At 29.5% G+C, this 144,179-nt stretch overlaps 8 protein-coding genes and 1 long non-coding RNA gene across 16 annotated transcripts; 8 read left to right on the forward strand and 1 right to left on the reverse strand.

Moving 5' to 3' along the window:
* The first annotated feature begins 1,334 nt into the window (after nt 1-1,334).
* On the forward strand, nt 1,335-7,633 carry LOC114391939 (AT-hook motif nuclear-localized protein 13-like). The gene is made up of 6 exons (XM_028352961.1): nt 1,335-1,444; nt 1,607-2,103; nt 2,194-2,246; nt 3,589-3,720; nt 6,596-6,757; nt 6,910-7,633. The coding sequence occupies exons 2-6, from the start codon at nt 1,641-1,643 to the stop codon at nt 7,195-7,197; spliced, it is 1,098 nt and encodes a 365-aa protein (XP_028208762.1). The 5' UTR covers nt 1,335-1,444; nt 1,607-1,640; the 3' UTR covers nt 7,198-7,633.
* A 3,504-nt stretch (nt 7,634-11,137) lies between these two features.
* Nucleotides 11,138-11,946, forward strand: LOC114393192. The gene has a single exon (XM_028354457.1). It carries the CDS (start codon nt 11,291-11,293, stop codon nt 11,675-11,677), a length of 387 nt encoding a protein of 128 aa, XP_028210258.1. The 5' UTR covers nt 11,138-11,290; the 3' UTR covers nt 11,678-11,946.
* Nucleotides 11,947-21,184: 9,238 nt separating this feature from the next.
* LOC114392365 (AT-hook motif nuclear-localized protein 23-like) lies at nt 21,185-24,632 on the reverse strand. 2 transcript variants are annotated; one of them, XM_028353482.1, is made up of 2 exons: nt 23,218-24,632; nt 21,185-21,533 (listed from the first exon to the last, which is right to left on the reverse strand). In XM_028353482.1, the coding sequence occupies exon 1, from the start codon at nt 24,162-24,164 to the stop codon at nt 23,277-23,279; it is 888 nt and encodes a 295-aa protein (XP_028209283.1). In that variant the 5' UTR covers nt 24,165-24,632; the 3' UTR covers nt 21,185-21,533; nt 23,218-23,276. The 2 variants fall into 2 exon arrangements, with proteins under 2 accessions (XP_028209283.1, XP_028209282.1); XM_028353481.1 differs by having other exon boundaries at nt 21,185-21,536.
* A 19,746-nt stretch (nt 24,633-44,378) lies between these two features.
* Nucleotides 44,379-45,356, forward strand: LOC114392382. Its single transcript, XR_003662286.1, has 2 exons — nt 44,379-44,948; nt 45,135-45,356. It is a non-coding gene; the product is annotated as an uncharacterized LOC114392382 (long non-coding RNA).
* A 6,891-nt stretch (nt 45,357-52,247) lies between these two features.
* Nucleotides 52,248-60,268, forward strand: LOC114392344 (kinesin-like protein KIN-10C). Of its 6 annotated transcripts, none has more exons than XM_028353437.1 (6): nt 52,248-52,728; nt 52,800-53,389; nt 53,507-53,687; nt 53,944-54,029; nt 54,157-54,276; nt 59,848-60,268. In XM_028353437.1, exons 2-6 carry the CDS (start codon nt 53,309-53,311, stop codon nt 59,956-59,958), a joined length of 579 nt encoding a protein of 192 aa, XP_028209238.1. In that variant the 5' UTR covers nt 52,248-52,728; nt 52,800-53,308; the 3' UTR covers nt 59,959-60,268. The 6 variants fall into 6 exon arrangements, with proteins under 6 accessions (XP_028209238.1, XP_028209241.1, XP_028209239.1 ...); XM_028353438.1 differs by adding an exon at nt 57,567-57,655 and having other exon boundaries at nt 52,249-53,389; XM_028353436.1 differs by having other exon boundaries at nt 52,249-53,016; nt 53,090-53,389.
* Nucleotides 60,269-66,832: 6,564 nt separating this feature from the next.
* On the forward strand, nt 66,833-68,618 carry LOC114393108 (zinc finger protein 10-like). Its single transcript, XM_028354371.1, has 2 exons — nt 66,833-68,097; nt 68,248-68,618. Exon 1 carries the CDS (start codon nt 67,155-67,157, stop codon nt 67,842-67,844), a length of 690 nt encoding a protein of 229 aa, XP_028210172.1. The 5' UTR covers nt 66,833-67,154; the 3' UTR covers nt 67,845-68,097; nt 68,248-68,618.
* A 23,662-nt stretch (nt 68,619-92,280) lies between these two features.
* Nucleotides 92,281-104,442, forward strand: LOC114392251 (bromodomain adjacent to zinc finger domain protein 1A-like). 2 transcript variants are annotated; one of them, XM_028353302.1, is made up of 7 exons: nt 92,283-94,673; nt 95,282-95,520; nt 101,728-101,813; nt 101,915-101,991; nt 102,755-102,805; nt 102,893-103,110; nt 103,829-104,442. In XM_028353302.1, the coding sequence occupies exons 2-7, from the start codon at nt 95,509-95,511 to the stop codon at nt 104,276-104,278; spliced, it is 894 nt and encodes a 297-aa protein (XP_028209103.1). In that variant the 5' UTR covers nt 92,283-94,673; nt 95,282-95,508; the 3' UTR covers nt 104,279-104,442. The 2 variants fall into 2 exon arrangements, with proteins under 2 accessions (XP_028209104.1, XP_028209103.1); XM_028353303.1 differs by lacking the exon at nt 102,755-102,805 and having other exon boundaries at nt 92,281-94,673.
* Nucleotides 104,443-119,469: 15,027 nt separating this feature from the next.
* On the forward strand, nt 119,470-121,770 carry LOC114392426 (transcription factor bHLH18-like). The gene is made up of 4 exons (XM_028353558.1): nt 119,470-119,661; nt 119,767-120,369; nt 120,663-121,037; nt 121,234-121,770. Exons 1-4 carry the CDS (start codon nt 119,602-119,604, stop codon nt 121,309-121,311), a joined length of 1,116 nt encoding a protein of 371 aa, XP_028209359.1. The 5' UTR covers nt 119,470-119,601; the 3' UTR covers nt 121,312-121,770.
* Nucleotides 121,771-136,310: 14,540 nt separating this feature from the next.
* LOC114392692 (transcription factor bHLH18-like) lies at nt 136,311-138,858 on the forward strand. The gene is made up of 5 exons (XM_028353906.1): nt 136,311-136,443; nt 136,564-136,662; nt 136,756-137,259; nt 137,632-138,033; nt 138,475-138,858. The coding sequence occupies exons 2-5, from the start codon at nt 136,618-136,620 to the stop codon at nt 138,547-138,549; spliced, it is 1,026 nt and encodes a 341-aa protein (XP_028209707.1). The 5' UTR covers nt 136,311-136,443; nt 136,564-136,617; the 3' UTR covers nt 138,550-138,858.
* Nucleotides 138,859-144,179: the final 5,321 nt, after the last annotated feature.

Genomic DNA, 144,179 nt, shown 5'->3' on the forward strand with positions numbered 1-144,179 from the left:
CAACAAGCAACACACGTAAGGTTATATTAGACACAAAACTTCCAAAAAGTATTAGGAAAGGAGAACAACTAACTATCTTTGTATGTCAGTCTATACCTCACCCCTCACTCTCCCACTAAGGTTATATTAGATTCTCTAAACATAACTTCACTCAAAATTAATTTGGATAAAAACAACATTGCAAAAAGTTCATTTATAAAATTATTTTTAGATGTATACTAGTACTTATTAGTAAAAATAATAAATACTATTTATAACATTAAAAATATAATATGAAATTAAAATAATATTTTTGTCAATACATGGTGTTAAATTTGTCCAACAATATTGCAGAAATTTATAATCCAAAATTAATTTGATCTGTATAATTTAGAGAAAATAAAGAAATTTTGAATAGAAAAGTGAGATATATTTTTTTTTCTAAAAAAATCCCATTTTTTTCATTTTAATCAAGCTAGTACATTTATATAATGATAATTTATACAAAATAAATATTTTTGAATATATACATTATAATTTAAATTTATAATGGATGATTTAAATTGTGATACAAGATTGCTTTCTAACTATTGACAACATTTTTTAAAGTAACAATTGAAAATCAGTTCAGAAATAAAGATATAGAGAGTAAATTAAGAAAAAGAGAGATATTTGTGTTTGAAAAAAAGTTTTAATACAAGAAAATTCAAAATAATGAAAGAATTTATCAGGACTCAAAATAAAATTTAATTATTTTTCACCAAAGTTAAACATATTTAAGAAGAAGAGAAAAACTTTTTTGACCATGAGGTGCGTTGTACTATGTCCAAATAAGAATAAGAAAAATAATTAAAAGTATATTTAAGATAACAGTGAGAATATTTAATAAATATAAGATGTTAAAAACATGTAATAAAGAGATTGCAAAAAAATAATATTTTTATTGAGGATATTTAATTTTTTTAGCAGTTATTCAACTAAAGACAAAATATTAAAAGCATGTAATAAAGAGATGGCATAAGAAAATAGTATTTTTATTGAGGGTATTTAATTTTTTGAGCAGTTATTCACCTAAAGATGTGAAATATTAAAAGCATGTAATAAAGAGATTGTAAAAAAAAATAGTATTTTTAATATTTTTTATTGAGGGTATTAAATATTTGCAGCAGTTTATTCAAAGAGAGATTATTCATTCCTTTCCCCGGCATGCATCAAGGAAACTAGTGTTGAAAGGTGAGGTTATTTGTCTGTTTGTATACCATAAATACCCCTCATATAATAATTTATCTTTACTACTACTATAAATACCCCTCATATAATAATTTATCTTTACTACTACTATAAATACCCCCCATAAAATTAATTTATCTTTGGTCTTTACTACTACTACCCCCCTCTGTTCTCTGTGTACACTTTTCCCCCCTTTCTTAGTTTCATTACCTCACTCTTTCCGTATCAAAGTCAGGTGCGCTTTTTGTTCCTCGGTCTTTGAATTCACACTCTCACACATACACAGTAGTAGCAGTAGTTATAGTAGTGTCAAAACTCTCTCTCTCTCTCTCTCTCTATTCTCTTCTCTTTTCTTTCATCAATCATTTCATTTTTCATTCAATTCACCGATCGTTAGAGACAAACGCTCATTCGCCGCGTGATCCGACGCAATGGACGTACGCGAGACGCCCCGCCCACCGCCGCCCACCATGATGGTGGGCCCTACATCCTACGGTTCCACCAACCTCGGCCCTAATTCCTCCTCCTCCTCCGCCGCCGCCATGCTGGCCCCCGCCACCGCGCGATTCCCCTTTGGCGCCGTTCCTCCGCCGCAACAGCATCAGCCTCCGCCCTCGTCGGAGCCCTTCCCCGCCTCCGCCGCATATGACGGCTCCTCCTCGCCGATGAAGCCCTGCTCCCTCGCCAAGAAGAAGCGCGGGCGGCCCCGCAAATACTCGCCGGACGGTAGCATTGCCCTCGGCCTCGCTCCCACCCATACCTCGCCGCCCGCCTCCGCAGCCGCCGGAGGCGGAAGCGCCGGCGATTCGGCCGGCACGGCGTCTGCCGATGCTCCGGCGAAGAAGCACCGCGGAAGGCCGCCCGGGTCTGGGAAGAAACAGCTTGATGCCCTTGGTAGTTCTTGTTCTTGTTTTTTTTTTGTGTTTTGTTTTTTTGTTTGAATGAAACTGATTGTGATTTTTTTTTTTTTTGTTGATGTTTCAGGTGCTGGTGGGGTTGGATTCACTCCCCACGTGATCATGGTGGAGTCTGGCGAGGTAATGCTATAATTATTATGCTAAGTAAAAATAACTAGTGTTTCCTACAATGCAATGTTTGCTTGTTTGTATTATGTGGCTTTTGCATTTGTTTGTTGGTGTTTTTTTTTTCTGGCTTGGATGTTGATGGTTTGCACTTTTCATTCTTGGTTGGGATTGGGAGAGTTTTCACTCTTCACTCAACTCAACTTGAACTTTTCTTGTACCCCAAAAAATGAAGAATTCTACGGAAATAAAATAGTCTATGCACTCAAACCTAAAAGGTTTTTATATGGTCATCTAATCTAATCTAATTACAAATAGACATGTATGCGAAGTTTAGGATCTTTTATGAAAACTATCTTAAAAGTCATACTTAGCATGATTTCAGGTTGGTTGACTACGTAAATTTTTTACATTGACAGTAGATAGAAATTTAACTTATAATTATTTTGTAATACTATTTCCCTTTGTTTTTTTGTAAGGGATATAAAGCCTCATTTTTAAAAAGCTTTAAAGTTTTGAACTGTGAGGTGGGGTAATTGCTTTTGATTGTGGCCTATATCTATATCTATTTTGAGAGAGAGAGCCTTGCAGTTATTATTGTTTTGTTATTCTTTTTAATGTATTTGTATCTTTTTGGTGAATGATTTTGGTGCTATTGCTGTATGAGATAATTTTAGTGGTTCTTAACCTTTCTGGTGATGAAACAGCATTGTGGAACTAGTCATACTGCATACAGATAATCCTCAAATTGAGTGTTAAATGAGACCTTTATCTAGACAAGGAATGTGATTTTTTTTTTAAATTTTAATGTTGCTTTGTTTATTTTTCTGTGGCTAAAAAAGCTTGCCTTTGTTGCATGGGAGGTTGATATCAATTGCTTGTTCAATGCTGTTGTATTTGAGTTCATCAAAATTCTTTTATTATTGTTGCTGTGAAGTGTGAATGCATTTTGGGTATCTCGTGTAATCAATTTGAGAATTTATGAGGTGTACTTATTTGTCATAGTTTCTGGTTACTTACATACATCATTGCATGGAGTTTGTAAATAATTGTATATTGAATATTTTGTCTCACTCAAAAGGGAAAGGGTTAATTAAGTACTGATCTACCTTTCTCTTCATTGTCAAGTTTCTCTTGTTAGCTTTCTCTTATATGGTTTTCAAACTGAAACTAAATTGGGTTTCTTTAGTGAGTCACTATTTTGTTGTGGAACCATAATATTTGGTGTGTGTGATTTTATATGTACTTTTCTTTTTGAGGTTCTAAACAATTCTTTTTTGAAGTTTCTATTGGCAGGGTTTGAGTGGATTACTATTGTTACAAATCCTTCTCACTAGTATGCTTCTGTTGTTTGTAGGACATCACAGCAAAAATAATGGCCTTTTCTCAGCAAGGGCCTCGGACAGTTTGTATTCTTTCTGCTATTGGTGCAATCGGTAATGTTACCCTTCGACAGCCTGCAATGTCTGGTGGTATTGCTACCTACGAGGTACTTTCTATATTCATATGGAATCTAGTTAATATCTAGTTATCCATTATATTCAGTTTTGTTTATGCTGTATTGGAAATGATCTGGTAATATGTGTTTGCTTAACATGCATGTCAATTGAGAACATGAAACTAAAGGCATTATTATTTACTTCATACTTTCAACTACAAACATAACTATGCTTTAGTAAGTGAAATATAGCACAAATAACACAATCACTTATTTAATTATTTGGAGGGCTGTTTATTTTTTTTTCTTTGTTTTTGTTTTTTCTTCTTCTATTGAAATGGGAAAATCTTGTACTTGCTGAGATGGCAGCTGGAAATGGTTTATTTATTTCACATGTATTTGACTAAATCTATTCATTGCATTTTTTTTTTTATATTATTATTAACAATTTATCAAGCAACTATTTTCTATAGTCTAATATAGATATTAGACAATCAATTTCAAATTGATAAATGTAAGTGTGTAACCTTTCAAGTAAGTTCACTTTCAGAATCGTTGTTGACAGATAAGGCCAAGTGAATTTACATATTGCCTAAACTCTTACCATTCCGCTTCAAATGTAAGGATGAACAGTGGTAAAAAATATATTAATTTGAAAATTGTTGGAAAGATATATGCCGCCTGGAGTTATTGCTTTTGGTTGTACTTGTAACCTATCCATTTTGAAAGGAAGTCTTGCAATGATTATTGTTTTGTCATTTCTTTAAATGTATTTCAATTTTTTTAGGGACTAATCTCAGTGATTATTATATATGAGTAATTTTAGGGGTTCTTAACCTTTCTGATGATGAAAGTAGTGTTAGATCATTATTTTCAAACTAGATATGCACAATAGTACATATTAAAGGTTTTTGGGATACCTGCTTTATTAGATGAGTACAATTTGCAAATCTACATTATGAAATGGTTGTCTCTCTTTTTTAATATTTTTTCAAATCCTAATTTGATCTGGGAAAAGGTGCTTTGGAATTCTGTTTCTATTGTTGTGGATGGAACTTGTAAGAGTATACAGTACTCTAGGTGTATTTTACTTAATGTAGTTAAGAAGTTAGTTGACACAGCTAACAGACTAAACTCCTAACTACATTAAGTAAAACATACTTAGAGTACTGTATACTCTTATAGAACTGGATCTTAGTTATGATGAGCATGCCTTAGTGTAATAGGGATACTGTCAAGGTAATTTGGCCCTTCTGGGCAAGGATCTGCAGAATTGGAAGTGCTTATATTTGTTGCATTTGTGTCTTTCAGTGCATAGCCTCTCTGTCTCCATTTCCTGCCAGTCTCATATTCATCCCACACCTGACTGTGTGTTTGGTTTAAGTCAATTACACTTTCAAATGCACTTTGAACTTGAATGCTTATCTCATTGGATTCAAGTTCAATGTGATTGAACGGGAATACAAACACAGCATCATAATTACTTCCTGCTGATAGGTTTTGGATATCAAATAACCCAATCATTAAGCATTGTTATATCCTATGAAGCACCAACTGAAACATGGATACCGCTTACACACACACACACAATATTCTAAAAACAAAATTGTTAAGCTTTATAAATTTCATATAATAATGACCCTCAGATAAAATACTAGGAAACATATCTCTTAATAATAAATGTTATGTGCCTTGCAATATTTATAAGTTGACTTTTTATTTTTATGATAGGAGTTTCTAGGAAGTGTTTAGCCAACAATATGTGCCAACTCACTCTCATGACTAGTGCTCAAAATGTGTTGGAGAGGTGTCCAAGTTGTGTCAAAGAGGTGTCTGAGTTGAAATTTTTTTTTTTAATTGTGACCCAGTTGAATTGTGTTGGCACATGTTGAAGGTGTGTATGACAAGTATCATGTCATTTAAGTCTTTGACACGTTCCACAAACAAAGGTGTCAATGTTTCTTGGGAAGCACTGACATCTTTGTGAAACGTGTTGGCGTGTCAGACACTTATCAGACACGACACTTGTCATGCACGCCTTCGACACGTGTTGAACTGGACACCTCTCAAGTGTCAACCATGTCGAAATTAACAAACATTTTTTTCACTTAGATACCTTGGATACAACTTGGACACCTCTCCGACACAGCTGGAGCACGAGTCAAGAGAGCAAGCCGACACCTATTCTTGGCTAACTAGACACTCCTATCATAAAAAAGAGAGTCAACATATATTATAAATAATGCAAGGCATAACATTTTTTTGTGAGGCTCGTTTCCATAGGACTTAACTAGTTGTTTTAACTATTAAGAGGTATGTTTCTTAGTATTCTATTTGTGAGGATCATTATTATATGAAAACTGTAAAGTTTTAACAATTTTGTTTTTTAAATGTTGTGTTATATATACACAGACATGTGTTGTCTCCATGTCCGTGTCGAATCAGTGCTTGATAGTCCAAAATTAGTTGAGTTAAAGCAACTTAAGTAATTTTTTCGTTGGATAAAATTATAAAAGAATTTTCATAGTTCTATACAAGTTGTGTTCTCATATAAGCTGCTAGAGTGTCCACATTATATAAGATACTACTTCATAACAATAGTTTGGGTTAAAAGTTCCTTTCATGTGAATGTTCAGATTTTATGGTTTACTCGTTTTAAGTACCATGGTATGTGTAACATTTTCTTTCCAAACCTTTTCTGAAATTGGCATGTTGTTGTTGGTTGTACAATTAAGGCATTTAAAATGTCACTAAATAATATTTGATGGGTTTCTTCTACACAGGAACTATGTCTTGTTTTATGTTTTAATTTTATACATATTAGTGAAATGGCAATGTTATTACTTGACACTAGTGGATGAGTATATAATTAAATATATCACTCTTTTGGTTCATTCTCTTCATGTGATGTTAATTTACATTGCAGGGCCGCTTTGAGATTATATCTTTATCAGGTTCTTTGCAGCAATCTGAAAATAACGGTGATCGTAGCAGAACATGCACTTTGAATGTAACTCTTGCAGGGTCTGATGGACGTGTTTTGGGTGGTGGAGTCGCTGGAACGCTAACTGCAGCATCAACTGTACAGGTATTGCTTTCAAATAGTATAGAATTTATGTCGATTGTTGATTTTGATTGTGTATATAATATCTTGAGCATACTATTGGGGCTTTTATGCATAATAGGATTGTTGAAACTTTGATGCTTTATTTTTGTTACTATTTTTTCAATCATTGATAGGTCATTGTGGGTAGCTTTATTGCGTTTGCGAAAAAGTCGAGCTCAAGTGCCCTGAAATCTGGGTCTTCTTCTGCACCACCACCCCAAATGCTAACCTTTGGTGCACCCATGACCCCAAATAGTCCTACCTCTCAAGGGCCTTCAACTGAATCCTCTGAGGAACAGGATCATAGTCCATTTTGTAGGGGGCCAGGGCCTGGACATGGACTCTATAATAATGCTAGCCAGCCCGTTCATAATATGCCCATGTACCATCATCCACTATGGGCTGGCCAATCTCATCAGTGAAGGTGTGATTTCGGATTAACAGTGCAGAAACTGCGTATTTAGCATGATGCCTGTTCAAAGTAGTGGCTAGAGGTCAATTCTAAAATGCTAACTGCATTTTTGAGACTGACTTTAGAACAGTCTATCTTAAGGTTAAAGTTCTTCAGTTGATTATTAGTTTTTTTTTCCTTCTCCTTTTAATTATAATCGTAACATTTCTAGTGATGATAGCCAAAGATATGGTGCCAATTATCCGAATTCTGTCATTTTGAAGATTGCTGTCTGCACTCCGCAGTAGCATATAGCAGAATCAGAATGTGCTTTCCTCCATGCATCGTGCTTTATTGTTTATGACAAATGCTAATCAGTAAAAAAAGTAAATGTTTTTATTTGGATGCGTACAAATACATTCTCCTATAGTTTTTAAATATATGCTCTAATATAATTTCTAATAAAATCTTTCATCTTTCAATTCCTTTACCTGTGTCCTTAGTCAACAAGATCCATTGTTTATTTAATTCCGAGTTTACCACAGATTTGATTCCTCATGCATTCATTAATGTTCCTATCATCTGAGCAGCGTATTCATTCATTATAAAATTTCAATCATGCACGTTCCATTGTCCCATAAATACTTGCACTTTAAATGAAGAACAATTCTTCTCCATCTCTTTAAGCATGAACAATTCTATGCCATCTTAAGCAGTTATTATACTCAATCCTCATTTTTATCAAAACAAGAAAGCATCAAATTAAATGCGTTAGGCTTCTTTTAAACACGTTAAATGTAACAATGCATACATATTTTCATTACAAGTTTCTCCGTCTCGTTTTAAAGGGAGTTTAATTAATCTAAGCTGAACCTTAAAGAGAGGTATAAAATGGGAGTAATGATGTCAATATCCAACAAAAATTAGCTGCCACGGCCAAACGACCAAATAGGGGCAGTTTTTTTTAATTTATCATTTGGGGGTAAATTTTAAATTAATAATCGGAAGGGGGTAAGTTGTAAGGGATGTGATAACTTCTAAACTGAAAGTTAAAGTTATAAAAGGGGTTATGACTTTTTTTTTATATTGAAGTCATAAACAATTTTACGACTTCAATTTTTTTTAATACAACTTTAAAGTCGTAATAATTTTTTTTAAGGACTTTAAAGTCGTAAAACATAATTTTTTTTATTGAATTCATAAATGAATTTATGACTTCAACATTTTTGCATGTATGTTTTTTTTAAAAAAATTGTAATTTTTTTATTTTAATTATTTAATAAATAAATGTATGCTTTATTTTTTAGTTTTATTTAATATTTTCTATACATTTTTATATTTTCTATATTTTTATATTGTTTTATTTAATATATTTTCTTTATTTTTTACTAATATTATAGATTATTATTTGTTTTGTAAACTAAAAAACAATGCAAAAGACTTCAATTTAAAATAAAATATTAAAATGTATTACATATTTACTTAACAAAAATATTAAAATATTTTGTTACTAATATTAACAAATAATATTAACTTATAATTTATGAAACAACATTAGTTTTTTTAAAAAAAATTAATTAATTTTTACAATTATGATTAAGTAAATTAATAATTTTGTATCAAATAATATTAATTTTTTGCAAATTTTTTAATTAATTTTTATATTTATCATTGAATAAATTAATAATTTAATACAATAGTATTAATTAGTTTTATTTTATAAATTATTTTAATATTAACAACAGAAAAATAATTTAATAATAAAAGTAGTTGTTAAAATAAAAACAACATAATACATTAATATAAAATGAACAATACAAATTAATTATAAGCATAAAATTAAAAAATAGAAACATTATTAGTCATCAAATTGTTTATATGGATAGTTAATACGATTTATTATGTCCTTCAATTTCACATAACGAGCATTTTCTTAGGCTTATTTGGAATTTGGTTTGTCCATCTCATTATGTATACGAGTAGTAGTTGGTATTCTTGTCGTGTTTCATGGCTTCGAAGGATTAGACATAAAATATGGACCCAAATATTGAGATCATTTATCTTCGCTTCCAAGCAAATGAAAATGATGCTGATAAACTTTGTAAATGTCTTCCAACTTGTATGCAGGGTCAACAAAGTCATTACAATTTAAATTGTAAGAAGCACATGCACAATCTATTTATCAATCAATGGGTCTTCTCTAGATATATGCCTCAAGGATGTAAGCAAAGTTTTCAAATATCGGAGTTCTCATCATATATCCCTCAATACTCATTTTAAGTTCCTTTTATCTCAAATGTTTTTGAAGGACTCTCATAAAGATTTGGTGCCACTATCAATACTCTACCATCTGCATGCAATCCACCACCATCGAGCTCTTGTTATTATCCATCATTACCTATTCAAATGCATGACATGAGTCATGAGGATGAGGGGGAAGATGATGATAACAATAATATAAACAATGATGATGATGACAATCATGGTGGTGATAATATTCCTCAACAACAACAAACAATTTGGTCATCCTAAACAAGAGAAAGAAGAGGTCATAGAACAAAATAACAACAACTACCAACAAATATAGCGCAACAAAATGAAAAACTTTGACGCGTATCCAAAAAAACTCGTTGTGGGACATCATCCCACTATTAATATTTTTGTTAATCGAACATGTAGTACATTTTAATTTTTTTATTTAAATTTAAGTCTTTTGCATTATTTTTTTAAAACAATAAAAAAAATAAAAAATATTAAATAAAATTATATAAAAAAGATATAGAAAAAGTTAAACATAGAAAATATATTAAATAAAATAATATACCAAAAATTAAAAAATATTAAATAAAACCATATAAAAAATATAGAAAATATCAGATATAAAAAATATATTAAATAAAACCATATAAAAATATAGAAAATATTAAATGAAACTAAAAAATAAAACACATTTTTTATTAAATAATTAAATTAAAAAATTAGTTAATTTTTTTAAAGAAATATACCTGCAAAAAATATTAAAATCCTAAATTCATTACAACTTCAATAAAAAAAAACTTTAAAATCGTAAAAAATTCTTATAATTTTAAAGTTGTATTAAAAAAAGTTATAAATTTTTTTACGACTTGAATAAAAAAAATATTATAACTTTCAATTCAAAAGTCATAATATTGCTCTCTTTAAGGTATTAATTTAAAATTTACTGGCAGATGATAAATTGTATTTGGAATTTTGAAAGGTGAATTTGGTTGTCAGATGTGATTTATGAAGTGGCTTTTTTACATCCATTATTTATTATTTATTTAAAAGCATGATGTTTGTTGTGTTGTGAATGAGACGTTGCAACTTGCGTGTTGCAGTCGAGCGTATGGACTAAGTCGCAAAAAACACGCGCCACTGCCCCAAACAAAGTCACACCTCAACCACTTGCTGCGTTAGCAGACCAGACGCTGACGTATGACGTTTTACAATCAATAAAATAAACCACGCGCCACTCAACCATGCGCTTCCCTTACCAAATTAAAGTGACACCATCATTACTTTAATTTCCAGGGAACAAATTAATTTTGATCTATTCACGGTGTAAAATCGTTCTGATTTTTTAAGAAAATCAAAATCCTTCAATAATAGAACACTTCATCAGCCATCAAGCAATTGGATAATTGGATAACTAATGTGTGTTAAGTACAGAATATATAATAATAATAAATACTTAAATAAAGAATTTTATCACACATAATAAATAATTTTATCTAATTCAATCAGATTTATTTTTAATAAAAAATATTTTAATTTAGACAAAAAAACACTTTATGAGAGTTTTGTTTTTATGGCCAAATGTTTATTTACTAATTCTCTTAACCTTTATATATATATATCCACACTTGATGATAGTAAATCCGGGTCAAAAAAAAAAAAAAAACTTGGCTCCCTCTATAGTGACTAGTGCTAGGTCAACGTTTGGACAATTTCTACTATGGCCCCTTCCTAGCTTCAACCACCACATACACATATAAATGTTAGTCTTAAAGTTCCACACCATCCCAGAAACATATTTTGATCTTCAATCTCACTCCTTCACTTCAATTCTTACCAATATCACATAATCTATACTTGCTCTTTCTATGAATTGCTTGGTCATGCCATTATCATTGATCCGAAGACGCTCCATGGGGTACAGGCCCCTAACGAAGGACAAAGAATGTGACAGCCCTGTGACCGTGGTGGTCGGAAAAGAGAATAGGGTGTTCCTGGTGGACCCTTTCATATTACAAGAGAACCCTTTTCGGGTTTTGATGGACACGTCCATGAGGAAGCAGCTGGAGGAGGATCAAGAGGACAACAACAAGGATCATCATCATAATAATCTCCATCAACCTAGTAAGGTGGTCTTTGTCGATGTGGATGCCATTTTGTTCGAGCACATGTTGTGGCTCATGCACAATGATTGTTCTTCTTTGTTCGAGCTTAATTTGAAGGAGATTATTGACTTCTACGCTCAGGATATATGATCATCATAACATTGTAAGTTTGATGAGTCGTAATTTAACATAGCAAACTATATATATACCATGTTTTACTAATTTCAGTTTCATTGTTAAGAGTAGGGTTCTAGTTCCTTAAATTCTTGTATTATTTCTATTAATACAGAGTACAGACCAATATAGCACGTAGTATATAAGATGGTTATTCTTTCTTTGTAATGACAACCATTTTCATTTCATCCCTATCTTTGTACTATGTTACTTTCTGTTTCCGTCGTAAGTATGATTTTTTCTTCGGTTTTCTTTTTTAATATTAACTGGCCATATGCTTCATAATTTTCATCGCTCCGATAATTTAGAAGAACTTGTTTGTTTCCATCCCTACCAGCAACCAATGAACTAACTAAGGACTAATCACTAAATATTGATTATAGATTCTCTCATCATTAATTAGTATTGACCTGTTCAAAGCAGTGCTGGGGACATCTTTGTTCAAAGTTTGTGTTATAGAGTAGAGAATAAAATTTGTTCTACAATATAAGTCATTTTTATAAAATTAATACTACATTAAATATTTTTTTCCCTAAAATTACTCTCAATATCAATATTTCATACATTAATACAACTGTCTTTCTAATTATTATAAATTATTTTTCTTAAGTCACTAGTATTTATTCATGCATTTATATCATTAATTAATTCCAAAAATCACTTATTTTTTCACAAGTGGCAACAGATACAATGGAGTTAAGTATCTTAATCCATCAAATTTGTATATAAATTTATTATTATTAATGAGAATTCTGTGTAGTGAGAGTAAATGAATAAGAATACTATTTAAGTAGAGATGAAAGAGTATATTTGTTGAGAATAATTGTGTATGCCTAAGATCTAATACATCATGTAATCAATTATAATTCTAATAATAAAGTATTATTGTTTTTTTTATCATTTTTTATATTGTTTGATAAAAAATAGTTAACTTGATAAGATCCTTAATTAAAATTAAAGATTTGTTATCATAATAGAGATTATGAAAATGACTAAATGAGAAACAAGTCTCTTGTAATTTTAATTTAAAGTTGTTCTTGATCATAGAATTATTATGAATAAGACATTCATAATCGAGATAGCTCAATGTATATGTGATAATGTTCATTGGATGAATATTAATATATCTTATTTATTAATTTACATATATAGATGATGCGCATAGAGATGTGATCATTGAACTCACTTAATTGAGATTTTCTAATAGATAATATTATCTTAAACTGTCAATAGGAATTTCTGAAGAAGTGTAAAATTTTCTTTGACCTAAGATTGTCATAGTAATTAACACGTTTGTTGCATTTTAATTTCGGACATCTAATGCTTTAGAGCATTAGTTGAATAAACATTGGATATAACTAAATATTTATAGAGTTAATGACTAATCAAGATGGAATCCAAGTAATGAGTTTTGAGCTTTATAATAAGATTAAGACATTGACCAAAATAATTAAATAAATAAAGAAATGAGTTTTTTTAAGTCATTCACTGAATAAATTTATTAACTTATTTGAGTTTGATATAAATATCATACTCTAGAATTAATTCAAAGTTGTAAATGATGGAAGACAATGTTACATTATTTTTCTTATTTGTTTCTTATAAGTGATAAATATTATTTCATGCTATTTGAACGTCGAAGAGTATTATTAACGTCTGTCTTAATTAATATATTAATTGGATTAATGTATTAAATTAGAGAATTTATTATGATCAAATGATTAATTAATTTTTTAAGTGAAATATTATTATATTTTTGTTAGCACTGAAATTATAAATAATATAAACATAATTGAAATGTTTTAGTGCAAAACAAAAATGGACGCTCGGTGATCATTTCATGTGTGAAATATGAAGGACTTCACGTTTACGTTTGGAAATCGAAAGCACAAGTCAAGTTTTGGACTTTGTCAAAGCTAATAGCTAACACGTAGAAACAAAATGTTTTAAAATTAAATATGCTAATCGCTTGTAGATAGAAACAAAAAGAGATTTTGTTTTTAAATTTAAATATACTAATAGCTAGCAAATAGAAACAAAAAAGGATCTTGTTTTAAATTTAAATATGTTAATAGCTGATAGATAGAAAAAATTTGTTTTTAAATTTAAATATACTAATAGTTAGCACATAATTATAAACAAAAAAATATTGGTTTAAAATTTTAAATAACTATTAGATAGAAACAATAGAGGATATACCGTGAGTTTTTTCAGTTTATCACGAAAAGGGGTTTTCTATGCGTGCTGGCCGTAGACTGCCTATTGAAATACACACTTATCACTATTCTTTTTATTCTCTCAGAGCCCCAATATTTTAAGTTTTTTTTGTTCCGCTTTGTCAAAACTGTTGACAAATTTAAGTCAATCTTAGTGTGAATATACATAGAGTCTTCACACTATTAAAGAAAAATTTTGTTATTTCAAAAATGTATATTTAGATTTTTTTTTCTCTATTTATTATTGTTGTATATTTTGAATACAAAATAAATCATAATTTTTTGCTAAAAAAATGCCTTGAGAAAGGACTGATGTATAAAACCTTTCAACAAGATAGTGTTTTTTCAATTCTCTCAAAATGGAATCTATTCCAAACATATATACCATGGTTCCTTACATTGATAGGGTACAAATATCTAAATTTCATATTTTTAGATACTTTTTCAAACCTATTGTCAATACTAAGTAGCAAAAAATTTGTATCCATTTTTCATGATATTATGCATGGATCACATATATTATGGTGAATTCGTCACATTCCATTGTGTCTTCGACAATGGAATTTGATAAGTGAGATATGGAATCAGATATATTACATAATCTTCTTCTATTTCAAGAAATTATTCATCAAAATAATGAGTTACTATTAATATTGACACATCTGAGATCGCTAAATGTTTAGGAGTTCTTCTATTCAATTCTTTTCCTTCTTGTTGTTGGATATCTCGTTCGTACACATCTTCTCTTTGTTTCTCGAGTCTATAGTGAGTTACATACAGAGTTTGAAAAAATAAAATCTTTGATGATTCCATCATACATGATCGAGTTGCAAAAACTTCTGGATAAGTATCTTATATTTGAACTAAATTCTTTCTAGTTAAAAAAATCTCTTTCTAGTTGCTCCGAAACAATTAGGAGATTCTCTTGAAGAAATAAAGAGTTTTACTTTTGGTAACAACATGTTATGGGATGGTAGTCTCACTTATGGGATCAAATAAGTTATAAGAAGAAATATTTAAATCTCATTGATCTTATAAGTATTATACAAAATCTCATCAATCAAATCTCTTTTTAAAAAAATGAAGTGTTAAAGATATTTCTAATTAACTATCGATATTAAGAAAATCATTCATATTTTTTTATGAAATTTAATAAATAATTATTTTTCTTAATATATCTACAGCAACTTTAAACAATTTATATTTAAAAAAGAAGGAAGTATTTTACTAATGACTCATTTGTGTTGTAAAATTATTTAGTCACATTCAATGATATCTTTATTTTTAATTACATTTTCCAAACAACTCGAATTTATGACATTGCGCAAGGAAGTGAGTTTCACTCTACCAACAATATGTTGCTTGTTTAAGTGGTATATCTTTTAACTAAAAACTATTTTCTCTTACAATCACTTAACAAACAATTTGAGCACAGAATCACGCGCGTAATAAAATCATGTTATGAAAATCAAGAAGTTAATTCCCCGGCGTTGATATATAAATGTTCTTCCTAGCTAGTTTTCTACCCTGTAAATCTGTAATCCTTGTCTATGCACAGTACGGTGGATTATTAATTGAAACCTAGAAACTTTAAAACGTGCCTATGGCAATCGGAGTTAGCTAATATGTTGTTTCTTTCATCTCTAATTATAATACTTTAAAAAAATTATTTATCTTTTTTTATAAGATTTTTTTATTATATATCCTTACTTAATTATTCTTTCTCCAAACTTTAATAAAAATAAATAAATAAATATTGAGAGGATAAAAAATAATTTTTGAATAAAAATATAAATAATTAACATATTTGATGTAATAATTAGTTTTCTTAACGTTGAGATGATATATATTTTATAATTAGTAACCGAAGAAGTATGTTATGGTCTTATATATGGACTTTTGTACAGTCTATAGAGTATATTATAGCGTAAAGTATGAGCAATATTGTAGATTAAATAATTGGCTACCTCTTGTAAAATTCAATTATTTACTGAGTTTCATAAAGCTCATTGCAAATGCGACATGCCAGTATGCTACACAGATGAGTGATCGGAGAGTAAATAATTTCTTGGCTTATAAGTACTAACAGCAAGATGAAAGCAATAAACTGTAGTTTTGTTTTTAGTTAAAATTTGACGTGAAAAAAATTTGAAAATGTATTTTTTTCCTTCTAGACAAACATGAATTCTCTATTCTCTATTAGAAATGATTTTATTTGAGTCGGATAAAATTACATGCAAAATTTTCTCTTTAATTATTTAATATCAGGGCTCAAACCCGGAATTATTATTTAAGCTTAAACAATTTCACGACATGTGTTTAATGATTAAAAAAACTGTATATTAAACGTGGAACACAACACACGTACCTGTTTAACAAGGTGATAGTTGAGTTAACTTACACAACAACGTTTAATTTCATGAACTACTTTAAAATTTTAATAATATGGATTATATGTATTATTTTAGAGATTAAAATAAGAGTTTAATGTTTATACGGTGATAATAAAATAGTCTTACACTATTATCAAATCACAAATAATTTTTTGAATTATTTTAAAAATTAATAAACTTATCATACATAATGAATAATGAATTATGATTAAATAAATATGTAAAACTTTTAATACCCTCAATATATAACCATTTTTCTCTTAAAGTAATAATTTCTCAAAATGTCATCATTTTTTTCTTAAAGTAATGATTTCTCAAGATGTCACATATGAGTCAACATAAATATTAGACATTAACATTTTTGACGTCGTTAGTTAATTAAGGGTGATATTTAATATAATATCTAAAAAAATTAACAATAATGACAAAAAATACATGTAATTTTTTAAAATTCCTCATTGAAATATTGGTGACACTAATATTAATAGTAAAAATTGTCAATAATAATGAAATTTTTGTCAGTAATGCTTTTATTTTTTTTGTAGTATGACAAGAGACTAACTTAGTTACATAGATTAACAATCATAAATTAAGAGATTATTTAATTTTTTTAATAATTTCTAAAACTAAATTAAAAACATTCTATGATTGTAGATATTAAAATAAAGATTCATTCAAGTTTTATCACATATAGGAGGGGGTTAGGGGTTGGAGCCTTGGAGGAGTGGAAGGAAAATAGGGCTCGAACTCCCCTTCTAGGTTTAGACCCAGTGGCCTTCATCATCTGGGTTTGGGCCTTTGGGTATCAAATGTATATCGGGCTTAGATGTTACAGACATGTTCGGTTTGTGCTTTTGTGATTATATATGAAAAGTCCAGACACCCATATCAATTTTATAAGGTAATAGCTATAGTTTATACAACCTTAGTCTTGGGGCATCTTAAATATTCTCATGAATTGCATTATCTGCAGGCATAACATTTTTTATTTTTTATTTTTGATTTGGATTTAGACCACCGGTATGTTCCATGGAGACAAACTTGTTGAGTTAGATAAAACCAATGGGCGGCAAAAATTGCCAGATCTCAACATAAAATATCCCAACATAAAATATTACTGGGTTTTAGCTGTAAAAAATATAATTCCACCCCTTCTTAATTGTGCTTGTCTTTTACACTTAATTTATAACTGTTGCCTGTTGGAAACAGCTTAGGGAAAAGTTGTTTCACCCTCATATATCCTATCTAAACATCATCCAAAACAATTGCTGAGATTATGTTAGTTTATTTTTTTCTAAAGGAACTTCCATTCAAATTTTTAGGACATGCACTGCATGAGTATTGGAGGTTTAAAAAAATAAAAAATAGGACACTATATGGAATCATCATTCTAGCTTCCAAAATTTTCTCCAAAGAGGCTTCTTAATTATCCTCTAACTCTCCCCTTCTCCAGTTAGGGTTACACACCTCCCAAATTAAACTCTCTTTGTACTTTGGGTTGCACACATATATCATCCCACTTAGGAGATCTTTTTCCCTCCTCAGTGTTTGCCCTAAAGAAAAGTCATTTGAATCTAAATGATTCTTTTTAAGAACTTTTTTTTGGCATTATAAGAAAAGTTAAATGATAAATATTGATATTATTCAACGCCAAGTTATAATTAACGTTACTTTGCCTCCAGAGACAAAATAAATACCTATTTCTCCGAGAGGAGAGCCTGAGATACAACGAACCAATAACAAGCTTATGATTTTTTTTTAATCGACAATAACAAACATATGATTACTACCACCTATTGGAAATTTGAAATGCCAATAAATCGAAAAAGAATTGAACCAACTTAGCAGTTGATCAATATATTCTAAAGCTGAATCATACATAAAGGAATCATAAACATTTACTCTTACAATTTTCGACCTTGATATCAATTCAAAACACCTCAAAATAACCTTCACGACTTAAATTCTCCACACATGCTTCCCATACCAATCTAATGGTATGAACCCTCCTTTCCGCTAGAAAAATAAGACTCTCGATCTTTTCCAAATTCTTATTCTCTTTTTTATACATCATGAAATTTCAATTATTATTTTCTCTATGACAGGCAACTATTTTTTCACCATTGCCAATATTACCATGATTAGTAGTATTGTAATTAAAATTACAAAAGAATTAAATATACCTTATCAATTTCGCAGGTCATTTAATTTGAAGAAATGTTATTTCTATAACAATTGTACAACAGTTTGTACAATACTTTTTGTGTTTATCTCTTTTTACACATTATTTATTATATGTCATAATCATGGAGAGAAATAAACACAAAAATTAATATTATATAGATTATTATATGAATTGTTGTACATTTAATTTAGGGTTAGTACGTAAGCGGATATATGATTGAACGATATACAGTTGTATAATTTCTTTTATAACAAACAAATGTCATGAACAACATCACTAGATAATTAAATTCTAGGATTATTTCTGTTAACGTCAAGCAAATTTAGCTCTTTTGTCGATATTTTTATCTAAAATTCTCAAATTATTAGTTTCTATCAAAGTGTTTTGAGAGTTGTGATGAATTTAATTAAGTGATACTGTAATTCTAATTTTAAAAAATTAAAAGTAAAATAATTAGTAAATTATACTAATACCATGAAATTTTGTAAAATTACACATATTTTTACTTTTTTAACATTTAAGACAACTTTCTTATAAGAAAATATAGTGTAATCTTTTTTAAACAATTAAAGAGAATATAATGTGTAAGGAGTGTCAGTCTAATATTTTTCAAACAATTGAAGGGTTAGTTTAAGGGTAAAAAAAAATAAGAAAAATGTGTAATTTCATGAAATCTAAGGAGTGAAATTTACTCTAAGAAAAATACTTGAATTAGGATTTAAAGAAGATAAGGTTTGAGATTTTTTTTATTATTAAATTTTAGGTTGTGATCGATTACTTTGGAGTAAAATAATCTTTAAAACAATTTAGTATGTATGTGAAGATTTTAAATAGAAAAATAAAATTTGAGAATTTTATATAGAATAAAATTGATAAGGGAATTGATTTTGTTTTTAAAAATACAGAGACTTAATTGATTTTTAAAAAAAACTTAAAATTCAAAATTTCAAATAATATATCATGAAAAAAAATATGAAAAAGTGTAATTAAGGTCGAATTCTAATTTATATATCATCACTACGTACCCACAATTCTTGTACATATTATATTTAGTATGGACCCAATAACTTTTACATGATTGCTTTCAATGTTTACTATGCATTTTAATAATTCTGTAGAATGCAATTGATATTTGTTAATATTGCTATACTTTAATGATAAAAAATATTGCTATACTTTTTTTTTTCATAAATAAAATTTTTATTTATAAAGTCCAAGAAATACTAGATCAAAGTTCATAATTAAATATATCACTTGTAACATCTTAACTTTATAAAAACTATAAGATATATACACCAATAAAAATTAAAAAAAAACTTATTTTTTTTATAAGCTAAACAGAAAGCACTATATATTGATCACAATTAGCTGAAAAGTAAGAGATATTGTTGGATGAACACAAACTTAACACATTCCTTACACATAACCAATAAAAAAATTAAAAAGTAATAAAATATAAAGAAAAAATATTTATTATTTATCAGTATTCATCTAATTTATTTTAATAAAAAATAATATAATTTGTTTCTCTAAATAACAATTTGATCATAAGAAGATATATTAAATATTTATATAATAAAAAAATTCAATTTCTCTTGTTATCTCTTATTTATGTGAAATCAAATAAGTATCTAACTAAATGAGAAATCTTATAAATATATTATTATTATTATTATAAGCTTATTAAAATTTAATATATTTATGATTTTAAACTTTGATTTTTTAGTTAAACAAACTTTAAAAATTTCATAATCTAACTTGTTAAAAATAAACCTAGAATGCAGTAAAAGAAACCTAGAATAATCATTTTATATGTATTTTAAAATGTATATGTAAATAGATTTAAAAATATATTTGATATATTATACATAAGATACTTTACATAATATATTTAAAATATATTCAAGAAATAAAAAACTAAACAAAAAGTTGCATAAGAGAAATGGGTGGGTCACGTTACCACCTAAAAAATCAAGAGTTTTAGTTAAAAATAGTTCAAAAGAGAAATAGATAGGTCGGACTCCTTTGATTTTACTTTTAAAAAAGTATATATATTTAAAAATAGATATAAATATATTAATAATAATAACATAAAAAAATTACATATAAAGTATATTTATAAAAAAATGATCTAGTTATAAACAAAAAATAACAAAAAAAATTGAAAATTCTCTATTATATAAATATTTAATATATCTTTATAGGATCAAATCGTTATTCAAGGAAACGGATTATATAATTTTGCTTGTTTAAAAAATCATATTAATTCTAATAAATGATAAATATTTTTTTTATTACTTGTCAAATTTTTATGGATTATGTGTAAGGGTGAAATATTAGATTTGTGCCCACCCAAAAATATCTCGAAAAGTAAAATCTAATCTTTATAAATTCAACAAACCTATATCAAAGGGGTCATTCTTAAAGATAACTCCATTCTTAAAGAGACCATAAGTCCATAACTTCACATGGCATAAAACTCTACTTGTTCGAGGTACTTATGGTTCAAACTATGAAAGTTAAAAGGAGTTTATCATATCATCATCCATTAACTTATGCACATAAAATTACAAGTTAAAAATGTTGAAGTTGCGGAAAGAAGATTAATCGAGGATAATTTATAGTAGATAACAAAGCAGATATATGCCTATCACCACGTACAAGCTCATTGCAGAATTCCAAGAACTAATTACGAAATCGTTGGCACGGAACTCATCATATAACAAATGGCCAAATACAAACTAATAAGATGGCATATATCCTGAGTGCAGACTCCACAGACATATATATAGAGGTGCAAAAGAGAGATATTGCTGCTTATAATTAATACTAAAAGCTATTATAGTACATTACAACATTCAGTAGTGCGCGCGTGTATATGTATATATATATATACGGATTTTTGTGGGCGTAGACGTATAATATTCTTGAAGCTAATTAGTGCTTTATAGAATCAAATGCAATTCTTGGAGGGCAATGAAGCGCCATACAAATTGTTTTGAACTTTTTGATCAAAAGCATAGCAGCACGCTTCTTCACTACTGAGTAAAAGTGAAATTAAGGTCAGCACATCGTCAGAAACGCAAGGTACTTTGCATAAAATAAAATAAAAACATATTAAGTGGAGAATAATTAAAAGCCAGCAGTGACATTACGTTTTTTGTAATATTTAAATCTAGTCCGCGCCGGAAACCTAAGCGCCCTATAATCGAACCTACACTTGTTTAGCATTTGCTCCACGTTTGACTCTAAATTATAAATATATATAATTATGTCACAACTCTAATTAGCCCCAAGTAATTAAAAATGATCGAGGTCATATATGACTTTGGAACATGCAAGTCATTTAGGCCTAAATAAGGAGCTCAGCTTTTAATCAAAATCTGTAAAACATAATAATGTGCTTGTCAACTAGCCAGTGTAACTGATTCTATATCCATTGAAGCACATATATTTAATTACCGTTATGCAAAATAGATTAACCAAATTAATTTCAGGTTGAAGTGTAAATTACTAAATTCCCCCAGAAGAGGCAGTGATGAACGCATGATCTCTTTTTTTAATCTTAACCTGTTAACCAGATCATACATTTTACCTAAAGATTAGTAGTAGCTAGCAGTTCCCAAAACTGGACTTCCAATTCATAAGTGGATTTAATCAAATCTTTTTCAATGTTCCAATTATTCAGGCAATCTAATGATCAGAAAATAGAGCCTATTACGTAATGAAGTTTGTTAATGAGAATCGTAAAGTGATTTGGTAATTGGAAGGAGGAATTCAAATGCTTCCAGTACTAACATGACATATTAACTACTAACATTTAACTAAAAAAAACTAAAATTGATTAATGAAGGTTACCACCAATTTTACCGAATATACATATATAGCCAGGAAAAGGGAAAAAAGAAGATGGAGAAGCATAGGAATGTCATAAAAACATACATATTCATGACTTGACTACTATCCATGGCAAGTACAAATAACACGAAGGTAAGCATTAATTTAAGCTTTTCTTTTTTCAAAATTTTACTTTCTTTTTGATGTATATATAGTTGATATACATGCACGGAAAGCTTACAAAATTAACACCGTACATGGCAGCCTTTTATTTATTACTGAATCCCTAGTTTTATATGCATACATTTTACTCACACACATACTGACATATGTAAACCAAACACAAACACTAATTATAAATTTATTCGCAGCCTTGTTAAACAAGCGAAAGGGTACTTGTCTTAACAAGGTGGTAAATATATAAATACATTTAAAAACAGAAAAACCATAAAAAAAAGGCACAGAAATAAAGGAGATGGGGAGAGGTAGCTGGTTATGGAGTTGTGACTTGCGATGAGTTACTGCTTCATGTCTAACCACAACAAGCTTCTTTAAACATGTTGCAGCTTGTGCAAGTGTTAATATAAAAGCTAGCTAGTTGATTAAATAAATCTTCAAACAGAAGAAAAAAAAGAAGCAAATACAAACATATATAAAATAACATCAAGCTACTAATTAATTAAATTATACAGTAGTCTTCCATATTATAATAAACAGGGAAATAAGTATATAAAATTCCAAGGAGATGAAAATCAGACTACATAATAATTATCATGTCATATTATATCCATTAACAACATAAGAAAAAAACAAAATAACAAGAAGAAGAAGAAAAAACATATAGTTTATATATATGTTGTAGTCCATGAATATTAATTTGCTGACCTTAAAATAATATAAAGCCTTTTGTGATATAAATCCTCCGTCAACATCTTCATGAACTCTCAAAAAGGTTGTGGACGTGAAGCAGGGTTTACAGCCCAACCCTCAACTGGTAACTGAACATTCTGCATATTGAGTGGTAAATTGAAGAAGGGAAGTCCTGAAGAAGGGTCGGGGAAAGGGTTATTGTTGTTGTTGTTTCCTTGAGACGACGTCGTTGCAGGTGGCTGAATCTGAAGCTGCTGTTGTTGCTGCTGTTGTTCATCTTCTTCTAAGGGTAACCTCTCGTAAGCCACGTTGGTGAACGACGCTGCGATGACGATTACTGGCCCTGCTGCGGTTAATTCTCCGATGACGTTTCCTCCGACAACCTGCCCCTGCCCGCCGGCCAGGTAGATTGTGAGGCTGGTGGCTCCCGGCGGAGCCGGCGGCGGGAGGAACGAGCCAGAGAGGGAGAGAATCTCGAACCTGCCGTGCAGCGTGACGACGGCACCGGCAGCTGCAGGCTGCCGGAGACTGACATTGGTGACGGTGCCGCTGCCACTGAGGACGCAGATCCCACGCTGGCGCCGCCGGGCATACGCGGTGACACAGTCGAAGACGTCGGAGCCGCTTCCGACCTCGAGGATGTGCGCCCTCAGCGTGTTGGCGCTCTCCCGGGTGATTATGACGGGCGGCTTAGGCTTGTTCTTCGACCCAGGAGGCCTGCCACGCGGGCGCCGTCCGACGATGTCGCCAGGACCTGAAGTGAGCTCCAGGCCCTGGCTTCTATCATCGCTATCATCGTCGAACGGCGCCCCCATTCTGTGATTCGGAGGAGTTTTCTGCTCCTCCAAATCACGCTGGTGCTGCTGGTCCTGGTGCTGCTGGAAATTTTGTTGCAAGTGCAAGTCTGGTCTGTGAAGGTTTTGAACAAAGCGTGAGGCGCTTCCTAAATCCAAACCAGCCATAGACACATCCAAAAAAAGAGAGAGAATGATATATAAATATAAATAGATATAACTCACAATCACAAGGTGCAAAACAGAAAAAATAGATAAAAGAAGGTTATATATTATAAGAGAAAACAGAAAACAAGGAAAACAAATGATTATATTATGGAGGAATTAATATAGTTAATAAATAGTAGAGATTTTTTTTTGGGGGTCAAGAACAGTGCTGGTTTGTTTATGTTTATTTTAAGGGAAATGTTGTGAGTGTAAGGAAATAAAAAGAAGGGAAAAGGAGGAAGAGGAAGAGGAATAGAAAAGGGTGGGTTTTGGAAAGAAAGATGGAGTGCAGAGAAAGAAAAGGGAATGAAGAAGGAGGAGGAGGAGGAGGAGAAGGTGAAGTAAGAATGGGGGAGAGAGAGAATTGAAATGAGGTTGAAGGGGACAAAGAACTCACAATGCAGCCATTTGTTTGGGCAATCAAAAGTTTAAAATAATAACAATAATAATAATAGGAACATGACCTATAAAATATAACAATTAGTTGAGGGAAATCTTTAACACACTTGCAAGAATGTGTTCGCCACTCCTGATTGAAGAGCGTGTCCGTAACGCGACCTTAAGTTGATTAGACTTAGTTAATTGAACATTACCGTCAATTCTTGGTTAGGTTTTCTATGGGCGCAATAAATGAATATGGCCGTTACTCCTTTGGGTTAGATTTGTTTGTTTAATGTAGTCTAGGTTCTTTACTAGATTTTACTTGCACAAATTTGTGTAATTAATAATATGTATTAGTGTGAATCTAAGTGTAAAGGACAAATTTCATTGAGATTTAGAATAAATATTGGATAATTTATACCGAATACTAATTTATATGAATTAATTCCCTTCAATTTTTTTATATAAATTAATTAGAAATTTAGAATGCACGTAAAATTATTTGATGCGCTAGTCTAATTATTGATTTTCATATTTAAGATTTTTTATTTTTATAATAATTATTTAAAAAGTATTATATATAAAATGGATTATAATTGTTCGATAATATATTTTTATACTAATAGTATAACAAAAACTTTTTTTAAATACAAAAACAACAAATGCATCTGCTACTAATTTAATGGCAAATATTTTTTTTAACAATATATGAATCTTCTACTAAGTTAATTATAATTGAAAATTTTTAAGTTAATTTACCAGGTTATAAATTTTTGATAAAATAAATTATCAAATTATATAAATTGATCAACAAAAACATGTTTATATTATTTTTTATATAAATTATAATTTATTTTGAAACAAAACATATTTTAGACCATTACAATTGTAATTTTATAAATTTAAATTTAAACTCTTATTTTTATTTATAGACAACAAAATGTTAATAGATCATTAAGATAAATATTGCAATAGGCATTAACATATATTTTGAGGGTGGATGAAGGAGTATAGAATGGAAGTTACCCCCGATCGTTATAGAGTAAAACTGGATACATAAACAATAAATTCATCATATTAAAATAGGTTTTATCCACTTTCTAGCTATATTTTATGACGCTTACTCTTTTGAGGCAAACAGAGCTGGAAATCCAGAAGAAGAATACCGCTAATACCACATTTCCTCTTAGAGAATTTTAAAAAGAGAAAAAAAAAACAACTAACGAAAGTAGATAATCATGCATGATCTTTTTTGCTCTTGCATTCTAAAAAATGCATTAATTAATTATACTAGAAAAACACTGTCGATCTTTTGAAAGGATATATGAAAAATAAAGGATTAAATTTAATAATCAGCAAATGATTTGAGAATATATATTAACATGACATGTTATCTCACTAGATTCAGTGGAGTGAATTAAGAAATGAATTGACATGTTACATGTACATGTGTTTTTGTTTGATTTTGTTTTTAAGGAAGTTAGGGTGTTCTGGGGCGCGTGGTAACGGGGTTTTGTGTGTTGTGTGCGTGTCTAGGTCTAGAGAGAGATAGAGATTGTGAATGTGTGGGTGGGGTTTAGAGGATGGAATATGGATGGTGATGTATTAATTGATGTAAATAATGTAATTCGTTGGTGGTGGTGGTCTCGTGGGGTTTGAATTGAAATTTTGGGCATGGCTTTCTCTCTTCTTGGTGGGTTCACACACTAACCATGGTTTACGTAAGTTGATCAAGTTGGGTTTATAGCTGGTTTAATTTGGCCTATGCTAATAATATTATTATATACTTGAAAACTTGATCAAACATTAGTGTGATTATTTTATTTGTTATAATAATAATATTCATGCATCACATTCGATAAACGAGGACGGAGGAATGGGCAAGTGGGAGATGATGCTGCGGCGGGTGGTTCCCACTCTTGTCTTCTTCCTCGCCAACCCTCCATGATCCCTCCCCGTTTACCTTTCCTTCTTTTATTTACTTCATTAATTAATGTATACACATTATAAATCATGTATTAATTAATTAATTGTCGATGATCATCGCATCCCATATATTATCCACTTTGACGTTAATTTGAACCTTATGATTTCCTTCTTAAAAGACATATCAGTAGATTAAAAGAGGATAATGTTTATAAATTATTTTTAAGCTCGATTTTTAAGAAATGTAAGATTATGTAATTATAGTTTTAATTAATTAATAAAGATCTGATGACATATAAAATAATATAAAAAAATGTACCAAGTAATATTGTCGCATTACACTATATTAATATTGGGCTTTTGTTGTTCTAATAATCTCAGGCTGAAATCTTACTGGCTATCAAATACCTGGTTAGATTTTACTTTACTAAAAAATAGAGTTACTTGTTTATATGCTTTCCTAAGCACATTCATAGGTTAGAGTTTGATTCCATTACTCTGGAGGCAAAACACGTGTTAGGGTGAGAACTGAGAATTTAGTTATGACGTTCCCAATATTTTTTTGCTAAGGTTCTAATTAAAGATGCAATTAGTTTGTACTGTATACAAATGAACTAAAACTACGAAATTTAGCATCTATTTTGCTTATCCTTGCACACATTCAGTATCACTAATTGCGGATTAAATTTATTAGTACACAAAAGGCTAAGGCATACTCGCACTTGACACTGACCAATTAATTAAGGTTGAGATGGAATAAAAAAAAAAGGGGGGTTAGGGTTCTGTAACCTGGGCACAGTGTGCACTGTTGATTAAGGAAAGATAAATAATAAAAAAAAATTAAGATGAAAAGTCATGAAAAATTGTAAATTTTTTATTAGCAGGTATGAGTCTGCCTTTTTCAACTCTTGATCCTGTAATTATGGAAGATTAATCTAGTTAATCGATAACAAAATATAAACACACTCCCTCGAAAAGAATATATATTTTATATGCAACTCTTTCTATATATTTTCCTCTCTTTGCTTCCTCTTTCTTTAGTGAAATAAATAAATAATTGCACTTTGTTGGCTTTCTTCCTAACTTGTTTAGTAGGAGTTAAAGGTTATCATGATGATTCTTCTTTCTGCTTTGGTGGTGAGGGTGTGGGCAGATCACCTCTTCCACACAAGAAAGGACTTGTTTTTCAATCCGAGGTTAGACTTAATTACCTAATATAAATCATAAGCCAAAGCCAGTTAATTAATTAATTAAACAACGGTGCAGGAAAGTCACATTAGTGAACACCACAAGAAAGGTTCTCTGAGCATCATCAATTAGCCACATTCCCCTCTGATTGTTACCAAAAGTCGAATCTGATTACTATGTAATTTGCCGTGTTCATTTCGTTGAACGACAACTCACAAGTGAAAAACATCAACCAATCAATTTGATAGCGTTCAAATTCGTGACATTCAAACATTGGATTTTATTTTTTGAATAAACATTGGATTTATTATTATTATTATTATTATTATTATTATTTTATGAGTTAATTAACAATATAATTTAATTAAAGGACAGAAAAATTGCACTCTTTCTTCTAAATATCCTTCTGTAATGGAAGTGGTCACTGCAAATTAAGAAACTGTTGACCTTAAAGAAACGGCTTGCTTTTAAATATTAGTGGAGCACTCACGATGTGATATAGTAATTTACTTCTTTAAATGTAATTTAATAAGCTTTTAAGTGATATAAAACCATTATATGGTTGGATCTGACATACACTGTGTTATTTCTTAAGTGGGTGATTTAAGTAAATAAAGTATATGATATATTCACTGTTGGTGATTATCCCTGTCTAATGCAATCATCAGCTATGGCCTAAAAGAACATGCATGCATACTTGGAACTTCCAAAGAGGACATCGCTACCTAGCAGTTATGTAAAATTAAACATTAAATTGTACGAGGATTCTTTATTTACAATGTTTATTATCTATTCTATTCTAACCTGATTTAAAAACAAACATGCTCGAATCCTTCCATTCTTTTTATAATTCAAATTGACAAAGAAATCAACGTGACTGAATATTTAACTGGAGAAACCGAAGGATTGCTTGAATTAGAGAATCTTGAGTAGATTTATTACAATAGTTTGTGCATTTGATGTTGTTATTATTAATTTAAAATTACTTAATTTGATCAATTATCACAAAGTGTAAAATATAATCTTATTTTTATCCCAAACATAATTTACATTATAATGATTTTTATTATTGGATAATTAAATTGTTGGGATCCCTCCTTAATTGGAGAGGTTCTAGAAAATTTTAGAGCTTTCTAAAAAAGTGTATAATTTTTTAGAACGTCATAGAGAACTCTAGAGTAGTGTAGAACTCTCTAGAAGCTTGTGGAAAAATGTGAAAACCTCTGAAATATTATGGAGATGTGTAGAACCTTCTAGAACCTTATGAAAGAGTATGGAAGGGAGTAGAAGAGTGTAGAAACTCCTAGAATGTGTGGAGCATTCTAGAGAATTAATCTCCACCCTAGGATACAAGTAATCTCCACCATTCATTGTGGAGGTGGAGTAGTATAAATAAGGGTAGGAGCCTTCATTTCTATTCATCCCAAGACAAGAGTGAATTCACTTCTTAGAATGAGGAAGAGTCTCTTTGAGAGAGAAGAAAAATAGCTTGAAAAGTCTCTATCCTGAAGCTTGAGTGAGCCACCATAAAGTGAGGCAATTTTGTAAACATATGCTTGTAATCCTACTATCTTTTTGTATAGTGGAAGAATCTCCATATTAGAGAATTATAATCGTGTGTTCCTATTACTACCTTTAATTACTAAGTGTCTATCTTAACTTCACGAAGCGGAAAAGTCCGAATTTTCAAAACATAAATTTTATCTCAAAAGTCAAAACTCACTCTTGGGGATTGAAATATTCTATTATACAAAGCATATTGAAATTTTAATTGTTATGTTTATCCCAAACATTTAACTGGGCACGAGTTTAGTTATTATATCAAATTACTAAGAGTGAGTGTATGATAAATGTGGCCCTAGTTTATTATTTTTTTTGTACATGTATAATAGTATCTCTATAGCCTTAAAAATAATGACAGTATTTTAAGCTAGCCCTACCAAAAGGTACGAGGTTGTTTGGATTGCTGTGGAGAAAACCATAGCCACAAGAGTTACATTAAACAGACTTACAACGGCTCTACATATGTGGCTACAAACAAGTACAGAAACGGGCACACGCCCTAGTAGTCAATAGTGTCGAAGTGTAGCAATTCTGTGGTTGGGGTTAACCAAACAAGTTATAAATAGAAAAGCAAAAAGAAGAACAATTAATATAAAAAATGCCTTAATCGACAACCACCCCTTTAACGTGTAGATATTAGAATTATTGCGTTATTCAATTCTCCATTTCTCCAACGATAACCATCTTGGCACTAATGTCCCTGTCCACGTTCATAACAGGCTGGCCAGTATACACCAACTCAGTGTACACAAAGTCAATCAAAACTTTTTTCGATGTGATTATTGTTGAGACTTCGAGTTTAATTTTTATTTGTCGCTTTAGTTTACAAGTGTGATTATAAAAAGGATTATTTTTATTTGAGAACAAGAGAAATAATTAAATCTTAATTATTAAAATAATTCCTCAAAAATCAAATAGTTAAAATAAAAATATATAAAATTATTTTTAAAAATAATCATAAGACAACTTTACGTGACATTAAATATTAATTAGATCTATATATAATTATTTGGATAAATTTTTCTCATCTCAGTCTCGTATAAAAAAAATATTTCACTAGATAAGACTTTCTCTCTCCTTCTATACCTAATGGGCGGTGGAGATTGGATAAATTTGTCTTTTTACCAGCTAGTATACTCCATCATTCAAAGGATTTTAAAAAGATTTCTTTCAAGTTCATCCATCTGAGTTGTGTACAAATTTGATCACCACCATAATTTTCTTCAACCATGAAGGAAACTTAAGTTCACTTTGTATTAACAATTGTCCTCCCCATAAATTAAGTTCATAATCGATCACCTTCTCTTTTTCCTATGAGAAAGAGGATATTAAAAAACTATCACCATTACCTTATCCTCTTAATTGCAAAGCCATTTTAGGACTTTCTTATTTCGAAATGTCTAAATGGTGCCGACGTATGCCCAACTGATGTTTTTTTGGTGCCCAAGTGATGCCTACATGGTGCCCACATGATGCTTATGGGTGTTCTTCACAACTCTTCACCATTGAACCTTGTTCGAGTTCTGATTATGTTTTCTTCATTACTCTTCCTTGTCAAGCCATCTATAGTTATGTATACAAAACTCTTTTCGTGAACTTAGTGCTACCCCTTCTTTTACCAACTTTGAGTGTGTAATTTGACCGAGTTAAATGCCTCCCCCTCTAAACTACACCCTAATTAACAATTGTTCGTTCCTTAGGTCCTTCTAAATCCTTTGTCGATTTCTTCAAATCAACCCACTATACTCGTAAGTTTATGTATTTTTATCAGTTGAAGTTTGCGGGGAGATTGACTTGATTTCACTTTACAGGACACATACCAAAGGTCTTTTTACCTTGTATATTCCCTAGCTCATACAAATGGTTTAAGGAAGATTTCTTTTGAGTTCGTCAATATGTTGTGTGCAAACTCAGTCAAAATTTTCTTCAACCATGAAGGAAAACTTAATATAGTCAGTTAGGGTTCCTGAGTAGAATAGTAATTTTAAAGGTGAAAAATGTCGGCAGCAATCAAATATATTAATTTTAAACGGAAAAAAGAAAGAAAATGATGAAAAAAATTAAGAACATAAGTGGTTTTTTTACATGATTTCTGTATTAATAGAAAGATAAAAAAAAGAAAATAAAAAATAGTTAGGGACAGTTTATTTTATTGTTCAAAAGTGAAATATATATATATATATATATATATATATATATATATTAAAAATGAAATAAAAATATAATGATACTAGTATTTTATTATTGTAAGTAAAAAAAATAAAAAGATTTTGTTATAAACCTTAAATTTTGTCTGCAAAAACATTCTCAGGACCTGCATCTCTCTGAAGGGGGAGACAGGTGATTGACACACTCTGGAGACCCTAAAATCCCGGGTTCAAAGTTACGTCCCCACACATAACATACCTAATCAATCTGCCACTACACAGTCACAGAGAGAACCGGTCCCTTACCAATGAACTTAATTATCTGTCTCTGCCTCTGTTGGCGCGTTTCTCTCAAACTCCGATTCTATGCGCTAGCTTGCAGGGTTTTGTTTTGCCTTTCTCGCTGACTAGGGTTTAGTAGTTTCTCTCAATGCGACCAATTCACCCATGTTAAAGCTTCCACCGGAACAGAGATAGACTCCTTTTGAGCTTTTGTGAACTTTGTACTTTTTCATCTTATGATTAATTCTTTTAAAATATTCAAAATATAATAATCCCATTTATATATAGCATGAAATTATAAGATAAGTTGGATAATAAAATATCTGTATCTGCGCTAGCTTCTTATATTTTTTTTGTGGTACGTAATCTACATCTGCACTTTTTTTTCATAAACTTTTACAAATAAACATTTATAAGTTAATTTTTTTATTTTAAATTGAAATATTTTTACATTATTAATGAATTAGAAATATCTTAATTAAACGTGACATTTAAAATAATTATTATGAAAAATTATTCTATTATTCTATTCTAATTAAATTCAATATTCATATCCAAATTGAAATATTCAGTTAACGATTCATTTTTCTTCATTTAAGATTTTTTTTTAATTTTGAAATCTGTGATTAATTCTCAGTTTCCTAATATGAACTGCCTTACTTGAGCAGGTAAGGACAGTAGAATTGATGTACACAGAAGAAGAGATAGACATTAGAGGGAAGGAAAACTCACCTTGCTTTATACAGTATATATACTATCTTTTTTCCTCTGGAAATTCTTTTAGAAAATATAAAAAATTGTGTACAGAAAACATGGATGATATATGCAATGACGGATCCATACGTAATTTGTAACATTTTTAAATATAATATAAATGTGATTTTTATAATTTAAAATATAGTAAAATAATTTATAACATTAGTATTACTCCCATAAAATTTTAATTTTAGTCTCATTATTTTTACTCTCTCAATTACACATTAACTCTTAATGTTTTTTTTAATTACTTTATATATGTATTTCACATACTATTTATGTACCTAGCCAAAAAAAAAACTCTCACATTTATTTCAAATTATATTTCTTTTATCTTTATGTACACTTGAATTTTTTATTCATATATCCCTTTCAATTTACTCTCTTTTATCTCTATCCTTAAATTGAGTATCAATAGTTTTACAAATTATCAATAGTTAAAAACAATTTTATATCAAAATTTAAAATTTTCATTACAAATCCAAAATCTAACTTGTATATTTAAGTGTATTTAGTCATTATGAATTTCAATTACATTATAATTTATATATAAAAAATATTTATTATTTAAATTTTAGTTGTACAAAATAAAATGAAAATATCATATATATAATATACAAACTACAATATATACGGGAAGGAATAACGCATTAATGTTAATATATATTTACATATATATTAGCTTATATTTATATAGTTTTCTTAGATGAAAATATTTACTTTTTTTTTCATCTTATTTAGTTTAGTTTTAGTTTATTCTTTTAATTTTTAAAATTTTTACTTTGATTTCTTAAAATGCCTCTATTATACTAAATTAACCATTTATTCATTTTTTTCACTTATGGTGTTAATTTTGACTAGCGTGATAAATACCCGTCTAATCTTTCATTTAACAAGTTTCTTTTGTAAGGTAAACTAACAAAAAAATTAACTTCTCTAAAAAAAATAACTCGATCTATACTAAAATGAAATTTCTAAAATCTAAGACTTAAGAAATCAAGTTGAAGAAAGAAAGATAGGAGACCAAAATTTATTTTTAGCCTTTTTATTATTCAGCTATAAAACTTAGTTAAAATATATTAATAGTATACAAGTTTTGTATACTATAACCTAACTAGTTATTATCGTATATAATTAGATTATTAACTTTTATAATAATTATTTTAAAAATTATATTTAAAATAATTTTTAATTAATTGGAACTTGAAAGTATAATTTTTTTTACATTTATAAGATATTATCCTCTCTGTTTATTAACTGATATTGTTAAATTGAAGTAACCAAAAGGAAGTCATTAAGGTTTTATATTTTAAGATTTATAAATTTATTTTCTATTTCACCCCTTTTAATTCTCTATTCGCACTGTATTAACCAAAATACACAGACATCGATTCCTGTCTTCTCATTAGAACTTTCTCAATGATTTCCTTCTCTTGAAATAAAATTTCTAGCTTGTTGGTTATCTTTTCACTACCACCTCTAAATTTTTCATTGAAGCACCTCTCTCTTATAACTATCTCTATGGTTTACTCCACCTGATTCTTAACCTCTAGATTCTTAATTAACGTACATTTAGCAAAAATAAATTTCCTCCTTTAATTTTTAATCTTAAAATTTTTACCACCAAAAAAATTGATTCGAAGAATTATATAAGGATTTGTTTTCCAACCAAAAGAACTTAAAATAAATCATTTTTTTCACTATATATAGTGTTTTCATTCAATGTTTAAAAAATTTACAATTCTACAAACATAATTTCAAATGATACATTTTCGTTATCTGACTAAATTTTTTGGTCTTATCATGAATATTTTTTTAAACTTTAATACATCACTCGCAATACTTTGATTTTCACTCGTGATACTCAGACATAAATTTAAATGCTCAAATCAATCTTAAAGTTGAAATTGAAGAGACTCAACTCATTTCTACAAAGGAATTTGACACTCATTAGTCATTTTAAATATTGGTGTTAGAGATAATTTATCTTTTGATCTCAATACTATTCCAGATTCTCCATAAGCATCATCCCCACAAACCAGCATTTTTTTTTTATTTAAATGAAGAACCACCTGATGGTAATGCACACATTGTGAAAGAGAGGAAGAGACAAACACTTGGGAACAACCCAAACAACACTAAAGAAGATATATATGAGTATGACTAATCTTTATGTGCTATATATATTTATTTTAAATATGTATTGATACAACTTCAAAAGATGGTGGCGTGAAGGACATAATATAGCTTTATTTTAATTAATTCAAGAATGTATAATGAATTTATTATTCGCTGCTGTCTTGTGTAATGTGTAGCAGTGTAGGTGATACTGGGGTAACAAAAAAGAAATTAGGAAAAGAAGAAAAAGGAAGTGGCAGCCTTGAAGAAAGTTCCACGCGGAATTTTAGGCTTTGGGGGAGTAATAGACTCACGCTGTCAGTCTGACTCGTCAAAGATAGTAACAAAAAGAGTTTTTTGAAGACTGGAGAGAAGCTCTCAGCACGGGGCTCTCACTCTTAGACTGACCATTTTGTCAGACTTGGGACTCTCCAAACGCAGGGGGCCATGCTAATCAGTCTGTTGTTGACGATTAATCACTGTTATTTTTGGGTTTTCTTCTATTTTTTATTTTTTTAACTAATGTTTTAAGAATATTGATGAATAAAATTTAGAAATTAAAAAAAATATTTTTATTGAAATACACAAAATTGTATTGTTTATGATTTTTTTACATTTTTCTATAATTTTTACAATAAATATTTTCTCATTTTAATTTTTTTTTACCAATGTCTAGAGCTAAACAAACCTGTTTGGGTTGGCGGATCACCCACAAATCCCAAAACCGACATGACAAATAACTCTTATATTTTGAGTCCATTTAAATTATGAATTTTTTAGCCCATTCTTAATCACGGGCTCCATGGACCCCACAAAATTTTACATTTTAATATTAATAAATAAGGAATGTAAGTATTTTTTTGTTAAAAAAATATAAAATTTAACTACTTCCTATATGGTTAAATGGTTAATGAATTATGTTATAATATTTGATTTAATATAGAATTATAGATTAAGTGAACATAATAATATAAAAAATATTTTAATATTTTTTAGGTAGCTTAAAATGTAAATTATATTACAATTTTAGTCAAATAATTTTTTTATTGGACACTTCATAGTTAATTTTTAAAATGGGTCAAATTTCATATTTTAAAATTTAATTTTCTATTTCTTTTTAAGAAAATATTGTTAAATGCAGGTTAGCTGGCTAAGCCCATAGACTATACACTGGGTGGGTGCAGGCTTCGCAAATTACAAACTTTACAAGAGTAGATTTATCTGCATGTCCAACTCTATCAATGTCTTGAGAATATTTATTTCTATTAATACTTTTACTTACGGTAATTACTAACTTTGTATTTAGGATCCAAATTAGAAGTGATTGATATTCATTTCTTTTCATAAGATTGAATTTTTAATTTTTCTTATATTAATTATTTTAGATTAAAATATTCTTAATTAAAAAAGTAAAAGAAAAATTATATTGATAAACATTTAGAAGAGAGAAAAACTATTAACAATGATGATAATTTTTAAAAATATATAAGTTTAGGTCAAATTTACACATAAAACAATAAATAAGTTAAAAAGTTTAATGTCAATTGATTTACACATTAAAAAATATATCATGCTCATATATTTATTAAATATTAGATGTCAAGTTAACAAATGAATCAAAATCACAACATTAAAATAACACGGAGTTAAATTCATGCAAAAAATAAGACCAAAACCAAAAAAATAGGCCAAAAATATAATTTTTAAACTTTAAATAAGTTTACTCGGTTTAAATTAAATTAGTCAAAGTTACAAATAAACATAATAACCTAAATTTAGGAGTTTAATAATGATGTAGTGGTAATATAGAAGCTTTTCATTGTCAATTAATTGAAAATCATCTTTAATATGATTCCTAAAATAATTTTTGAAATAATAAAAAAATTTCTAAAAGTACTACTTTCTCTATTCTAAAATAAGTGTCATCTTAAATTATTTTATAATAATTAATAAAAATTAATAATAAATAGATAAAGTAGAATAATGATTTTACAAAATCAATCTTAGTATTAATATTATATTTATAAACTAAAGTGTCACATATTAGAGGTATTTGTGGCAAAAACAAATAATATTACATTGAAAAGTTAAATTCGATACTTATTTTGATATAATTTTATTTCTAAATATAACATTTATTTTGGGATGAAATGAATAATTTATAATCAAATAAAAAAATAAAATATTTTTACAATGTCAGTACAAGTATTATATATTCTAAACTTATCCATGTATAATGAAAAATAAGGGAGAAAATATGAAAAAAAATATATATATATAAGACAACAAATAAAAATATTATTTTAATTTTAATTATTCATGAATAATTATATGTCCCAAAATATTTATATTTTTTTCTTAAAATAAGCAAATGTTTCTTACCCGATACTTATTATATATATATTAATGTGGAAAATAAGAATTATAAATGTAGATCATATAAGTATTTTCGGGAAATTAATATTAAAAATATAGTTAGTAATTTTGTTATTACCTTTTTTTATCATGTTAATGGTATAGAATATTAGTGGACTATTTCAATAATTAATATCTATTAGAAAATTTGAGTGATCATTTTTAATGGAATTTATTCTCCTAACTACATTGTTCATCCGCATTATTTCTTAAAAGAATTTATTAATAATTAAAAATATAATTTATATATTAAAAATAATTTTATTATAATTTTGTATTGAAAATTATTTATTTATTATAAATTTTGGTTATATATAAAATGAAATTTTATTTTATACAATGCACAATCTAAAACACTAGCCTATAGTTAAAAGATAAAAAAAAATTATATTTACAATGCATCGTAATTAAGTTCATTAAAAATATTAAATGATATGTATGATATCATTAAAATTGTTTATAATCCCCCCTTTCCCATTTATTTTTTATTTGACTGGATTTAATGATAGATATGATATCAATAATGAAAGTATACTTCGTTTCTTCAAATACCAAAACTTGCCAACAATACGCTATGCGCTTATGTCCAAAAGTTCATGCTCGCACAATTCTTTTTATTAATTATTATTTAATTAAAGATGTTGATGACAGTGCGCACAACTCAACACATTACACATATAGGATATGGTTATCGTCGTTTTTTATTGACCGGAAAAATAATTGATGGCACTAATCTCCCTCCAAATTTTTCAAAGCAAATACTATTACGTGTGTCTAAATTTGTGTTCAATGTCGTCGTCTTTCAGAATAATTTAAAGTCAACGACATTGTTATTGTTATTATAACAAAAAGTCTTAATCATTTTTTTCTCAATAGATTAGCACTTCATCGGAAATCCAAGTCCGTCCCGTTTGCTCATTTTCAAAGTGACGTGGTATAATACCTTGTCTTAACGTCTAGGATCTAATGTTGTGAGCAAGAAATGATATATTTTAATGCGAATAATAATAATAGAGCTTAGTGGCACATAAAAAAAAATAAAAAAAATCTAAAGTATCAGGTCATTAACATCCATGACATGAGCGATCCAATAATAATAGATGCTCTTTGAGCTGACTAACTTTATCGATTACCTTCTATGTATTTATTCATGAATTATAAGTTGAGAGAGTTTTAATTTCTCACTTTATCGAACACCCCTCTGTGTCAACGAGCACATTCACTATATGATGGGCGATGACGACTGCTCCCTGTACAATTCTACGTGTCCTCCTATGTTCTTGGAAGATTCTTCTATTAATGAGAGAGTTTTAATTTCTCACTTTTCAAAAAAAAAATTAAAATTCTATATTTTTAGTTATTTAAAATTATTTTAAAATTTCAAAAATTTAAATTCTTATATAAAAAACATCTAAACAATGATTTTTAGATTAAAAAAATATAAATTCTCTAATAAATTATTTTTTTAATTAAAATTTTCTATTCAAATGCACTCTAACATAAATACATAAATATGTCTCTTTATCTATAAAGACTAATTAATGATCGTTCAAAAAATAAAATATGCGTACATTTCCTTTTACATATCTTTTTTGCCATGATTTTGAGAGAATGTTGTCATTATATTAATAAAAAGAAATTAGTCAGAGCTGACTACTTGGATCTTGTTGCTATGCCAAAAGTAACAAACAGAAAACATTTTATTCACATAAATAATATATGTTTTGCGAATATATTTTAAGTACGGCACCATACTTTCATTTGTGAAAGAAAGTAAAAAAAGAAGAAGAAAAGAACACTATGAGATAATAACTAAATTAATGCCATCCATGACCATATGGAAGTTCAAAGGGATATATAATAATTCACTGAAAGAATAGATGGATTAATATTTGAATTTTTACAGGTCAAATATTAAAGTGCGTAACAGGGTTGCCAAAAGGCATGCAATTACATTTAATTTATGCCAAAAGCTTTTTCTATTAAGTGTGATCGGTTATATAGATGAAACCATGCCAGTGTATCTTATGAAAAATAGGTTTTAAAAGGGCACACTATTTAATTAAAGGTTAGCAACGATATGGAAAGTGATATATATATATATATACACACACACCTCGTGTACTTCTTTAATAAATTTTTCTGCTTATAAAAAAATGATGTGTGTAGTTTCAGACGACAACTTCACATGGTAAAAGCACATTTTGTTTTCTTTATTTGATTGTCTTTAGTTTCTTTCCCGGCCCTTCTTGCGATTATGAACTAGATCTCTTACTAAAAAAATTCACACTGTGATAATCATAAGTTAAATGTGAACCAATTTTTTATTAGCAAATTTCAATGGTGATAATCATAAAAAATTAATTATTAGTAACCATATGCATCTTATTACATCAGTACAGTGACTTCAGAGAGTTTATTATAAAGAGCGAAGTTCAAGATTTCTACCGAGTTGGTTGTTTAAATTTAGTTTATTTTAGGTGTGTGACGTGTGTCATATATGTTGTGTATTACTGTATTAGTTGATCGATTATTGTTGCACTTTTTTTTCAAACAAAATTTCCATCAAATAATATGAATAATACAAGAGAATGAACAACTCAAACATCAAAATATAATCATTATTTTAACATTTCACTACATCCGAAGGGGAACAATATCAAACCTATGTGAATTACGAACATGAAGAGGAAAAGAAAGAAAACAAAGGTACCAAAGCGCTTTTCCCAGCCCACTCACGGCTTCATGTAGATTTCACCTGTGTTGGGGCTTAATAGATAGGGAGAAAAAAGTCACATGCCCTCTTCAGAAACAAAAAAAAGTGTATAAAATGACTATCAAGATTAAGCTTTCATGTGTGTGTTAAATATTTTGATTTGTGATTAGATAATAGTTTAAAACTATTTTACCTGAGTAGTCATTAAATTTTATTAACAATATTACTTATGTATGATGAAAATTGAAAATCAATTATTTTGACAATAATAGCTTTTACTTCATACGTGGGTGTGTCAGTTGTAGTTAATAGTTAAAATAATAAATAAATAAATGCGTGTGTCTTTCTTACCCTCATATATATACATTATAATTAAATTAGATTGGTTGATTCTTTTATTAGTGCAAAAAAAGTTGGATAAAACATGCAATGAATGTTGCATACTGTATACCTGCATCAACATTTTTACTCCTACCACTATTAATTCTTCGATCTCTCACCATGTTCACTTATTGAAGAAATACAACATATTTCCTATTAAAAAAATACAAATACTCACTTTTGTCTCTTAACATGTAATTTGTTAACAAATGCGTCTTTGAAAAATGAAAATATAAAATTTAGTTATCGAAAGTATAAAAAATGTAACAAATATATCTGATCGTTAATTTTCGTCCGTCACCATTAATAAAATAGTCTATGTGACACAGAGGGACAAATTTGTCACTAAAATGATTGTCAATGTGACCATCTTTAATTGTCAGCTTAAGGGCATATTTTTCATATAATATTTTTTTTGACAAATGCGTCCCTAAAAGATGAAAATAAAAAATTTAGTTCCCGAAAATGTAAAAAGTACAATAAATCTATCCAAACGTTAATAGTAGGTTGCGATTAATTATTATAATTTGAAAAATTTATAATGATTGCGACACATTTTTTTAACAAACCCGTAAATCAAATTTAGTCTAAAAGAAAAAAAAATACTTGTTTTTATAAATTATAAATAATTTTTTTACACTTCCATGCTTGATGAAAAGTTCAAGTAAAAAAAAATGCTTATTGTAAAGCATTATAGTTAAATTAGATCCATGAATAATTTTTAGGAAAAATTATAATTGCAATGACACTTTTAATTTATAAAACACACTTACCTCCTTTGGAATGATTTTTTTTAAGGTTATGATTTTTTAAATGATTCGTCAATAAAAAAATAATTGTGTATGATTTTTAAAAAATAATTTAAAAATCAACAAAACTTTTATTATTATAATTTGTAATTTAATGTCATTGCATGTACTAAAAGACATTGATATTTTATCATGAAAAAATTATAAAAAATAATTAATTAAATAGTGTTTGATTAAACATAAATAATGATATTTTATCGGTTTACAGTAAAAAAAAATTCCTGTGTTGATAGCATTTATTCAAGAATTAACAATCAAGGGGTTGATTTTTTTGTAGCTGAAGAAAAGTAAGAAGAATTCGTCAAAGCAATAAAAATTCTCTTCCATTGGTAATATTTTATGCATGTCTCAACCATTGATAAAACTTGAAAATTATATAACGGAAACAAATACTTACTAGTGTGATATAGCTCTCCCAAAGTTTTGTTGCAATCATTATAAATTTTTCAAAATTATAATAATTAGTCACGATCTATGATTACCGTCCGAATATATTTATCGCATTTTTTACACTTTTGGTGATTAAATTTTATATTTTCATCTTTCAATGACACATTTGTCAGTAGAGTGGGAAGATGAAAAATAAAATAAATATATTATATGACAATATGTCTATATACAAACAATTAGAGATGATCACGTTGCTACTAATTTCAGTGACAAATTCATTTATTTGTGTCACGTAAACTATTTTATTAACGGTAACAGTTTAACGGACGGATATATTTGTCACACTTTTTATCCTTTTAGAAATTAAATTTTTTATTTTCATCTTTCAGGAATACATTTATCAATAAATTACATATTTAACAACAAACGTGATTTTTTTTAATAGGAAATGTGCTGTATTTCTTACACAAGTGAACATGGTGAGAGAACGAAGAATTAATAGTGGTAGGAGTAAAAATGTTGATGCAGGTATACAGCTAGTATACAACATTCATTGCATGGTTATATGTAATTGGCCCTTGATAGTATTTAAAGAAATAACTGTGTATAACGGATATTTCTGACCTTTGAAGTGGTGGCCTTTTTGAAATGGAGTTATAAATGATAAGTTGAAAGGTCATCAGAGAAGAATCAGACCCTTGATAGTATAACAAGGTTAAGCCTATAGCGAAAGGGCAAGAGGAAACTAGCTTTGTGAAACAAGGAGTTGAAAACCTACACAATTAATGTCACCAATATTATATACAAAAGTGTTTTTTATTCAATTACATGAATTAATTTTAACTGTACAATCAAAATGATCATAATCAATCAAGCAACCCAATAAAATTGATCTAGTAGCGACAGATTGAAGTGATTTATATAAAATCTTAAATTCACACCTTATTAATTATCATTATTATAAAAAAATGAATAATCAAAGATTAAATTTAAAAGTGTGTAGAGAGAGAGAGAGAGGGAGGTGATGGAGATTAAGCTACTATAAAGAAATATTTTTAGTAGAGCCATTTCACTCGATAATTAAATTAAAAGTGAATTAAATACATTTTAACAATTCAACCCTTAAATTAAAATGTTTTATTGCATTGACAAAATACTAGTTTTCATAAAACTTTAAAAATATTAATAATTAATTTAATAAATAAATCTAATTTAACGTATAATATATTTTTAAAATACAGGTAACTATTAGTAAGGATTAAATATATTTACAGGTAACTATTAGTAAGGATTAAATATATTTTTGGTTATTGTAAGTTAGTGTTTTTTCTTTTTTATTCTTAAAAGTATATTTTTCTAATTTTAGTACTTATAAGTTTACACCTTTTTAATTTTTATTCTAGTAAGATATTTGATTTATTTTTAGTCCTTGTAAGTTTAATTTTTTCAATGTTAATCTCTATAAACATGAACTTACGATGATTATAAAAAAAAAAAATTAGAATCTTATAACAATCAAAATTGGAGAAAACACAAACTTATAGGAGACTAAAAAATGAACAAAATATCTTATAACAACTAAAATTGGAAAACAAATGTCAACTTAATTACAGGATCAAAAATAGAAAAAATAAATTTACAAGAATAAAAAAAATACTAACTTATAGAGAAAAAAAACATATTTAAGCCTATTAATAACTATAAAGATAATTAAATACAAATGTTTGATTTATTTAAAATTTTGTGTATATGATCATTCAAATAATATTAAAATATTATAGAATGCATAATTAAAATTTATTCTTAAATACATTTTTAGCTCTTATAAAATTAACATGTTTTAATTTTGGTCCTTATAAAAAATATTATTATTTTTCATCCCTTTAAAATTTAAAATTATTGATTTTAGTCCCGGTAAATAAGCGAATTTAGATATGCTCCCTGTAAAATATTTTTTTAAGGCTCCAAAACATTTATCTTAGGAATCTAGAATTTTTTTAAGGTATCACACGTGGACATTGTACCATAGAAACTAGGAAATATTATCTAAAATGATCATTTGACCTTCCTTTAAACACATAAGTCATTAATGAGTCTCACAATATTATGAACTAACATTAAAATTTCAACTTTTTTAGGGATGAAAATAAAATATTTTTTATAAGGGTTAAAATAAAAAATTTCTAATTTTATAAAAGACTTAAAACATAAGTCTAAAATTTAATATAAATAAATAATTATTGAATAAATTAAAGTAATCAACTTTATCAAAGAGTTATTTCTATAATTATATACACATAAGGATTTATAAACGTACACCATTTTAGAAAGAATAAGTTAACTATTTATAACTATAATTTTTTTACTGCGAGAAGATGTAACTTGCCAACACATTATTTTTAAAAATAAGTCGAGAATATTAGCAATTGTTTATGGAGTTTTGTTATTGTATACCTACTTGTTTGTTTCAAAAAATATTTTGACAAATTATAACTTATTTTTTAAAAATACATTTAAGATGTAGCTTTTTAAGTAACATTTTTTTTTCAAAGCATAAATGCGTATATGTTAACAAATATATATATATATATATATATATATTAGCTGTTCCAAGTTGTAAAGAACGGCAAATAGGCCATCCCATTGACAATTACGGGCCAGTCTAGGCCATCATTTCGTAGAAAAGCCAGCTTTATTTAATACGAAGTAAAGGCCAACTTGTTAACATCATAAATAAATATTCTAATATCCATCATTAATAAATTAATAAACTAAATGTTCCTTGTTGTTCCTTAAAAGAGTGGCCTACACTAATAAAATTGATTTATCTAATTAAATAACCGGCCTGTTCCTAGCATAGATTCCCTTTTGGTTTATCTAGAAAAAAAACAAATGTTGATTAAGCCAGAGAAAAAGAAAGTTAAAAGAAAATCGTGGGTATATTAACAGTGGACCTCGTGGTGATAATGACCCAACATTGTCGTTTTATTAGCATAATGGCTATAGTTAGAGTGGTCTTTATCTTCTCAACTTGCGGGTTCTTCATATATATTGGCTGTCTGATTGCACATGCATCGATACTTTGTTTGATATTTAATTCCATTCAATAATAAATTCTGCTAAAGAAACTCAAGTCATCGTGCATTATTTTTTTGCTTTTGAAAAAGATCCAGTAATGCTCATCAATAAATTATTATTCTTATCCAATACAAATGCATATATATGGCCGGAACATAAAAATGTGAGGTTCATTTAAGCTTTATAAATTAGTTAATAACAAACTATGTTGCGTGGATATTCTGTATTTTAAATCTCATTGATGAAAAACTGAAGTTTTGTGCATAGAGTAAGTTATATATGAAGATATAATGGATATATATAGAAGCAGCCTCTTGTGATTGTCACCCTGCTGAGGGAACAGTGTAATTATCTGGAAGAAGTCCCGACAAAGAGACAGAGTAAATGTGGTGCCATGCGTTTGGACCTAATTTGGAGCTTAGAATATGAAATGGAGATTTGAGAGTGAAGTAATGCAAACGAATGTGCTAGATAGAACCACTTCAGTTCCTATATATTAACTTCTGCTCCATCCAAATGTGGCAGAGATAGAAATAGAATGCTTTTCCTTGTCTCGTTGCAATGAGAGGCTCCTTTGGAAGAAATAATTGTTTTGGTCTCACTCTCTTATAATTTTTTTAACTATAGTAATTAGAGTAATTAATTCTTTGGTCGGTTCAAAATTTATTCACAGTTAAATTTCTCATTCCACTTGAAAAATGTATTTTACAAAAATCAAAATTAAATATTTTTTTTCTCAGAAACTAAACCAGGGCAATGCCCATGCGTTCATCATGTGCAGGTGCAGCCTAGGTCTATCTGACATGCAGAGTACGGGTACCAAATTTTGACCAAGCTTAGACCAAGTATAATATATAATTTGTATAATTTGTTACCTTTCAAAAGTTAGCCACGTGATCACGTGCCGATCGCGGGGCTCAAAAATCAAAGGCCATGTGATGAGGCTTCAAGTGTAATTAATGGCTTTTTATAGTATTAATTAATTGAGAGATCATTTACTTCCTATGATTTTGTCCCTTCCCTGGCTATCATGTGACACCTGGATTAATAGTCCTATTGATCTTATACTCTTATGAACCTTACTCCTCATTTTAGGGAACTTTTGTGAAAGGAAAATGATTTTAGTATAGACAACGTAATTTTAAATTTCCCTAGAGAGAAATAAACATAATTTTGATAACATGTTAAACCTTAAAGAAAAGAAGGGGCAAAAAAGTTTATTTATATGCTTTTCTATATAAATGAGAATAATATTATAATGCCATTGCATGCAACAGCTCTTAATGAAAGTAGACCTTGAAGAAGGGTTAATGTGAAAATGAAAAATGACTTTTAACCTCAGTTTTGATTCTTTTCACACAATCTTCTTTAATTTAACACACTTTCACAACCACAATCCTTCTTTTCCTTGGTTTACTAAGTCATGCATTATATATAGTAGTATTACTAATATGTTTTAATTAAAATATTTATGGAAGGGATTAGATGAATTTTGAAGAATAAAAATTTGATTAGTTACATGATTTATTTTATATTATTATTGATCTTATCAAATTTAATCTAAGGCATGATCATTATTTTCCTCAAATATGGACATAATTTTCTTTCGATTCCTCAAATTCAAAAGTGATTATTTAGTTTCTATCCCCAAAATTGAAAATAGTTTACTTTTAATTCTTACGATTTTTTGTGTGATAATTTTCCAAGGATTAAAATTGGGTTATTTTAATATTAAGCGATGAAAATAATGACTCTTAAGTTTAGGAGACCAAAATAAAATTAAATCTAAAGTTGAAGGATGAAAAATATATTTAATCATTTAATATTATAAAAATCAGCATGCATATTGTAACAATATTTAATTTAAACATCTTTTTTGTGAATCAATATTACTATAATTGTTTTTAATTTATGAATACCAGACCACTAGGATCCGCTTAGTGATGGAATTTGGTAATATGTTTAAAGTCATATGTTTGAATCTAAACGTGACTATTGTATAAAAAATCATGGGAAAATGAGCAAAAAATATCTCAATACTATTTAACATTAAGAAAGATAAAGAGAGGAGAGACAAGTCCTCCTATGATATGTTATATGATGTATTAAGAAGATTGATTAAGAGAAACAAAAAAGTATTAATGAAGTAGTGTTTGATATATAAAAATGTATGTATATCATTACTCCTTTCATATGGGTTCTAGTATAAAATGGATGAAGCTATTTAATGGCTTCTACAACATTTGCATCTCTATTATTTTTATTTGAGCATACATGAAAAAATATTTTTTTTAATATAATTAAAACTCATAATTACATTGAGGAACCTTTTTGGAGAGATGTATTGAAGCGCTGTCACTTAGCATGGGAGCTTCAGATCCCATGTTTCTAAAATCATTAACCTAACTTAAACAAGCCACATTTTGTTAGCTTAAGCGAGTCAATTTGTTGAACCTTGGAGACTCACCAACCTTGCTTATGTGAGGCTTCTTTGGCTCACTTAAGCCAATAAATCCCAAGAAGTCTTATTCGTTTAGTGTCACTTAAGGGAGGTTAAGTGGTATGTCCTTTGTAGACGTTGATATAAAAAGTCCAAGGAATAACATAAGAGCACGAACTTTTGAGAAGAAAAAAAAAGTTTTTGAAAAAGGAGACCTAGAATATTAAAGACGGATCTAGAGGGAGGCAAGCAAGGGTCAAGCCCCCTTCCCTCTTGAAATTTTTCATGTATATATATATATATATATTTAAATTAATTAGTATAAAATTAATTTTATATGCTATTATTATAATAATGGTTAAATCTAAGGCTTAATTACATAATTAATTTCTTAATTATATTTTAAGATTCAATTTGGTCTCTCTATTATTAAAAGGTTCAATTTGATTCCTCAATTATTTAAAATGAAACAAATATATTATTTCTATCATATCTGTTAATTATTTGATGAAAATCGATATTTTTTACATCAATTGTCAAAACAAATAATGTAAAATGTTATATCTTTTTAAATTAGTTGTTTGCCAACTGATGTAAAGGACCGAGTTTGAATAAAACTTGAGGGATTTGAAGATGTCATTTTACATCGGTTGTCAAGCAACTAATTTAAAAATATAACGTTTTACATGACTTGTGTTCACAACATATACAAAAAGTATTAATTTTCATCAAATGATCTGACATAATGGGTATAATTGTTTCATTTTAAACAATTGAAGGATCAAATTAAACCTTAAAATATTATTAAGGAACCAATTTTATAATTAAGCCTAAAATTAACTAGTTCAAAATTGTGTAAATTTTAATTGTATTTGTTATTTTTTGCAATATTTAAAGTGATAACTAGTATAAAATGTTGTAACTTATTGGGTGTTTGTTGTTATTATTATTTAATGTAAAAACTAGTTTCATTTTTAATGTTAAAATAGCAATTTTAAAAAAATATTATTTATTAAAAGTTACATATTTAAACAATCATAAAGGAAGGAAGAAAAATTCAGCCCCCTTATAAGATTTTTTTATTTGTTACTGTAGACGGCGGTGGCTTCATATGCTTAAGGAATAGAGTAAAGGTTATTGCTCATCGCTATAATAGTATTATCCGGGTTTCCAATTGTAGGCTTCATTACAAATTCTCTCAACAAGATGTTAAAATCCAATATTTCCATTCTATAATTATTCATTACAATTGTTACATTATTAGTATTAATATTATAATGATTAAATACTTTTCCATTTTCCCAATTGTATAATCTGTCACGTTATATACGAATATGAGAATTTTAAGGTTTATATATATATATATATATATATATATATATATATATATATATATATATATATATATATATATATATATATTTCACATATACCTAAATGTAATCAATGATTGTTATATGTATTCATTCTTGTTTCCACATGATTAGGCTAGGGTTTCTCACCAGGAACCATATGTCCAAACGCAGGAGTCCAACATGCTGTTAAAAAATTATCACTTTCCATTTAGCCTTATGGATTAAAGATGTTATTGTTTTAAGCTCATTTACGTATTACTATACCAGTTTTGCTTTGATTTCTACACGTATATTATGAAATATACCCCATGTTTACATTTGCAACTAAGATAGGCTTGTTAATTGTTCACTTCTTCATGTAAGCTATCCCTTGTTTACATTTTCAACTATTCCAGTTGTTTTCTTTCCAGAATTATTATTTTCTCAAAGCAGCAACACATTTTAGTTGAACGGAGAGATTCAACGTGAGAAGGGAAGGTAGAAGAAGTGTGTACGTGTCATCTGGATCGAGCAGTGAGCAAAGCTCAATGATTTTGAGCCGTTTGACCCATCAAGGACTGTTGCTTCCTGCACCTCCAAATATTGCTTCTGGCACCCAATTCCATTCTGGAAAGCCCAATCCAGAAAGGAAGTTTTACCCTTTATCAAGAAGTAGAAATCCAATCAATTGAAAACACACTTGGATCTGGACGCTACGTGGGTTCAAAATAAAATAAAGGGAAATGCATTTTTGCTGGGGCTGTTGCTATTTAAAATCCACATAGCAACTGCCTTTTGCTGGCAGTGACACGTTGTTTGGACTGGGGAAGTAAATTTTGGGCCCAGCAGATGAGAGAAAAACATAGGTGTTGCTACGCGCACCATGCAACTTGCTGGTACACCAAGCATAACTTGTGCAAATCCCATTTTGTCTTTCCATAAAACTGATATGGATTGGACAATCCATAAGTGACCCATGCGATTTTTTTTTTAATTTTTTTTCAAAACTATGTTTTACAAATTAATGACCCAAGTAAGAATCAAACCTGTGACTTTCGTGTTATTAATACAACACAACCAACTGAGCTAATAAGACAATTATGTTATAAAATAATTAATGTCGCTATATATAATACTAAAATTTCTAATGTATATTTAATGCACATGTATAAACATATTAATTATTATATTAAAATTAATTGTCACAAAATTTATTATCTAAATTTACATGTGCATTAAATATACATTAGAAATTTTAATGTTACATATAGCGAAATTAATTATTTTATAACACAATTGACTTATTAGCTTAGTTGGTTAGAGTATCGTGTTAATAATGTAAAAGTCACACATTCGATTCTAACATGGTCCATTAATTTTAAATTAATTCCTAAAACATACTTTTGAAAAAAAAAATTTAAAAAAATTGTATGGGCCACTTACGGATTGGCCTATCCGTATCATTTTTATGGAAGGGTAAAATGAGAATTATGCTGTTGTGCTGGGTGTACCAGTAATTGTGCTGGTGCACAAAGCAACAGCCGAAAAACATTACCCACTTCAGTAAATGTATGGGCCTAAAACTGCTGGCCCAGTATATATATATTAACAGAACTAATAATAATCTACTTACCCGTTCAGTTAATTATTTTGCTTTAATTTTTATCTAAATGATCAATTAATTTTAAGTCTTTCATTCTCTAATTTTTTAACATAGCTTCAACTAGTTATTTTCACACACATGCATTAACTCATGCACTTTTTAAAATAAATTTCTTATACATGAGCTTACTAATTTCACTTTAAATTTTCACCCAAATAATTTTTTTTTTTATATTTAGATCCATAATTTTATAAATTCAAAAATATGATTTATTTTAATTATTTTAACTTAATTCAGGTATATTTAGAAAAAAATGTTAAAACTATCGATTAAAATAGTGGTAAACAAAAGTAATATAATATACTAATTATTTATTTTTTTCAAATAAAAGAAAATAGAAAAAATAGGCTGTTAAAATTAACATGTATTCCAAATTTCAAAGTCATGCTTTAGAATAAATTTTCATCTCTCAATTATTATTAGCTTAAACAAAACAAAAGAATATTCTTAATTGTATTGAGTTTAAATATCCACAAATCTATTTTTTTAATTAATGTTAATCATTTTTCTTTCTTCTATGATAGAAACACATATTTTTTTTTATAGAAAAATCAACAACTACATAATGAATTTTAAAATATTTTGATTTATTAATACAATGTTATAAGTATGTGTATATACCTTGTATATAAATGCATATAAAGATAATAATATATTTGGATTTGAATAACATAAAATGAATAAAAATAAGGTAAGTAATGATATCTAAGAATGACTGGCCTAAGGGTGTGCTTACTGAATTAAGATTTTGACTAGTTTAGTAAGGCTCTGAGTTTATAAGTTGTTTTGATTAATTTATAAGTTACTTTTATCAAAATAAATTTATTTGGTGTAAATGAGTTTATTTTAGTAGCTTATAAAAAATAAGCTAATTTATATGTTACTATTTTTTTCTTTCAAATTTATCCTTACTATTTTATTTAAAATTTTGTTTTAATTTACTTTTTTATTCAATTTTAAAACCCTCTTATCTTTGTTTTTTGGTGTTTGGAAAAACTTTCATATATAATTTTATGTTTTTACAGGCATTGATAATCAATTCGTTAATTATCACAGTTATATTATTTCTTAAGGTTAAAAATTATTTGAATCATATCAAATTTATAATTATTTGTTGAATTATTTTTATGCTTTTTAAAATTATATGACGTAATTTAATTCCTTGTATATTTTTTATTTTATCGATTCAATTTGTAAAAGCAAAAATAAGTCCTAATTTTTAAGATGATAAGTTTTTAAAAATAAAATTCAAATGTTAGAGATATTAAATCTTATGATATTCAATCATGACTATCATAATTTTTTAAGAAGACAATAAAATTTGATAGTATTCAATTAAGATTTTTTACGACTTACATGAAATCTTCTGATATTTTAAAAAAAATTAACAAATTTTGATTAGTTGTATTTTAGGAAGGATTTCAATAGATTTTATGTGACATTTTATTATAATGTATAAATGCCACATCTATTCAATAATTCCATTCAAACTCGAGACATTTTTAAACCTGATTTTTTCTTTTTCAATCACTAGTTAGATTTTTCTTTCTCCCATCACATATTATCCGTTCTTTCTTATTGAAAGTTGTGCCTTAGTCATCTTTTTCTTTCAATCCTACACATAGCTTCACCATGATAGGCTAAAAGTTTTTTTCTACTTTTGTTTGGCCTTTATCAATTTGTTTGGGTAACGAATCTACATCTTCAATATTACTACTAGTTAAAAGACCATATAATTGAATATGTATGTTGTTCAATCCCAAGAAAAAGAATGATGGTATGAAGGGCTACCATACCTTTAAGAGGAGTGCACTTCAATTGATTAAAATATATTAAAAATTATAAAATTAAAAAAAAATCATTAATACAATATAAAACCTCCAAATTTTATCATTTTCAATAAATTTCAATAATAAAAAAGAGTGTTGTTCCTAGCATTTCTCATAACTTTAAATATGTGAAAACACAATACTTAGGAGAACATGAAGGCAACTAAAAATATAATTTAATTATTTGTTAGTTATTAATTTTGTATATATATTGTTTAACTAAAATATAATTAAAAACTCAGTACATAATTTATTTAAAAATATATAGGTGTATTAGAATTGTAGAAAATGATGTAGTTAGTGGGTTTCCTCAATCTCAATATAACCTTATGGGAATGAGTTTATAGTTAAAACATTTAAATCTAAACTTGAATCTGTTTCCGTTCACAGACATTTTATGACACTGATTTTAGGACGGTTATATACAGACCGATGTAGTAAATAAAGTGGTGAATTTTTGTAAATAATTATAACTTTTTAAAGACAATTTTCTAAAAAAAGACTTTAAATATACTTTACAACATCGTTTCTTCAAAACAGTCTTTGAAAATAGTGTTTTCACTTTCTGTTGCTGACGTGACACATTTTAATTGGGCGAGCAAAGGTAACCCTAAATCATTAAAATTTTCTTTCATTTCATTCTCATTGTCGTTCACTCTTCCCTCACAGATTAAGAAGTGCCGCATTGAGGATGAGCTTGGGCGCCGCATGGACTTCGTCCTCGATGCCATCAACACCGACCACATATATATAAGCTTCCACTCCCTCGACATGCTCCACTCCCTCGGTATCAACGGCATCCTCGGCATCACCCAGGTCACACATATATATAAGCTTCCATTTCCTGAACTCACGTTTTCTGTTGGGGTAGAAAGCAGAGAAGAACGAAGGAGGAGTTGGTGGTGCAAGAAGGGTACTTTTTCTAAGAAGAGACGAAGCTCACAGTGCTCAAAACATCCCTCTTCTTCAACGGTGATGGCTTCGCTGTCTACGATTGCAAGGGCGAACTCGTCTTCCGCTCCGACTCCTAAGGTCCCCTCGCACGTGACAAGGACAAGCTTGTTCTCATGGATCCCCATGGTCGTTCTCTTCTCACCCTCCGTCGAAAGGTACAATTTCTTTCCCTTTCTTTTGGTAACAAACCCGTATTCAGCGTGAAGAGATCATCGATCATTGGAAGGTCGAGGACGAGTGTGGTCGTGGAGGTGTACGATAGCCCCGGTGTGGAGTACCTCATTGAAGGGTGCTTCCCGTAGCGGTGCTGCAAGGTTTTCAATGTCGCTAAGGAACTTGTGGCTCAGATTCGTCGCAAAGTGGACCCCGCCACCAGCGTTATGCTCGGGAAGGAAGTCTTTTGGCTTTGCATCAAGCCTGCTTTTGATGCGGCCTTTGAAAGAGTATGTTCTACTCACTGATCGTTTAACTTATTTGAGGAGTTCCACTACATTCCCTGTTACCATTATCCAACAGGTAAAATGAATGGTGGCTTCCCTTCATTGTGGGTTTTTGTGCTAGTGGGGGATCAAGGTTTTCTTGAACCTTCTTGATCAATCTTGGACACTTCGTTTATTTTTCTTTGTGGTCGACAAAAATGGGAATGGTGGCTTCGCTGAGTTTCTTTCAGCGACTGAGAAAAATGGGAAATCCATAGCTGTTTCTTTCTATGAGGTTGATGATCGGGAGTAGGCCATGGATTTATTAAATCCAGAGAAGCCACCAATTTTGGTTTTTGAAGATCGTGGCAGAATTCAATTTAAAGGACTAAGTCAGGTGAGATGTTTTTAACTATTTCTACTGCTCAGTTTTCTAGACTAGGGAAAATGGAGATTTCAAATATGGACAGTAGACAAGTAAAATGGGGGCTTTGCATTATGCTTTTGTTGGTAGGTTCTTGTGAAATCCATTGCTGAATTTCAGAATTTGTACTCCTATGCATGCTTTGCATTGAAGGGAGCTCCCAAAAAAGGAGGATGTGAACATGTTCGTAGAAGCCACATGGGATTAATAGTCCATGTCTTTTCCCAAAATGGTAGTCTTGTAAGCAAAGTGAATTTTGTTGACTTGGCAGGTAATAATCATTGTTCAAGTGAAAGATGCTAAATAATCTTTTTATTTTTCTGGTTCATGTTGACATTTATAAAATTCTGAGAGAGAGAAAATATCATAAGTGAAGTGAAATATTATTCAACCCAATTTATATAGTAGTTACACAGATGTAATGTAACTGTGACTCTAGTCAATTAACTACAGCGGTACAATATATACTGAAGGTAATTACATTAAAAATTTGACTAACACTGTTATGTTTTTTAACATTTTTTCAGGTTATGAAGATGCTAGAAAGAAAAGTAGTGATGGATCCTACCTTGCTGAGATTAAAAATTACACGCATGCGACAGGATTCGTTAAGGTGAACTAGCAAAATTTTATTGGCTTCGTGCTTGGTAATTATGACTGGTTTTGAGTTCAAGTTTTCTTTCCTTATTGTGTGTCAGTAATTTAACTTTGATTTTGATATTTTTTTTTTGTAAATTTAGAACCCATCATTTTGCCAAGACACTATTTACATGGTTAGCTTGGCATCATGGTCATGTCATTGGATTTGTCGGGCATTCTTAGATTCCACCAAGAGAAATGCAAGTTCAGCAAAACAAATGGTGAATTCTCATAAGAACTAGATACCCAAAAGTGTTTCACTCAAATTTTTATACTTGCCCTTATTGACACTGAATGATGTGCTTGTGTATGTAAGCTTACTATTAATCTCAACTAAAAAATAAGATGAATTCTAAAATATTTTACATTAAAACTTACTATCATATATAAATTAATAAAAAGTCACTGAAATAAAATTAAAATTAAATAAAAATATTTGATAAATGATAATATTAAATATAACAAAATTGATTATATTTATTTATATTTAACTTCAATATATAAAAAAAGTTAGCAAAGGAAAATGTTTACAAACATAAAAATGGGACAATAAAAATGCGTTCCTTCAAATTTGAGAGAGAAACTTTAAGATAAATGCAAACAAAAAAAAAGAAAAATAAAGATAATTATATATGATATAAATTATGCAGCATATTAACTTTTTTTCATTTAAATAATGCAACTGCTTTGCATATATATGCATCCTCATTTTTTCACATTTGCCCTAACCTTGCATAATTGCTATCTGCTAATTAGACTCCAGGACAAGTATATATGTAAAAATATTCGTCTTGAATAAGCAATACAATTAAGTTTGAATTTTTTTATAAGCTAAATAAAATTTATTAGAAAAGATATTTACTAGCTAGTCTAATAAAGTAAAACATTACCTCCCTCCTCCTTTAGACAAACCAATTCCATGAAAGAGTTTTAATCATATACAATAGGAATATGGATAAAAAAAAATACGATGTTTTCAAAACTAATAAATAAAGTAAAGATAATGATAATTTTACAAATTTATAGGTAATGATAACATTTATATTATATTGAAAAACTAAAATAACACTTGCTAAAAATATTAATAGAAAAAATAATTAATATTATATTGAAAAACTACCCAACATGAGAGTTATTTTAAGATAAAATTATTTTTTAAATATGATACTTATTTTAATAATTTTAATGAGACTTGATGAAATTAAATTAATAATAAAAAATAAATTAGAGACCCCTTTCACATATGAAATTGAAATTATATTTCAAAAATTAAATTTTGATTTTAAATAAAATTGTGTTAAAATCATAATTTGTACTATGTTTGAACTATGAAAAAAAAAATGTAGAATAATAGTAATTTAAATCTAATGAAAGGATTTGTTCATTACCGTATATTGCGTTTCATACTGAAATTAAATGGGAATTTTCATGTATAAAATACACTCTTCTTATGTATGTTAAATTTCTTTTAAGATATGCATTTTGGTGTTTTGGTTTGATGAATGCATGTTATAATTCCAAGAAGCTAGCAAGAATTCACGGATTTATATACTTATTGATAGTGTTATACTTGTGTGTGTCTTGCTTTGTTCTTGCTTCTTAGTTAAGAGCAAATAATTTGTTTTCAACATCATATCCTTATAACATATTAATTGCCAAATAGTTTGGACTTTCTAAGACGATTATTCTAATAATTGTCGTAGAAAATATATATTTTAATACGATAAATTGGTAAGAACCGTCTTAAAAAGTATATTTTCTAACACGGTTATTAGAATAACCATTTTAGAAAGTATATCTGACATAACTTTTTAAGACGATTGTCAGAATAACTGTCTTAGAAAATATATATTTTATGACGGTTCTTACCAATTAACCGTCTTAGAATATATACTTTCTAAGACTGTTATCAATAATAATCGTCTTAGAAGATTTTTATTTTTTGCGATAGTTAATTTTGAATCGTTGTAGAAAATGTTTTGTTTTTAACAATGCTGCGTACAATGATGGTTCAAAACCGTCGTGAAAAAGTCTTTTTAATCGTCGTTAAAAAGCCTTTTTGTAGTAGTGGTTCTGTCATGTTGTTATGCTTATTATCATGTACCAGTTGTAGGATGTGGACCATGAAAAAGTGGAATAACAACTCATACATATTTTATCGGATTAATGCACCGGTTGCGAAAAAAAACATGTACATGTTCCTCCTCCTATTAATAAACCAAGTATGTGAGATCACTATGACAAGGCCTTTGTATGAGCACTGATACACCATTTAAGATTTCACTGAAAGGTAAAAAAAAAAATTGCTTGGCAAATGAAAATAACCGAGCCTAACAACGTTTTAGACATATATCTAGCTATTTTTGAGGTAATCTTGTAAATGCTTCCAATGAGAGATATAGATTGACATTTAGAGAACTATGGACGATATTCCTCTTTTAAGATCAAAGCTAAATAAAGTGACAGCTATTAATTTTTTTTAGATTAAGGAGATAGATTGATATTTAGAGAAAGTATGGATGATCCCTCTTTTAAGATTCTTTTTTGCTGAAGACCATGAACATATGATATTAATACTAAGTTATTTCGTAAAAAATAATAATAAATCTTTATCAGATATATGGAATTTAATAAATAAAATCTATTAAAAATGAAGTGTAATAAATAGAATGTAATAATATAATAAAATAAAAAGAAATAATTATCACTATGTTTTAGCTTTACTCTTTTTAAAAGTGACAACTATTTCTTTTTTTATGATTATTATATTCTATTTATTACACTCCATTTTTATTAAATCCTATTTAATTTGTTCCCCACGCTATTAAAAACTCTAAACTTAATAACAATACTAGTTACAATTTTACACTACTAGAAAAATATCTTTTTACGACACACTTACGACGTTGGTCCAACGAAATCGTCCTACTATATTGAACCAGTGACATTTATGTAATTATGGTGTTTGTAAACGAAAATGGTTTTACAAAAACCGTCTTTGAATGATGCGTATAACAACAGGTCAAGGATAACCGTTGTAAAAATGAAACTTCAACGATGTTTTTTAGGAACACTGTCGTTGAATACGCGTCATTTAAGGTCACGTGAACCCTTTCTTTGATCGAGTCACCCTCGTGCCCTCAGTCACTCACCCTTTTCTTTGCGTTGTGGGTGTGCCCTCACTGAACTCACGATCTTCGTCAGTCACCGACTGTCGTATGTGTTTTTCGTGCCGCCTTGCCCAGTCATCGAACTGTTCGAACTTTTTTTTTTTCTGCCATCATTGTCTACCGCCGTCATCGTCCAACTAAGGTTTGTGTGAGTCTCTCATTTTCACCTCCAACTCTCTTGCTTTATGAGATGTGCATAGGTGCTAAATGTTACTATAAAATTAAGTTATTGAAGTGATATGTGAAGTTATGAACATTGGAAGTTCTAGTATTTCTATTTATATTGAGTCATTGTAAGTTATGCAGTCTGAAACATGTTATTTTTGTTGTGGTGCTTATAGGAAACTTATAAACAATTAATTTTGAGGGGTGTCGTCCCTTTTGCACATTAGGCATTGTAGCTGATTAGGAATGCCTTCCTCCGTGTCAGGTACGATATGAACCTTTGCAAGCCTCTTCTCAGTTTGAACATATTGTTCTTCCACTTCATTGATCATCAGCTGTGATAATGTTTCAGTGCTCTTGATATCACTGATATTGAATTTAGGTTAGAAAGATAAAGAGAAACAAAGAGGGGAGGAGACAAGAATAATATAACACACAAGATGTTTAATTTACTGAATTCATGTTGCATGGATTACCAAGTGATCCAAACTGGCCTACTTGTTTTTCATAGCTATTGGGTGAAAAATGACATCATGCCATATGTGTAATGCAAACTTGATTGTTTATAACATGCCCCCAGGGGAAGCCTTTATGACTTGCTCTCTTTTTCTTTGGGTGTTGGATATATACCTTTATGACTACTTTTTTTTCAAAGAGATTTAAACCCAACAATTAAATGGTGGGGTTAAAGGAATGTTCGTTTCATACTAATGCAAGATTTTCCATCCATGTAAAAATGGTGCCTTTTGTCTCTTCTTTTTAATGTCATTGGGGTCCTTTTATTGACCCTCTTTTGCTTCATTCATCTTCCCTTTACTATGAAATATTAGTTTTTGTTTTTGTTTTTCTTTTCTATAAATCTTCTATCATCAATCATCATAAATAATATGCTTACTTGGAAATTAAATTATTTTCTTGTATGCACGACAATCTCTAGGTTAGTAAAAGATTAAGTTTAGGGTCAAATTTATGTGGACTATAAGCCTATGCAGCTATATATTTGGATTTAAACCGTTAAAATAAAGGTAGTCACATTCATTGAATTCAATGAATCAAAAGTTGTCAATTACACATTACAAATTACACAAATGCATATTACAAATAAAACTTGTCCTAAGTTTACAATTTTGATTTGATGATTCATGATGTATTAGTGGGTGTAGTTGAAACTTCCCCATCGATCTATCATCAACAAAATGAAGGAGATGGTAGATGGGATTGGCGTAGATTAATTTTGATAGTATCATGCAATTGCAAGATTAATAATGCACAGAACAGAGTCATAAAAGTTCAAATTAGATAAGGCATAAGGATCTCCGGTCATCTTTAGGATTCATTTATATGATAGGTGGGGAAAATACTACTAAAAATAGGGTTTTAATATCGGTTATTAAGGACTTTCAACATCGGTTATTAACCGATGTTGAAAGTACTAAGTTGAAAGTAATAACATTAACATTGGTTTTCCAAAATAGATGTTAACATAATGACAATATTTATTTTTTAAAAAACCGATGTTGTATAGTAAGAAATAACAAAAAAAAGTCAAATATGTACAAATCAACATCGATGTTAAGTTATGCCTACAACATCGTTTTTTACAAAAACCAATGTTAAAATATACATACAACATCAATTTTTAGTAAAAATCGATGTTGTGTTCTGCTAACCAACATCGATTTTTGCTAAAAACCGATGTTGTTTGTAAACATCAACATTGGTTTTATCTGAAAATCAATGTTGTTTATTGGATTGTTTTTTAATATATTTTTTGTTTTTTTAATTATCCTAAATTAACCTATAAATTTAAAATCAGATCAATACCAGATAATTTTCTGTCTGTTTTCATACACCTTTTAGCATAAATTCCATAAAAATTGAATATGTACTATGAAATAAAAGAATATTTAATGTACATACATGAAATGAATTATAAAATATGTAAATTAACTAAACCACAATTCTAAAATTACTTAAACTCTAATTATTTTTCATTTTTAACTTTCAAATAGTAGGTTGCCCATTGGATACAAAGCACCTTCATTCTCTCTGGTTCCAATGGTCTAGCATCATTGAAATACTGCATGATATAATAAAACATAAGTTAATAATATATAATACCAATTAAAAAATGAAACAATCCAAAGGAAGCACTGAGTGTTTCCTTTTTGTCTATTACACTAAATACATTATGAAATTTAGATATTCAATGTTAAGTACAAATTAGTCTACACAGTAATAAAATATAATTAGAAGCATTGTTAAATGGCTTACTTTAACAACAATCCACCTAGTAGCATCCGTCAATTTACTTTGTGGAGTATTATCAAATCCTTTCAAAGCACTGTTCAATACAAACATGGATACATATTGTACAATTAAAATATTGATGTTCCCAATTAATGCTAATGTAAATGTATTGAAAAATATAATTGACCTGTTAATAATTCTTTTCAGGTAGTTGTCTGGCCTATTGTGCAAGGAACAAAACCAGATGACAAAGGCAAAATGACGACCATTTGTCAATGTGCGCTGCAGTGGAGAAAAATAAGTTATTATAGTGCATAGATTATTTAAATTCATTTGTTCAGTTTAACTTACCCATTCAAGTAGGCCCTAGGTACACATCCCTCTTTGAAGTCTGCATCCAGTTCTTAATATAACTTTCTGATTTAAATTGCAATTGCCCAGATCTCTGTATGGATTATGGCTCGAGGAACCCATACACATCGGCATTCCCCGCTCGCCTACTTGTCTCAATCATATGCCTATTATTGTTAAAATAAAGTAAATTATGTATGAATTTAAAACAACAATTTAGGTAATAAACAATAATGTAAAGTGACTTACAGAATCTACAATTGTATAACAGAAATGTTGAGACATTGATCATCGTGTGTTATTTCAAACATATCTTCATACTTTATGTACAAGGGGAAGTTGTCATTAAACACCCAAAACACGGTAGCATCCCACATAACCTGCAACGGCTTTAGAAAAAGTTGTGGGATGATCAATGTCATTAGATATAGGGGATCATGGACATCATGATCCGCCCTATCTGCAAGTTTTGTCGGTCCCATAGCTCCCTGTTTATCCAACACAGTTAATTAACATAATTTAATGATAGGGAACACTTTAATTGGAAAAAAAATCATTTAATGACATTGAAATACATATTCTGAGTAATGCTTGACAAGATGTGTTGGCCAAGCATGAAAGGTGTTAAGTGTCTGCCCCACTAACTGAACCTCTTGAGTGGGTACATGAATGCGAGCATCTGTATCTCAAACTTCTTCAACACCAACCTTGACATGATCATTGCTCAAAGAGATGTTGTGAACGGTAGTGGACCCCTCCAAAGAACCATGGGCGAAAAAGGAACCATGTGAGGCATACTCTTCCAAGGAATCCTGTAACGAACACATTTATTGGTTTACTCAATCAAACAATAAATATAAATAATTGCAATTGACAATTGAAAATGACTTACAATCTTGTCAGTAATTTCCTTTACTGCCTCATACGTCATTTGGCCAATTTTCTTGGTGCAAGTCATCTTCCATTTCACGTGTCGTCTGATGGGAGATGGAGGATCAATGACGGTGTCAGTGCTTTTGGATTTAGCTTCTTCCTCCAGTTATTTCATTTTCTTCTCCTCCATTAACTTGTTTTCTAGATATTCATAACCCCACGAGACAAAACGTGAGGGGCAATGTTTTGTTTCTGAATGGCATGTTCCTTCTTTCGCACATCCTTTAAAAATTATAAATTATCCAAAGTTATTATTACTGACAATAATACGTAAATTTAAAGTTTAAAACAATGAAAAACATAAAACTTACCTCCCACAAAGGGTCTCTACGGCTCTGACAAAATTGGGTTCACTTCTCCTTGCTAATGTCGTACTTTTCACATACAATGTCATCGACACCGTCCTTGTTGATTGTAAGTGCCTATTTCGACGTCAAATCAGACTTAAACTGTCTCCATTGCTCGCCTACGATCTAAAGTATTTTCTTTTTCGTCCTCAAATCAGATGCTTAAGGAATATCAAATTTAGCCTGACAACAAAAATTACATTTTATTGTCAGTAAATTATAATTTGATTATTAATCAACAACATGCAACATTTAACTAAAATACCTGAATATCTTCCCATATCAAATCCTTCTAGGCAACAGGGACTTGTTTCCAATTCTCGTATGTGACATCCACCTTATCACGAGAGAAAATCCCTAAATATGTTCTTAACTTCTTTCTGTGGGGACTGTCAATTTTCCCAGTTGCAGAATCCACATGGACCAGGGATTTCTCTGCCCCAACTGAATGCCTACAAATTAAATATTTGAATGCTAAGTGAGATATATGAGAAACTTGGATAAAACAAGTTAGACTTTACATGAAATGAACAATGACCCTTTATTTTTAAAAAAACATGTGTTCACTATCAGGGTGCTTCAGGGGAGTCAGAGGGTAATGAAACTAATCGGATCTCGAGTATTTGGACATGTATGTTTCTCAAATCTCAATAACTAGATGTTCACACACAAGTGAAGTTCAGCAAGCAAACCCAAATTAAAGAACCAATGATACAGAGCAAATAAATGGAACTCCATATAAAGAACAAGAAGAAGCTAATCAATACAATAAAACACTTTGCAAGATGGGTATTGATCCAAAAACTCACAAGCCAAGGACAAACTTGAATCACCTCATGAGTCTTTCTTAGTTTCTTGGCATGTCAAACTTGAGCAGTGCCATTAACACTGCTTGGGGTAATAACCTTAGTTATTAGATTTTCAAAAAACATAAAGTATCAAGTATCAATTAATTGTAACGAAAGCATAAAAATTAACCCCCCCCCCCCCCTCATAAAACCAACAAAGGAATGCAGTTAATAAACAAAAAGTCAACATGACAATACTCAACATTGTCCAAGAGGGGAGGAGAAACAATAAAACTTAAAAAAATATAAATCTTTGATATTCATTTACAAATTCAAGTTAACTTGAGCTCCACCAAATAAAAGAAATAATCAATTCTTACTTATATGAAATCAACCTATTATCTTATATTCTTATTATCATAAGTCCACCAAAGAAAAGAAATAACTAATTCTTACTTGCAATGGAATTGATCCTCTTGTACTTTCAAGTTAACATGAGCTCCACCAAAGAAAAGAGGGCTGCTCAGACCAATTCATAAAAAAAATGCTTAGGAAATAGACCACGTGACAATTATTAACACTTTTCAAATTCAAATAACAAAATGACCCAATTACAAGCAGGAATCATATTTTCTTGAAGAATGCATAAAGAAGCAAAGTAATCACACTCAAAACGCATCTTAAGTCAGCCAAATGGTCGAGAAAGATTCAATTACACATTTACATGCAATGAAAATTACAAATTCAAAAGACACTAAGAAGAAGTTACCATGTCAAGCTATCAAGTAATTCCAGGCAAACACAAATAATCTCCCAAAAGTGATTGCTACAACAAACAAAAACAAAAACAAAACTTGAATTTAATAATCAGAGTGCCAAGTAATAACCAAATAGTGAAAAACATGATTAAGAAATGTGGTAGAATTGGACTGATTGAGAAATTCACAGGGAAACCTAAGTGAACAACATTCCAAACAACCTCGCTAGGCAAAAAACTGGGATCGTATCTTCGAGTGAGTGATGAAGAGGATTCAAACTTTTTGAGACCAAGGGATGCTCAAAAGAGTTTTCAAAAGTCCAAGATGCTTAGAATCATAAAAGAAGCAACCACGTACCTCAACGGATGCTCACAAGAGTTTTCAAAAAGTCCAAGGAATGCTCATAATGAGAAAAGAAGCAACCACGTACCTCAATCGCCGATGTCAGACTCCAACGGATGCTCGAACTCGCAGCAGTGATGAAGCCCAACTCTTCGAGCAGTTGCAGGTGTTCGCAACAAAAACTTGTTTGCTAATATTCTGCGATGCTAATCAGCAAGTGTACTGAGTCGCACACGTAATATAAAACGGTAAGAACCGAGTATCGAATCCACATGGAACTTGTTTCACTCAGAAAATATATGTTCAATAAGAAAACATTTGTACACCATTAAAAAGAAAGTAAATGTCAAGTTGGATTTTTGTGCAGAAATCTAGTTAAACACAAATTAAAATGTCTAGAGGTTGAGAAGTAAAAACAGTCAAGTAAAAAGCACGTTGGGTCGTCCTACTGAATTTCCTTTGATGTTAAATATTTTTCTCTATTTAATGTTATCCTAGTGTTCTTATACTGAGAAATTACCCAAACCAAGATCCCTTGAGTGAATGGGCCTAATTCTATTTAAACCTCATCCTTGATCCCTCAACAAACTTAGTCTAAAAGAGTTGCATTATGATTACAACATAATAAAAACTAGATCGCTGCACTCCATTCCTGGACATACAGCTTTCTAGCTTGCTCTATCATGTTCTAAGGTTTTAAAACACTTCCCAATACTAAAAATCCAAACTATACATACAAATGGGTGATCAAGCCACAAACATGTAAAAATAAGCATAGATAGAAGTAATGAACACATAAAAACAACATTAAATAGATAGTAAGAGAGTTTTACATCAAAGGTTCAGCAGAACTCCCCAACAAAAGGTTTAGCCTTCCATTACAAGTAATGAACTTTCAGCACAAAGAATAGATTTTGAAGGAAGAAAATGGCTAAGAATGATTGAGGATGTCTCCTTCAACCTCTAGAACCCTAATCTCACTCCTCTAACCTAAACTCTCTTGGAGGCTTGTTTCTGTCGCTTTGGCTTCTCTCTTGGCTCTATTTTTTGACTCCTCCCTTTTAGTTTCCGCCAACTTCAGTGTTTTAAAGGCTCCTTGATGTTTCAGATTCTGAAGGCTCGCTAAGCGCAAGTTAGTGAAATTTGGCTTAGCGAGCTAAGCGTACTGAGCGCGAGAAGAGACAAACGACTCATTGGATGAGCTTCCGGCGCGCTAGGCGAGCACATCTCAGGCTGATCCTCTTCTAGGATTTTCCATCATGCTAAGTGAGCTGAGTGTCTCGCTTAGCAAATGTCATTCGCTAAGCGCATATGCCTCGCTTAGCGAGACACCAGTTGCTTGACCTTCTCTTCTTTTAGCCTAAAACTGAAGTGATTTCAACATTAATTCACAAAATGGGAGTATCTACTGTATAAAATCAAACTAAACATGAAAATATGTACAATTCCTATAAAAGAACCATAAATTGGGGAAAAGATGCTAATTTCATGTAGCTATTCAATACAAAAGTTAGTCGTAAATAATGACTAACATTAGGTTTAGCGGCGTTGACGATGACACGTAACGATTGACAGTGAGGAGGAGACGGTGGTGAAAGGTCGCAAACTACAGTGTTGTGTATGGTGACGAGGAAGGCATTGCTGGTGAGGGAGAAAGGGTTTGCGAGACTGAGCACGCGCAGGGAAAAAAAAGGTTTGGGGTTTTAATTTATGGGTGACACAACATCGATTTTTTTAAAAAAACCGATGTTAACATTGGTAGTTAACATCGATTTTATAAAAAACTGATGTTAACGATTTCATGTTAACATTGGTTTTTAAAAACTGATATTAACATTACATAGTTAACATTAGCTTTTGAATAATCGATGTTAACGTTCTAAACTTAACATCGATTTTTTTGAAATCGATGTTAATTAATTAATGTTAACATCGGTTTTTGGCAAAACCAGTGTTAACATTAGCTAGTTAATATCAGTATTTTTTTTAAATCAATGTTAATAAACTCAAATTATTTACGATAATGTCACCGTACTTTTATTAACATCAATTTTGTGAAAAACTAATGTTAACAGTGCGATGTTAAGTTTATAAATTCTAGTAGGGCGGTACCCTAAATTTGTGTGTGTCTAGAAAAGGTTGATAAAGCTGTAAATGTGTCTACAGAGTAGAAACAACCTATTTTATTAACTATTCATTGACTTTTCTTTTTAGTAATTACTATAAATAAACTTATTAAATTGTTTCTAGACAATAACAAAAACCAACAGAATAAGAGAATTTTTTCTTTGATTGGAAGGGATGAGTTTTGCTCTTCATAATAGTTTGTCCAATTCTAACAATATTATTTTCGAAAAAGATACATATGGTTCATAAAAAGGAGTTTAAAGCAAGTCTTCCAGCATTGCAGTAGTTATAAATTCATGTGCATACAAGTCTTTTTTTATCAAAAAAAAAATTGAATTTACCACTGTGATTTTAAGTCAAGATTTACCACTGTCCACTGTGCTTTAACCCGCAATAAGTTTAACTGCATCCAGCATGTTGTAGCTTCTTAATTGAATTTATGAAATTAAAAATTCATTATCATAAAATTAAATATGAGAAAATTCAATTTTCATAACATCAATTTATACTTTAAAAGATGTACATTTTTCGTTATTTAGTAATTTTTATGGAGTAATTTTAAACACTTTTGCTGATTTATACTGAAAAAATTGCACCATATAAAAATTTGTTACTAATTAATCATATAAAAAATGTTAGTCATTAGTATTTGTTTAATGAAAATTAAACCAACAGGAAAAATTTGTTACAGTACTGTATACTAACTGTTTAATATGTTATACTACTTTTTTTAAGGAGTAACTAACGCACTGTAATATATTAATAATATATATAGAAATCTCCTTTATATATCATCATAATTAGTAATGATAAAATTTTTCTTAATGTAAATTCAAATCATCTTAATTTTTTCTAATAGTTTAATTTTTATTATAAAATATACTAAAAGAATTAATATTTAAGGAATTTAATTAAATTGTGACAATATAAAAAATTAAATTATTATTCAATGATAAATTTATCAATTTAATAATAAATATCTTTGACATCATACCTAAGAGGCTAAGATGATTTTTTATTTGTTAACGTTGTAAATGTATTTAAATTAAAAATACATAGAAATTAAACTCATATTAAAGATACTAACATTCTCAAAAAAAAATTAAAGATACTAACATTCTTTTTCTTTTCATAGTTAAACTTGTTAGTCTAATGCATCGACTTGTATAAAATGTTAATACCACGTATATGCAAGGAAATAACATTTTATTTGCATAGAAAGACAGTATAATATAATTTTAGCATAATCTACAGATTTTACTATACCCATTTGTATTTTATTGCTGTTTGTTTTTTGGGGCGGGGAGATTAATTGAATAAGTGGCTGTGGGAGCGCCTCAGATATTTTGAAGGCGTAGAAGCAAAGGAAGGAAATTGTCTATAGCTGTCACAGTAATTAAATTAACAACTTGTGTGAGTCAATAATTAACTTATCACTGATTAAAGTAACTATGATGTCAATCTTAGTATATAGGATCCACATGCTTCCTGTAAAAAATTGGTGTTACATTCGATTGGGGTTTTGAGGGCTTTCATTTTGTCCCCCTCTCCAATTTAACCAATCTTACTATATACCATCTATCCCATATTTAACCAATCTTATTATATACCATCTATCCCATATTTAACCAATCTTTGGTCCAAAAATTTGTTGTTCTTTGTTCCCACATCCACCAACTCTCCCATCACATATCTATCTTAAATGTCAGTTTCAGTACCATGGGTGCAGGGATTGGCCTTGTCTCGGTGACCCAGATTCGAAATTTGTCAAAATCCCAGCACCATCAAAATCAAAACCAACAACAACAACAAAAAACCCTAACTCCACCTCTCATCTTCCTACACCCTCATCATCAACAACCTGTTGGATGTGGAATCCTAGGGACCATGAAGATCAAGATGAGTCCTGGGAGGTCAGAGCCTTCGCAGAAGACACAAGTAACATGATGGGCACCACCTGGCCTCCTAGATTCTACTACTGCAGCTTCTGTAGAAGGGAGTTCCGTTCAGCACAAGCCCTTGGCGGCCACATGAACGTTCACCGCCGCGACCGCGCTCGCCTCCACCAAGCTTCAGTAGTACCCCACAACAACAACAATAGCAATAATAGCAACATCAACCCCATCTCCTCTTTTTCTAACACACCCTCTTTTCTCAACATCTCTCATCATCATCAGGACCCTTTTGTTGCAAATGGGGGCTTGTGCCGATTGTACCCCTTTCCAAGCCCTAATAACAACAACAATGATCCATTTTCCTCTCTTGCCCACAACAATAATGCATGCGGTGACTTACCTTCCACTGTTTTTTCAGTTTCTTCTTCTCATTCCCAATATTCATCCCTTCAGTACCCTCCAATGAGGGTGCCTAGTTGCTCAGCTACTTCCTTTGATTTCTCGGTGGCTCAACCTGCTGCTGCTTCAGGGAGGAATAATGTTTTCTCTTCTTCTTATTCTGGGAAAGTGGAACAAGAACCCATAATCTCCTCTTCCACACATCATGGCCTCCACCATGCGGAGCTTGAGCTCCGCTTGGGAAATAAATCAACATCAACCTGATGTGAAAATATGATTTGTTTATTGTTTTTGTGAAAACCACCATATATATGGGTTGCCTGGGAGGAAAGATCAAAGTCCAAACTCCAAAGAAAAGAGAAGAGGACTAATGTTTCTTTTTTATTGTCAAATGTTAGTTTTTTGTTAGAAGAAAAATCAATTCCTTTTTTTCTTCCTTAACTATTTAACCCAGTTTATATATATCTCCAACAAGAGAGCTACACTGTTTGGTCTTTTCGGCAGTGGAGGGAGAGAGGTGACGGCTGTAATTTATTGATGTTTGAAAACACCATGTATAACTCTCATATATTATAGTTGAAAAAACTCAGGGACTTTTTGTTTGTTTTAGTTTTTTTTCTTTTATTATTTTGTTTCATTTTCTCATTTCTTGGTTTTTTTTTACCAGGATCTCAGTTCTTGGTTGATTGATTTTGTTAGTCATGGTTGTTCTGTAAAAGGTGCACCTGGAGGAGCAATATTTGGTGGGAAGAGATAGTGAAGGAGAGAAAGGAGAAAGGTGCACTGGGGGGAGACAGTAAAGAAGATAAAGGAGAAAATAAGGCATATGTGATAGGGAGAATGTAAGTATTATTTTTTAAAAGAAATTACCAAAAAATTATGTGAAAGAAAGATTAGGGTTTGAGGGAGACACTGAACAAAGCTTGTAGTGGAGTGTCATTTTCAGTTTCAGAAATGTCTCGGTACATATATACGTCTACCTGCACATAAGCCTTTGAGGGTTTTTTTTATATTTTTTTTTTACATAATTTGATGAAATAATATTATCTTTCACTGCTCACACCCCTTTTTTTTTTTTTACTAAACTACAAATATGTCATTTTCAATTTCTTTTATACTACTGTTGATGGACAAGCACAAGCTAGTGTCATTTACAAGTAATGATTAAGAAATTAAAAATAAAAATTAATTTAATAAAAATATAATATTTATTATATGAAAAATGTATTCTTTCTACATTTAATTTGATATCTTTTATTTTTAATTTTATAATAATATAAAAAAAATTGGCATGAAAAATATAAAATTATAAATGTCAGACAAGTCAATAAATTTTAGTTCATATCACCCATTGAAAAACATTAATGGTTTTTTTTATAATGTTTAGTAAATGGTATTTCTTGGAGCTTGAACAAATATTTAACTTTTAAGTATATCTATTATAACAGAAACACGTGTTTTCAACTAATTCATGTGGTAGATGTTTCCCGAAAAATAATGCACCTCATTTAGGAAAATGTTCGATTTTACAAAGATAAGTATTATTTCTTGTGAAACATTTACTGCACAAATTAGCACAAAACAAACATGTTTTTATTTTATTGGACAAAAGCTAAATGAAATGTATTAAAAAAAATCTTGATTTTGACATAAATTAAGAAAGTGTTTATATTGACTAATGTATTATGTTATTTATGTTAAATTTTTTTTGTAAAACCTAATATTTTCTTAAAGGAAGAGTATTATTTCTTATCAAACATTTACCGCATGAATTGGCATGAAACACACAAAGATATTTAGCAAGAAATAACTTACCTCATTTTAGGAAAATGCTAGATTTTAAAAAGATGGGTGTTATTTCTTGTAAAACATTTACTGCACAAATTAGCACAAAACAAACATGTGTCTATTATATTAGAAAAAGCTAAATAAAATGTTTTAAAAAATCTTAATTTTGACAACAACAAAAATCATGGGGTGCTTGTATTGTCTCACCAATTATGTTATTTGTTTTGAACAAATACTTAAGAAAAATGTTAGATTTTACTATTTTTTTTAACACCAATAACATAATACACGACATGCATAATATAAGCATTCTCATAAGTTCCATCAAAATGAAGATTTTTTTAGTTTTTTACATTTGATTTAGCTTTTTTCCAATATAATATCTGTGTTTCATGCTAATTCATGCTATAAATGTTTCAAAAGAAATAACACTTCTCTTAAATTTAATCTTCCTAGCCAACTATTCATGAAATTATAGGGCTATACTTTTGAAGAGGTGCATGAATACCCCATCATTGAACTAAATATTATAAAAATAAAAAAAATATATTAGAGGATACTAATTTAGTGTTTGTTCTCAATTTATATTTGTAATATATATTAAGCAAGGACTTCTAGCATGTGGCTCTCCCTTATTTTTAATTTTTAATTAATACTTTTTATCAAAAAAATTATTCAGATGGCATTATTGAAAATTCTCAAAAGACAAGAATATTATGTATCAAACAAAATCACCTCTCTCTTTCTCTCTCTCTCTCTATATATATATAAAATATTTTGTGATCTCAAACAAATTATCTAAAAATGACAAAATTATATTATATATTGTTAATTAAAATTGTAATAAAATATTAAAAATTACTAATTATTTTTTGCTCACATCACCACCATGTAACAATATATTTTGTCATTTTTTTATCTAAAAGAAAATTTCATGATTGATCATGTCTATTCAATCCATGAGGAACTATGTTAGTCTAGTTGGTAATTAACAAATTCAATTTCTTGTTATCCATGTGAGAATATTAGTAGATAATATGTAATCTCCTTTATATGCACTCTTGAACCTAGATATCTATCATGTCCCTGAACTGGTAAATCATATTAATTCAACTCACCTATGTTTTTCATTAAACTATGCGTGTGTGCACGTGCACGCTTAACAATATTATTGTAATGGTCTAATACAGTACTCACATGTATAATATTATCTCTAATTTTATATATAAGAAATAATTACTTAATTTATTAAAACCAATAAATATGGTTAGATTGATTAATTTGTCATAAATTTTAGTTTTGACTATCCATGACATTAAATCGTTTAAGATGTTATTTTTTTAAAAATAATTTTTCAACTAATGAGTGTACTTTTGTTGTGTTGATAGTTCATTAAATGCACCCACTTTCATAAAAAAGTGAATATAAATCATTAATAAATCTCACAATTAATTAGAAATCGATAAAAAATAAATTTAACAATAAAATAATTATATTGATGTGGTAGTAGAATGATAACCTAGGTCCTATATGCAATAAAGTGTTACACCAATATTGATATTAAGTATTGAATGTAGTTAATTTTTTTTCACTAAAAAAGATAAAGTAAAATTGCTTAAAAACTTGAATATTGTTATTAGTTTATTTTTATTAGCCCATTTGATTCATCATGCCTAAGACAACAAAGCAGATATGGTTAATTGTGTTTTTGATGTCCAAACTTTTTGTAAATTTCAATTTAGTCCTTAAACAATTTTTTTAGCATTTTTTTAATTGATTAATATCCCTGTAATTGATTAAAATCCATCAAATTAAATAGCATGAAAACTCAATTTTCAGCTAAGTATTCTACTTTTTTCCAAAATTAAAACCATACAGCTCAATGCAAATGTTTCAATTACACCACCAAGCATCAATAAGGCAATTTCTATCATCAAAATGCATATCCATAAAGAACTCACAACATTAATCAATGTACCAAATAACAAACATCCATACATGACAACAATTTTATTAATTCATGTACCAAATTAATAATAATTCCAACTCAGCAGGGCATAATAGGTACTTTAATCCACCAGCTTACTGCAACCTGCCTCACCTAACTCTCTAACCTGGCAAGCCACAGCCAGGATGAGACGGGTTAACTTGTTGACTTGTTAATTATTTTTGTTTTACTTTCTTCAATGTTATTATATATGTTATTAATTTTATGCATGCATGCTAGAATTTTTCAAATTAGCAATTTATTCCCAAACATTTTCTTTTGTGTGTGTCACATTATATTTCTTTTGGAACCTTGGCTTCATGGGTCTACATATAGGCTTGGGTTGGTTAAATTGGATTCAATCTACTTAATGGGGTATATGATGTGTATTATTTTATCTTGTGTAATCTTTTATTATGTGTCAAATAAAATGGTTAAAAGTGTCTTTCAAAAGGTTGTAAACTTAGTATAATTAAAATATTTATTTTTTCAAATGAAACTAAAGACATACACTAAAAAACTTTAAATTTTTTTTCAAATTTGATGGGTCAGACTTTCAGCCAACTAACCTACTCCTAAGCAAGCAAATCAAGATGTCCAACCCATCCTAACTATAGTGGTCCAGCATACATTGTCACCTCTAGAAAATATCGATTTCCTGTCAATCATTTATAATACGTCATTGATATGAGTAAAACTAAACTTAGATCATTTAAGCAAGATCTCGGGTCAGAATCTTATGAATGAAAATAATAATAATGTAATTGGAAATAAAGATTCACTAAAAATAACTAATTAGATTAATCGATAAAAATTAATCATTAATAAAATTAATAAATTTTTAACATAATGTCATACTGATTAGGAAAAAAAAGATACTTAGATTTTAAACAAACAAAAATAATGTTCATTTCATATCGTAGTTAAAAGACTGAAACCTTCTAATCATTTAAAGAGGAATAAAAGTGTATTGTGTAGTTGGAGTGTCAGTTATCTTTTTTTATGGTAATTGGATAATTGATGGCACATATGTGTACTTCAATATTCCTAGAGAAAATAGGATATCTACGGTTAGCATAAATCTTCTTTTCTGAGTGGACTGTTTGTATAAATCTTTCATTGACATTTAATAAAAATTTAATCATTTAGCCATATTCGATCAATTAATAAAAATTTATTTTAAAATAAAAAATTAAATCAATTAATCATTTTATTGTTAGTTCCTTTTGTTTCATTCTCCTATCTCAAAAGTCACCCCTCCTCTGTTTCACTCTTCCATCTCAAAACCCCCAACGCTCGTCTTTTTCTAGTCATCATTAATTCTCCGAAAACTCCAACTTTTTTTTTTTTACCTTTCTCTGCCCTATTACTTTGTCTCAAAATTCAAACATTCATATGTTTTAGTCACCCTCGTTCACCCTACTTGTTCATCTAGAATCTCATGAACTCTATTTTTTTTATTACTCTCCTCCGCCCCCCATTTTCTCATCTCAAAATTTAAACTCTTCATTTTTTTTGTTGCCCTCCTCGACCATATTTTCCTATCTCAAAACCTTAACCCCTTAGTTTTTAAAGTTTTTATTTTTAATTTAATTAAAACAATATGATTTGATGTTACAAAATAGATAAAAAATTAATTAATTGTTAGTGTAAAACAGTTTTACTCAAAGAATGCATAACTATTTAACTATCTCTCTCTCTTAAACTAATTTCAAGCAATGTTAATATAATCTACCAGGTTGTTAGCATTGCAGTTTAGTGCAGTTTTGGCTTAAAATTATTTTGAACCAAATAAGAAAATTAAGTGTGGTGTGCTTTGGTTCAGTTTAGATTATCTATGAAATCTGAACCAAATCAAATCAATCTTTTATGGTTTGATTCAGTTTGATTTTTACGGTTTGAAAATTCTGCTAGTCATGAGTATTAAAAAATGCTCAAAAAGTTTATTATAATTGGATAAAATTTGAATAATAATTAATTTAATAGTCAATTATATAAATGATCAACTTAAAGTTTCAACTTGAATAATACTTGAATAATAATCATTCAACTTAAAAGTAATTATTCAACTTAAATAATAAATCATTAAACTTAAAAATAAAAAAAATATATAATACTTGTTTTCAAGTTCCAACGAATAAACTTAAATAAAGAAAAAAAAAAGGTGTTGTCGCTAAAGAGAGTCGTCACCACAAATGTAGAAAAAGCCGCAAGGAGAGTGATTTTAGACTTTCAGTTTAGGGTCCTACAAGAAAGGAGAGAGTGACAGATTAAGTGTTAAGCGTTTTAGTCTTAAATTTAAATTGAATTTAAGTATTGTTGTTTCATATAAGCTTAAAACTATATTGTCATATATGTGTGATTAATATGAGTCTTATATTAAACTAATAAGTACAATTTGATTTGATTTGATTTTCACGTATCACATCTGAACCAAACTATGGTTTGGGAAAAATAAAAACTAAATCAAATGGATGTTCTTCAATTTTTCTATGATTTATGATTTTTTGAGTCGATTTTTAGTTTTATGCTCGATTTGATTCGATTCCAAACACCTATAATGTACTCACACACACATTACTCTTTGAAGTTTCGTGAGATTGCATAAAACTCCTTTTTTTTAATACTCACACTGATCTCTCTTAATTGTTTAAAAATATTATATTGTATTCCTCTAAAAAAAATTGCTTTAAACATTAAAAAAACATAGAAAATTATGCAATCTTATAAAATTTCAGAGGATGTAGGTGTAAATATACTATAAAAAAATCATAAAAAATAATATAATTTTAGTTCCTTGTTAGAAACTTAAAACACGTATTAAACTACATATAATTAAAAGATATTAAATTTTTATAATAACTAAACCTAACATTTCAAAAGATTTTGAATTTTTTTATAAAAAAAAACATATTTTACCTTACTATATGCATATTGCTCAACACACAAAATGAGTCGTGGGGAGACCCTTTAATTTTCTTAGGCTAGGTAGGCCTAACCCTGCACATGGAGATATCTAGTATTCCATGATCAAAAGCTGAAATCTTTTCTCCACATAGCCATCCCTAGCTTCCCTTTTCTGGACATGTAGGCGACACATGACCCGAAACATGGTAAAAGAGTAAAGACTAAAAGTTCAGCCTGCAGGTACTTAACCTCCATTTCGTGTTGCCTTTATTTTCCATAATATTTACTGTCTATACTTCTTACTTGGCAGTGTCCACACACACGCTATCTCTCTCACTCTCTCTCTCTTCCCATGAATGGCTTGATTATAGCTCAACAAATTAAGCAAGCTCGACATATATATGGCATTAAAAGTGAGTCAGAGGGCTACAACAACTATACTGGGAACACTGCAGGTACATATGCATGTGTTCTTTGCTAGCTGTGTCGCCGCACTATTGGCGTGCAATCTTTATTGTAAGGCTAGAGCAGAAAAAAACGTACATTCATTGAGCACTTTCTTGTGTAGTTACAAATTAATTAATTCATGCATGTGGTCCAAATTACCCAGCATCCCAACTTTTTAAATGTATCTTCTGATCATAGATCTTTATTGGGTTGATGATATGTTGTTATTGTTATAAACAACACAAGCTCAATTCCTTCGCACTAAACATCACTATAGCTACTAATTAATGTAACCAGAAATTAAAAAAAAAATCACATGTAGTAATGGATAGACAGAATTCAAAGAAAGATGCACCGAATATCACGATTAGCGTTTGCAGCTGCAAGTTCCACAGTCAGAATTAATAAATTACTAAAACTCTGATCATGATATATGTTCACAAATTGTTGTCTTTTAATTAGTGACAAAAGAGTTTATGACGTTATTTCGTTATCTGTATTAACTGCTTTCATTATTTATCAGATCATTTTTTAGCTTCAGGTTATTGGCTTTTACATTCTTGTATACAACTGGGTAAGGTCACGTACAGATTAGTGCAATCACAACTTCACATGCATAGAGGGACCATACTTGATTTGTGTGCAGCTAACCCCACACAATTATCCCAGTTTTGCCCTATTTATCCTCATCAAGAATTGACTTCAAGGTTTGTAACTAACACTAAGATAAAAAATAAAAAGATAATTAAGGTCACTGCAGGACACATACTTAAGTAGCTTTGATGTTTCTGTACTGAAGCTACCATTGACTCGGGGTATGCTTCGTATGCCAATTATGAGTAGAAAGGAAGTGGGGAAAGGAATAGACCATTTCCCCCAATTTGTTATATGGAATAAGGAAGTGATGCAGATGGATATATTTTTGCGAGGCTCACATGTTAGGTATCCTTTTGTTTTGAAATTATTGGTGTTCTGACCTCAACCTCAATGTTAGGGTCACCTAATTCTAGATATTATCTATTTTAGTGTTCGGTGACGATCACAATTTTATTCTTAAAAAACATTTGGATGGACTAAGATGAAATAATATTTATAATTAAATGATTCCTAATTTTAATTTTTAAATAATATGAGACTTTGTAATTATTAAAATAGTAAATTGTATGAGTAAATTAAATTCAATGAGCTAAATCACCTCTGTCTCATTTAATTTATGTTAGTAACAAATAGAAAATGTGCATGAGGGTAAGTGGTGTTTTCATGATGATTGTCAATTTCATTTCATGCAACATGTGCTAGTTTTAGTTGGGGAAAGAAAGCTAGAGGTATGGTACTTAGTATGGTTCTCTATTATCTACTTAATATGGTTACATAGGAAATTAATGTAATAATATTTGAGGATGTATTAGATATTTTAATTGGTTGAACCGATCAAGGCATGCTCATGGATATGGATTACAGCAAAAGTTGTGGGGGTTTGATTTACTTATCATAATTGGTATTAATTTGAATCCATTGGAATCTATTCCTCAATGTAACTTGCTGTAAGGATTGGATCCCCTTATGCTTCTTTTAATAAAATGTCTTTTGATGAAAAAATATTATTATTTAAAGGTGTAATATTATTTGGTCTTTATAGTTGTAACCGTTTTTTTTTTAATTCTTATAGTTTAAAATATTTCATTTAATTCATATAATTATAATTTGTTCACCCTTTTATTTTCACTATCAAGTATCGATTAACGTTATTTGAAACAAACATGATGTACAATCATTTTAATCCACGTTTATCTCAAATACATTAAGCAACTTTAGAAAATGAAGATTAAAAAGGTAAAAAACTATGAGGATAAAATAGTAAGTTGTTGTAACTATATGGACTAAATAGATATATAAAACTTATTAAAAAAATACATCTCAATAATAATAGAACATTTAAGATATTGTTATTTTTTTTCTTTTTTTATAAAAATTATTAGATATTTCAAGATTATTATGGTTCCCATTAATCTTATGTAATTAAGTATTTTTTTTTTATTTTTTTAAATTGAACGGATATCATTAATCAGGACTATGGACACATTATGATTCTAAATCTACCTAATAATTTGTCCTCTCTTTCTCTTTTGACGTTCAAACTCATTCAATCATTCAACTATTAACTCAAATAAACAATTGTATGAAAAATTTTAGATTTCTCTTGTATATATGATAACAAATTCTTAAATGTATATGCTTGTACCCAAAATAATAATAATAATAATAATAATAATAATAATAATATAATTATTAATAATGAGATTTATCCTATTTAATATATATTTTATTGGACAATTTTATCCTTAAATTATTTCTTAAATTTTTAATTTTTCTTCTAATTTACATTAACTTTTCACTATTTTTATATTATTAATTTTTCTTATTCTGTTATTTTTTAATTAACTGTATTTAATTTATATTTTTTATATTATTTAAAAAATTTAGAGAGACACGGAGTAATAATAGTAATAATAATGTACATCCTGATGCTGCGAATTTCTGTACAATTAAAGAACTGTTTCATGTTTGTTCATTGATTAAGCACACGAATCAGGCAATAATCAGCTAATTAGTGTGATCTTGCAAATAAAACAGTAAATTATAGTATTATACCATTACCATAAAGGGAGGCCAGTCTCCAGTATTCACAAGTAAAGGGGAATAGCTGAAACCTGGAAGCAAACCTTTTACCGTTGAATTACTTTTTGAAGATGCAGATACTATATATCTTTCTTTCTTATAAATAATAATGTATCTTCCACTCATCAAGGGAGTACATATATGAATGAATACATGCATGTTACACTATACTTAACCTTACTCTGTTGTGGACCCCACCAGCCAGCTAAGAGGAGCATAAATATTTATAGGCTCTGCATGACTTCTTCAACTCTCATTTGGCACCACACTGTTGCTTCATCCTTTTATATATGTGCTCTGACCTTGGTCCCCTCTCTTAGCTATATACCCCACCTCTTCCAACATACCATACCTTATATACCCTCTTTCTTTTATCATTCTGCAGGCTCTGATCATTGCGCCTCTCACTTCTGTGACTGATATAGATGCCCAAAAATCTCACAACCATGAATTCAGTGTCGACTACTTTTTCATGATGTTTCTCTGTGTGTGTGCCTTGCACCCATTAGTGCAGATAGATAATTATATAGCCCAAGCTAGGAATACTTTCAAGGGAATAAACCCAAGATAGACATAGTTGTTATAATTACAATAGGCATTTAGACTCTTTCTAAGTCCTTACTGCAATTGGTTGATCATTATTAGAATATATATGACACTCAATGCTTTAAATATATTAGTTAATAAATAAAACTAACGTACCTAGTGTCGGGAAGTTAATTACTTGCTATGCAAAAATGTGTGGAAAGATTATTGTACGCCGTCTTTTTTTATCCTTGCAATTCGTCACATTATAAGAGACTGTCCTCTTCGACTATACTCGATTTTTATTTGGTCTTTTGAAGTATTTCAAACATTAAACTGTATACATTTATAAAACAAATTAAAAATTCTCTAAGAAAATGTTTGATAAACACCTCAAATGTTAGTTAACACTTAAAGAGAAATATATATATATATATATATATATATATATATATATATATATATATATATATATATATATATATGAAGAGAAAGACAAAAAATGACAAATATATTAGTAGGGTATTAAAATAAAAGGTAACTTGGGTATCATTTCTCAATTTTCTAACATGTAACTTAAAAATATTGATTAACATTCTCTCCTGATATCTTATAATCTGACAGGGGTTAGTAGTAATAATAAATAGGAACCAAGATTGGAAAAGTTAAAAAAGAGTTGGACGGGGGTTTTAAAAAAGCAAAAGCGTGTGTGTGAACTGTGAAGTAAGTGGCTAGTGGGATAGAAGTTTAGTCGTGGTCACTGCATGGGCTCGGATACCCAGTTACTAATCAGTAATCATTGCCTTTCTCTCCTCTTATCTTCATCTGCATGGAAGCTTGTCTCTTTCCCTTTTTTCCTCCCTTCTAAACAATTGACTGTTCTTAACAGTGACACTTCCATCCCCAGACATAGACTAGTGTATATTGAGACTCTTGCAGCATGCATTCAGATTTTTGCACACCCAAAATGATATAGAATATGACAGTTCCCACTTGATCTTTTTATTTTTATTTTTTATTTTTATCATCACCACATCGGTTTTTGTTTATCTTCTATCATGTTATCTGAAATAATTGAAACAAATCTGTGTTATTCTTGTATTCTGAAGCTCTCATCCAACCATGAAAGACATGTCTTCAAAACAAGGTTGGATTGTTCACACTATATATAGTTATATAAATAATATATGTCTTGGTGATTTGAAAACTATACTTGCATTGGCTAATCTTTTAGCAGAAAGGGAAGGCTTCTGCATGTGTAAAGGAAACATAATTATGAAAAGCAAAAGTGGTGTTCTGGTCATTCTTTCCTTTTTACAAAGGAAAACTAACTTTGAATATTTTGATATTTGTTTTGGATCGGCTTGGCTTAAATTACTAAAACTGAAAAGGCAAAAACCATAGTTGATTACTTGATTCATTCAGAAGAGATTTTTTATTCAACCTTGTTTTAAGAAAAATGCTTATTTTTACCATGTTAATGAGAAAACTATTGAAATATAAGTGATTTTTTTCTAAAACTATTGTAAACCAAGCATGCAGTAAATGATTTGATCCTAAAATTAGAAAAGTTTTACTCTCATAAACACTGGTCGGCATAAGAATAGAAACTTAAAAGAGCAATCAAAATGGGACCAATTAATGTTGATTAAAAATGGAAATAAATTAGATAATCCGTGATCAAACCCATGACTTGACTTGCATCATGTCAAATTTGGGTCAGTCGTCCTACCTATTAACATAACTTGCATGCACCAAAGGAAAACCCTTGCAAAATAAGTTAAATCATGACTCTTTTAAACTATTCAATAAAAAAGAATATATATGACTAACTAAGGCCATTGATCAAAAGATTATTTTTATACCTTATAAGCTAAGTGGAAATAAATAATAATAATAATAATAATAATAATAATAATAATAATAATAATAATAATAATAATAATATATTTTTATTATAATATTTTAAAATGTATTTATTAATCTATTTGAAAGTATAGACTCATCGGCTTATATACATGAAATTTTAGATCTATTAGCCTATTTAAAAAAGCTTTACTGCAAAATAAACTTTTAGGTAGATTGAAATTTTAAAAATGTTATTTCAAACCTTAAAGAGATATATTTTATAAAGTAGTGTTTAACTCGTGTTATGCACAAAACATATATGTAGTTATAGATTTATAGATATTCCTTATTTTATTTAAGATATTTATAAAACTGTATGACAAAAAAATGTTTAAAAACTTTAAATTTAAATGTTTTTTTTTTAATTTTGAAATATAAAATGATAAAATAAATTCGTTCTTTAACATTTATATTGTAAAAAAAAATATTTTATTACTTTAATAGTATTTAAATTTTATGAACAATATTTTTAATAATGTAAAATATAAAAAATAATTAAATAAGATACAAACAATTGAAATCAAATATTAGTTAAAATAAATAAACTATTTTTAATCTTTAATAAATAATTAATATTTCATTAGAACTTTTACAGGATGTGTTGTTATAGGTATTTAATTTGTATTATCTTCTACAATTTTGTAACAAGAAAAATGTACTAACTATTAATTTCTATATATAGTGTAAGTATTTTTCTGGTTAACATAATTGTATAATATTAGTTAATCGATCATAGAAAAGTATATTAGTGGTAATAAATATATGCTTAAAAGAGTGACATTTTTTCCCAATATTTTTAATCATTTTTCCATTGAGGATTTCTCTCTTTATGTTAAAATGATTAATATATTATATTATATTTAATATTAAAATTAAATTTAAATGTTATTATAATTTTGAAATATAAAATGATTAAATAATTAAATTATTTTACAATAATATTAAAAAAACATTTTCATTACATTTTAAATTTGTTAACAATACTTTGACTAATAAATAATATGTACATACATAGAACTTAAATAAAAGTTAAAACTACTCATACAATGCATAAAATAAAATAACTTATTATATATAGATGTTATATAATAATATAATTCATACAATAAAATAAAAATAATTAAGTTGAGAATTATAATAAAGTAATATCAGACACTATGTGACACCGCTCCATAAAATTAAATATTTGTTTATATTCTATGGGGTGATATCACAGGGTGATACTATGTGGTAATTTCATATTTATTCGATAAAAAAATATTAAATAAAATTATTTTATTTTAATTTATAAAAATATATATAGTAAAAAAATAATATACAAAATTAAATTATTTTATTAAAATTTATACTACACGGAAATAAAATTATTTTATTTTTAATGATATATATTTTACGAAACAATTCAAATTAAAATGAGACTAATCAAAATAAATTTAATACATAATAATCATACATATAATCTTTATTTAATTACATAAATAATTTAAATCAATATTTGATATGACAATTATTTTTGTTAACAATTAACAGAAAATTGAAAAAATATTTCTGGACATATTTTAAATTTAAATGAAAATAATTTATCACAATATTTATTTCTGGAAACATAATTAAAAAGGAAACTAATTTTTAAAATATTTAAATTTAAATTTAAATAAGATAAATTTTGCGATGATCCGAGGAAGTATGAAACATTTGTATCAATTTTTAATGTGTGTATTATAACTTTTTTCAAATTTAGGTTCTTCATTTCTTTTTATATGCTCTCTTTCTTCGGTATCTGATTTTTTTTCTCATTTTCTTTTGTCTTTTTTCTTTATATTTGCATAACATTGCATAAAATATTTATAATGTTAACTTGAATGAATGTTTTATCACCTTGACAATTAATGTCATTCTTAGAAAAAAATAATTATTGATAAAATCATTAGATATATCCTATCAATAATACAATTACAAAAAAAATTTATTCAATTTTTTTAAAAGAAAGTCAAGATGGAACAAGCAAAGTATCACCAAAGTAAAGATTCTACCTAAAACAACATTTCTAACAATAATAATTTTTTGAAGTATATATATATATATATATATATATATATATATATATATATATATATATATATATATATATATTTTGACATATCTACTAATATATTTTTATTAAAATTTTAAGTAAATAACTAATAATATATTAAAAAATTAAAATAATATAAAAAATTATTCATATAAATTATAAAAAAAGTTATTTTAATACCTGCATAACACACGAGACCCTGAACTAGTTATATAGTGTATAAAACAAAATATAACCAGCACTTGGCAAAACTTTGGTGATTTTTAAATTTGTGTATTATAGATCATAGATAGATTATAAATGAGTCGGCCTTGCCTTGAACTTTAGTTTAAGAGATAAATCAATCACGAGTAGACTTGACCAGTTTCTAACTAAATCCAAATATAAAGCATGTTTTACAATTTTGAGTAGTAAAAATATGTCTAATATAATTGTATTTTTATTGATTAATAACAATGTAAAATATTATTTTACTTAAAGTATGTATAAAAAATAAATTATTTTCTAACTATTGTCATTTTTTACATAAACTATTGTCATGTTTTGTCGGGTAAGTGTTCATCCTTTTAGCTTCGAACTTTTTATTTTTGGATGTTATAACTTTTTTCTAGAATATATATACATATATATATATATATATATATATATATATATATAATATTATCATCAAATCATTTATTATTATATATAATAAATTTATTAACTTTTATAATAATTATATAATTTCTTGATTTATTATTATAACAATAACAATATATTGTTTTTTTACACGAATAATGTATTGAAAGCAAAACCGCTTTTTAAACTATTGTTTCTTCCATTTTATTTTCCCTTATAAACATTTTTTATAAATTATTTTGTTTACATATTTTTATCAACTTTGCTTTTGGCAGGTTTTTTTTTAAGTCTTGGCTTTTGCTTCTTGCATCCCACTTTTTGCTTCCTACACTCGTAATGGACAAAAATACCCTCAACAACACCCTTGCCTCCTAACAAAGATGAAATTGTCGATGACGTTGAGTGAGCACATGAGGCAGTGGAGTCAGATGATGGTGGGGATAGAGCCGTAGACGTAAACTTTCAATGAGGTGGAGGAACAAGATGGTTGTAATGCAGTGCATAATCTCTCGAGAGTTTCCCTTCCCTTTGGAGATGGTGAGATTGGAGAGACGCATGAAAATGGGAATGTGGCAATGCATTTCCTCCTCTCATTACCTAAATCAATTCACCTTTTTCGTATGCTTTCTAGGTTGCAACGTGATGATGCTTCCTTCTTATTCTCCATTCTACCAATCTCAAACCCAAAACATAGTCGTTTGCAGGCATCGTCGCGTGCGTCCCAGGCTAGATCAACACCAACCCTGTCATTGAGTGCTTGGACCACTTTAAACACCTCGACAAAAATGAAATCGCACAATCCCCTATGCCACTACATGATCTCATGTTCCCCTTGTCTTTGTGAATGTGTGTGAAGTTAATGAAAACATGGGGTAGGGAGGTGGAGTGGGTGGGAGGTTTGAATGCTGTTAGGCACCCCTGTTACAGAATGAGCATTCTCGATGAGTATCTTTTTTTGGAATAGCTATTCCAGAGCATAATTTTTATATTCAAAATAGGTATTTTGGAATAGGGATAAGTAATCAAAAACATATTCTAGAATACTTATGGAATATGAAAATCATGTTCCAAAGTAGCTATTATAGAATACAATACTCTTTTGAAATGTCCATTTCACAATAGGGATGCCAAGCAATTGGGGTATTTTTGTTCATTGGAGTCTTTTTGGAGGTGTGGGAAGTAAACAAGGGTGCAAAAAGTAAAATCTAGATAAAAATCTTCGCCGTGGCTTATTATTGTCACACTCCAAGTTTTTTTTGTTTTAACTAAAATTCATATTCTACACCCTCCCTTCCCATTTACTTTTTATTTTTCCTCTCACCCCCCTAATGGTACTTTTTCCAGCCCATTCTCTTCACCCTCTTTAGTTAACAAGTTTTCTCTTCTCTCCCTCCTATGAGATATCCCCCTTTCTTTGTTACTTCCCTTCTTCTCCCACCCAAATTGCGTAATTTTTTCATTTTGATTTTTTGTTCTTGATTCTCGTTAATTTGGAGAAAACTAGTTTTCATTTTGTAAACAAAAAACACAACAATAAAAATGTTTTCTTTGTGCTAATTAACTTTTGTGAAAATTTTAAGGGTAAATAGTCACTTTTGTCTCAGAATGTGTAATTCGCTGACAAATGCATTCCTAAAAGATGAAAATATAAAATTTACTCCCCGAAAGTGTAAAAAATGCGACAAATATATTTGACCCTTAACTCCTGTTCGTCACCGCTAATAAAATAGCCTACGTGTTATAGAGAAACGAATTTGTCACTGAAATGATTGTCAATGTGATCATGCTGATTAGATGATGAAAATGTCAGTAAAATACCATTTTTAGACAGAAATATCAGTAATTTTTTGTTGAACAAAAAATGTTAATATTTTTTATTGGAGGAAAATGTCAATAATTTGTTTTGGACCTAAATGACAATACATTTGATTGGACCAAAATGTCAATAAGTTATCATTATTGGATTAAAATGTTAGTGTTAACTCATTGACAAGTGTACCAAATGTCCAAATAGTAAAGACTCGAAAGTTCAAGTGTCGATTTCCACAGGGAATTTGTTTTGTACTTGTGTTGGATAATTTCTAATTTATAAGAGGAAAATATAAGATGAGGTAAAAGATGAGTCAAAAGAACAGTAACTAAATAATAGATATTAATAGAAAACAAAAGAAACAATAGGAAATTCAATGAGATGGGAATGTTAGAACCTAGCATGTCTTATTTGCCTAAGATGTATTATTTTAGATTTTTCTCATCAATTAGGTGAATTTTTCCTACCTATATCTATTAGAATACTTACCCCTGATGTCTCACGATGACAAACCTATCTTACATATTTATCTCCCAAATGTCTTTACAAAGATTCAATAGAGAAAATACATGAAGTTCTAATTCTAGATGTTTGGTTTAATGCATGGGCATCATGCAATCACTCTATGTCTAGCTATGATTTTATTAAGATACCATTTCCTTTTAGTTCTATTAGAAGCTACTCTTTGTCGAGTGACTAATCCCTAAAACTGATGCATGTAAAATCTTTCTTGTATTTCTATTAAGGATTATCCTATGTCGATCACTTAATCCACAAAGATGATGCAATGATGAATGATACATGAAATTAAAAATAAGAAATAATAATAGGAAAGAAAACACCTGTTTACATTGATAGATATGAAGTATACAATACATCTTTTGATTTTTTAGGCTTGCCAGACCCTAACTAAGGATTTAGCCTCTCACAGCTATAAGGGGTCTTACACTAGAAAAGGGGTATAGGAACTGATGGGGGAGAAAGGATGGAAAAAGGGAACAAAAATTGATGAAAGAGAAGAAAATTTTTCCTAAGGGAGAGTTCTCAGACTTTAGGTATGTACTAGAATGCTCTGAAACTTGGTATGTCTTTTCTCCTTGGCTTGACTCCCTTTTATAGTTGTTGGAGTGGACTTGGACCTAATGTCGAAAATTTTCCTTATTCATATTTTTTATATTTTCTGCACCTTTTTGGATTTTATCCTTCCTTTTTATATCTGCAAGCCATAAATAATAAAAATATCAATTCCTAACATTTAAGACAAAAATAACTGTTAAATAAATATTTTAAAGATATTTTCATTATAAAAAAATAATTTATATTTAGTAGTTATCAGTTAGTAATTTTCTATTGAACCTAAATATTAGTATGTTTCTATTGAACTAATTTGTTAGATCCGAAATTTCGTTTCATTTAAGGGTAAAATATAATTTTAGGGTAAATTTTTGTCATTTTTTATCATTACAAACATAACATTACAATAATCACTTAAATAAATATATTGACAAACATAATTTAAAACAAACATAATAATAACGATAATATTGATTATCAACCATAATTTGTTTGTCATAATAGAAATTATCCAAAATAAACATTGTACTAGTTTACCAAAATAAACATTGTAAGAGTGTACCAATCATTACAAATTTTTCTAAATTATAATAATTAGTCACAATCTACTATAAATAAAAGATAAATATATATCATATTTCACTTCTTCGAATCTTGACTATTTTATTAACAGTGACGAATGAAAGTTAACGTCCGGATATATTTGTCACACTTTTTACACTTTTGAGGACTAAATTTTGTATTTTTCATCTTTTAGGGACACATTTGTCAACAGAGTGGAAAAATGAAAAATCAAGAAAATATTATATGACAAATATGTCCATATGTTGGCAATTAGAGATGGTCACATTGACAATCATTTCAGTGACAAATTCATCCCTATGTGCACTTAGACTATTTTATTAACAATGACGGACAGAAGTTAATGATCAAATATATTTATCGCATTTTTTATACTTTCAGAGACTAAATTTCATATTTTCATCTTTTAGAAATGTATTTATCAACGAATTACACATTTAAGGACAAGAATAATTATTTATCCAAAATTTAACATATCATAAACTTGTTTTCATTATATAATTATATTATCAATAGTAATATTAAATCTGTCCAGCCTCCAATTTACTATCCAAGTGTTGTTATCAACTTTGTTTGCCATGTGTTGTGTATTATGTCATTCACTCATTTTTCTTTCTTTATCTTTTTTGTTTACTGCACCATCTCTCTATCTCAAAAGTCAAAATTTTTTATTATTTTTTAATTTCATTTTCTCTTTTATTCTCTCTTTCTCTCTCTTAATTTTTTAAACCGTACAAATGCACGGTTTTTCCCTCTAGTTTTGTAAAAAAATTCAACATAACGGAAACATTTTCCCATTAATTGTATTAAATTTTTTATATACAATATAACAAACTTTATTTGTTGTGTTAAAAAATTTCACACTCCTACTTATAATTATAAAACAACAAAAAAAAAATTAGTCTATTGTATCCAACAAAAATGTGTTTTCCTTAAATGTATTTTTGTAATAAAAAAATTTGGATGTAAGAGTAAGAGTGGTCACTTTAGAAACATTGTGGTAAAGTTTTGATCAAGTTTAAAAACATTATATGTGAGGAGAAGACTTAGTTTGGGTCAAGTGTTGAACCTAGAATAGGCTTCACAAACTAAAAGAGGAAGTTGCTTTGGGCACACCGACCCAGCATGACATGTGAAATTCCAATTTTGCCCTTTTGATAGGGATTGGCAATATGTGGCCGATAGGCTTTTTTTTTAAATATTTTTTCAAAAATATGTTTTGCAAATTAATGGTTCAAACAGGAATTAAACTTGTGATTTTCGCGTTATTAGCATGACACTCTAACTAATCGAACTAATAGATTAATTATGTTATAAAATAATTAATGTTGCTATATATAATACTAAAATTTCTAATGTACATGTAAATTTACATAATAAATTTTGTGACAATTAATTTTATATTATAATTAATTTATTTACATAAATAAATCTTAAATAAAAATCATATGTTTAATAAAAATTTACATATGTAAGAAAAATGCATTATTAACATAAATCTATTAATGTATTTTTTGACATTATTACAGTTAATTTTGATCTATTTTTTTACATATATAAACATCTACATACATTATTTAATTAAATACCAAATTTGTTTAATTTTCAATCACTGTAATAAACATCTAAATATATCATTCAATTAAATACTAAATTTGTTTAATTATCAATTGTTGTAATAAACATCTAAATACATCATTCAATTAAATATCATATTTTTTAATTTTTAATCACTATAATAAACATCCAAATACATCATTCAATTAAATACCAAATTTGTTTAACTATTAATTATTATAATAAATATTTAAATATAACATTCAGTTAAATATTAAATTTATTTAATTATTAAAATTTTTAAATAAATTAAATGTATAAATTTTTTTAAAATAAATTATAATTTTAAAAAAAATTCAAAACATACGAATTGATAATTTGTTACAGATTAATAATAAACCATACGGATTCCCACTAAAAGAGATTAGGAACCCAAAGACCGGTGCTCGATGTAGACAGGTGCTCATGTACATTGTAGGCCCAAGTCCTAACATAACATTACACAATTGCTAAATGCACCACTTTATGTTTTTTCCCTCAAAATTACCCTTTTCCAAAAACTAAATTCTAGAAAGTATTAAAATTTTAACACTTCCATAAACTATTTCTGAAAGTGGTAGAACACTTTTTATAAGTGTTGTAATATTTTCCAGAATTTACTTATGGAAAGAAAAAATAGGAGTTTGTATTTGTTAAGAAGAGAGACACAAAGTAGGACTTCCTAAATGTCATTCCGTAAAGCATTCCCCTTGGATGCTATCCCCCTTCTACGGCCATTCATGTCGCTCTATCCTCAACACCTTTTGCATCATCAACGTTGCCACCAAGATCTAGATTTGTCCCTTCTACTTCCAGCACAATCACTTCCTCCACTACATCTCCATCTCCAATGAATCTTTCCCTGCAGTACACCACTGTCAAGTACTACTCCATCTCCAACACTGCCATTGTGCCCTAGTTTTCCTTATCTTATTGACATGTGCGTAATCAAAAGAGAAATCAGATTTCTATTCTCCACGTTATTGCATGTGGTGGAATTGTTGCAACTGTCATGCACTACTCACTCACTATGACCACCTTATACACTGACCCCTACCTTAACCTTTATTCTCGACCAACTTTACCAGCCTTCATCATAACTTGAAACCTAAACACCCTATCTCCTTTATGAGAGTGTAGAGGGAAAACTCTGAGATGATGGTATTTAGGAAGTCTTGCTTCATATCTCTTGATACAAATGCATTAAATTTCTATTTTTGTTTCCAAAAAGTATCATAACACTTTTGGAAAGTAATTTTCAGAAAGTCTTATAAAACTTCGAGAAAGCAGTTAAGTGTTAAAATTTTAATACTTTCTAGAATTTAGTTTGGAAAATGATAATTTTGAGAAAAACAAAACAAAAATACATAAGGGAGTACATTAGCAATCTCATTCTTTAAACATTATTTTACACCCTCAATCATTCTTTGAACTCTATTTTTGTACCCTATTTCTTCATTATTCTTTAAAACCCAATTTTGCAACCAGAACAAAAAAGGTTCAACAAATAATAATAATAATAATAAAAGAGTATAGTAATTAGGTAAATTTATGTACCCAAAAAAAAGAAAGAGAAGTATACTTAGTAAATTAGGAATGTAAAATGCGAAAGCCGAAAAACTTATCTATCTACATTTATATTTGGCTTAATTACTGCCCTTCATCTTTTACATTTTTGCCAATTTGCCACTAAATTTTTACACATTTTGCTACGTTTTTTTAAAACATATTCTGCCATCCAATTTTTAAAATTTTGCAGATTAATCCAATTTTCAATACAAAATGCTTAATTACAATATATTGAGCAAAAATGTGCAGAATTATAAAAATTGAGTAACAAAATGTGCAAAATATGAAATTTGGGGAACAGCAGCAAATTTTATAATTTGGTGACAAATTTCACCAAAACGAGAAAAACGGTCAGCAAAAACTACAATTAAGTATTTATATTTATATTTTTTATCAACACCTTTATAATTATATCTATAATAATCTATATTAATAGTGAAACTTTACAAATAATTGATATATCGTTGGGCCAAAACGTTAAGGATTCATTATCTTATGATGAGAAAAAAAATTCTGTTTATAATCTATATATTTTTGTTCATATACTGTAAACATTTCTAACGAGTCATTGTTCAAGTGGGTGGATTTTTTTATCAGTCTCTTTTCCTTAATATCAACTTATTTTTTTCGAAAATCCTATATACTTTTTTTTTCCAAAAATTATTATGTCATTTATAATATTTATTAAACTCATTATTGTATATTCATAAAAAAACTCATTATATACATATTTCTTCTAATTGAGATATGTGTATTGTTTTATAATTTAAAATTATCAACCCGACTAAACTCACCACACGTTAACAGGCTATACAAATCGATTCACTATACTTAAAAAAAAGTAAAGTAAATATAATTAAAAAAATATACAAAAGTAAAGTTGAGATGATAAAAATTTTGAAGCACTCAATAAAAATTAGAGTGATAAATTTTTATTTATTTGGAAACTATCATAATTAAGGTCTTAAGTTATCTGGTGGTACCCCAAGATATTTCTATAAACTTCAGTACTTTAATAATTTGAAAATTCACATTCACATTCCAATTCTCTCTCTCTATATAAAATGATGAGTTAATATACTACTATCCTTTATTGTGATTAAAATATATTCACAATCCAACTCTTTTTTTTAAGGAATTCACATTTCAATTCTCTCTATGAAAAATGATAAGCTAGTATACTACTATCTTTTATTGTCATTAGAATATAATTAAATAGTTCAGTTTACAATTACTTGGTGAGCTAGTGTAATAAGTTGTATTTTTTTTTAAATAAACTCCCAACGTGTGACCCAACCTAATGCAACACATGTTCAACTCACGTGAGCCACAACCTAAGAGAGTCGGGACAAATTTGATCCACAATCTAAGTGATCTGATTTTCTACTCAACTAACTCAAATTGAATAGAACTACGGATGCTTGTAAATCAGATTGGATCGATTTTGAGCCAAAAAATCATCCACTCCAAAGATTAAAGTAACTTATGGTTTAGTTTGATTTAGTTTAGATTATTTTCTTGAAGAAATTACGATCTAATCAAATCCAATAAAATGTTGTTTGTATTGGATTGAATGATTTAATTTTTACTGACAAGTCCTTACATAATTATACTACTAGATTCATATATAGTGGTTATTTTCAAAAAATAGAATATACAAACAAAACACAAAAATAATGTGAAATATGAAAGTTGAAATGCATAAAATACATAAAATTTGAAAGAGTTAGTACTCACAATTTGGAAGAGTATTTCTTAAAGCCATGAAAATTCACTCAGGTGCTTTTGATTGATATGAATGTCTCGTCGATGAAAGGACAAAATTTAAAAAATATGAAAGTTGAAACGTATAAAATGTAGAGTTGATGTGTGAAACGCAAAATAATATATATGTATTAAAATATATATATTGATTCGATTTGCATCTTTAGTTTTGAAAACATCATTTGAAATTCAATCTAATTGATCTGGTTATTCAAAAATGGTAAAAATAAAATCAATTTTAATTGATTTTTATTTTATTTTTTTGGATTGGTTTGCAATATTTTTATTAGATGGGATCTAAACACCCCTAAATAGAATCACCATAGTAAGTGAAATTCTCTCTGCATGTTATCAATAGTTTTTTAATATCTACAAGGAGAAAATAATATATATATATATATTACATTTTGTCCTAGAGTCATATCTTAGGAGTCCACTTCAATTGAAATATCTCATGCTTATTCAGTTCACCCCAAGGGGATAAACGTGAGACATATGATCCCTATATAGGTCACAAGGATTGTGTGACCATAATTGCCTAACTATTTTTTCGGCCTAAACTTGCATATATAAAGAGGTCCTAGGTTTGAAATAAACTCTAACTCTCATAATCTACTATGTTTCTCTCAAACATTGACTTAAATGTTAGAATATTTGTAGGTACTCTAGTGTTGCTCTATTTGTTGTCTCCTTTTTACCAAATTTGAATCAGACCTCCACTACTGAATCGAGTCCATGTTATTTCCACCAAACACATTTTTTTGTTATGTCTCAGTGCCAGTTAAATAAAAAGACCTTAAGTAGGCTTGAATCCCTTTAATAAAGTTTTAGGTTCATAGGCTGCCTAAATTAAATGTTAATGCCATACATCAAGTTATTTCTAATTGAATATCAGTATAACAAAAAACTTTAACCCATTACATAAAAATTAAACACAAAAAATATTAACATCTAACTCACCAACATAATTATTTAATAATTAAGATATTTTGTATTAACACTCAAAAACCTCAATCAATCTGGCGATATACTACTACTAGGAAATAAAAGAAGGGCACCTGAGATGAAAAATTGAGATACAAAGGCAAATACAAATGCATTAAGTCAAAGAAACGAAATTGAGTTTTGCAATGGCATAGTGTTAGGGATAATAATAAAGAAAAGATTGGCAACAACAACAAGGCACTGCACCGATCATGAGTATTGTAAGAGTTTATGTAACCCTTTCTTCCTTCCACTCCTCTGCCATCATGTGTATCGGTTCACTGCCATTAATGGGGACCCCAAAGTTCACAACTTTCAGAGATCTCCATCAATATATCACTCACCAGGCATGGATTTTTTTATTTATTTTTTTATTCCAGCTTTTACTTATATTGTTATTTTCTTTGGCGGTTCTGGATCATGTTATGTGATTAAATTTTGCACCTTGATTTTTTGTTTGTGTGTCTTTGAATCTATGGGTTCGTTGTCGGATTGTTGCTGGGATTGTGGGTATCTAATAATCAACATAAAGGTTCTGTTTTTCATGTTAATTACTTGATTTTATTTTCTTTCAGAAAAAGAAAATTGTTTCGATTCTCTGTTGTTCCATTTTTCTTTCTCTTGTTTTGAATAATGAGTCTTAATATATTTTGGGCATATATGGGTTTGTGTTAATATATCTGTCATATGTTACTTATGGCATTGTTGAATTTTTGGTATTTGATCATCATATGGTTGTGAAGAGAATACAGCAGTGAAACTTATCGGAAGTTTCTTATGTTCTTCCTTATCATTGTGTTGTAAAGGTTTAGCCTCTGTGGACATGAATTCTTTGTCTACTCTAGTTTATTGCATCAGTTTGATTGTCCCGTTGGAGAACTTCTACACCTCCTCCTCCTTCTCCCCTTTCTGGTCTTCCTTGGTAACCAGCTAGTCTAGACAAAGACTCCTAGAATTTCACTTATTTTGCAACTCAATTTTGAACTTTAAAATCCAAGAGTACATATTCTGCGCTGAATTTATGGTTTGAATGATTGCATTGTTGTAGCTGATGGGTTACTACCACCTGATCGACATTAGTTTCTGAATTTCATTCTTTTTATATTTTCAAGGCTCGGTAAGAAAAGTTAATCAAATGGAGAATGGTCTGATTAGAAGAGGTAGACAAAGATTGATTTTTTTAAATCTGAATGGATTTTCAGTTTTTGACAGAGTACAATGGCCTCACTTGATCCATATAATCTAACACATCAAAAGTGGGATAAGGCTTGGTGATTGTTGTGTAGTTTTAATGTTTCTATGGATTTGAAGAGGGCTAAAGACAGGGTGACGACCCAACAGTGAGTGAGACCTAAAACAAACTTTGAGAGAGGCTTTTTAACTTATAATGAGAAAATTGTACATTGGGTCTTGCCAAAACATGCTGCCCTTTTGCTTTATAAAAACTAATAGCAAATATTTTTTTATTAGTGGCCTAAAGCTTGAGCTGTAATATCCCTACCCTGACTAAAGAGTCCATAAAGCAAGTAAATGTTGATGGCTCTTCTACCTTGAGCATGGATAGTAAAAGGCAAATAACTGAATTAAGTGATTCTAACTAGTTTTGATATGAGAAGTTCATGTCATGTGATAATCACAGAGAGTCAATTATGTGGAAATGAATTTTTTTTACTTGTCAAAACAACTTTGTTGATGCATTTTGTAGTAGTTTTTTCTAGTTGGGGAGTGGTAAGATTCGTGACTATGGGAATAAAAATTTGTCTTACCCTTTTAAGTTTAAACCAACCAATTGATACTGAAGGACAATGTATTGTTTTTTACACATTTTCTAATTTTTTAGTGTTTGTTTTCCTAGTTGGTGGTGTCTAGTATATTTAGTTTGTTGAAACTCCTACTATTTTTCGTTTTAGGTAAATTGTGGAACAAGATAATAGGGTGCCAGATTATGTGAATTTAAACTACATAGTAGTTGCTTTAATTTTTTCTATGAAAACATCTGGGCTACATAACAACAGTAGTAGCTATTCTCCTCTACTATACTTCTTTTAACAAAGATTAGCCTTGGATCTCCATCATGAAGTATGCAATATCCATTTCTCAACCAATAAGGTTCTTTAGTGTATGCATTTTCAATTATATGTGCATAGGCATTTTGACATTATTGGATGCTGGCATTTTTAAATAGCACCATTAATCACATTGCAATGTTGAAGTTGATAAGATCTTGAACCAACATTGAATGCTGAATTGATGATGTCAATTATTTTTAGGAAACGCAGAACATAAGAGACTTGATTTTTAAATTCCTAGCGAGGATATTTAATTTTCGAAGTTCTCTATGGTTTAATTTATTTATTTATTTATTTATATCACCCGTGATTAGGATTTCGGCTCTGTATTGGTTATTTGCAAATTATGTAGTGCATGCTAATATATTTTAATTGAGTACATTTTTTACCCCTAGGATCTTTGTTGTTATTAATAATTGTCCTCCTGATTTGTTATTATTTTAATTACTAGATTGCGGTTTCCCCTCTTTTCAGCCTTTTGAATTCAAAATGGAAGAAAAGTCTACATCATGCAATGTGTGTGACACATGGTGCTCATTTTCATTGTATGTGCATATTGAACAAGTGGCAGCAACAGCGGTGTGGGAATTGATGACTTTATTGATAAAACCTATAAGGGAAAGCGAACCAGTAAGTGCTCTCCTAAGACAGCGTTTGGTTCTCTGCTCTGTTGAGTACCGCATGCAATTGTAGGCAACACGCAAGTTGTGAGGTAAGTACCGTCTGCATTGTATCTTCAAATCATAACATTCTTTTTCTGGGAATGTAGAAAGTGAAACTACTTTTAGGGTTTTTTAGTCTTGTGAAGACATTGAATTGCTTTTAAATGTGAGAGAGGCCCAATCTCGTGGGCGATCTGGTGACACTCCCAAAGGTTTGAACAATTTTGGTGATGATAGATTTTCAAATTTACTTGAGAAACATAAAGAACAAAAAGTCCATGGTGAAGCGTCTCATGCATCAGCATATCTGAGTGCCAATTTGGGGATCGATTAATCGAAACGGTGATCCTGAATTCCTGATAGGAAATATTCATTGTAGATCGGCTTCGGATGATAATTTTCCTGTGGTTGCTGGTATTCATTTTCATGAAGCTGACTGCAATCACCGTGATTCTCAAAACTCGGCTGAATAACCTTCAATAACAAGAGTCATTATTCCAAACAGATCAGATCAATCAGATGTTTTTTTCATTTTAATGATTTTTATGATAGTGCGATCTCGGTGAAGGCGCATAATTTATAATTTTTTTAACTGTGATAAATATCTCCTTGGTGAAATTTTCTAGCAATCAGAATTGATTCCATTTATTTATTTCAGGGAGTACCTTCCTAGTTCCCCAGCGAACAAAGGGAGTCATCATTAGCAAAAGCAGCACTGTCCAGGTTAGGTTGTTGAGCAGATGATGTTTATAGCTGTGCTACTTGGGTTGGGGTGATCCAAATTTGAGTTGTATTGAATCTGAACATCATTCATACTGCAAGAACACCAGTGTCCAAGAATCTTGTCAAATTTAGTTGGCAAATCGAACGGGTGCCTCAAACATAATGGGTGATGTGGTACGTGGTATTTCCTCTTTATCTATTTCATGCTATCCACTAGTAATTGTAAATTTTGTGGATTAAGATTATCTGTTCTTTCATTTGAGATGGATCAAGGATTTCTTAATTGCTTGAGGGAATCCTCAGCATGATACATTATATACACATAATTTACAATCTCTAATATTAAGAAACTAGGAAAATAAGGAAACTAGGAAATTAGGAAAACAATACAAGTCAATGCCTAATTATTTAAAAAAAGATATGCAGCCAAATATACAGCCACTATTTAGAAAATACTTTCCAACACTCTCCCTCGAGTTAGAGCATACAAATCATATGTACTAAACTTGTTAAAAGTGAAGAGGTTGCAAGGACCTTGAAGAGACTTTGTAAGGATATTTGCAAGCTTATCACTAGAATTAACAAATTTAATAGTGATTTCCTAGGAGGAACTTTTCCCTGATAAAGTGACAATCAATTTCTATATGCTTGGTCTTCTCATGAAAGAAGGGATTTGACACAATATGTAAAGTTGCTTTTATTATAATAAATCAGCTCTTATGATCAATATTTTCATATTTTAACTCACAAATGGCTATTTTACCTACACATGTCCACAAGTGTCCATTGCTCGGCACTGGACCTCTATAGTGGACCAAGTGACCATGTTTTGTTTCTTACTTTTCCAGGACACAAGGTTAACACTAACAAAAACATGGTAGACTGCCATTCATTTGGAAAACCGGCCCAATCTGCATCAAAGTACCCCCACAATTTGAGTGTTTCCTTTGCCTTTGTATAACAACCCTTGACTCAGAACATTATTAGTGTATTGCAAGATTCATATTAAAGTATTCTGTTTAGACCCCCCGTCAACTATAAATATGGTCAACCCAAAGCTTATAAAGGGTTAGACAATCCTTACCTCATGAGCTAGCTGTTGGAGTTAAGTCAAGCCTAGCCCAAATTCAAAATGGTACTAGAGCCTATCGTAGACCTGATTTTGGGCCACCTTCAACTCTCCAACAATGAATCTGACCCCTTGGATTTCCTAATGCTATTAACTTAGCCCTGCGGCTTTCCTAGTGCAATATAAAAAGAAGTCCTACAATTTCCACATTCTAAGATGCCCAATTCTAGGCGCAAGGGGAGTGTGTTGAGATCTCACATTGACTGTAGATATGGTCAAAATAGAGCTTATAAAGACTTGGGAAATCCTCATCTCATGAATTAGCTTTTAGGATTGAGTTAGATCCAAACCAAATTCAAGAGGGTATTTGAGCCTATCAGAGATTTGATTTTATGTCACCTTCAACTGTCCAAATACCCGGTTTTGTGGCTTTCCAGTGCAATATAGACAAAAAAATTATGGCCCCATGACTTTCCTAGTGCAATCTACCTTGTTTATGATTTTCTCAGTGCAATACAAAAAATTAGTCCTATAAATCTCCATGCTCCATATGTCCACTCCTGGGTGTGAGGGAAGTGGGTTGAGATCTCACACTAACTATAGATATGACCAAAGTAGAGCTTATAAAGGCTTAGACAATCTTCACCTCATGAGCTAGCTTTTGGGGTTGAGTTAAGCCTAGCCCAAATTCAAGACATTTCAGTGATCAAGATCAACACTTGGACATTTCATGAATTGACTCACCACATTAACTGAAAAGGAAATATCCAGTTTGGTTATAGTAAGATAGTTTAGTTTCCCAACTAAATCCTTGTACCTACCAGGATCTAAATAAGGCTCCCCCTAATATGGTAATAATTTACAGTTCAAATCCATTAGAGTGTCAACAAGTTTACAAACCAAGCTTGACTCCTCCTAAGCAATGAACCTAGGTGGTTTCTTTATTTATATATTTGTTCTTTAAGCTCACCATGTAAGAAGAATGTTTTGCTAATACAATGGTCAATACTCAATAACTACCATGGTAAGAGAAAGCCGGACAAAAAGTAATCGTAGCTATGGGAGAAAATGTATTACTGTAACCAAGACTGTTTGAATCATTCATTGTACGTACTCCTTTGTAACTAGGCAAGCTTAAGACAGTCAATTTGACCCTTTGGTTTATAGCGTATATACCCATTGATACCCTACAATTCTTTCTCTAGAGCAAGAGAAACTAAGTCCCATGTGCCACTATGTTCAAGAGGAATCACCACATCAATCGTGCTTGCCCCCTGCCTGAACAAGAAAGGGTCTCAGTAGTTTTAGACTTTTAGCAAGCTTAATCTAAGTGGTTGAGGGGCTTTTGCCATGTTTAATGTTTGAGCCTGCAGAAATACATTGCCGGGTAGGGTGACCTCAGTTTCTTAAACAGCATTTGTCTTACACTGAAAGGGGGCATGTACTCGGAAATGATTTTTGCCCAACGTTCTCACACTTTATGGAGGAAGGTGGGTTTGCTCCATTCCTATGGTTGAGCAAATTAGGAAATGTTGCTATATGAAATGTCTAAAATACTTATTTGTGCTATGTTATCGAAAAACAATTGTTGTATCAATGTATTGTTCACAATTCTCGACCACCATTGGCCTCTATCCGCCACCACCAGTTGCCAAAATTCACCCATCTTGTTCCTATTGATGATTATCAATGGCGGATGACTTCAGTCATTGTCACTGATTGCCAGAATTTGACTATTCTAAGCTAGTGACAGTGGGTGAGGGTGACTATGGCCACCACTGCTGGTCACTGAAATCCTGCCACTTTTTGCACATGTTAATAATTAATGATGACCTGCAACTTCATGTGAGTGTATAACTCCTTTCTGTTTTTTAATTACCTAGTGTTAACTATAGTAGCTAAACTCTAGTCAGGTATAACTGTCTTAGTCAATCAGTTGTAACTAACTTCTAACTGAGTCTCTGTAGTATAAATAGGTTCTGTAAAAAGAGACTCGATACCTTTTGTATACTCTCATTTTCATAATAAACAAGTTCAGTTTCTGTTAACATAGTATCAGAGCTCTCTGATCAATTTTCATGGCTTCCATCAACAATCAACGAAGATCTGATCTGTGCGATTCCATTACAGTCACATCCTCAGCATGAAAACAATTACTCTTCCTCGATTTCAGCATCTGCTCCAGCTACATTTTCTCATCAGATCTCTGAAAAGCTCGATGATAAGAATTTTTTGCTGTGGTGTCAGCAAATTGAGCCAGTTATCAAGGCTCACAATCTCTTTCAATTTGTTGTTTCTCCTCAATTCCATCAGGATTTCTCACTGAAGAGGATCACAATCTTTCTGTTAACACTTTAGCCCATGCCTAAGATTAATGATGGTTGGTGACTTTGACCATTGTTGCCAATCACCAGATTCAGGCTCCTGTGCAGTTGCTGGAGATTTACAGCTGCCTGGTGAGTTCAGCTACCCCCATGGGTCATTGATTACCAAAACTCAACTAACTCTTTCTGCTGTTAGCAATTGGAATCATTCCCACTTCCCAGAAATAGACTTCCCAGGCATGCTGTTGGGAATTTTTGAATTTATTTTAACTAAATCTACTTTAGAATGAACAAATAATGCAACAATACACAACACATAAGTCCTTGTGCATTCTGGGTGTCTAGGGATTGCTTTGAACTTTGAAGTTCTCAATTCTTTTAGAAGTTGAAATCTTGTATGCTAGTTGCTGTTATTAGCTTTGAATAACATAAAAAGAATAGCTTTAAGTGAATAGAGTTTAAACTAAGCGCTCCTAAAGGGTGTGGAGATACCCAAGGCAAGGATCTAAGAATGAGCTAATAATGCCACAATACACATAATGCCTTGTACATTCTGGATGTCTAGGGATTGCTATGAAGTTTACAGTTATCACTTATCAGATGTTGAAATCTTGTATGTTTGTGGCCAATTGCTAGATTTGAGTGACATAAAAGGAATAGTTTTAGATTCTAAATTAAAAGTCAAGAGAATATGGAATCTTTTACTGATTAGTGTCATGGTAAACTGAAGATGTAAACATTGGCTGTTTCTATAGAATTGTGTCATAGATTAGGAAGGTAGAGAATGGTGATGCTAGAAAATTTGGCAGAATAAAACTTTTCGGTAAATTGAAGATGTAAGCAGAAACTGCTTTATTCTATACATTAACATGCTCCAAGCTACTTATGTGGGTAGAGTTCAATAAACATGAGCTAGTTCTAGTTTTTGTTTTTGTATCTCAGTATGCATTTTGGCTTTCGGTCCTAGTAAGCTTAGGCTTTTTCGATGTTTATTTACCTTTGTTTCTTTGTTTTTTTTTCCATTAGATATTTTCAATTCTGGCTATACAAGACATGTATGACAGGACAAATATTAGTGTGAGAACTCCAAGAGACGAGATTGAGTATGTTTCTATAGGCATAGGATTACATCAAGGCTCATCCTGAAGTCCTTAATTTTTTAATCCAGTCTTGGATGTTCTTACTAGGGACATACAAAAGATCATCATCCTTAATTGCATCTTTTTTGTGGATGATATAGTTTTGATTGAGGAATCAAGGGTAGCAGTTAACTTTAAACTTGAAGTTTGAAGACAAACTTTGGAAATAAAGGATTTTTGTTCAAGAGTAAGACAAATTATATGCATTGAAATTTTTGCAAGAAACAAGAATGACTTTGAAGTAAAAGTGGGAGATTTCATACCACAATTTTCTAACTAGATATTTGGGATCAATACTACAAAATGATGAGGAAATTATGCATCAAGGGTTATTTGTAATCCTAAAGTAATTACCAAACTCAAAGGTCAGTTTTATCATATTGCTATATGTCTAACTATACTCTAATGTAGTGAATTTTGAGCTTTAAATTGACAGCAAGAGAAATGGTCAGAGTAGCAGAAATGAGAATGTTAAGAAGAATGTGTGGCCACACAAAGGACAAGATACAAAATTACTTTATAAGGAAAAATTAGTGTAGCACGTTTTGACACATAAATAAGGCCATGGGAGGCACTAGTGAGAAAAGTCTCTTGCATGGTTTATAGTTTTGTGAAAAGGAGGAGAGAAACCAAGAAGGAAAGTGGAGGAAGTTTTTGTTAGGCATGAATCAGAACTGCCTTTAGAAATGCCCAAACAGACCTTAAAGGTCTATTTTAGGAGAAAGGGCAAAGGTGTTAATTAGGGGCTTTTATAAATAAGCCACTAGGGGCAGTGTGAAGGGATATTCATTCTAATTGTTGTTGTTGGCTGGGAAACCAGTGTGAAAGGAGAATGCTTGTTTGGGGTACCTTGTGCAGTTGGTTCTGTTACAGAGTTCTTGCTTAATACAAACAGATTCTTTCTTTCTCTCTTATCACTCTCTACGTGCTTCTGAGACATTTTGTGGGAATCAATCCTTGTGTTGAAAGTAGCAAACTGGACTGGTCATTGAACTGGTCAAGGTACCGGTTCAAGGTTCATTGGTTCAACCGTAATTGAATTGTGGTTGAACCGGTTTTAATAAAATAATATTAATATTTAAATAATACATTAAATAGTATTAAATAAATATAATATCATAACATTATAACACTAAAGACTGAAATAAAATGTTATTTCTTAGATTCTTAACATTTAAAGTACACATAAAAATCTAAATAAAAAATATCATAATACTTAACTTTAAATTTTAATAAAATACAACAATGTTTATTAACAATAACAAGTTTATATTTAGATTTAAAATAATAAATTCTATAACATAATATTATAAGAAATCAAGATATAAAAAAATTGTAAATTAATATAAATGAGTAAATTATATGCATGTTTTAGAAGAAAAATTAATTGATAAAATAATTTATACTCACTTGTAATTCTTATTAAATGTGTTTTTATTTATGTTTAAATATTTTATATCAAAATTAAAATATATATATATATATATATATATATATATATATATATATATATATATATATTTGAAACAGTACCAGTTCAAACCGGTTTTCAGTACCGGTTCTTGACTGGTTTTATACCGGTTCTGGAATCCTCTGGTTTTTTAGAGTCTCCGGACCGGTCACCTGACCGTTTCCCAGTTGAACCAGCCGGTCCGGTCTGGCTTTAACAACCTTGGTTTAGAGCCTTCTCCCCCCTTTGTTGCTCCCCTAGTAGATCTTGCTGTAGTATCATTAGGTTATACTAATAGCATTATAATGTGTTAAAAGAGGTATAGATACCACATAAGATTTTGTTTATTTTTTGTTTCAATGAATTTATATAGCTTTTTTGGCTTCCAATTGATAACAGGTTACAGTTTGTGATATCTGTGGGGATCAAGGATTTGAAGAGTATCTTGCTATTTGTAACAAGTGTCCTGATGGGGCAGAACACATGTAAATATTTTATTATCTTGTATCATTGTATTTTTGTTTTGGTAGCCTCTCATTTTATGGGGAAGTGAAATGATATGGTTTTATTTTCATTCATCAACCAGTTATTGTAATGATGAAAAGTTGGAAAAAGTGCCAGATGGTGATTGGTGGACCTGCGAAGACTGCAGGAAGTCACCAGGTATAAGATCTAGATCTTACTCATCAGCTAACAAGCATGGTGTCCATTCTTTGGAAAAAGACAAGGTTATCAAAATGAGTGGCAAACCCTGCCACAACACTCTACTGTATAGGGACTTCTCATGCAAGACTTTTAAAAATGGAAAAGCAAAAGCAACCAAAGATTTTACTTCTAAGCTCCAAATTTCTTTCAATTGTCAAATGAAAGCTTAAGTTCCTTATGCTTATAGTGATAAGAGATGTGAAAACACCTTAGAAGTGAGTTAGATAGAAAAAGAAAGGCTCTTGAAACAAGATCCAAATTCCTCAAAACATGCAAACCAACCAACAAATCTCTACTAAGTAGGGAGTCCCTATTCAAAAAATTGGGGAAGGCAAATCCCTACTTCTTAAAGATTTGTTGGTTGGTTTGCACGCTTTGGGGAATTTGGATCTTGATTCAAGAGCCTTTCTTTTTCTATCTATCTCAAATTCTAAGGTGTTTTCACATCTCTTATCGCTATAAAAGTAAGGAACTTTAACTTTCTTTGACAATTGCAAGAAATTTGGAGCTCAAGTAAAATCTTTGATTGCCTTAGCTTTTCCACTTTTAAAAGTCTTGCATAAGAAGTCCCTATGCAGTAGAGTGTTGTGGCTGGGGTTCAGCACTCATTTTGATAACCCTGTCTTTTTCTAAAGACTGGACACCATGCCTGTTAGCTGATGAATGTGATGCAATCTTCCTATGGTTCTTAGTAAAAACCTAAGTTACTCTCTTATTTTAGGTAATGAATTACCAACATTGGGCTCACAAACCGAGATAGAACATGCTCAATGTAAGACATGTGAAACAATACTGAAGTTTTTCTGTTTTGGTTGTTAAATTGAGATAAATATTGTTAAGCTTCAAGGTTTCTGTGCAGGCTCTCCTCTATTGAATTCAGAATTTAATGGACAGCTGACAAATCGGGAGGTTGAGAAAAATGTAGCTATTCATGATACTAGAAAGAGGAAAAATCTTGGATTGCTGTCCAAATCTGTGTCATTTGATAATGCTAGCTCAGTGAAATTAAATGGCAAATGCTCTGAAGTTATTGCAGCAAATGACTCGGCATACACACCTGTGTCAAATCCTCTTAAGGTATTGGCATGCATGAAATTACTTTCCTCTCTGTATTTGACCCACAAACATATGATAAGTATTTTCCTTTTCCATCACTTGCTAATAATATTGATTTGAAGTTAGTAGTACTTGAAAATACTATACAATTTTAATTTTCTACAATCTTATTTACAATATGAGTTAGATGTTGATCGGTGATGACATTAGTATCTTATAATGATGGGTAACCAATTGTTGAGCTTATTGGGCCAGCAGTTATAGGCTAACAAATAAAGAAGAGGAGTGTGGGGGTCAAGAATGGGAGGCCAGGCTGAAATAGGAGGGGTTCTATTCTCAGGAAGAGTGTTATTTTCTAGTTTATTTCTGTCCAATCCGTTGTTATATTTAAGTTTGTCTATACATCCTAAGCTACGTTGTATTGAATATCCATCATCCTTTGTGAGAGAGTTTTCTTAATACCAATACCAGTTACCTCCTACTTTTCTAGTCTTTGCTTAGGTCCTATCACATGACTTCTATTTCTCTATTTGAAAATATAATAGATATTGTTGCACGATTAATATTTACATAATCAGTCAATTTATCAAACTCGAGTGAAAAAAAACCCTGTTTTCAGCTTTGAGAGTGACAATGACATAGCAAGTTGTAATAAGAATTTGGATATATATGTGAATGGAATAAAGCCTATTTCACCATGCAAAACAATTAGCGCTAACACATGCTTACTTAATTGCAGCGTCAAAAGAATAGAGATATGGTTGGAGTTCGTGAAATTGGTGAATCTGATGCTATGGATACAAGGTCTTCAGGTGACAGAATTTTGTTAGGTGGAGGAGATAATTTCAATTCTGGTTGTTCTGATTCGAGACAATCCCTTGATGGGAAAAAGGTAACACCTGAATCTGTTCCAGAAGATGGCCCCTGTATGTCTGTTGAGAATGTGGGTGACAATCCTAGCAAAGATGTGAAAAGTAAGATGCCAATGGAAGAGAATAACAATGCTGACAATGGTAAGCTGCATGGCAAGCGTCCAATGGACGAGAAAAACGATGCTGACAGACTAGAATCCTCTCTTTCACCTGCAAGCTCTGAGGACCTGCGTGATTGGGAAGGTTTAGAAACTTTGAGCACTTTGCTGTGGCTTAGGAAAATTAGCGGTCCTTTTGTGTACACTGGCTCACAGTGATATTTATCATTTCCAGTAGTACATACTCCATAGAACATTCAACTGTAGGATGGAGCATGGCTTGTTTGTCTTTGTTTTTGCCGGATTTCCTTTATTCTACTTGTTGTCCTTTTCCTTGGTACATAATTTCAGTGAAAGAGTTTAAACGAGTCTTACTCAATTAATATCAGTTGCTAATTAATTTATTTTTGCAGAAAATATTGTCAGTTAGTAATCAGCATGCTATTAGATTTTCTAAAAATATTATGGGTTTTGATCTCCCAATGTGCAGCTGATGTACCAACAAGTTGTTGATTGAGTGGGCATTGGACTTGTTCCACTTAAACAGATTTTCTAAGAATATTGCCAGTTATGATTAATAATTTTTTAATAATTAATGATTTTTGATTAATTTATAATTAATTTAATAATTCAATTAATTAGAATTATTTGTTAATATCCCTTAGAAGGACTAAAATTATCCATTTATAAGATTATGGAGTGATTTTTTTTTATGAAATGGATTTTGTAAAATTAATTTTGTTTAAAATTAAATTTGAAGTTATGTAATTTATATTTGTATATTTTTAATATAAAATTAAATTAGAAGTAAAATTCAATATAAAGATTACTCAATTATTTTAATTGATAATAATTCTGAATTTAGAATTAATTCTAAAATCTTTCTTGACGTGAACCAAATATATAAATTGGAACATTTGTCAGTAATTTTTGTCGTGACGCAGCTAAGGCTTCAATTCTCAGTATGGTCTTCAATAAGACTTTTTATGTATAATAAACGAATTAAAAGCTGCTTTGAAATCTGAATACAATCTGTAACCACCAGGTACCAGCCCCATCACTCCCTAATTTATTTAGTTCTTTATATAAAATGTGAGGTATTATTAATGTTGGAATGAAATGTTTTTGCTGAAAAGTTTCGTGGGTTGCTGAGTAAGGTAAAGAATTGATGGAACAACTGGGGGAGATTAATGGTGGCTTATGATGGGTTTTGGGGTTTTCATGGTTTAAGGTGCTCAGTTCATTTTCTGATAACTAAAACAAATGTATTTTTCTTAAACTTGAAAATATAAAGAATTAATTTTACAAAATAAAAACAAATATTTGTTTTAACTAGACAATGAGTATACTTAGTTAAATGATTTTTTTTTTCTAGATCTAGGACCACAAATATCAATTAAAGTGTGATTGTCACTTATAAAAGAAAATTTTACAAAAAAAAATATCAAACACAAGTTCTCGTATTAAATAAATTATTTTTATACATATGAATGGTGTTAGGCCTTATATCAATGCATTGACCCTATAGTTTATACTTGTAAATGATTTGCTGGGTAAAAGATGGATCCACGACAGCTATTGTAATAGAAAATAGGAAATTATGTATATTCTTAATCGGAATAAAAAAAAATAGTGCATAGTGGCACTGGAAAATTAATGTGACCCAGTTAATCTGACCACTGTGTTTCACTTTAAAGAAAAGAAAATCCCCAAAGAAAACCCACAAGCCTCTAATATTACTATTCTAATTTCAATCTTCTGAAACCACGTGCTGGATAAAATACTCAATTCACTCGGGTTTGAAATTCAAATCATAAATTAGATAGAAGAATAATAAACTAAGTAATCATTGTCACTGTGAGTATCCATCAATTTAATTTTTTTATATTATAAAAATATCATTTTAATCTTAAAATTATGTCATTTTAATTCTGATTTTTTTTTTATCAATATAGGAACTAAAATGACTATCATTTGATAACATTGAGACTATAATATTTTATCCGTTAGTGTTTTTAGATATTAAAATAATAAAATTACATTTTATAATTTCCAATATTAAAAGTGACCAATATTTATAATTTCATAAACAAATTTTATATGAGTATTCTAGATAAACAAATAAAATCTCATATATAATAAATCATACGTTAAATTTTCACTCATTTTCTTAGAATGAGATAAACATAAGCTTTTTTAAACCTAAAGACACTCTCCCTTAAATTAGAGTAACATTTTCTCACTCCTAAAAATTTAGAAGGCAAAAAGAGACAAAGAATATCATAATCTCATTTGAAATTGAAAACCAATCCCACTTAACCATACTTAATCTACTTTAACACGTAATGAAGCACAACAATTGCACTTTTATTGGTTAGTAAGATATGGGCATTCTCAAAGCTGGGCCTCCGTGTGCTTGATTCTTCTCACAGGAATCGTAATTTATAGCTATTTTCTGTGGCAATATATTTTATTGTACTATCCAGGGTCCACAAAATACACGTGGCATCCTACCTGACACTTTGAGATATGTGTTAACTCTTCGCGTCAGTCTTGAAACAGGAACACAAACACTCAATCTTTAGGAGCTGAGCTCCCTAACTAACAGGTTATTTCTAACCTTTCATTATTTGAATATATTTGAATTTTCTTATCTCTTTAGCATATATTCAATTATTTACAAACAACCTATTATATATAAGGTACAATTAACTACTAGCTTTTATCTTTAAGCTACGTATTATCTCTAACATTATCTATAAGTTATCGACTCTTATCTATTAGTCGGGAATTATTTGTAAAGGCTGTAATAGCCCCTACAAACAAGGACCCACAACTCCACTCCTCTCTTATAAATTTCAAGTTCCATCGAACCTTCAACACATCTTACACACACTAACACACGAGCAAACACACCTGTGCACATCTCTCTTTATCGCTCATTCGAGCTTACATTTACGCATATGCATACTTTATCTCTTAACTCATATACCTACTTGAGCATCAGAATCCTTTGTTTTGTAGGTTCCCCCTTCTATCCACTTAACAAAGGTCATTCTCAATGTCGACGTGCGAAGTCCAGGAGTCCACTTTAGCCACGTCCATCCAGACGTGTGCCAACTCCGGATTTCGCCAAATTAGGGTCGTGGTAAAACATACCCTGCAGTCTCTTGTCAACTCTCTCTTGTTCATCCATGGTTAGTACTCAGTCGGGCCTCAGACGCGAGATCCCTTTTGAAGGCTCCAATCCTCCACCAGTAGCTATGACAGACACAAATAATCTTCAACAACTCCAAAATCACATTGCAGAGATGGAGCGACGCCATGAGGAGAAGATGAGAAAGCTTAAGGTTGACCATGAATGGCCGGAGGCTTGTATCAGGCGACCCCGGGATGATGAACTCTTCGCTCAGACATTACCTGAGCACACCCAAGAGGAATCACACCCCTAACGCACAGTCAACACTCCAGATGACTTAAGTCTCTTTCACATGCACTGTCTAGCAGGACAAACTACTCGTCAGCATCCCTTCGTCAACCGCGTTATGGAGGCTGACATATCCTTGGGGTAGAAACCACTGAACCTGGAGCGGTATGATGGGACTACAAATCCATATTAGCATCTGGATGCCTTCCTGACTCAGACAAATCTATATACCAATGACGATGCGATTCTTTGTCGTGTCTTCCCAACTCCCTCAAAGGGGCTACATTGACCTAGTACAATGGACTCCCACCAAGATACATAGATAGCTTCGACACCCTCGTCGAACGCTTTAGTGCGCAGTATGCAACCAACAGATCTCACCACATGACCTCGAGCACCTTGGCCAGTCTGCGACTAGCAGACGACGAATCTCTCAGAAAATTCATGGACAAATTTGGGCACACTGCCGTCCAGATTCAAAATCTTAACCCAGAGGTAGCATTGTATTCCATGTTCCTCGCCCTACAGCCAAACAAGTTTGAGTACAATATGTGCAAAAAATCCTCTAATAGCATGGACGAGTTACGCGAATGAGCCAAATGCTACATTCAGATGGAAGAAATATCCAGATTCAGTAACGAAGTCAGACAAGTCGGACAGAAGCGCGATAAGCGAGAAGGAAACACCAAGATCGACTTACACAAGCCAGGCAAGAGGCACAAGCCAGACAAGCGCCAACTTCTTCCAAAAGGGTCCATGTACGAGCGTTACACACCCCTGATGGCCAATCACACTATAATTTTAGAGGAAGCTTTCAACTTGGAGGTACCTATTAGGCTACCCCTAATGAAACCTCCTAGGTCGGGGTTAGACGCTAAATACCAATTACCAGACCAAGAAGCTACGATGCTACACAAACTCGCAACTTGTCCATGGATAAGTTTCCAATAGATATCAGACCAAGGAAACAGTGTTGCTTAAGTACTACCACATTGCCAAAACTCTCATCGATAATTATGAAAGTTTCAAAATGTACTACATACCCAGGAAGAGCAACTCTAGAGCAGACCTGCTCTCCAAGCTAGCCAACACCAAAAAGGTCGAGCATCTTAATACTATCATCCAATAGATGTTCCAAACTCCCACCATAGACACTGAAGAAGTTATGGCTGGAGAAGAAGAGGAACCGGACTGGATGACTCCCTATAGGAATTTCCTAATCCGAGGGGTGTTTCCATTAGACAAGAATGAAGCCCGACACCTAAAACAGAAGGTCAGCTATTACATCATCCTCGATGGCAAGTTATTCAAAAGAGGGTTAACAACACCCTTCTTAAAATTCCTGAACAACCAACAAGTAAGTTACGTCATGAGAGAAACTCAATGAAGGAATTTGTAGTCTCCATACAAAAGGACACTCATTTGCAACAAAGGTGGTGCATGTCGGCTACTACTGACCAACACTGAGTGTCGAGGCCCTTGACTCCACAAAGAAATGCAAACAATGCCAAGAGTTTGCAGACATTCCACGCACCCCTCCTGACAATCTCCACAGTTTGAGCTCCCCTTGGCCTTTTATCATGTGGGGAATGGACATACTGAGACCATTGCCAAAGGCATCAGGAGTAGTCAAATACTTACTAGTCGTTATCAACTACTTCACCAAGTGGATAAAAGCAAGACCAGTGTGGGAAATTACGACCATTGAGGTGGAGAAATTCACTTGGAAACACCTCATATATAGGTACAACCTCTCATATGCTATTGTCATGGACAATGACATTCAATTCAAAGCTCAGACTTACGAAGATTTGCTAACAAAGCTAGGCATTAAGCACTTAGTCACCTCTATTGAACATCCTCAAATCAATGGTTAGGCAGAGGCAGCTAACGGAGTCATCATCAGGGCCCTGCGTACTAGACTCGACAAGTCTAAGGGTTTATGGAAAGAAGAGCTCCCCAATATACTCTGGGCTTATCATTGTTCACCCCAAACAACAATCAAAGAGACTCTTTACCGACTCACATATGGCACAGATGCCACGATCCCCATTGAAGTCGGGGAACCATTGACAAGGAGACTATTGTTCCAGCAACAACAAAATGAAGAAAGCATAAAGGTAGAACTTGAAACAATAGACAAAGTCCAAGAAATGGCAAGGATTAGGGAAGAAGCCACTAAACTCTGAGCAGCAAGGAGATACAATACAAAGGTTTAATCATGAGCCTTTCAACCTGGTGACCTTGTATAGCGAATCCGAGGTGAAGCCAAAAAAGATCCCCGAGCAGGAAAGCTTGGCCTCAACTGGGAAGGCCCATTCAGGGTCATAACAAGCCTAGACAATGAAGCCTACAGACTATAAGAACTGGATGGCAAAGAAATTCCAAGAACATGGAATACCACCCACCTGAAGTTATACTTCAGTTGACCTAAATGCAAACCCAATGTTTTACTCTTTTTCCTACTCAAGTCTTTTGTCCCAAAAATAGAAAAATTAGGGTTTTGGGTTGAGAGGTTTTAACGAGGCACACCTAGGATAACGAAGGCAATTTGAACTCAATCAAATACATTGCATAAGAACACTATAACCCTTCCTTTTCATAATTTTCTTAATAAGACAAGAACATCCATAATCATATCTCCAATTAAAACCCAAGGATCGCCCTTGGTAAGCCCTCTTTCTAGCATTACTTATCCAGTATGTGTCAACCACAACGAGTAACATGTATGCAAGAGCATGCTAGTAAGTCTCCAATACATGCCACCCACGACGAGTGACATGTATACAAGAGGTGACCTTACGTCTCCAGTACATGCGACCCACGACGAGTGACATGTATGCAAGAGCACGCCACTACGTCTCCAGTACATGTCACCCACGGCGAGTGACATGTATGCAAGAGCACGATTCCCAAAACCCAGGTCGGATAATTCCCTGGTCGATCCTCGAAAGAGCTCGCAAAACCTAAGAATCGCCCTTGGTGAGTCCTACTAATTCATGCCACTATGTCTCCAATACATGCCACCCACAGCGAGTGACATGTATGCAAAAGCACGCCACTATGTTTCCAGCGAGTGTCAACCCTTTACGTCAATCTTGGAACAGGAACACGGACACTCAACCTTTAACAACTGGGCTCCCTAACTAGCAGATTATCTCTAATCTCTTAACCAAGATTGCTCTCAAAGCTGACACGCGAAGTCCAAAAGCCCACTTTAGTTACATCCATCATGATGTGTACCACCTTCAGATTTTGGTAGGTGCATTTATAAATTAATGTCTCGAATTTTCTCAATATCATAGTTTAGTATAGTTTTGTCCCCTACCGTTAACTAAAATAAATAATCCAAAAAGGGCATATCACCAAACTTGAAACCAAGGAAATGCATATAACACATTAATGCTTTACATTCTATTTATTATATATTTAATTTTTAAAATTACTAAATAAATTTTATAAAATTGTGCTTTAATATAATTTTATTCTTTAAAAATATTTTTTATTATTCTCATAATAATATTTTTTCAAAGAAAATTATTATCTTAAACAATAAAAAAATTAAAATTAATTATTGAGTTCAATAACTAAAATATATTTTAGTAGTAATATTCATTTTGATCAAATATGTTTTTAATTCATATAAAATAAAATAAAAAATTTAGCACTTGTAATTTTGTTTTGTTTTTATCTCTCTAAAATATGAAATTATTCTTTTTAATCCATGTAAAATGAACACGTTTTGATTTTAAGTCCTTGTAATATTTTTATTTCCTCCTTTTAAAATATAAAGTTATTATTTTTCACCCTTAATGTCCATTTTAAGATAGATAAATAATATTTTTTACCCTTTAGTCTCACATGCTAACATGGTACCACAAATACTTATTGGTATAACTTGAGATGATCACCTGACATTAGTAACCATAAATAAATAATTCAAAATTGTAAGGAATGAAAATCAAAGAAAAAAGTTACAAAGACCAAAATGAAAATTCACTTATTTTACAAGAAATAAAAACATATATAGTCATGTTTATTTTAATTTTTTTTGGTTGTAAATGTAAGGTTACATTATTTTCTCTTTGTACTAATAAAATAATCTTGAATCATTGGATGAAAATAAAATTAATGATACTTTTATTGTTTCAAGTGGCAAGACCTTTAAGTTAGATTTTAAATTTGATTAATTTTCTAGAGAAAAAAGTTGTACTGAGACTTTTTTTCTTTAAATTAGTTTATCCAATTGTACATAAAATATAAATTATAAATATTTAAGGTAAGATTAATTTAATTAATAAAAAATATTTTATCAATAATAAAAGGAATAATTACCCTAACCTAGCTTGAATTTAGTTTTAGTTACATTTGCATCCTTGTTGGTTTAAACTTTATACGTACCTTTCCTATTTTATACATTATTTTTACACTGAGTGGATGTAAGTTTTCAAGTCAAATACTTTACAATAAAAAAATAGATATTAAAACTTTCAATTTTGAACGGTTTTAAGGAAAAACTCTAAATTACTCCTTAAATTTCCGCATGTGCACTTTGATCATGTTAATATAAAAACGTGTCAAATAATTCTTAGTTTAAATCCGTACAATTTTTTATACTTTTAATTCTGACCTTTATCAAAAGAGATATACAGTTTTAGTCTCCCATCAAAAATAAAAAACATGTATTTCTGTTAAAATATAAGAATTAAAAATATATTCATTTTTTATGATAATTAAAACTAAATTTAAAATATTTTGATACACTAAAATATAATTTATCAAATGAAAAAACAATGGGAAGCTTTTTTTTTCTTTCAAAGTTTATATTTGATACTTCAGTAGAGCGAAAAGAAAAGAGACTAAATTAAAAAAAGATAAAAATTTAAAATTAAAATAAAAAGTAAAAAGTAAAATGTGAAATTTACGAAATTTATTGTTTATTTTATTTTATTTTTTCATATTCTTTCGCCCCTACCAAAGGGACCAAAAGTTTTATCTCTTTTCTGTTGAGATGGAAAGCCTGTTAAAGTCTATCAAACTAACACTAAAATTTCTAAATTTTACAAGAATTAAAACATAAAAAAATTTAAAAGTCTAAAATAAAAATGTCATATTTTATAAAACGAAAAGGCTATTTAAGAAAAAAAAAATGTAAAACTTTACCGTTACAAGAAAGTCTAATGATGATATGATAAAACCAATAATGTAATAAAGAAATAGATAAAAAATAATAATATTACAAAAAGGTATTATACAAAACAATACAACTCAGTATTTTATAGTTTTTGCAGTTAAAAAGTAGGAATTATTGGATAACCCACGGCCAATACAGCCATAGTGGTGTAATGATTATTTTTAAGGTAAAACATATGATATGAGAAGCTGTTTTTTGCATAATTATTTCATGCGCATAAAAGTCGTTTGGCAGAAAGAAAAAAAAAGAAGAAAAAAAGTGAATTAAAATTAAAATTAAAACTTTGAATTAAAATAAAATATAAAAATATAAATTTCATATTATTTTATTATTTATTTCTCTCTATTTCTATTCTCTTTCCTCATGAATAAACACGAGAAAGTCTTAATAAACATACACCCAACAAATCAGATTTAAACACATCCAATCAAAAGTTTGCACGTTATTAAAAATAAATAAAAATGAATTTTTTTTCTCTCTCTAATTCATTCCTTCTTTTGGCTCTCACTTGCATCCTCGTCTCTTTCTTCCTCCGTGAACACCAAACAAGTCACAGAGCATCACTACACACCAGTCCTCACCCACCATGACAATCTGGAACTTCATTGATGATGATGAGTTAGGCATGCTGATGAGGGTGTTCGGTTCTGTCTCCTTTTTCGAGGAAGCCTCTTTTGAGGAAGCTAACGAAGTCATCACAAAATTGAAGGATGTTATTGATCAGTATGTTTTGTAATCATTGTTATTGATTAATGATAACAATTGTAGGAAATTTTTTATTTTGTGTAAATTTGTGGTTTCAATTTCAGTTTAGAAGGTCTTTGTTTTGGTTTTATTGTAGAATTGCGGTTATCTAAAGACTTTATTTTTATGCTCTTCGTGCAGATTTTTTTTGGGTTGATAATAGTCAAAGTAATTTAAACTAGGTTCCAATCAATTGGGTTTGTCTAGTGGCACACTATCAATGATTATGAAAGTTTTAATCTTTTTCATGTTGATAGTGTAAATGATATTATCAGAGGATTGAAATTAAATTCTAGATGTAAATGTAAAATCTCTGTTTTTACAATATGGAAACTCAGCCAAGTGAAGACAGGATTAATGCGTGAAGGGTTGTCATTGTAGGCGAGCACAAATGAGTTTTGCGGTGATGTTATGGCTTCTTTGTGTTCACGGCAGAAGAAAGAGAGGAGGGTGCAAGTGAGAGAGTGAGAAATAAGAGATGAATGGGAGAGAGAAATTTTGTATTTATTTATTTATAATGACATGCAAACTTTTGATTGGATATATTCAAATCTGATATATTAGGTCTGTGCCTATCTTAGACTTTCTCAACAAACACACCCTCAGTGAATGCTTATTTGTCTAGAAAAAAATCTAATCTAATCTTAATAAACAACAACTAAAGGGTCGCAATATTGGCAGGTTCTTACTTCAGACTCAAGTCAAATTGAATTCAGTGGTAGCAAGTTAAGTATAATTTGTGTTCTGGACGAAAAAAGTATACTTTGAAATATTAAACTATTATTTTAGTCATAAGCAAGTTAATTTTTTTAGTAGTCTATATTTTTCATTGATTTACAATACTAGGTTATATTCACACAAAATATATATAACTAGGTTAAAAATATGCATTTTAAATGAATTTGTTAAATAATTTATATTAAAATATTAGAATTAACCATTACTTAAAATATATGAATAAAAATTTAGTGTTTAATATGATTTTCATCCTCTAAATATTACCCATATTAATTTTAGTCTTCTGAAAATAATTTTATTTCATTTGATCTCTGAATTTTTCACAATTTTTCTTTTAAGTCATTTATTAACTTTATTAATATTTTTTGTTAAAATATTACATCAGTAGCTATTCTAATATTTCTAACATTAACATTTAGTGTCCTACAAGAATCGGAAAAATCTCATTATGGCTTTATTATTCTCAAACAAGTACGTACAATTTAACTCATATATTACCTTTTGTTGTCTGTTCAAATTGATTATGTGCAAAAACATCAACAAGTGTATCGAAAGTAATAGTTTGAGTCTCAATTGCATTGTCTACAACAAGTGGATGTAGTTTACATTTAACAGAAAATTAACAAAGTTAAATAAAACTTAAAAGATGAATTTTTTAATATTCTAGAGATCAAATGCAATACAATTATTTTTAGAGAAGTAAAACAATTATAGGTAAATATTTAGAGGATCAAAATCATATTTTATCCTAATATTTATTAGGTTTAATTATTCTACAGGTCCTCGTACTTTTACCAATTTTCATTAGCTCCTTAAAGTTTTTTTTTAATTGGTCCGTCAACTCTTTTTTTTTCCATTTAGGTCATTCCATCTAATTTCTATTATGAAACATTAACTGTAGAAATCTAATTAGAGGTACAAATAATAATCTAGTGTTTTATAAGTATAAATGAGTCAATTGTGAAATATTTCTAAAAAGTTTCTACCTCTAAGTTGATTTAATCCAAATATTCTTTCACAAATATGTCACAATTGTTTGCCTCTGTTGAAAATTGAAACTTCACATAAAACTCTTACAATTAACTTAGTTATGTTTATAACACACTTGTCTACATCTCTAATTAGGTATATATGATTAATTTTTTATAATGATAATCAGTCGGAGGGACTCAATAAAAAAAAAAAAGGAACTCAATTTAAAAAAAAATTCAAGAACCTTGTTAAAAATTTGATAAAAGTATGACTACGCACAAATCAATTTAAATTTATTAAACTTAAAAATAAATCATTTTGATATTGTCAAACTTTCTGATCGACCCAATTCACTATTAGTTGCCTTCATCATGTTAGTTAAAATTGTAAAAAAAAATCTGTTTCAATTTATTAGTCAATTCAAATATTTTATCAAGTTCTATAAAAAAAAACATTTAATCAAGTTATTGAAATTGAGATGTTATGTTTAGTTTGTTTTGACACTCTAAATAAAGCATTCACGGGCAAAAATCAAATATCAATATACAATGATTAATGATATACTAATTTGTATGTCACAAAAAAACAGTCATATACTAATACGTATATGGGATCATTTTTTCTCAAGCTAAATGACTTGATCCCAGTATAAATAAGTGATAATTTAGTTATTAAAATAAAGAAAATTTTAATATAATTATTGAATGTGTAAAAAGTAGGATAATTATATTTTATATATAATTTAATGACAAATTGATTTGTGAAATTTATCACTTAAATAGTTTTCAATAAATATAATTTAATGTCAATAATATATCCTTAAAAATTATAACTTGATGATAAAATAATTTTATAAAACTAACAGAAGGACATAATTATCATACTTTTTTATTCAAAAACTAAATCAAAATTTTTGTTATTCTAATAACAAATTATCACTAATTTATATGTTCAGATGCCAAAAGGATCATTTACTTTCTTTTTTTTTTTTCTCGTTAGAAGATAGTTGCTGATTTATTTAGGTATTTCACAAATAAAGTTGTTTGCCACAATGCCCACAACTAAATATATAACAAATTTTATTTTTAACACTTTTGATATGGATGAAGCAATCCCACCCTATGCTCCCAAGTCCCAACAATTGGAACGAAGATATCATGTCACCATCGATTTAACTTAAGTATATTACCTATTTAACTTTTGTGAAAGATTTAGAATTGAAGTATATCCTATGAAAACTAAAAAAAAAAACAAAGGATATTAGTTTCAAATTAATTAGGTTTTTATGCTGTATTCTTAGTTCCTCGATCTCTATCTCTATTATTCAGCCAAGAGCAAGGTTTTGTCCCTACTCCATAAATAAAATTACTTTGCCTTTCATCCAAACGAAAATATGAAGGCTAAAATTCTATACTTTGTTTTTGGCATTACAAAATTTCCACCACTTCATTATACTTTGCCAATTAGCATGAAATATAAATTAGGTGAGAAAATTATTTTTCTAGAGATTGGTCTAGACAGAGAAATAGCTATGGATTGGAAGACGATATTGAGAAAAAAAAAAGAAGAAAAAAAACTCTATCTTTAAGTGGTTAAATTAAAGAAGTTGAAGATGAGTGATATACGTACTTTATTGGGGTTATACATATTTTAAATTTTAATTAAATTCTTGAATTTCATTTAGTTCCTATAATATAATTCACCTATTTTTATCTTTTGTTTATATTTTGTCATACATTTTGGTGTCTATGGTTAAATAGGATATGTTAAGTGTTGGCATGTCTAACAAAGTTACATTGCATGTGACATTGTATATATGGATTGCTTATGCACAGTGAATCCAAGATCGTGGGAATAATTTATTTTAAAAACAAATTATTAATATTATTATAAAGATAAATATTAAAATCAAATGAAGTGAGCTAAATAGTACTTAGTGAGCTAAAAAAAGAACAAAACTCAAGAAGAAAAAAAGCTAGCCAATAAAATTCAAAATTTGACTATGCCTAAAAGATTAAGAGTAACAGGTTCAAATTATAAAAATGGAGGAAGAAGAAAGATAAAATATTAAATATAGATTTATTTTTTCTCAAAGTCAGGGAGTGCATCTGCATCTCTAGGATCGGTAAAAGAATAAAATAAGTAAAATTTAAGCTTTAGGTACATCAATAAAATATATTTTTTTATTAGTTTTTTTAAAACATAAATACCTCATGTTTTTAAAAAGATAACCTATGTTGGAAAAAAAATCAATATGTAATTCTTTTAAAGTAATAAAATTTCTTATAAAATTTATTTTAACCTCATAGATTCAGATCTACTAGTGATTCAACCCAACCCAGTTATATTAGATTAAATTTTTTAAACATTTTAATTAAAAAGGATCCAACCAAATTAAAACTCAATCATGAGTTAGATAACGAGTTGGGTATTTTTTTAAACTGATTCAACTTGAATAATAATAATGATAAGAATAAATTAGAGACCCTCCCACACCCAATTTCTCTCACAGAGACATAAAAAGGAATTAAGGGTTGTAACCCTTCTTCTCATGCAACCTCCATTGTCGTTGCAGCCTCTCCCAAGAGTCATCGTCATTGGCCTGATGACATGTGACAACAATTAAAAAGATGTATATATTAAATATTTTTTAATTTATAATTTTTGATAATTTGATTTTTTTTTAATAATGTTTAACTAATAATATATAAAAAAATAATATTAATGTAATTAACTAAATAAAGCAAATGTCTTAATAGTCTATTATCTTGTTTATAAATAAAATAATCATGAGTTTAATTCTTATTAATACACTTTTTATTTTTCACTTCATTATAAAATAATGAAACCAAAATCATGGATTTAAAATTATAAAAGGATTAAAATTATAATTTAGTCTCAGTATTATCTTAAATTTTGTAATCGATATATAAATAGGAACAAAATTTTTCTAAAATTATAAAAAATAAAAAATGGATAAAAAGTATAACATAATTGAAATTGTCAAAAGAGATTTAGTTTAGTTGATTAAGTAAGAGGGCATAAATTATTATAAATATCTGTCATCTTCAATTTTTTAAAATTAAAAATAACTAAGACTTTAATTTTTTTTATTACATTGGGGCTTTAATTTGTAGCGGTAAGTAAGATTTACTTTTGAACTAGATACTTGCCCATGTGTTTTTCTAATATAGCGCAATTAATAAAAAAAACCATCGTAAAAAATTTAATTAAACAATCACATACCAATTAATTGGGTTTGGCTGACTACTTGGCTCAATTATTGCGATGATTATGTTGATATCACATGATTCACATTCCACATTCCCCAGCTACTGGGTGACACGTACAAGTTTATAGATTTTCTTAAGTCTCTTCTATAATTATTATATATCTCACGTCGCGTACGAATTTTGAATGATATAATTAATAATTGCCAGTGTTCCCATCCAACGCATAACAAATCCGGAAATTATATTGACAAATTAAATAACTTTATACAATTTGTCCCATAATAAGACAAATAACAAAAAGTCATCAAATAATTGATGTAACGAAAAAGATTATAAAAACAATATTATTATAAAAAGTAGGTTTGATTGTAATTTTCCCAAGTTTTATAATGTCACAAATTTTGCCCTCCAACTTATAAAATAACATGAATTTTGTCCTCACGTAAAAAAATCGTCACAATACAAAATTGTCTTATAATTGTAGAGGTTTAAAGAAAAAATCACTACAAATGTCTTAGTTATGACAATATTTTTTTACGTAGAAACAAATTTGCAATGTTTTGCAAATTCAAAGGCACATATCGAGAAACTTTAGAACCAAAAATCGTAATTAAGCATAAAAAATATTATATATCATTGTGAGCTTCAAGTAACCTTTTAAGTTTTGTAAATAAAAAGAACAGGATTAAAAGAGATAATCTTACTAAACTTACATAAATATTTTTATTTCTCACATGTATAATTCTTTGAAGGCAATCTTGTTTAAGATATGATAAGACATTAGTTGTGAATAGTTTTTTCAAAAAGATTTGAACGTTTGATTTATTACGTTATAAAAGACTAGCGCATTCTGTGGATTCAATGGTTGTTGTTCAAATAGATTAATCATTAAAAATTAATAAATATTTCGTATCTATATTATAATTAAAAACAATTATTTTATATATATATAAATGACGACATTGGCAGCAACAATTATAAGGGGAGCAAGTAGATTGTCAGCACGTGCTTTATTTCTTAATAATAATCAAACCCTTTTGTTTATGGCAAGTTTGAGGGATTGAAAAGCTAAAGAATTACAGCTATAAAGAGTGAACAAAATTAACTCCTTTTTCGCACCGAGTGGAAGTGAAGTGTGGAATAGCCTAGAATAGCAAAAGAGCGAGTCAGTGCAGTGTGTTGTAGCATATATAAGGTGTTGTTGCTATTTCTATTATTTCAGTGACCCCTAATTATGATGGAGGAATTGAACAAACCAATGGACGGATCAGCAACCAGCTGGTTATCCGATTTGGTAAGAAAAAAAATTCAATTTCATTTTTCCATTCTTCAAATGCACAAATAGATGATCATAAATGATAAATCCTTTAACCCTTTTGTGTTCTTTTTTTATTTATAGGAAATGGATGATTACAATTTATTTCCAGATGAATGTCCCTTGAACTTGAACATGTTTGATGACCGAGAGTTTCTCTCACAAGACATTGCTAGTGCCTTCCAAGAACAGACACAGACCTTGCAACAGCAATCTTTGTCTTCAGAGTGCCCTTCCAAAACTGTGAGCAACTCATCCACCGATGAAACCATCTTTGACTTTGAGAGACCATCCAAGTTGCTGAAAACGACAACAAGCACTAGTTCTAACTTTGACTCATCCACCATCACCAAAACCCTTTCCCCCAAACTTTCCCCATCATCTTCCTTTCAATCTCAGATTCTCTCTTTTGACAACACCAACACCCAGTTTTATGAGTTTCACTGTACCTTAAACCCAACACAGAACGAGATGGTATCGGTGTCAGTGCCCCAAAAGGGAAAACCACGGTTCCCAACTCAAACCCCAAAAGGGTCACCGAAATATCAAAACTTTGAAACAAAAACCTCTCATGCTAAGAGGTCTCCTGCTCATGCTCAAGATCACATCATGGCTGAGAGAAAGCGAAGAGAGAAACTCAGCCAGAGCTTCATTGCTCTTGCAGCCCTTGTTCCTGGCCTAAAGAAGGTAAATAAGTCAAATATCATACTATTCTCTACTGAGATTCAACCCTTGTCATTTTGATTAATTTTTTGAAAGAAAAAAATCATATTACTATGCTACTGTGCTTGCTTTATTAGTATAATGTTATATGTTTGATCAAAGAATTGATTCTAAAAATTGATTGGCTTAAAAGTAATTTTAAGTAGCTTTTACATTGAATTCAAAGACTTAAATCTATTTCAATTTAATCCAGACACCACCACTTGCCTAAAAGTCAAATAACTTATCATGTGGAAAATCTGTTAATAATCACACAGATGGACAAGGCTTCTGTGTTAGGGGACGCTATCGAATATGTGAAAGAGCTTAAAGAGCGGTTGACAGTTCTTGAAGAGCAGAGCAAGAAAACAAGGGCAGAATCGATAGTGGTTCTGAACAAGCCAGACCTCTCTGGTGATAATGATTCTTCTTCATGTGACGAGAGCATTGATGCTGATAGTGTCAGTGACTCACTGTTTGAAGTGGAATCAAGAGTATCAGGGAAGGAGATGCTGCTCAAGATCCACTGCCAGAAGCAAAGGGGACTTTTGGTCAAGTTACTGGCTGAGATTCAAAGTAATCACTTATTTGTTGCTAATAGCAGTGTCCTACCCTTTGGTAATTCTATCCTTGACATTACCATTGTTGCTCAGGTAAAAGGACAATCTCTACCTTAAATTACACTATTTTGATTAGCTTTTGTCCTTTCTCACACACCCCACTACATTTGTAATTATGTATTTAAGATATGTTAAAAGATTTTAGTATATTCTTTTCTCTTTTCAATGTTGAATCTCTACCTTATGTACAATTAGTTTAATTGTAATTGAATGTTTAATTGTTTTGCAGATGGGAGAAAGTTACAATTTGACCACTAAGGAACTTGCCAAGAATCTACGCGTGGCTGCATTGAAGATATTGTCATAACATGAACGTGGCTTGAGTATGGAGAATACCCTCATGGCATATGGCATGGATATTGAAACTCTGAATCACATTTAATGCCCCAGCCACCGAGTAAATCACACCCAAAATGGAAGCCTTGTTATTAATGTGTGATTTCTGCTACAACCTGCAGTGTTCCCCAATATGTAGATTCAGCTTGACCCCAAATGATCTTGTCTTCTTCGTGTTATGTTTTGGTTTCTGAGGCCTTCAGTGTGTGCCTGCTAGAGAGGGAAAAATAATTGAATAATTTTGTAGAGATATTAGGAATAATTTCAATCTGACATGTCTTAATTAAGATTTTAATTGAGTTGATTAAACAGAATGGATGAGTTGTTTAATTTCTATGAATAAAAAAAATCTGACACGGCTTAATTAACATTAGCTTAAACAGAGGTTATAAGCTGGATAATGATGACCAATAACATTGACAGTTTTTTATGTACTATTTGTTCTTTTGAAGTTTGATCATGTTGGAAGGATGCAAATCTCTCTAATTTCTAGATATGCTTCAACATTAATTATAATATTTTTTAAGCAATTAATTAGTATAATATTGGGCCTCCAGCATTTATGTTAATCATCTACTACTGGGCCTAAGTTTCTATGTTTGGGTGTACTTTTGTTTAACAGATAAGATATCATTAGTATATGTTTTTTTAACAAAGATATATGATAATGCGAATAAACTGTCCTGCTAATCGTCAACTGGTAAAGAAATGAATTTTTGAAAGAGAAAAACACAAAACTAGCAACAATTTTATATAAATACTAATAATGAATATTATGTATAGTATTCAATGAATATATCTCAATTGACCATGCCCATTAAGTTTTGTGAAAAAGTATATGAATTTGATTTTTGCATAATACATTTTTGAAGAAAGAATATGAACTTTTAAGTGTAACAATACTTATTTGTATTGTTGGTGTTTTTTTAACTCAATTACTACAACAGAATAACATTGTTCAAAAAATGATTAGGAAATGAGGTAGGATGCAACGAAATAGAATAAAATTCATGTTCTATTTTGTAGGGATTAAGATTATCTGTAGTTTATTTTTTAATTGCATGAATTTCAACAATTAACGTACACTTTAACTTAAATAAAATATAAAATAAAGAAGGTTTATGCACTTCTTGATCTACAAGTATTGTAGTAGTGCGATTTTGATCATAAGTTTCAATTAATTGAGTGATTTTGGTCACTTAAGTATGACATGGTGCTTATATGATGAATAATGCAAATGTTAATGTGTCAATGAAACAACATGATAATATAACATGTGCAATTAAAAGAATAAATTATTGAAATATTGAAAATGATATTAAAACCCTCCACCCTAAACCTTAACAACAACACTTAACGATTAGGCTAACACATCTCTTTGATATACAAATAAAAGTTATAATATATAAACATTCAATTAGAGTCAAAATTGCATATATATTTACTATTACTAAATAAAAAAATAGTATTAATAATATTATTGGTAAATTTATATATATATATATATATATATATATATATATAACTTTCATCTATCTATCAAAACAACCTTTTTAACCTAGTGGTTGAGCTTAGGATTAGGGGTTCTAATTCAATCTTTAATGTTTTGATAATTTTTTTTCTATTTTCACATGATATATCATATCATTGACACGTCTACATCTGCATAATTTGCCACATTAGTATAATGTCATTATGTCAATGTCATCTGTTAGCATCATATAAGAAAAAAATGTTAAATTAATGATAATGAATGGTGTGAGTAATCCACATCCATTTTAAAAAACGTTAATATTAAATGAAACAACATTTTTATTTTAACTCATTCCTCCTAAATTTTAAAAAATAAAAAAATGAATAATTATGATTTTAACTATTTTTTTATTATATTTCATTTTTATTTTACCAACCCAAACAATAATAACATTATATTTTATTCCCACCAACATTCTCCTTCATCACTTTGAAGATACCCTTAAATTCACACCTTATAACTAAACATTACCAAAAGAAATTATAAGAGAAATGTAAGACACATGTGAGTGTCAGTGAGTTGCTGTTTAATTTACAGGTATCAATGGGATGATCATACTTGCCCGCAGTAATAATTTACATGCACCCCACCACCATGTTATAATACCGGTATAATTTAAACTTTGGAATTCACGCTTCTCATTTCTCTTTGGAACTGAGTCCCATTTCTCCTATTCTACATATCACGAATTTCAATACAAACATTATTGAGTATACAACATTTGATCCTGGCTCAGTTCTGTTAATTTTTGTACGGTGTATTATTTTTCTAATTAAGAATGTGAAAAAAATTGGTCATGGTACACAATTTATAGCCATTTGCGTTCGGGTTAGGTAACGGATACTTTAATAAATATGGTTAGTATATGGTTGGTATGACTTTGTCCATTGCATCAAATCCTGATAGTGAATTGTAAATTAAAAATTTAATCAATCGTTGAACAGCAAACACTGTCTATTGCGTCCAATTCTAACAGTAAGATGTGAATTTAATCTTTGGCTGAACAACAAATACTTTGTCCATTTTGGCTTCAATTCTCAATGTCATTTTGAGTTTGTTGTATATTTATTATTATCATCTTATAAATTAAAGGATCTTACACCAACTTGATTTTGTTGTCTTAGATCCCATTATAATCTCTCTAAATCTTGGTGAATCTTATACCGCGTACAAATCACATGGTCCCTCACGTGACATATTAGATGAAAAGGAGATAGAACACATGTTTCAACCATTAGTTTGTCCTTGTCACTACTATATATAATTTCATATTTGAAAATTTTCGTTTGCTGCTAAAAAAATATGGGAATATTTCAATAATTCAAGCACGTTTTCTTAATTGCAATGGGAATGCACATGATTCGTTTTTCAACTTCAATTCATAAAATCCTGATTGTTAAAGAGGATTTATAGACATATAGTCGAATATTATAGTATTTTCATTGTTTACGTAATTGAGTTTTCTTTTTGGGTCAACCCGTACTATATTGTCAAAACTATGGGATTCACAATGAAATTTTTATAATCTTAACCTGATTTTTATTTTAAGAAAAGGAAGAGTTTAAACATGTGACAATGATTCTAATTTAATTAAATCAAAATTCATCACAAAGTTAATCTCTAATGTTTATCAAGTAAATTAGAACAAGATGCACAATAAAAAAAATCTGATACTAACGGATATTCCTTTGCCTGGCTAGCTCCTGTCGGTATAAATTTTATTAAATAAAAAAATAAATTATTAATAAATTTATAAAATTACAATAAAATTATATAATATTAAAAAATTACAAAATTGTCTATGAACATGGCGTACGTACGTATCAAACCATTAACAAAACACGTATCTTTGCTTAAGTATCAGTGTATTGAATTTTAAATTTAATCATGAAAAACGATGCATCGAACTCTTGAACAAGTATACGAATCTCATAAAGAAAAATTACCAATTAGGTGGATGCGGAAGCACGTTTTTTTTAGCTAAATGCGGAACCGCGTTATTTACACGACATGAAGCATGGAAATTGTATGAATCAAGCAATAGGAATAGGGACACTTAAACAAAGGAGTGTATTAAAATTTAAGCATATAATAACAAATTTTAATATAACACTTGCATGTCTTTTACTATCATCTCTGCCTTCTTTCTTATAAGTATATACAGTAGCATTTTGCATTCAAATTAGCCAAAATATATGTATTCGAGACCTAACCTCTCACTTTAACTTCTAATTATGTAACGTTAACAATTGTACTCCTATATCTTTCTCTAAAAATAGAAGAAAATAAAGGTGAAAAACGAAAGAATAGAGAAGAGCAGAACTGAAAAACTACTTGGGTGTGATAAAATGTTGAGAGCATATATACCCGGAATTCTGCAACCTGCACAGATCACGGAGGCCCCTAGGGATGCGACAGGATGCATACCACATGGTTTACGGGCTTCATTGTCAACTATAGATAGATGCCGATCATATACAATAGTCGTTCTGCATTAATATTGGATCGGACCACAACTATTCAGAAAACATATTCATGATTTATGAATCAAGTGATGAATAATTCAACTATACAATGAATTCACGAATCCGACCAGATATCAATTCCATTTAATTACTTGTTTATATGCGGATCAAGAGCGCAGTTATTATAAATAAAATTTAATAATGATAGTCCAACAATGATGACCACAAGTGTAATGACTTATGTTTCTTAATTGAAGGTTTAAATTTTAATTGGTTATTAAATATGAAATAAATTGTATTGGGCGAAAAATATATATTTTGAGCGCATTCATGATTTTTGAGGAAGATTAATCATTATTTTTAGCGGAAATTATTTCGTATCAATATGATGATAAATTTTTTTAATAATAATATATTTAATTTTTATCCTGGAATATCATTTAATAATAAATTATTGGTTATATGTTTTTTAAAATAATTACAACCTTTGGTAAATTATTTTATATCATTAACCCAATATTTTTATCTCTTGAAAGATATCGTGTCTTGCCTTTGATATGATTTAGTTTTTTTATATGTATAAACTGGATGTAATTTTTTATAAAAGACAATTCTATTAGAATTAGGTAGGATATTTTGTACAATAAATTTATTTTTTCATGTATTTATCATAAATATATATCCAGGATTTTAACTGGAAATTACTATTAAGTTAGAATAATTATGTGCTAGATAGTTCATGTATTTTGTGGTCTTCCACATTAGATATTATAACCTGAAAGAATATTAGTACCACACTTTATCATTGATTAAAATTTATTAAAAACTACAAATCAAATGAGAGATTCATTATATAAGAAGTGAGACCCAAAAAAATTGATTAATTTTGACACCTCCACCTCAAATATTTTGATGTGTAGCTTATGTTCCTATTCACAAAAGTCAAATAACTAAGTTTGATCCTTGTACAATTGGGAGCATTTTCCTGGGGTATACTACACACAGGAAATGTTATTATTATTATGATACCACTACTAGATGTCTTTATATCACCATGGATGCCACTTTTAATTTGTTGAATTTGAAACTTTCTAACTAAAACTAGATTATCATTATTCTCTTCATGGGGAGTAGCTCGGTGACGAGGACAGAATTAACAATTGGGCATACTGGCTAGGGTGATTTAGAGCTATACCAACTTGGAACCTAATGACACTAGCGACATGGTAAGATCAAATAATCTAGGCATGGCAGTGATAGGAAGAAATATACATGATGATCATAAAAGACATAGAGTAATCCTACTAAGCAAGAACGTTCACAACAACAAGCTCACATTCTAGTACCAATTAACCTTTCTCCTGAATATACGCCCAAGGTACAATCTCTAAAGTCTTCTAATGATTTTGTAGACGGAAATGTTGGATACAAATTAATAACTTTTTAGGTATAGTTATGGCAAGGAACCGATTTGATACTCACCAAACCATGAAGGAAAGAAGATAAAGTATCCAATTGCCAACTATGTTTGTACCCAAAGATTATCACAACCTCTTAAAATATTTGTACAAGCAACCCTTCAAATACATCTTATGTACAATATAAAAAAAAGCCTTTAATGACCCAAAGTGGCTCCTAATCACAAAATAGATTATAAATTTATGGAAGAAAGACCCATGAAAGCTTATGTCATGGTAAAAGAAAAGAATAATAATTGTAAATGGATCTTTTCCATTAAACACAAGACAGATAGATTCATAAAATAATATAAGACGAGACTTATAGCGAATAGTTATATCCAAATCATTCAACTTAGATTATTAAGAAACATTTTCACTAGTTACAAAGTTGAACATAATTAGAGTATTACTTTCTCCCATTATAAACTTATATATTGTTTGGTTGTAGGAAAATGGAGGAGGAGGAAGAGGGAAGGGGAGAAATTTTTTTATTTATTTTTTATTTGGTTCAATTTTAAAAAGGAATGGAAGAATAATTGGTCTTCATCTAATTTTGGTTTCCCTCCAATATTGAAGAAAAATGAATGAGATTTAAAATATTTTAATTGAAATGATTAAAATATCTCTATGTTTTGAAATTTAAGATTATAAAAATACAAAAATAAACTTATTTCTAAATCTCCTCATCTCAACCAAACATAATATCTAACCAAAATATTTTCCTCCCCTCCATTAAAATTCATCCCTTCTCCTTGTTGGAAATCTATAATCTTTAATTCTTATTTTAGTGTCCTTAAAAAATCACAAGTTTTAGGATTTACAATATATTTAATTATTAAGGATTAACTTGAAATCTAATCAAAATGTCATTTGATAATTGTTGTAAGTCTTTATGACAATTCATGACCAACATGAACAATAATATTATGATTCTTTTTCGATTGAAAACTTTCTATTCCGTAATAAAATCTCTGTAACTCTTCAAAAAAGAAAAAGAAAAACTAATTTATCTCCTCAGTATATTGGGAACCATAATTTTTTTAAGTTTTAAGTTTATGCAATATAATTACATTGAATTTTGACAAAAATAATTATATCTATCTATGTTTACCTAATTAAACCAAATTAGTGAAATATATATATATATATGTCCAAGCAAGTAAAACAATTAAAAACTAAATAAATTATAGATATAATATATTTTCTTTGGTCTCGAAGAAAAAGTGTGTCAGTCTTAAATATAAAACAAATCAAATAATTTTATTTTATTTAATAAAATTATTTCTTAAATATTCTTAATTTTAATTGAGGTTTTATTTTTAATCACTCTATTTAATTTATTTTTTTATATTAAGTTTCAAAGAATGATAATTTAAGGAAAATATATTTTTAAATATAATTGGTATAATTAGATAATGTTAATTAGTTTTTTATTAGCGTGAATTGTTTTTTTAGTTGTAGTTTATATTCGATCGAAATTGATTAAACTTAAATACCGTTTTCATTTTGTTTGAAAAGGATACGTTTGGTTCACACTCCTCATAATAAAAGAAAAACGTATTGTTTTTTAAATAAAAAAAAACCAAATGGAAAAGATAAAATTTTGATCTTTAACATAATTAAATTACTTTTTTTTATTTCAAAACATAATTATATTACTGAAGTTGTACTAAAAGGCAGATAATAATTTATAAGGCAGCATAAATGAGGCCAATTAATACCTGTAGCCTCGTAAATATGAATTTTACTTTAACAAATTTGAACTCGATAAAGTTACGTTAAGATTCGAGCCGTGTTATATTTTATGAATCGAAGCATATCACGATGTGTTTTCGATGAGTTCTGCGGTAGGAGAAAAATCATCTTACTTTGAGTTATTTAGGTAAGCATATTAAACAAAGATTTATTATATAAATAATTATTAGGCAACTAATGATGTAAAAATTATGTTTATAATAGAAGATAATGTTAAAATTTTAGAAGATCCTTATAAAATACTAATATAGCCACCAGAAATATATTAAGTTAGATTATTAAAAATAATTGTAAAAATACCTGGATTCATAGCAATTGATCAAACAAACATAGCGGAATTTGACTCGGCAGTGATTTATGATCTATGTATTGTATTCTTCTTAGAATCTATTATGGAATGTTGTAGAGACAACGGATAATCAGCTAACAACGTAGTTGGTGACTTCATAGTTCTTCCTCAACCGAAATCTCTTTATTCCTCAACAGGACTTTGTAACTCTTCAAACGGGAGAAAATAAACTATGTGTGACTGTTTAGTGTATTGGTACCATAACCTTCTTATAGCGTGTTAAACTAATAAGGTTCTCATTATCCCCATAATGGACCAATACTAACATCTATTCATTCTAAGTCCATATCATCTGATTTAATTGTCTAACGGACTCACTTAATTTGATCATATAAAATAAAACCGATAAATAACTAATATAATTTTCTTATAATATTAGCTCACATTACTTATTGAAATAGAAAAATCCGGCAATCTCTCACTTGGACTAAATATTGTAATGATTATATAAAAAATCCTTTAGCGTGCATCCGTACGCTATTTACCTTTAGACTTTCACCTTAACGGTCCATCTCATCTATCTATCAATAATGGAATCACTGCGGCTTTCGTCACTACAACAAATGTAACTAGACTCCAATGATCATCATATCAATACACTCAATAACATAGGTTAATTTGGATAAGCAGTATGAAAATTACATGCAATGTGATCTTAGTTATTTCTATTTCCAATTGGTCAAAACTTACTTTATTCTTTATAGAGATCAATCCAAACACAATATAAATATCACAAACAAAACAAGCTTATAATGAAATGATAAACTTCAACTTTATTTCTGCAGAAAATCTAAACAAAATATTTGTAAACCATAAGATATAGAACATAAGCAAAACTCTCACTAAACTAAGATACTATCAGAAATTACACCCATATGAGCAGTGTACTCATGAAAAAATTTTAAGTGTCGAACCTTTAGTAAGTGAATCAGTTAACATGAAATGAGTCCCTGTGTGTTCTATATAAATCTATATTTTCTGAATCCTTTATTTAACAACCAAATACTTTATATCAACAAACTTTTACTTGGTTGAATCCTTAATAAGACCGCAAGATATCGTCCCAATAAACACCCAATGGCTACTTAATGTTGGCAACAACAGACAAGCCAATTAGAATAATTTAGCAATCATAAATTTTAGTGTGATGTCTCATAACAAAATATTAACTCCACCAACTTGATTAAATGTGGATTCTTATGTGGAGAGATTGTTATTAAGACATTCTGTAAAAATCAAAGTCAAAATACCCAATGATCTTTAAATTTCTAAACTTTTGATATGAAAATATGTAGTTTCTTGTTCTCTTCAATTAGCACATAATGCGCTTGACTACTTTCTAGTGTTGCATACCAAGATTAATCATATATCACATTAGGACTCCCACTAAAAATTATTTCACAACAATAAAAAATAAACATAAGAATACATGATAAATTACAATATAAATGTTTTGCAATAATAGACCGTATGATGCTAGTAGGATGTCATCAACATATAATATCAAAATAATAAATTTACTCCCATTGCACTTTTAATATATGCAATCATCAACCAAATTTACCTCAATACCATAAAAAGTAATCTTGATGAATTTTGTAATATCATAGATGAAAGACTTGTTTAAAAGCATAAATAGATTTCTTTAGTTTGCATACCATAAACTTTAGATCATTTTAAATAAGATTTTCTGGTTGTGTCGTATAAATTGTTTCATCAATGTTTCCATTTAGAAACGTAATCTTTACATCCATCTATGCAAAAAAATTATCAAAATGATCTAGAGTGTCATTATAGTCCTAAAAAAGTTTTTTTTAAGAAATCAAAGAGAAAATCTCTTTGTGATCAATGTCTTTCTTCTTGTAAAACTTTTGGCTACAAGAAAATTTTTATATATCTCAATATTACTCATTGAAACCCTTTCTACTAAAGATATTTATCTACAACTTATGGGTTTCATACTTTCAAGCAATTTGATGATATCTCAAATATCATGTTCAACCATCGGTCTTATCACATCATTTATGAGATCAATCCACTTGAGAGTTAGAGCACAATATGACTTTACTAAAGTCAATTAGACCATATCCGTTTCTTGAACAATGGTAAGTAAAAAGACTTGTCTATTTTCAATAACATGTTATTCTTTAAAGACAACACCCTTTATGTTTTCTTTCCCTTCTAACTCAATCTCCTCAAGGAGTCTTGCATTCTCGTCTCAAACATGATCTTAAAGTGGGATTGTAAAACTTATACATGCGAGAGCTTTAAATGTAAGAAAAAAGAATTGTAACTAATTATCTTTAAGTCCAACTTACCTTCACGCAGCCTATAAGGCATTGTTTCGACTGAACATCCTCAAATGTACAAATGTCTAATGTTAGGATTTCCCTGGCTCACACCTAATAGGGGTTCTTAATGACTACTTTAATTGGTACCCTAAAAAGATATAAATTGAATTCTTTAATGACTTTCCCCAAAGCTACTTTGGTAAAGAAGAATTAAACTTCTTACCATATCTATACAAGTCTAGTTTCATCATTCTACAACTTTGTTTATGCTAAGTTTGCCTAACATTACATGTTGTAAAACAATTTCACAATTATTGAAGAAAAACACATGGGCGACTCCAAACGTTGTACCTTATGTCATATATATCATAGTATTTCCCACGGTCACATTTGAAAACCTTAATTTTCTATATTTTTATTAATTGAAGTTCAACTTCAGCTTTGAAAGACTAAAAATGTCTAAAGGCCAAAACTTCTCATAATTTAAATAAAGAGGAATCATCTATGAATATAATAAAATACATTTGTTCATTCCATGAATCCATAAGGAATAGAACATAAATATATGTATGTATTAGTTATAAGATATCCTTAGTTCTTTTAGCACTTGAATTCTTTTTTGTTTGTTTATTTTCCCTTTATATACTCAATGTAGACTATAAGGTCCAACCAATATAAAGGATCTAAAATTTCATATAACACAAGCATCCAAATTTTGTATTAAGAGATATGACTTAAGCGTTTATGTTATAAAGTGATGAAATTCTCATTTAATTTTAAGTTTTGTACCACCCAAAGCTGTTTACAATAGGAACGCTCAAATATCCATAAAAGAACTCATAACTTGCAATATTTGAATCACAAGAGAGACTAACTTTATTATTTCTAATTGAACAAGAATAACTAAATTTGTCCAAATTAGAAATAAAATTTGGTTTAGTAAACTGCTTAATATATGTCTAAACCAAATTCAAATGAAATTGAGTATTTTAAAGCAACATAAAAGTTCTCATAACTTCAACTGTAACTTTATGTTATCGCCCATATAGATGAATCTTTCATTATCACTTGGTGGATGACTCCATAGGTAACATCGTATAGACATGCTTATGTAAGTAGTAGAACCAAAACCTACCCATTAACTTTTTTTGGTACAAAATTAAATTAACTTTAAAACAAATAACAATGATAAGTTTACCATTTTTCACACACTAAATAATATAAATGAGACTTCCTTTTTTATATATATGTCTCATCCTACAAAAGCAACAAGGAAATTCCTTATCTTGTTCTCTTATTTCTTCTCTAGAAAAAAAATTATGCAATATCCTCAACTCTTAACTAACTCCTTTCAAACTCTAAATTTTATACATGTAACTTTGAGATTCAAATAATATGAGTATTTTAAACTATAGTAGTAGCAACAACAACAATTAAAGAAGAGAAAATAAACATACAATGTAAAAATAATCTTTATGGTAAATTTCAAGACTCAAACAAGATACCTTGCGAAACATTAATTTCCAATCTTTAGATTGAAAAAGACTAACTGCAAGTGGTACTCTCAACGCATTGATCAACATTGGTGATAAGTCCTGTCAAACAAAGGTTATCTTTAGACACTCCATTGCTCACATGGAAAACTTATATGATGATTACTCCGGTCAAATAATGATTATCTTTAAACATTTTATTATTCACATGAAAAATCACATTATTTATAATCGTCACATGTTCACCATCACAAGCATGTAATTATTCGGTCAAATTGTGTCTTCCTTTGGATCAAGTACAATTCGCATGAATAATTCCATGTAACATCTATGTAAATTCAATCAAATCAACTTACGCAACAGGGGTTACTTTGGCAACATATTGTTTCAATCAATTTAACCAAAAAAATACAAGACAATTTAATATAATAAATGGGAGGTCTTAAAATCACACAACTTTCACATATAATTAAGTAATATAAAAATTTATATAACAGAATGTGCAAATATTTTACATAACAGACTCATCACAAGATACCTAACACAACATTAATTCCTAGTCTTTGGACTGAGAAACTAATTTGTAATTGGTACTCTCAACACAATGATCAAATATTGATAATAAATTCTCTTCAATAATAACCTTTCTTTGGACCGACTATTATTCACATGCAAAAGCCTTATATTTGTCACATATTTATCATCACATGTACAATATTATTTGGTCAAATTACGTCTTCTTTTGGGCCAAACACAAATCGCATACATAATTTTTTGCAAAATTTATGTAATTTTAATCAAATCAGTTTTCACAATAGGGATCACTTTAATAATATATTGTGTCAATCAATTTAATTAAAAAAATTACTAGGCATGCAAATAAATGGGAAGGATCTCTTATGGCTAGACTTACACCCAACCATGATAGCAAAAAAATATAAAACATTAATTACGATAAATAAATATTATATTCTTAAATTATATTTAATGACAATATTGATTTATACTTAAAATACAACAAGTAAATATCACATTCGTAAATAATGCTATCACAAATTTATTATAGCATCACTAACCATGTATATCAATTAACCAACAATGCCAAAAAAAAAATTTGAAAACCCAATGCAATAATCCATAACTAAAGAAGTGTACGACATCTTTATGTATACTTTCTTGTTATATTAATTCTCAGACTTTACAATAATAAAAAAACAATTCATGTAATTGCGATACAGTCGTATGCCAAAAAGGAAAAAGATAAAAGTGTAAAGGATTTATTTTAGGGGATCCCAAACAATTCATGTAATTGCTCTGATACCACTTGTTGAAATTTTTGGGGATGCTTATAAAATATCAATATAACCACCAAGAACATATTACGTTAGATTATCAAGAAGAGTTTTAGGAATGTCTAGATCCATAATGATTGATCAAACAAATGCAACGGAATCTGAATTCGTAGGTGATTTCTGACTTATGTACTCTTCTTAAGATCTGTTATGGAATGATGTAGACACAACGGATAACGGGCTAACAGTATAATCGGTGATTTCATGGTTCTTCCTCAACCGGAACCTCTTTATTTCTCAATAGGACCTTCGTAACTCTTCAGATGGAAAAAAGAGAAATTATGTGTGACGGCTCGATATACAGGAATTATAATGCATAATTGGGGACATTTCGGTGTTCTTTTACTACCAATAAATTGCAGGTTATCAGTGCATATGGAAACAAGCATTACATACTTCAAATAGTGTTCTTTTACTATCATTAAGGTTGTACATCAATAATACTATTCTATATTATCCTCAAAATTTGTTTCATGACTTTAACTAAAATTCTTTACTATTGGTTGTGTCTATTGAGTTAAAGTTTAACACCAAATATTACCAATGTCTTGGTTGGTGTTTTCATGTTTAAGTTATGTAACTCTTAACGTATTTCAATGTACTTTTGATTATATATTATAATGTTATAAACAATGAAGTATAATAATAACTATATTTAAATTACATATTTGCGTTCAAATTATTGTCATTCCTACATTCATTAAAACTTTAATACATCCAGACTAAGGTCTACCCTACTTTGTATTATTAATTTTTATTATTAATTTATCTCAAATTTTGAATTTTCTAACATTAAAAAAAAAAGTTCACTTTTAATCTATTCACAATTTCACTACTAAAAGATTTTCCTAATTTCATAATGTATTATGATAACGTCCACCCTATATGCCTTTTAAGGTGGATTGGGATTGAAATGGAAGATAATCAGGAAAAAAAAATAGAGAAAGAAAATAATAGATGTAACAAGTGATGATTTAATAAAAAAATATAATAAAAATAATGTGAAAATGAAATAAAAGAAGAAATGAATATGTATTTATAATCTTTCTTTCATATTTTAGGCAAATTACATGTCACGTACATTTCTCATATACTTTATATCTCTTAATATTAATTGTAAAATTCAAATCCTTCTGAAAAATTAAGAAGATTTAATGTGTTGAAGGTCCATGCAAAGAGAAAATATGTGATGTATTGATAGTATAAAAAATTTTATATTATCATTCAATTATAATTTATCACATATGATAAGTTTGTTGACTTTAATAATTATCTTAAAAATTATATTAACAGTGATTTGTGATTGATTGGTAATGTAAAATAATTTTACATTGTTAATGCATCACTATTTAACTCGTACAAATAAAAAAAAACATTTAATCCAAATTAAAAAAACTAATGTAAAATTATTTTACTCCTTGCAAAAGTGTGTTTGTTTTGTTTTTTATCTTTAAAGTATTTTAGATAGTGCTTCAAATAAAAAAAATATAAATTAGAATTTAATTATCATGCACTAACAATATAAAATAGTTTTACATAATCAACTAATAAAAAAATTATATGACTTTAAGATAATTTTATTAAAGTCAATAACCTTAATATTTATTTTATTGATAAATGTTAGTTGTTAATGGGAGATATTCGAATCCAAATATCTCTCTTTCCTTTTCCCTTCAATTTCTAAGTCAATTTTATTGAAAGTTGATAATCTTAACATATATAATACTTCATTTGTTTCAAATTATATGATGTTTTAAAGAAGAAAAATATATTTTAAAATAGATATCATTTTACAAAATCAATGTTTTATTAAATATTTTTTTGAAACAAAAAAGAAAAATAAATATTTTTTTCAAGACTACCATTAATAAATATTTAATGGGAATAATATATAGAAAAAATAAATAATTCATTAATTAAAAAGATAAAAAATATATTAAAAAATTATCTAATATTTTCTTTATAATTCAATAAATTAATTATGTTTTTTAATACCTACTAAAATCTTAAATATCATATAATTTGATAAGAACGAAATAGTTTATAATTGAATAACCATATAAAATTATTTTATTCTTCACTGTGAGGGGATCACCTATTTTTTTCATAAATTATACTGCTATAAAATGATATCTATGTAATATTGTATCGTGCATGTGTAGCATTATTCCATCTAATTCACCCTAAATAGGATAAGGTGTGAAGAAATAATTGAAGCTGACATATATTGGTAAATTAACAGTTGGAACAAGCAGTTTTGGACACGTAACAAATTATGACTGAAAATTGAAGAATCTGCACATACGTGCATATGGGGTGCTGCTACCCTCTATAAATCCAAACGAGCCAACTTGTGTGTTATTTTCCTAGATTCGGTTGAGCCATTCACCTATAGCTGGAGGAGGTAATTGATCTCATCTATTTTCTCTTGGAATTTATATACGAACTAAAGAATATATTGGTGTTAATATCAAATTACAGGACCACCTTTTTAATTTTTTATTGATTAATTTCATACTTTCAGGATCATTGATACTCTCAGCTTGCTTGCAAAAACTGAAACAAAATTTGCAATAGCATGACATCAATGGAGGAATCATGGACTAGTTGGCTATGTGACATGGTAAAATCATATCATACACCATAGTTATGCTTACAATTAGCTTGAACTTTTTTTGAATCTAACTCTTGCTAAAATTTCACTGCATTGTTCCAGGAACCAGATGATTACAGTTTCATGGGTCAATCGGACATAAAAGTGGATGATGTGAATGGAACTTTAGCATCTCCTCATGATGTAGCCACTGCATTATTAGAGAAGAATCAGCAAAGCTCATTTTCCACAGTAGAGAGTCTCTCTTCAGCGGCTGAGAGTGGCTTGGAGAGGCCTTTCAAGTTACCAAAGATAGAACAACTCTCACAAAAGACAGCTTCCAGTTCCACTCCCTCCTCCTATATTCTCTCCTTTGACAACACAAATCCACCACCGGTTACGGTTGAATCAGCCTCAAAGCCAGGAACCAAGGTTTTGAATCTTGAGAAAGTTTTGCCTTCAAAGAATGAACCAAGACGAGTAGTTACTCAGCAGAACAAGAAAATGGGGTCATTTGCCGGATCTTCTCATCACACACAAGATCACATCATTGCTGAGAGAATGAGGAGAGAAAAAATTAGCCAGAAGTTGATTGCCCTCTCTGCCCTTATTCCAGACCTCAAAAAGGTTCAATTTTTTTTTTCTGTACTGTTCAAAGTACTGTCGGTACTAATTGTAAATGCTTCTTCGGATAGAAATTTGAACCTTGTTTCATCGTGTTGCAATGTTAGACTCTAACTAGTCTCTTTCACTATACTCAGTCTCCTTTGTGGTTCAATATTTATTCAGTGAAATAGTTATTCAATGTTCCGAAGTTGAAATTATGTTTCTCAAATATTTAAATTAGATTTGAGCTAGAAAGATGAAAAAATGTGGTTTGGAGAATTAAAAGTGACCTGGTCAGATTCACTATTCGATACGAATGTAATGTAATGGCGACGAAAAAACGTTAGAATGTATATTTGTAAATGGTACTAAGGAATGGTAATTTGTTTGCAGATGGACAAGGTGTCCGTGTTGGGGGAGGCTATAAGGTATGTGAAGCAGCTGAAGGAGCAAGTGAAGCTGCTGGAGGAGCAGAGCAAAAGGAAAAACGAGGAATCAGTGGTGTTTGCGAAGAAATCTCAGGTTTTTCCTGCGGACGAGGATGTCTCAGACACTTCATCAAACTCCTGCGAGTTCGGAAACTCCGATGATATCTCCACAAAAGCGACTTTGTCACTGCCAGAAGTTGAGGCGAGGGTGTCAAAGAAGAGCGTGCTGATTCGAATCCTCTGCGAGAAGGAAAAGGCAGTGCTGGTGAACATATTCAGAGAGATAGAGAAACTTCATCTCTCCGTCGTCAATAGCAGCGCCTTGTCTTTCGGTTCCTCTGTTCTCGACACAACCATCGTAGCCGAGGTACATTATTTTTTCTTATTGTTATTATTAAAAATAACATTACAAGATTAAAGAAAGTTGTTAAATATTTTTACATTTGATGGGCCTGGTAGGGAGTTTAATTCTATTGGTTAGGTGTCTCTTTGATTTACTGTTGAAAATTTTTCAAATAATAATAAAAAATTATAAATTTCTACTTTTCACAAAACGTGTATGAAAATATATGTTTGTTCAACCTAATATTAAATTAAACTTATGTAAATCAATAATGATTGACACATGTTGATAATAGTTTATGTTATTTAATCAAGCGTTTTGAATTAGAATTAATATTATGATAAAGAAAAAATATATAGTATGTGAATTATAAATATGGTGATATCTGTTTTTTAATAAATAAAAATGTTAATGAGTTTAGGTACTTGGCCTAAACTTAATTTGGTTTGTTTTAATTGGTGGCAGATGGAGGATGAATTCAACATGGGCGTAAAGGAACTGGCCAGAAACCTTAGAGTAGGGCTGATGCAATTTATGTAATAGATGAACAGGACAGAAGTACAATAACACCACAAATTCAGGGTATTAAATGTCCTATCCTAGTCAATCTAATCTTGGGTGTAAGCTTCAAATTATAGACGAAGAAATAATTGCTATGTGGGAAGGAAAAAGAATGAACAACAGCATCACGCTGAATCGGTTAGAGGGAGGCAATTCCGTGACCGTGACGGACGAACAATAAAGGAGTATGATCCATTATCGGAAATTGGGATTTAACTTGTTGCTAAAGGCTAGCCTTGGAAACTATGCATTGTATTCTTTTATCTATTTTGTTTTGATTTTTGACTAGTGCTCTTTCTTCTTTAGTAATATTCACAATGCCTAATATAAAAATAATAATACTTTAATTTTAGTATTTGTAATCTATTCTTAAATAAGTTGTTTGTAATATATTGAAATTTTATTGATTATTGTTAGATAATAACAACTTATATAAAAACTTAAAAAATAGATAAGAGAACTTGTAGAATTGTTTATTTTGTTTTCTCTCATAGTTTTCAATCTCTCGGATTTCAGTAGCAAAACTGAGTTCGTGGTAAACAATTGACCAAAGGGGACCACTTCAAATATTTTACCAAATTATGTTTTATATTGTGGTGGGGTTCTTTCATTGCATCTTTGTGCGCAAAGGAATCTCTGGAGCACTGGTGAGCCATCATGTGAATCTCGTTGGATGTAATCATTTTTAAACGACTGGTTTAGATTGATGAATTGAAAATGGTTAAATAGGCAGGTTATATTTTCTGTCAAAAAAAGGTAGGTTATATTTAAAATGGTTTTGTTAACTAATGGTTAAAAAATATCCACAATGTGATTTCGACTAGGTGGTGATAAATTGATGACAAACTCTTGGTGGTTAAGGGAACATAGTGGACAATCATGGTGATTGAGCATGCTAAGTGACAGAGGAGAACCAGAGTCAAAATAGGGAAAGGAAGAAAAAAGAAAGAAAGAAAAAACTCAGCTATTGACTCAAAAAATAAAAGTTCCAATGGTAAAAAATAGGTTCTCCACAGTGGGAGATATGCCAACTCTCCCATTCTAGCCCGATCATAAATCCAAATATAACTTCGAGTAAAAAAAAATAACAAAAATCAAATTCTAATCCTAAATCAGCTAAGGAATCCATCTCTTTGAAACAAAACTACTTGGGCCCAAGAACACTAACAGATCCAATAGGCTCAAAGGCACCTAGATCGAGGTCCACAATTTTTTTGAAAAATAATATTGTAGGTTTTTGGAACAAGAGAATGTACCATACACTGAAAACCTATTTTTTTTGGTCCAATATGTTATTAGAAACTTATGTCCATTCGGTGCTTGTGTCCTTTTAGTTTTGAAATTTTGTAAAATCAAAACTAGTTTTAATATTGAGTTGTTAATTTTAACTTTAGTTTTAAAAATAAACTCTTACAAGTTTTTTTAAGCAATAAACGTACTCTTACAAGTTGCTAATTATAGAAACACAGAATTAATTAATTTAAGTTGCTAAACTGAGTAATATATTGTCGAAATATCTGATTTCTTTAAAATGAGTGTAATTAAGAAAGTAATAGTTTAGTAAATATTTTATTAAATATACATGATTTTTTTTTTTTTTGTAGAGTAGGAGACAAAAGACAAAACTACAAGATAGCTAAATAAGACTCTAGAAATGTTAAAGCCCCAGCCGGAGCCACACCATTAGCCTCTCTTGGAACCACCACTTGTTTAAAGAAAAAAATAACAAATAATTTTATTTAAATATATAAATATTTAAATTATTATTTAATGGTTTGTATTTTTTTATTACTTAATCTATACTGGCAATCGCAACTAATACTCGTTGATCTGAGTAGTGAGTACCATGAGGCTTGACTGTATTTAAATAATGTTTAGGGTTCAATTTAATTAAATAGTAAGTTTAGAAAAAGTTAAGCCTTTTAAGTAATTAAAGTAGTTCAATTAGATAAATCGAAATCCAAATTTGTATAGATATTTTATTGCAGAATAAAGTATTTAATCTTAAATATCTAAATTTAAATAAAAATATAAAATAAAATATCTGCAGTCAAGTTTTATTGACTTTTATTTTATGTTAAATAATTTAAATAATAAAATTTATTATCATTTTATTTTTATTCAATCTCTTCCTATTCATATAAAAAAAGTGTTTCATTTGTATATGATTTCAATGTAAAGATTTCTACACCATCCAATCAATTATAAATAAATTTAGATATAACTTTTAAAATAAATTTTATAAAATTAAAAAAAAATAACCTAGCTACATGACAATTTATAATTGAATAATAAAAAAACTATTTATACTATTAACATAGTTTAATTAAATTTTTAAAAATAATAATAACTTTTAAATCTCAAAGAATTTATATAACAGAGAGACAGGGAGAGTTTCCTATCAATTTAAAATAAGTTTTTTTTTGTTCTTAAATTTTTCAGATTTATGTTTTTAATCCCTTATCTAAATTTTGACCGGTAGTCCTTGAAATTTTTTTTCTCTATCATTTTCCGTCTTTTCTGTTAAGTTAATTATCATATTAATTGATGACATAATAATGAGATTGACAGCTCAATAATTTTTTTAATTATATTTTAAATTTTTTATCAATTAGTTTAACATTATAAACTTATTAGGGACTAAAGGTCGAAAATATTTGAGATAAAACCCTTTTCTTTTGACTAATGTTAATAGATGATGTTGTTAGAATAATATTTTTTTGTAATAATTTTTTTGCAACACTTATAATAACATATTTTTATTTAATTATCTTCATCTATTATTCATTTTATTTATATTTTTACTTTTTATATAAAAAAAATATTGTGAAATCTGTATATAAAACCAGTGCTACTGTTTATTATTTATATGCAACTGTACACAAAATGGCCAGTGCATGTATCATTGTCCAAAGTCAATTGCTACACAATTCAAAAAGGTTATACTGATCATAATACCATTATAGAATAAAATATAATCCTGGAATGATTATCTTCATATCACTAGCATGATAATTATAATTTGCACGTGATAAAAGGAGGATGGAGGGCAGCAAAAGATTGGATGAAAAGAACAGGCCAATACAACGGCAGCAATGATTATCTTCATTCTTCGGCAAATTGACCTTTGCGTGTTTCATTTGGAAACTAATTTTTTAGTAGGGTCTGTTTTGAAATATTTTATGTTGGGAGTCTGTTTTGTGTAAGTGTTTCGTCAAGAGGAACAACGAAATAGGTGGTTTCTGTTTCGTCAGTATAAATGGCGAAAACTGTATACCAGCTATTTTGTCAGTAAGAATGGCGAAATACACTGCACCACTGCACCTATACCTGTTTCGCTGTTTTTCTTAGTAAAATATGTGTTTCGCCATGTTCATCGGCAAACCATTTACATAAAATAGACTCCCTTCGCAAAATGTTTCAAAACAAACCCTGTTAAGAAATTAGTTTCTAAAAGAAACCCTCTAAGACCAATTTACCTCATTCTTGGTATAGCTAGCATTATATGGTAGAATCGGAATTCAAAAGGTTTATTTTGTAGTATTTGTTAACAAATATGACTAAATATCTTGTTTCGATATAGGTCTTTCTATACAGCATAAAAGTGCAATTTACCTTACGAAATGATATTGTATTCTCTAGAATTATATGAGTAGGAATATTATTTTTTTTTATTATATTTAAAAATATGAGGGCGAGCCCTGGTGCAGCGGTAAAATTGTGCTTTGGTGACTTGTTGGTTATGGGTTCGAATCCGGAAACAACCTCTTTGCAATACATTGGACTTGGCCTAATATAGACCGAAAGGTACAATATGAATTCAATAGTGTTAGTGTTAAAATACAGTTATGCATATGATCTTTAGTGCTATCAAAACACGGGAAATGTGCATATTCTATTTTAGTTAACACTACAAACACATAGTTGTTGAGTGGCAAAACAAATTTATTCACTAAAAGCATGGTTTGAGCAAAGCCAAAACCACATAATCAAAATACCCTATCAAAACCAAAACCACACAAACAGAAAGATCTCCTCATAAGAAAAGAACGTGGAGAACCACCAAGGAAAGATGTTGTCATGCTTGAAGAAGGGGGAAATTGTGCATTGAGGCAAGAGATTCACTTGTCGGAAAAAAAACTTTTACCGAAAGAACATTTAGAATTACCGAGAAGGAATTGCCATGCTCGGAAAAGAAGGAAAGAGTATATTATGTTTTTGTTTATATTTTGAGAAGAGAAAAAAAAAAGTTGTGTTTCATTTATGTTTGGATTTTTTTATTTTAAAAACCTTAAAGTTAAAACTATAAAATATATTAAAAATTCAAAAAGTGACTAAATCATATCAAAATTTTAACTTTAGCTACATTAGAGTTGTATCTCGGCGACAGGTGTTCGTATCTCGGTTTAATTTGATTTTTTTTTATCAAAAAGTTATTTAAATTAAACTTAAAAAAATATGTGGTTCTGTTTGATCTAATTTTTATTTAAAATAAAATTCCAATTAAAGAAGACAAATATTTTACAATTTGATTCGATTTTTACTATTTTTACTAAAAAGTATTATTTTATTAAAATTTATATTTTTTTTTCATCTTTTAAATTAAATTATATTAAAAAATTGCTAGTAAGAATCTATAAAATTTATTAATATGCTAAATTTTTTATAATAAATATCTATCAAATTTTTATTCATTTTAAATCAAACATATCTTAAAAAGTCGTTTGACAAGAAAATAATATATATTATATAAATTTCATATACATAATACTATAAAATATTATGTAACTCAAATGACGTACACATAAAACACATAATATTAAATTAATTATAAATGCTAATATAAACATAACGATTTGATTTATTTTTAAAAACACAAACCACAAATCGAACTAAATCAATTAATTTGAAAAAAAAATTATTCAAAATAAATCTAAAAAAGATTGTTTTGATTCGATTTTTATTTTTGATTGGTGTAAATTTAAACACCCCTAATTCGACTATCACATATACGACACGAATACTTTTCCATTTTTGGAGTATTGGAGATTCATAATATCCTTTGTGACTCATGCATAGAAGAACCAACCACCCTCCTCGAGTATGAATGAATGTAGTAGCCGGAGAAATTAATTGGCATGTATGTTGGGATTTTGGTTTCTTAGCCATTAGTGAATATGGTCACAACAACCGAGTGGAGGAGCTTCAGCACTCAACTCTTGACCTTGCTAGTACTACGCGGCGTCAAGCATCTTTTCTTTTCTCTCCGAATCCTCTCCTTCACCTACTCCTCATAATCGTACACTGCTTCCGTACTTTTAGACCTAAAAAAAAAAAAAGATTTGTGGGACCCTGCACCCTTCCGTACCCATAAAGTTAGTAACTGTAGACCTTCGTTTCTGCTTCCTAGCTTTTACTCGCACTGATGAAAATCAACTGTGCTAGCTCCATGCATGCCTTTACGGTGCACAATATATTTATCATTGATTTTCCTTCTTTTCTCCGGTGGCAGTTGTTAACCTCAAAGGGTCAAAGTCCATTTATTTTAACATTTACGTATCTATCTGTCAACAAAATACAGAAAGGTAAAGCGGGACAAGAAAAGAAAC

The sequence above is a fragment of the Glycine soja genome, chromosome 17, assembly GCF_004193775.1.
Source record: "Glycine soja cultivar W05 chromosome 17, ASM419377v2, whole genome shotgun sequence".
In the NCBI taxonomy this organism is placed as follows: domain Eukaryota; kingdom Viridiplantae; phylum Streptophyta; class Magnoliopsida; order Fabales; family Fabaceae; genus Glycine; species Glycine soja.

Excerpts from the sequence above, each read along its gene's own strand:
- LOC114391939 (XM_028352961.1), top strand. The coding sequence starts at position 1,641 with ATGGACGTACGCGAGACGCCCCGCCCACCGCCGCCCACCATGATGGTG. Across the intron at positions 2,104-2,193 it reads GAAACAGCTTGATGCCCTTG|GTGCTGGTGGGGTTGGATTC; the intron begins GTAGTTCTTGTT and ends TTGATGTTTCAG. Across the intron at positions 6,758-6,909 it reads CTGCAGCATCAACTGTACAG|GTCATTGTGGGTAGCTTTAT; the intron begins GTATTGCTTTCA and ends AATCATTGATAG.
- LOC114393192 (XM_028354457.1), top strand. The coding sequence starts at position 11,291 with ATGAATTGCTTGGTCATGCCATTATCATTGATCCGAAGACGCTCCATG.
- LOC114392365 (XM_028353482.1), bottom strand. The coding sequence starts at position 24,164 with ATGGCTGGTTTGGATTTAGGAAGCGCCTCACGCTTTGTTCAAAACCTT.
- LOC114392344 (XM_028353437.1), top strand. The coding sequence starts at position 53,309 with ATGGATTTATTAAATCCAGAGAAGCCACCAATTTTGGTTTTTGAAGAT. Across the intron at positions 53,390-53,506 it reads AATTTAAAGGACTAAGTCAG|GTTCTTGTGAAATCCATTGC; the intron begins GTGAGATGTTTT and ends TTTTGTTGGTAG. Across the intron at positions 54,277-59,847 it reads CAAGTTCAGCAAAACAAATG|GTAGTTGTCTGGCCTATTGT; the intron begins GTGAATTCTCAT and ends AATTCTTTTCAG.
- LOC114393108 (XM_028354371.1), top strand. The coding sequence starts at position 67,155 with ATGTGGAATCCTAGGGACCATGAAGATCAAGATGAGTCCTGGGAGGTC.
- LOC114392251 (XM_028353302.1), top strand. Across the intron at positions 102,806-102,892 it reads CGAGATAGAACATGCTCAAT|GCTCTCCTCTATTGAATTCA; the intron begins GTAAGACATGTG and ends GTTTCTGTGCAG. Across the intron at positions 103,111-103,828 it reads CTGTGTCAAATCCTCTTAAG|CGTCAAAAGAATAGAGATAT; the intron begins GTATTGGCATGC and ends ACTTAATTGCAG.
- LOC114392426 (XM_028353558.1), top strand. The coding sequence starts at position 119,602 with ATGATGGAGGAATTGAACAAACCAATGGACGGATCAGCAACCAGCTGG. Across the intron at positions 119,662-119,766 it reads CCAGCTGGTTATCCGATTTG|GAAATGGATGATTACAATTT; the intron begins GTAAGAAAAAAA and ends TTTTATTTATAG. Across the intron at positions 120,370-120,662 it reads TTGTTCCTGGCCTAAAGAAG|ATGGACAAGGCTTCTGTGTT; the intron begins GTAAATAAGTCA and ends ATAATCACACAG.
- LOC114392692 (XM_028353906.1), top strand. The coding sequence starts at position 136,618 with ATGACATCAATGGAGGAATCATGGACTAGTTGGCTATGTGACATG. Across the intron at positions 136,663-136,755 it reads CTAGTTGGCTATGTGACATG|GAACCAGATGATTACAGTTT; the intron begins GTAAAATCATAT and ends GCATTGTTCCAG. Across the intron at positions 138,034-138,474 it reads ACACAACCATCGTAGCCGAG|ATGGAGGATGAATTCAACAT; the intron begins GTACATTATTTT and ends AATTGGTGGCAG.